At 31.0% G+C, this 144179-nt stretch overlaps 14 protein-coding genes, 1 long non-coding RNA gene and 2 pseudogenes across 23 annotated transcripts; 10 read left to right on the forward strand and 7 right to left on the reverse strand.

Annotated features, from left to right (window-relative positions):
- Positions 1-7921: 7921 nt before the first annotated feature.
- On the reverse strand, positions 7922-10538 carry LOC114173081 (Vacuolar protein sorting 55 (VPS55) family protein). 2 transcript variants are annotated; one of them, XM_028057304.2, is made up of 5 exons: positions 10391-10538; positions 9327-9378; positions 8857-8896; positions 8696-8780; positions 7922-8459 (listed from the first exon to the last, which is right to left on the reverse strand). In XM_028057304.2, exons 2-5 carry the CDS (start codon positions 9357-9359, stop codon positions 8276-8278), a joined length of 342 nt encoding a protein of 113 aa, XP_027913105.1. In that variant the 5' UTR covers positions 9360-9378; positions 10391-10538; the 3' UTR covers positions 7922-8275. The 2 variants fall into 2 exon arrangements, with proteins under 2 accessions (XP_027913105.1, XP_085529847.1); XM_085673721.1 differs by lacking the exon at positions 9327-9378 and having other exon boundaries at positions 10391-10528.
- A 571-nt stretch (positions 10539-11109) lies between these two features.
- On the reverse strand, positions 11110-12503 carry LOC114163179 (WD repeat-containing protein LWD2 pseudogene; annotated as a pseudogene). The gene is made up of 2 exons (XR_014984059.1): positions 12401-12503; positions 11110-12261 (listed from the first exon to the last, which is right to left on the reverse strand). The product of XR_014984059.1 is annotated as a WD repeat-containing protein LWD2 pseudogene (transcript).
- Positions 12504-18506: 6003 nt separating this feature from the next.
- SPY (Tetratricopeptide repeat (TPR)-like superfamily protein) lies at positions 18507-35825 on the forward strand. Its single transcript, XM_028059430.2, has 18 exons — positions 18507-18815; positions 18959-19330; positions 20942-21103; positions 21211-21386; positions 21520-21595; positions 22211-22339; positions 22462-22581; positions 22664-22732; positions 22812-22893; positions 23863-23957; positions 25281-25345; positions 26112-26310; positions 28700-28894; positions 29918-30012; positions 30124-30259; positions 30369-30586; positions 33145-33272; positions 34924-35825. The coding sequence occupies exons 2-18, from the start codon at positions 18959-18961 to the stop codon at positions 35382-35384; spliced, it is 2778 nt and encodes a 925-aa protein (XP_027915231.2). The 5' UTR covers positions 18507-18815; the 3' UTR covers positions 35385-35825.
- A 2165-nt stretch (positions 35826-37990) lies between these two features.
- On the reverse strand, positions 37991-40441 carry LOC114172931 (Cyclophilin-like peptidyl-prolyl cis-trans isomerase family protein). The gene is made up of 6 exons (XM_028057118.2): positions 40314-40441; positions 40091-40186; positions 39885-39946; positions 39524-39657; positions 38705-38789; positions 37991-38301 (listed from the first exon to the last, which is right to left on the reverse strand). Exons 1-6 carry the CDS (start codon positions 40383-40385, stop codon positions 38256-38258), a joined length of 495 nt encoding a protein of 164 aa, XP_027912919.1. The 5' UTR covers positions 40386-40441; the 3' UTR covers positions 37991-38255.
- A 92-nt stretch (positions 40442-40533) lies between these two features.
- Positions 40534-45336, forward strand: LOC114172802 (fission ELM1-like protein (DUF1022)). 3 transcript variants are annotated; one of them, XR_014995300.1, is made up of 11 exons: positions 40534-40683; positions 40765-40894; positions 40966-41032; positions 41124-41220; positions 41782-41931; positions 42060-42186; positions 42597-42709; positions 42943-43006; positions 43097-43190; positions 43344-43435; positions 44808-45336. XR_014995300.1 is itself a non-coding variant. In XM_028057082.2 (11 exons), exons 1-11 carry the CDS (start codon positions 40558-40560, stop codon positions 44907-44909), a joined length of 1179 nt encoding a protein of 392 aa, XP_027912883.2. In that variant the 5' UTR covers positions 40534-40557; the 3' UTR covers positions 44910-45336. The 3 variants fall into 3 exon arrangements, 2 of the variants coding, with proteins under 2 accessions (XP_027912883.2, XP_085529854.1); XM_028057082.2 differs by having other exon boundaries at positions 43327-43435; XM_085673728.1 differs by having other exon boundaries at positions 41782-41894; positions 42060-42124; positions 43327-43435.
- Positions 45337-46642: 1306 nt separating this feature from the next.
- Positions 46643-50463, forward strand: LOC114162231 (mRNA-decapping enzyme-like protein). Its single transcript, XM_028046054.2, has 8 exons — positions 46643-46923; positions 47002-47042; positions 47145-47194; positions 47449-47590; positions 47815-47871; positions 48363-48480; positions 48613-49065; positions 49823-50463. Exons 1-8 carry the CDS (start codon positions 46765-46767, stop codon positions 49877-49879), a joined length of 1077 nt encoding a protein of 358 aa, XP_027901855.1. The 5' UTR covers positions 46643-46764; the 3' UTR covers positions 49880-50463.
- A 3122-nt stretch (positions 50464-53585) lies between these two features.
- LOC114162183 (RNA binding (RRM/RBD/RNP motifs) family protein) lies at positions 53586-54818 on the forward strand. Its single transcript, XM_028045986.2, has 4 exons — positions 53586-53739; positions 54165-54233; positions 54321-54427; positions 54508-54818. Exons 1-4 carry the CDS (start codon positions 53637-53639, stop codon positions 54613-54615), a joined length of 387 nt encoding a protein of 128 aa, XP_027901787.1. The 5' UTR covers positions 53586-53636; the 3' UTR covers positions 54616-54818.
- Positions 54819-61319: 6501 nt separating this feature from the next.
- Positions 61320-62608, reverse strand: LOC114162175 (F-box family protein). Its single transcript, XM_028045973.2, has one exon. The coding sequence runs from the start codon at positions 62571-62573 to the stop codon at positions 61566-61568; it is 1008 nt and encodes a 335-aa protein (XP_027901774.1). The 5' UTR covers positions 62574-62608; the 3' UTR covers positions 61320-61565.
- Positions 62609-66203: 3595 nt separating this feature from the next.
- On the forward strand, positions 66204-69802 carry EMB2735 (embryo defective 2735). Of its 2 annotated transcripts, none has more exons than XM_085673759.1 (3): positions 66204-66394; positions 68451-68610; positions 69222-69802. In XM_085673759.1, the coding sequence occupies exons 2-3, from the start codon at positions 68541-68543 to the stop codon at positions 69416-69418; spliced, it is 267 nt and encodes an 88-aa protein (XP_085529885.1). In that variant the 5' UTR covers positions 66204-66394; positions 68451-68540; the 3' UTR covers positions 69419-69802. The 2 variants fall into 2 exon arrangements, with proteins under 2 accessions (XP_085529885.1, XP_085529888.1); XM_085673762.1 differs by lacking the exon at positions 66204-66394 and adding an exon at positions 68080-68281.
- A 659-nt stretch (positions 69803-70461) lies between these two features.
- Positions 70462-71518, forward strand: LOC146888994 (uncharacterized). Its single transcript, XR_014995310.1, has 2 exons — positions 70462-70867; positions 71017-71518. It is a non-coding gene; the product is annotated as an uncharacterized LOC146888994 (long non-coding RNA).
- A 3094-nt stretch (positions 71519-74612) lies between these two features.
- LOC114179199 (B3 domain-containing protein At2g36080-like) lies at positions 74613-76363 on the reverse strand. The gene is made up of 2 exons (XM_028065451.2): positions 75487-76363; positions 74613-75089 (listed from the first exon to the last, which is right to left on the reverse strand). The coding sequence occupies exons 1-2, from the start codon at positions 76130-76132 to the stop codon at positions 74833-74835; spliced, it is 903 nt and encodes a 300-aa protein (XP_027921252.2). The 5' UTR covers positions 76133-76363; the 3' UTR covers positions 74613-74832.
- A 6821-nt stretch (positions 76364-83184) lies between these two features.
- Positions 83185-88902, reverse strand: LOC114190952 (uncharacterized). The gene is made up of 10 exons (XM_085673767.1): positions 88436-88902; positions 88122-88311; positions 87875-88008; positions 87667-87779; positions 87433-87559; positions 86737-86895; positions 83880-84035; positions 83715-83794; positions 83593-83642; positions 83185-83493 (listed from the first exon to the last, which is right to left on the reverse strand). Exons 1-10 carry the CDS (start codon positions 88826-88828, stop codon positions 83360-83362), a joined length of 1536 nt encoding a protein of 511 aa, XP_085529893.1. The 5' UTR covers positions 88829-88902; the 3' UTR covers positions 83185-83359.
- A 7307-nt stretch (positions 88903-96209) lies between these two features.
- Positions 96210-99861, forward strand: LOC114185034 (golgin family A protein). 2 transcript variants are annotated; one of them, XM_028072526.2, is made up of 3 exons: positions 96210-96858; positions 96958-97083; positions 98078-99861. In XM_028072526.2, the coding sequence occupies exons 1-3, from the start codon at positions 96229-96231 to the stop codon at positions 99494-99496; spliced, it is 2175 nt and encodes a 724-aa protein (XP_027928327.1). In that variant the 5' UTR covers positions 96210-96228; the 3' UTR covers positions 99497-99861. The 2 variants fall into 2 exon arrangements, with proteins under 2 accessions (XP_027928327.1, XP_085529897.1); XM_085673771.1 differs by having other exon boundaries at positions 96722-96858; positions 96942-97083.
- Positions 99862-101894: 2033 nt separating this feature from the next.
- LOC114194479 (secoisolariciresinol dehydrogenase-like) lies at positions 101895-103208 on the forward strand. Its single transcript, XM_028084734.2, has 2 exons — positions 101895-102018; positions 102203-103208. Exons 1-2 carry the CDS (start codon positions 101987-101989, stop codon positions 102990-102992), a joined length of 822 nt encoding a protein of 273 aa, XP_027940535.1. The 5' UTR covers positions 101895-101986; the 3' UTR covers positions 102993-103208.
- A 4290-nt stretch (positions 103209-107498) lies between these two features.
- LOC114190962 (short chain aldehyde dehydrogenase 1-like) lies at positions 107499-109212 on the forward strand (annotated as a pseudogene). The gene is made up of 2 exons (XR_014984035.1): positions 107499-107563; positions 108185-109212. The product of XR_014984035.1 is annotated as a short chain aldehyde dehydrogenase 1-like (transcript).
- A 5834-nt stretch (positions 109213-115046) lies between these two features.
- LOC114177641 (TLD-domain containing nucleolar protein) lies at positions 115047-119590 on the reverse strand. 2 transcript variants are annotated; one of them, XM_028063109.2, is made up of 8 exons: positions 119373-119590; positions 119197-119299; positions 118997-119101; positions 118800-118885; positions 118197-118438; positions 116733-116922; positions 115955-116138; positions 115047-115448 (listed from the first exon to the last, which is right to left on the reverse strand). In XM_028063109.2, exons 1-8 carry the CDS (start codon positions 119426-119428, stop codon positions 115146-115148), a joined length of 1269 nt encoding a protein of 422 aa, XP_027918910.1. In that variant the 5' UTR covers positions 119429-119590; the 3' UTR covers positions 115047-115145. The 2 variants fall into 2 exon arrangements, with proteins under 2 accessions (XP_027918910.1, XP_027918981.1); XM_028063180.2 differs by having other exon boundaries at positions 119197-119283; positions 119373-119587.
- Positions 119591-138300: 18710 nt separating this feature from the next.
- LOC114179755 (protein GL2-INTERACTING REPRESSOR 1-like) lies at positions 138301-139078 on the forward strand. The gene is made up of 2 exons (XM_028066200.2): positions 138301-138490; positions 138614-139078. The coding sequence occupies exon 2, from the start codon at positions 138623-138625 to the stop codon at positions 138950-138952; it is 330 nt and encodes a 109-aa protein (XP_027922001.1). The 5' UTR covers positions 138301-138490; positions 138614-138622; the 3' UTR covers positions 138953-139078.
- Positions 139079-144179: the final 5101 nt, after the last annotated feature.

Below are 144179 nucleotides of genomic sequence, written 5' to 3' on the forward strand. Positions count from 1 at the left end.
CATGTCTCACCTTCCACGTCTCACGTCCCAAGTCGCACATCTCACATTATTGCACTGGAATACTTGAATCTTTCATAAAATAATGGTGTTTTTGTTTACTGGTTCCAGTAGAACTAAGGTTCTTCTTTGCTGTTTATCCTTCTTCAGATAATAGTTTCTTATTGATTGGAAGGAGGAAGAGAAAGGACATTGTTTTACCGGAAATAGGAAAGCTAACCTTATGCAACAACAGTAATTTGAAACTTTTGCAGATGTCTGCTATCATTATAAGAATGATTTTAGCAAAGTGTTTAGATGTTGGTAGACAATATTTTTTTATTGGTTTTCTGTTCTGACATTCAATATGCAAAGAGATGTGTCACAAAATTCTAATCAAGGGTGGCAAAAAATTCATTTTTTATAATCCAATCTATTTTTTCTATGAACTAATCTATTTAATATATATTTTATTAAAAATTCAATCCATTTTATTGAATATGGATATCAATCTTATATATATTTTATGAATTAGATATTCATACTCGAAATCTAGATTTTCAAAATGGATAATCCAAAATATCCAATCCAAATTTTCAGTTTATATTTTTGGTTAGGTTAGGCTAAAAGTTGAGACCGACTAGTCCAAATTTAGTCATATTTGATTGAGTTGGCGTGACCCTATACAAAATTTGGCCAAATTTTTTCAAGTCGATCTCGATCGAAATTTGGCTCAACTAGTCCTAGACAAAATTTGGAAGTATTCGGTTGAGTTCACCCCGACCCAAATTTGACTGCATTAGGCTGAGTCGACCTAAACAAAATTTGACCGTATTCGGCCGAGACAACCGCGACCAAAATTTGGCTGTATTTAGCCTAGTTGGCTCCAGTCAAAATTTGGTCGTCAATCGAGTTGGCCCCTATTAAGATTTGGCCGAGTCGGCCCTGACCAAAATTTGGTCGTGTTTGGCTAAGACAGCCTAGGGTGAAATTTGGCTGTATTCAAATGAGTCGGTTACGATCAAAATTTGGCCATACTCAACTCAATTGAGTCGGCCACGACCGAAATTCGGCTGAATTCAGTCGAGTCGGTTCCGGTCATGTTGGCCTCGACCAAAATTTGACCGAGTTGGTCCTGGCTTGAATTTGGTCGTATTCGACAAAGTCGATCGCGACCGAAATTTGATCATATTTAGGTGAGTCGGTCCTAACCTAAATTTGGCCAAATTCAGTCGAGTTGGTCATGACCAAAATTTGGGCAAAATTTGGTTAAGTCGGCACTTGCCCAAATTTAGTCGTATTCGATCGACTAAGTCCCGAACGAAATTTGACTATATTCAACTAAGTCGGCTGTGATCGAAAATTGGCCTTATTCAGTCAAGTCGGTCTCGGCTGACGAATTTAGTAGAGTCAACCCTGACCGAAATTTGACAGATTAAGCCCTGACTCAAATGTGGTCATATTTGGCCAAGTCAGCTCTGGCCAAAATTTGGTCATATTAGGCAAAATTGACCCTGGCCAAAATTCAATCGAATCCAATCAAGTCGATCTCGCCTGAAATTTTGTTGAGTCGACCTTAGCCCAAATTTGGTCACGTCGTCCCCGACCGAAATTCATTCGAAAGTCATCCAAGTTCATCCCATGCTGAAATTTTGCCTTGTTGGCCTCAACAAAAAATCTGCCAAATTCTATAGTGTCAGGCCTATCAAAAATCTAATTCATATCCATTTTGGATCCAAATTTGTGTCCATAGGGCTGACACCAAAGAATTTGACAGATTTGGCCGAATACATCCAAATTTTGTCCAGGACCAACTGGGTCAAATTTCGATCGGGACCAACTTGACAGAATTTGGCCTAATTCGGCCAAATTTTGTATAGGGTCACGCCAACTTAATCAAATATGACTAAATTTGGGCTAGTCCGTCTCAACCTTTAGCCCAACCTAACAAAAAATATAAAGTGAAATTTTGGATTGGATATTTTGAATTATCCATTTTGAAAATCTAAATTTCGAGAATGGATATCCAATCCATAAAATATATAAAATGTAGATTAGATTGATATCCAGATCCAATAAAATGAATTTTAAATGGATTGGATTATTAATAGAATGAATATTAAATGGATTGGATCATAAAAATTGGATTTTTTGTCCATCCTTAGTTTTGATAGGTTTTTTGCATATATTTTGATGAGAAACTATAATTTTTCTACAAAACTATTAATTATATTAGGGTTTAGTCTTTGTTTATTGAGTAAGAATTTATAATCAAAAGATATATGCATTGTTGAAGCTATTGAACGTGTAAAAGGTCTTCTTTGAAAAAGATAGTGAAAATGGATTTGAAAATACATTGATTTCTACCAAGAAGATTGCTTTTTAAATGAATATATAACCTAAGTTCCGTGAAAAACTTATTAGATGCAGAAAGAAACAATTTGATGAAAATGTTAAGAATGAAATTGTAATATCTTTTCAAGCGTCATTTATAATTTATTACTTTTTGTAACCAATTACTATACTTCAAAGTAGATTTGAATAATTTAAAATATATGAAGATATTTTTGATTTTTGATTTAGTGTTAAAAAATTAAAGTCACTAGATTACCTTTTTCTAAATAAAAATGCTTAAACCTTGAAAAATCTTTAAAATATAATAACTTTTTGGATATTGATGAATTTGATTTATCTTAAGAATTAAAGATTTTAAGAGAAATTATAGGTTTGAAAAATGATAAAGCAATTAACCTTCTTAATTATATAAAAAGAAATTTTTTTTTTTCAAATACATATATAACTTATAGAATAATGTATCTGAGAGGAATTTTTCATAACTAAACATAATAAAAACTTATTTATTTAAGATGAATAATTTTCAAGAAAGATTATATAAAGTAGCCTTATTATCTATAAGAAAAGAAATATTAAATAAAACTAATTATGACAATTTAATAAATTATTTTGTATAAAAAAATTCAAAAAATAAATTTTAAATAAAATATTTCATTTTCTAAATTTGCTTTAGGTTCCCAAAATTTTAACCGTTGGAATAACCTCTTTGAATTGAGCATGTGAATTATATTTGAGAGACATGTATGTTCTTGACTTGAAGTGGTAGGATTTGGGTATAAAATAATATAAATGTATATATATTTTATATGGGTTTTCTAAAAAAAAAAAAAATCAACGAAAACGAGTGTGGTTGATGATTGTTTGAAATTAGAGGGGAAATGAGAGTGAGAGAGTAATTGAAGACGGGACAAGGAAAGTGAGTGTGAGGACTTCAAGAATTGGACTTCAAATATGGTATGAATTGAATTCAGTGTGTCTATTAACGTGTGGAAATCATCGTCAGATCATTTTTTTTCTACTACGACTCGTCTGCGAATGTTCATTGTTCACAGCACTGCACCATTTTATAAGTCGCCACCAGTTAAATCAAAATACACAAATAATACCACTCTAGTAGGCAAAATAATACTTTTTAAAAAATAAAAAAGTGATATTTCATAACAAAATGTGCGTATATAATATTCAAATATATAGGTAATAACATATTTTTGAAAACAAACTAATTTTAAATAATGTATGATATTTGGCTGTGTAGTAATATACACAATTTGTTTTATGAAAATAATATTTTAGGAGAAAATTAAAATATTAGTAAAATTTAATATATTTAACTGATTTTTTTAATTGGCTAAAACCTGTTTTTTTTTTTTATGTAAATAGATGAGAGTGGAGGTAGAATGTATATTAGAAAAAAAAATTAGGGAAGAGTAAAAAAGAAAACAGTGTGAATCTAAATGAAATAAGATGAAATTACTCTCTACTTTCATAGCTATCCTGCTTATTAAGGCGTGTGAAAAACTTTCTTTATGAGCAGTTTTTGTTTTTGCATTTATTTGGCAATGCCATGAAATTAAAATGCACTCTGTCATTAATTTATGTCATTCATGCTAGTTAGATTTTTTTTTATTAACCCATTTTTTAATGACTCATCAGTAATTTTTTTTTCATTACATTACCTTCATTCACAAATATTTGAATATGAGAAATTGTGTAAGAGATTTGGACTAATTCTGCTTAAGAAAAGGAATTGGTAGAAAATTACATTTTAGTTTTGGAGTAAAAAGAACAAAAAAAAGCAATATTTTTTATTTATTTAAAACGATTAAAGACAAAAAAATGAATAAATAGAACTATTGGTACTTTAACTTTTTATTTATGAGAGCCTTGAACTTTTTATTTATGAGAGCCGATTTTTTTATAATAAAATATAATTTTCTTTCCTTTTATTTTTCTATTCGAAAAATACTTATTTTTTATTAATATTTTTCCTTTACTTTTCAATTAACATAATATTTACATTCAAACAAATGAATATTGTTAATTCGAACGTATGACTCTACGTATGGTCAATATTATAAGTCAACTGGTGGTCACATGACTACTTATAAACATGTATATTTTTATTTTTAATTTTAACACTTCAATTGTGATTTAACTGTCAAGATTTATAATACTCATTTCTCATTTTAAATTATAAATTTTTAAAAATGTGTTTTTTTAATTCGATTAAATATTAAATTAAATTTTGTAATATTATTTTTTAATTTTAAATTAATAAAAAGCATTAAGTAAGAATATTATTATTGAAACATTCAAGAAATACTTTAATGGAGAGCATAAAAAGTCCACCGTATAGAGGATGGAAAATTCAATGACAAAAGTAAACACAAATGATCATAATGATACAATTTTATAATTGACATTTGTGAAAAATACTTTACAATGAAATTGTCCAAATTGATAAAATAAATAAAAATAAATTCTAAATCTAATATTGGTACAAGAAGCTAGTATGATAAATTATTTAATAAATAGTTTAAATGAGTAATACTAAAATTTAAACAGTACGTGAGAAAATAATTAAAATTTAATTTACACAAGAAAGAAAATAAAATACTAAAAAATCTAAATATTCTTAAAATTAATTCTTATAAAATAATTTAATCGTTATCACAAATAATATTAAATATTTTATCAACATTATAGATCTTATTTGGTATAATTAGTCGCAACGTACCCAGTTTCGTTCCAATGTGTCTAAATGGTACCCGCTTTTAACTTTGCATCTACTTAGTCCCCAAATTAGTTAATTTGCATCAATGTGGTCCCTTTTCGTTAACTCCGTTAAATAAGATAACGTTTGACTGAGTTGACCAGTTAAGTGAGAAAAAAATGTTATGACGTGGCATGAGAGTAGTGTGTGATGTGGAACAGTGCAGTGTAAGAGGAAATTGAAAAGAAAAAAAAGACACAAACTGGGAACATAATAGAATAGGGTTTTCTGTAGGTTGGATTTACGAAATTTAGGCCATTTCATGTGTTGTGGACAAAATTGAAGGTGTAATTGACATCAAATTGGCATCTATTTGGGATTGCAGGTGCACAAACCATTTGTTTTTGTCGTTGATTGCATTATTTGTTGTTGGGATGGTGGGGTTTAGGGTTAGTGGTTGAATGTTGTGCGTGGTTTAATTTAATGGTGTTTTGGGTATTCTCAAGGAGATAGGTTATGCCAATATGAAGAAGATGTGGTATTCCACCCACGACCTAGATACAGAACCCGGAGAAGAAACGCTGTGGTTATGTGACCTACACGAACAAGACGACCATAAATGACTAAAACCATGCGACATTTTCCACTTCACTCGCCACCTTACCCCTGCAACAAATCAGCTTCCCGACAAAAAAATGAAGAAGAAGATGAAAATGAGAATGGGAAATTAGGGTTTTTTCAATGGGGACAATCAATTCAAATAGGGCATGACACGTTATCCACAAATTGCCACTGTACATTTATTTTCATTGACACGTATCCGTTCTGCAATGCCACATCACTGATTTGTTAACGGCGTTTCTGAAAACTTAACGGGATGGACCACATTGATGCAAATTAACTAATTTAGGTACTAAGTAGATGCAAAGTTAAAAGCGGATATCATTTAGACACATTGGGACGAAATTGGGTACGTTGCGACTAATTATACCATCTTATTTATTAGGCTTAAATACCTTTTTGGTCCTCATTTTCGTAGTGTTTGTTACGGATGATCCTCATTTTGACAAAAGGTTTAAAATGGTTCTCATTTTTACCGAATGTTTAAAATGGTCCTCATTTCGTAATTCGTGTTTTATTTGGTCCTTTTCTGTAACGTCGTTTAAATCATTAACGGAGAATTGTACAGGTGTCACGATTTATGTTAGAGTGTGTTACGTGTACTATACAGGTGGCTAATTAACGTTAATTTTTCAATTTAGGGTAAATTTTGCAATTAGGAAAATTTCTTCATCTTCGTCTTTCTTGAGCTCGGAATGAAGTGGAGAGTCAAGTATTATACTGCATTTGGACTTTCCTTAAACTTCGTTCAATTTCACTTTTGCCAAACATTGATGTAATGCATTTTGATGATGATGAATTAATGTTATGAATTTAACTTCTTCCAGACTTATATCAATTTAATTTTTCCCAAGCTTAGATCAATCTCACTTACTTCAATGCTCAGATTAAGATGTCATTTTGAACATGTTGGGACTAATATCAACATAATCAAACTAATTCATTTCTTCATTTAACAATAGTACAAAATAGATTGGACTTTAAAATCATTAATCTGTCTCATTTGTGTCATGATGATGACATCTTTTCATCAACACCACCATTTGAAAAAGTTGTAGCCCACATTATTGGAACCACCACTCTGTAAATCAATAAATCAAAAATTAAAACCAATTTATTATTAACAGAAAAATAAAAACAGATTTTACCCAAAATTTTCTACCAATATTCTTTGGATTTCTTGTCATCCTTAAAGTTGTCGTCTCTCCGCAGCTACAAATTGGGGTTAATCCATTTCTCGTTGAACCACCAACAGTGCACGAAGTGATACAACACGATTGCCTCCAACGATTACAACCAGAGGTAAAGGAAGAAAATTGGGACCGTAACATACCTATATAATGGGATTGCAGGAAGAAGAAGATTGCAGCAACACCAATTGGGAATGGAGGAACAAGATTGTCAAAACTCACCAACTGCCCAAACATTTCTTACCAAAACCCTAGCTCACTTGTTTAACCCCACATATCTAATTACCACACCTATAACGTTGTGGTGTGTTACAGAAAATGACCAAATAAAACACGAATTGTGAAAATGAAGATCATTTTAAACATTCTGTCAAAATAAAGACTATTCACAACAAATACTGCAAAAATGAGGACAAGAAGATATTTAAGCCTATTTATTATTACAGAAAACTCGTGTTTTGGGAAACGCCAAATCATTGCAGTTGGAACATTCTGACTTCTATGAAGTTTATAAAAATTAACTTGTTAAAAAAGCAATTTTGAATTCACTATAAATATAAGATTTAAAGTAGAATAAAGATATTTTGATCAATTACTTTTATTTATTTTTAACTTATCATTTCAATCACCTTTCAATTATTTATTTTAATAATATTATATAATATTTAAAGATAATAAGAGTAATAAATTAAAAATAAATAAAAAATAATGAATTAAAATATCAATATTCAAACAATGACAATGGTTCTACTGATATATTAAAAAGTTACTATCAAAGTGGTCGTCGTCCTGCACTAAGTTTTTCGAGTCCCGAAAACAGAGAACTATTTCTTTGTAGAATAAAACCATCTGTAAAATTGTGGACCGCGCCACAACGCTACCCTCGCCACAGTTAATGTCTCTTACCACACCCAAACACAGCAGCAAACACTTCATTTCTTTATGGACCCGTGATTCCCCCTTCATATTTAATTGGTTTAACTTAAACTTTTCACTCAGCCTAATTTATCAGAAATTATGAAACATTGCTATGTAGGATAACAGATCACAATAAAACGGAATCATGTGACCACAAAGATAGGTTTATCTGTATGTCTCAACTCAAGAGCATGAGCGAGAAAAAGCATATATATAGTGTTAACAAAATGATGTTTTACATGAACGATATACACACCCTATGAACAATAAAGAAACCAAGAAAGTCAAATGTCATGTGTTCTCCACGAATAAGAATTATCACAAATAACTTACTATATCAAGAATACAAAGTGACAAAAACGAAATTGCGGCAGAGCTTTACAGAGGTTTGAACATACATTTCTTTTCCAATGTTTGTGGTAAGTCTCACTATCCGGTTTCCCTTTTATGGTTACGAACCCTAATGACTAGCAGGATGTCAGAGCATTGTGGAATATTCTATTTACCAATCATCATCAAGGTTGGCTTGGTGGAAACATAAAACGGTGCATATAAATATGAAGAACGATACAAGCTCAATGAGCATTGCCCCTGTCTCAATCATATGTGCATGCCTGAGGATTATAGGAATGGCTATGCTCCCAACGGCTGATGCTCCAGTCAAAAATTTTGCTGCATCTATCCAACTGCAACACAATAGCGGGTGTTACATTTACCGGTGAAACAAATAATATGTAAATATAACTGTCCAAGCATTCATATTGAGTTCAACAAAGGTTATAAAAACAAGAGCAGCACCAATTGCATTGCATACAGATATACAACAAAATACCAGTAACCCAAAAGCCAATCGCAAGGAAATTGTTTCTACATAAAATCATACAGTTTTTCTTCTGAGCTCTAAATGGCAACAGATACTTACCCCCCACCATCACGGCTCATTAGAAATTGAGTAGATCCACCTCCAAAGAATAAGCAAGGCATAGGTACAAGCACATACATCAGAGCTGCAGGAGCAATGTTCTCATTAAATTTTTTAAACAAATACACAAGACATTTCCAGTTTAAAAGACTCTAACTAACCTGATAACATGGGCCACCAATTGTTATATATTGCACATGCCTGCCACAGCAAATAGAAAGTAAATGGGAGTATATTTAACACTTGCTCTCTCAACAGATCAGATGACTCATTTCAATCAGATCGTGTATCAATCACATAAAAAAAGTCTATTTGAATACATCATCTTTCTTTTCATGTTTAACCCAAATTTGGCCCATAGATTATGGACCTGACCAGTATGTATAGCATTACATCCCAATGCATCCACACGTACTACAACAATCTTTCTTTTTTCAGAATGTAGTTATCAATAGCAATATGTAACAATCAAAACCAAACATAGAATAATCAAAAAACAAATTAAAGACCTCAAAATTGATCAAACCAAAATTGGAGGAAACATAATTGTGAAAGGAAAAAAAAAGAAGAGATTGTTCATTTCAGAATAGGCATAGGGTATACACAATCAGTCTCATCGTGAAAAACATACCAGTATCTGAAGCAAAATGCTAGCTGAAAACATAAAAGCCAACCCAGCAAGGCTGCAAGTGTAGGAAAAAGAAATTTAAATTTGATTTATCTTAGTTTGAAATATAATCAATCATCGTGGTACAAAATCAAGAGAGTTTAGTTTACACTTACACTGAAAAGACGAAAACAGTCCCAGAACACCCATTTTTAGCATCAGATGCAGGAAAGAGTCAGTACATTAATTTAAAGTATAAATTGAGAAATAAAAAAATAAAATAAAAGAAGAAGGAACATAAAAAGGAAAGAAATACAATCCTTAGTTGGAAAAGTGCTGCATGAATTTGGCCACGTCCCACAGCAGTATATAATCCCCAAAAGGATAAACGAAATGAAAATAAATATACTGTGAGTGGGATTTAGCTTTTCTAACTTAACTGTTACCGAAAAAAGAAGATTTTAACAACCTTTTTATAGTTTGTTATATGTGTATGATACCTACCCGAGTCTCCTAACTATTGATAAACAGTTATATCCTCTAAGAATGCACTCCCCTCAGTTTGGGGGAGCCAATTCCCTTGAGGGTGATGGCGAAACAAACACACGCAGGTGACTAATTTGGACCTCTAATCTTACCATCCAAGCTACTTTGCACCCTTTGTTTTGCATTCTTACTTCTTTGGACTTGAACTCAATATTGCAAAGGAAAAGTCATCAATGAATGATTTTTATAAGCAATAAATTCCCAATTTAGTTACAGCCCGGACTCCTGTACTGTTAAAATTTTATGTTGAATTCCGAGCTCTTTGAAAAATTTTATTAACCATCGTTTCTCTTTGTGAAGATACTGTCTTGGTATGCCCTAACCCCCATTCCAACCAGAATCACACGAAACCCCAATAAATGTATCGCTATGGAAATCTACCATTCATAACCCTAAGCAAATTGTAAACGAGTCTAGTTTTATCCGTTTCTTGTGGAAAATTTTGTTGCAACAATGCGTAGTGGAAGCGAAAGTAATTGCGACCTAATTAGAGTAATAAAGAGAATTCCAGAGAGAAGAAAGTTGCAATAGAGACCAGTTACCGTGTATTGTCATTGCCATGTTCGAGAAGGGACCTTAGCTCTCTCCGATTGCAATTCACAGAACAGAGATTTTCTCTGACGGAGAAAGTGCAGAGCTGATATGGGACTTCCTCCGAATTTTGACCCACTCTTTCTCGCCTTATTTTTAATCAATGTTTTTGGACTTTCCACTGATTCCAATACATTAACAAAACAATACTGCTAGCTAAAAAGATTAACAAAATATATCTTCACTATCTCATTACTTATTATTTATTATTTATAAAACTAGAATTAGGATTTAATATGTTTATTTCCCCAAATAAATGCTTATTTAAAACTAAAAATAATATTTGCAAATATAAAAGATTGTATTTTGATTACATTTTATATCAAATAGATAGATATATCTTTGAATACAAAAGTTGTATTTAAAATTCCTAACTAAAATTTAATAGGTATATGTTGATAATGTAAAAAAATCATATTGCTAATTTATCAAAAGTATTTATTTTTCGATAACTTTTTAAGATGATTATCATATTGCACAACATTACATTTTAGCTTTTCATTTAAGAAAAATCTTTATTTTAAGCAATTTTATCGCGATGATTACTTTTCAAGTACAACACTGTTACAATCTTGTTAAAACCACCTCAACTCCCCCCACCTGTTTGATAAGTGATATTCTGGAAATTATTGACTTTTTCTCAAAAATTTAACCTTTTGACACCTTCATCTCAAATGAATACAAAATGTTTAAAATTGATGTTCAAAAATCAGAACTTTGCTTTTGTAGCAGCATTATTATCAAGTTTCATTCGACGCATAAATGAAACAAAAGCTACACTTTGAGTAGTTGTAAGTTGTTGAAGAAAGCAAGCGCAATCCAATCCACCTGCATCGGGGACCAACGGACCTGATTAATTTCAGCCGGTGAACCGTACCACATCACCGGCTCCACTTCACAACCATTCCGTGATGGAAACCTCGAGTCCATAACGTCCCAGATGAAGGCTCTTGCATCATCGCCGACAGAGCACAAATGTCGTCCAAAATCAGGGGACCATGACATCGCATTCACACATGTTCGATGTTTACTCAACTCCATAAACGGTGTTGTCGGAAGCCTGATATCCAATATCACCACCTTGTTGCTGTCCAATCCCACTGTGGCCATAAATCTTGGATCACTCTTGTTCCATTCCAATCGCAGCAGGGGACAATCCTGCACAGGGTTTTCATAAATTATGGTAGATTTCTCCTTGTCTCGTAAGTCAAACACCCTCACAGAACCATCGCCCGACACGGAAGCAAACACATTGAACCCGCCCCACGAAATGTCGTACACTTCTTTGTCATGTGCCACTAGCTGTGCCTTCATGACTTCCCTCTCGATGTCCCAGATGGTGCATGTGGTGTCCACGCTAGAAGTGGCTATGAGGCGAGTGTCAAACACGGCCCAATCAAACGAGGTAATTGCGGAGTGGTCACTGACTTTGTTACCGATCAGCGGGGACTTGAGTTGAATGTGGTCTTCGTGGATTTCCCACAATCTAAGGTTGTCGCCTGAGGTGGCAATGAGGTCTGGGTTGGTGTCATCCTCGGAGGGAAAGAACATGATGTTGGTGGGTGCATAAGGGTGGTCAAACACCAGACGAGGGTCGGTGCTGAAATTGAAGGTGTCGCAGTTGAAGTGGACAAGTTCAACCTTGTTGGTGTAATCCTCCAAGTAACTACCAATGGCAAGGCGAGGGCTTTTGTCGCGACGCATCGACCATGCTAGAGACGAAATTGGCCACTGAGCAACATACGTGTGAACACCTTGTTTTGCCTCTGTGTGGCTTTGCATGCTGAAGTTTACTTCAATGGAATCCATAATAGACACAATTCTGCAGTTAATTACAGTATTATTTCACATTCTTCTAACTGAAACATACTAATATATATACTATGTAGAAGATGAAAGGAGGTATATGATATAGAGAAGAGACAGAGAAAAAAAAAAGTGTGGTTGAAAAAGGGGCTTACATTGCTCAGATCCCAAAGGCTCCGGTGTGAAGTTGGTGCAGTGTGAGTACAAGTGCGATCTGTGGCATGGCTATAAAAGGGTGAGTGGCAAAGGAAATAAAAAAGTAAATTGAAAAGGGAAGGGAAGGTGAAACTAATGGTCAATATTGTTTGGTTAGCTTTTGTAAGTAAGTTGTTCAATAACTCACACGTTTGTAAAATCAATTTGTCCCTGTCCTTCAGACAACTGTGAGATCCGTACTAATTGATTGAGAGAGAGCTAAGAATATCTAACAATAACTACTGTGAGGCCTAGGAATTATTTGTTTATCTTTGATTAAAATTATTTGTTTTCCTTAAGCAAAGTACAATCCAATGCAAAACCATTCCATGAACTAAAAATGAAGAATGGCTTTTATACTTTCCATGTGTTGAAATAATTGTTTGTTTTTTATAAAATATACATCAGACTTCTTTAGAATCAAAGCTAAAACTCTCTTCTAACTTTCAACGTCACAGGGTGCTACTTCTTGTATTAGTTGAACCTGCACTTCTATTTACATGGGCACAAATTTCAATCTTCATGGACGCTCCAATAATTGAAACCTTTTTTTACCAAACTTTTACAAATTTTAGTTAAGCGTACCAAAACAAAATTAAGTTATTTCTTTCAATAAACGTATTCTTATGATTCTGTATAAAATTAATTTCGCAAAAATTAATAATAGCTGTGGGATATTTTAAATTTTTATTTTACGTAAGAGATTATAGTTAAGAAAATGAAGTATGATTACTTTTAACTTATAAATATAAAGTTATTTTTCAAAAGTTTAATAATAAGTTGTGTGATAATTTTTTCTATTTAACGGAAAGAATATTGGTGATGAAATATTATTAATTATTTTATGAAACTCGTGCAATGCACATTAAATAAATACCACCCACGTAAATTTCATTAAATAGTGAAAAAAATGTATGAAGAAAATTATTAATTTTCTTTATGAGAAAAATATATTATAAAAACTCTCTCATAAAATTTACTAATGGGAACTAGTAATCAATTTGCTATATGCTATTGGATCTATATTTTCTAAAACACGATTTCGCCAAAATCCAAACTTTTTAGAAAATTTAGAATCCCACGTTTTTTATCAGAAACTTACCACAAATTTCATAAATAATAATTTTATATCATGCCTTTTTTTTTTTCTTTTTCTAAAACGTGATTTTACCAAAATCCAATATTGTTGTTCTAAAGCATAACAGGAAATTTTGGACATAATATAAAATTAATATTTATGACAGTTGTCGTGAGTTTCTAACGAAAAACCTGGAATTAAATTGTTTAAATCAATACTCATTAAATGCGGTAAAAAAATCAACCCTCATTCAATACAATTTATTAGGATAATACAAATATGGACCTTTCAAGAAAAAATGTGAATAATATAACTTACTCTGTAAAGAACATTACTTCCTACGTTAAGTAATTAAATTAATTCATACAATGACAAACAATTTTGATATTAATATGTAAAGTTAGCTGATTCTAAAACTAAATTTGAGTTAACTAGTATTTCGAAATTATATGACACAAAAATTAAAGTATTATAATTTATTCTTTTAACTAATAGAATGGTTCATCGAGTTTGATAATATGTAAACTCAAATCAATGATTTCAAATAAAAGATTGATATTACTAAAAAGTGTTAACAACAAGAAATTCGGGTATTATCTAGGAAAAATAATCTACCAAATTTTATTTATTTCTTGTTTTACTTTGTAATTGTATCTTAATATTGTTTTGATGTGATGATGGATATTGTTTGACTTGTTTTGATGTGATGATATGAATATTATTGGAACCTCTATAAAAATTATTGTTATATTTGAAGGTGTTGTTTTTGGTCATGTATACATTTTAAAATACAAGGTATATATGTTCCAGAGAAAATTGTATGGATTGTTACAAAATTCAATTTTATTATATGTTTTACAGTTATCTATGAAAATTTGCGTATGTAAATTACCTATGAAATATTTCGTAGGTAACTTACCTACGAAATATTTCGTAGGTCATTTACATACGAAATATTTCGTAGGTCATTTACATACACAGTTTTTCATAGTGTACCTACAAAAACTTTCATAAATAAGTTATCTATGACAAATCTGGTAGGTAAGTTCGTAGGTCATTTACCTACGAAATGCTTCGTAGATAAAACAAATATTTTTCCCACGCCCAAATTTCGTATGTAATTCCCACGCCAGGATTGTGTAGATAACTTTCGTAGGTAATTTATCTAAGAACATATTTTTCATAGATAAAATTATCTACCAACAGTTTACCTACAAAATTTTATTCGTAGGTAATATCGAGTTACCTATGAAATTTATACATTACCTACGAAATTTTGGCGTAGATAATAAACATATTTTTTTTAGTGGTTGGTGTTAAAATTAATTAAAAAAAATGATGTGAAAAAAATATAATTAATCATGTTTGAAAATTATGATATAGAAAAATTGACAAAAAATTGCATAAGACCTTGTTTTACTGTTCATTGTTGAATGTAAGTTTTTGTATAGTTTTGTAGAATATAAATGTCTTAATAATTACTTATATGTTTATATGTCTAAATTTACATGTTTATATGTCTAAATTGAGGTGTTCAAAGTAAGAATACATTCGTAACCCGTTCGGTCTATTTGAATTGAGACTTTAAACTCATCCATCATTTACTGTTTTTAGGAGTTTAGTTTTTTTTGTTTTGTTTTTTTTTTAAGTTTTGCTATCCTTATTATTTTCATGTCAACAATATTACAACTTGTACGAGTTAGTGAAAATTGTATATCATGAATTTGATATGAACATTTATACATAATATGTTTATATTTGTACACTTATGTAATAGAAACGTAAATAAATATTTTTTTGTTTATGTGTGGAAGATGCTACCAAAGGCTTGTTGTTGTTATTGATATCAATTAATATTTTAGGTGTGCAACATGCAGGCTTGGGGTTGCAACACAGTCAATTAGTACTTTATGTGTGGAAGATTCTACCAATCATGCTTGTGGCTGCAACATTTGCCCAATACATGTTTCATTTTTATATGTATAAATTTTATATAATGGTTTAAATTGTTGAAGACATTCTAAATTGTGAAAGGTGAATGTTGCCAATTTCATAGGAATTATGAAGATAAATTTTTTTTTTTCTAAAATAAGACAGGTTAAACGGATTGACCTGCCAATCCGTTATTTATGAAACAAATTATATTTTTTAATCCGTGTTGTGTAAATGAATTAATTCGTCTCGACCTATTTTTAATAAATAAAAAGTGAATTAAATTGACCCGTTTTAACCTATAAAAGAATATAATCCATAACTCAATTATACATTCAAATTATAATTATATATAAGGAAACTTAAAAGAAAAAATTTCAGGACATCTTATTTGACATAATATTCATACAACATCTTATTTGATATAATATTCATACAATAAAACTAAAATTTATAACAAGGTTTTAATTCTTTTCGTAATAACATTAATTGACAACATATTTTATATTTACAGGAATTATTTTCCAAAAATATTATAACCAAAAATAACATTTTCATAAATATGTATGATAAAATTTTAATATTGTTTTTTTTCAAAAGTTACGCATTTATATAATTTAAAAGAAAAAGTGCAGTAAAAATACACCCTCCCACATACCTAGAAAAAATATTTTATAAAATATAAAATTATAACTTTTTCCTACTGTCCAAAAATAATACACTTTACAACCTCATATTAACCACCCAAATATTTATTTTTTATATTTATCTTCTCATTAAACAAACAAATATTCTTAAAATAAAAAATGCTCACTTTTATTTCTCTCTCTCTTCTTCATTCTTATGATGTTAAACAAGAAAACACTTTCATATTCTTCGATTTTCAACAATACAATACAAGATTATTATTGTAAGAAATTGTTAAAATACAAACGATAAAAAAAGTTATTTGTAAAATAATTTTTTAATTAAATTTTAAAATTCTAGTTACGGATAAAGATATTTGTTTATAATTGATCCATCAATACAATCTGATAAAAATTTAGAATTTGTAATACCAATATCGAAAATTGATTTGTTAGTAAAATTTGTTAGTGGCTTGCATTTTCTATTAATAAATATTTTTATTGGTAAAATGAGCACAACAATTTTCATTTTGGGCTTTGATAATTTTGTGGTAAAATATGTTGGTAATTATTTTTTTAAAAAGTATGCTGATATCAGTTGTTTATTATTATTATTATTTTTAAATCTGATGGTAATTGATGTTTTGTTTAAATTCGTATGTAGTTTTATCGATAAAGTTTTTTTGTTAAATACATCTTGTTATAAATTAATTTAGGATTATTCTGAAAACACAAAATAAAGAGAATGAGAGAAGAAGGAAGTGAATAGGAGGAAAATAAAAAGTAATTTGTGATATTTATTGACGGATTTTGGTCGTCTATAACTATCGACATATTTTAGATGTTTATAATTATCGACAAATTTTAATCATTGGTAACTAAATATGAATTTTGATCGTCAGTAATTATTGATTTTTTTACTATATAACATTATTAAAAAATAAGCCTAATTACTTACTCGGTTTCCCATTTGGTTGAAAAGTTTTAAATTGGTTCTCGTCGTGAAAAAAGTTTCAATTACATCTTAATGTTTAAAAAAAGATTCAATTACGTCATAGATTTTGAAAAATTGTCTCAATTAGGTCCTCTAAAAAAACTAGTAATGGTGTCAATTTGTGATTTTTTTAATTTTTGTAGAAAAAAAATTGTTGCCACTTATAAGGTTCCTGGTGTGACATGTGACATTACTAGTGTTACGTGACTAGACGCAATCATGAGTCATCTTTTGATTTCAAGTGAGTCATATATATGTTTCTTTGATTCAATTCAGTCCTTACATGTGTCTTTCTGATTCAATTTAGACATATGTAGGAATTAAGTTGAATCAAAGATATACACACACACACACACACATATATATATATATATATATAATTAATTAATTAATTAATTAAGACACCGATACTAATATGTGAATTTTTTGTCACATGACATTTATAATGTCACAGGACGCAGCATAAACCTGACACGTGACAACAAAAATTTTTACAAAAAAAAATATTAAAAGTAATTTATAGAACACTATATTCACATGTGGCATGTTGTTAATGCCATTAGTAAATTTGTTTTTGAAAAGTATATAATTGAAACACCTTTTTCAAAAATTAGAATGCAATTAAATATTTTTTAAAAGTTATAACACAATTAAAACTTTGTTAAGAGCAAATATCAACGTGAAACGTTCCAATCGATATAGGACTAAAACAAGTAATTAAACAAAAAAAAATATTATAAATTTTATAAATAGGTATTAATGTTTATTAAGCACATTGACCATTCTACTAAAGAGGAAATTTTGTATCGTATTTATCTTTCCTAACTAATGTTTATTTATCTCTTATTCATAACCATTCTCTTTATTATATATATTTTTTAATTATATTTGTTTTAAATTTCCCAACTATAGCAATGATTTGGATGCAAAGTGATTTTCATGCAATTTTCTAAAAAAAAGCATAATTTTTCAAATTGAATTTGATGTGGTGAACAACTAGTACAAACTACATACTTACCATCACAACCCTTGTATAAAACTAGAGAATAAAAAAAACAAAAATTTCAAATATCTATCTACAAAATCTCTTATATGTTTATAGGACAATAATAGTTTGACAAATTTATCTTGCAATTTTGCATGACATCTTTTGAATAGTTTTAAAATATAAAAAAATAAAAAAATAAAAAAATAAGGTCACTTAAAAGATATTATACCAGATTGTAAGAGAAAATTGTCAAAATTGAATTGTTAAAAAATATTTTTCATATTTACAGGATAAACTTTTATACCATTCCTTCCAATAACGGTTTAATGGGCTATGTTTTCCTTTTATAAAACATTACACGGTGTGGGTGTGTTATAACGGTTCAACGAACGTGTATTTGTAGAAAGAGCTCCGAGTTTATTTGGTACACATCCAACTTGGCTTAACTTGGCTTGTTAGAGGCACAGAGAGTTAGTTACTTTGTATGCTGAGTTGCCAACTTTGACTACCTCTTTCTCTCTCCAACCGATTAAGTTTTTCATTACACTAAAGCGTGATGAAGAACGCTTTACTCTTAGTTTTACTCTTTTGAATAAATAACACTCCCTATGTACGCTGTTTCTATTCACTCTGCTCCCTCACACGCACTCGCAAAACCCTAATCGCTTCCTCGAAACCTTCGCTTCTTCAATCTTATCGGTTCTGGCTCCCTCCGCTTCCACCGCCGGACAGTTCCGCCGCTTCTTTCTTCGCTAGGGTTCGTCCTCTCACCTTCAGCTGCGATCGATTTTGTGTTCATGAATTCTGACTATTTTCCTATAGACTCACAATGGTGATTGTGCAATTTCTTGACATAGTCGCTGCAATTGCGAATTCCGTTTTTTGTTCTTGTTTCTGCAGATGGCAGGGGCGGAGAATAGCGACGGGAGTGGGAGTGAACGGGAATTAGCGGGAAATGGAAACAACGGGTTTTTGGAGTCTAGTGGTTCTGCTGGTAGTGAAGGGAACGACAGCGTTTCTTATGCGAACGTCTTGCGTTCGAGGAACAAGTTTGCTGACGCTCTTGTTATCTACGAGCGTGTCTTGGAGAGCGATGGTGCAAATGTGGAGGCGCTCATTGGGAAAGGGATATGCCTTCAGATGCAGAATAAGGGAAGGCTTGCGTTTGAGAGTTTTTTTGAGGCTATCAAGCTGGATCCTCAAAATGCTCGTGCTCTCACACATTGCGGCATTTTGTATAAGGACGATGGTCGCCTGGTGGAGGCTGCTGAGGTATGCCTACCTCTGTTTAATAACTTTGGTTGCTGATATTGTTGCTTCGTTCTTTTTCTTTTCTTTTGTATTGTTTCTTCAGAATGATCAACTGTTAGCAATGTGGATGATGTGTTTTATCACCGCTAAATTTTCCCATTCTTTTCAGAGGTTGTATTTTTACTAGTCGGAATTCGAGGTTGTAAAAGGTTTATTTGTTGATTTGACGCCGTCTCTCTTCATATGCTGGGTTATTTGCTGTAAAAGATTCACTGTGGCTTATAATGTAGCTTTGTTTATGCTATGACAGTCTTATTGTGTTCTGGATATGTACTTGTTATGAAGTTCTCAAAGTCATAATGCCGCACATAAGTGTGTTATACTGAATGAAGTTGTACTAAATGTAAGTGTTATATATATTGATGGATATGCCCCGTGGACTAGATCTATAATCAAATTATAGCATTAACCGGGTGAAAATATCATTTTATAAGTCAGTTTTTAAGTGTGGGTTAGACTTAATAGTTCATTTTCTAAAATGGTACTAAAACATATCATAGTGAGGTTTGTTAGAACTTATCATGACACTTGGTATCAAGTTATTATTGGACTATCCCTAAATATCTATTATTGCGAGTGGAGATGTCTAGTTTTGGGTGTACAGGGGTATATTGGAGATTCTACATTGATTAGAAATATGATCAAATTATAGTATATAAATGAGGGCAAACATCATCTTATGAGTTTATTTTGTGAGGTTGAATTAGTCTTAAAGTTAATCTTTTAAGATATACATACAAATATACATATTAGTGGGAAGATAATGTTGTGTTCTATGAACTAGGATATTTATGGCAGTTTATGCTATGACATGACTGAAATTTTTGTCTGCTACTGGGCTGGCTGTCCTACCTTAATTGCAATTGATTCTTTTTTGAAATGTTAACAATATCAAATTGTAATTTCCAATAACATAATGAAAAAATAGTGTGAACTATATCATATATGCATGATAATGTATTGTTCAATGTACCAATTTTAAATTACTCAATATAGTGCCTGGAATAAGTGATTAATGGAGTGAAATGAAACCCCCGTTGCAGAAGAGTAAAAAAGAGCAGTGAAATATCAAATAGGGTGCGCATAATAGTACTCTTCCAGTTCCTCTTCAATTAGTGGTTTGTTTGTTGGGAATCCAAGGGTGAGTGGTAAAAATACCAGGAATATCTCCACTAATAAGCCACTAGCGAACTACACTAGTGAACTTGATACTACACTCAATCCAAAAATCTTGAGGCATAGGTTTGCAAGTCTTTCTCACTTTCACATTGCCCAATTTGCCTATTTTTACCCAATTTTGTTTATATTCTCAATCTCACTGCAATGATGTACTCATCTGGCTTTCAATCATTTTAATGAGAACTAGAATTGATGAAAGGTAAAAAACTAATGAATTGCTGAATCATGTGATTCTCATTAATAACACTGAACTACACTTATTCATCCATGTATCTCATAATTCAAAGTCAAAGCTTCACAGTATACAAATTGATCTGTACCATGCTAGTATTTCTACAAGTTGAAATTTATGTGGAATTTATTTCTGTTAATGAAGTTATTTACTTGGAACAGTCATATCAGAAGGCTTTACGAGTGGATCCTTCATACAGAGCAGCTGCTGAATGCCTTGCCATTGTGTTAACAGATATTGGTACCAACACAAAGCTTGCTGGAAACACTCAGGAAGGAATTAAAAAATATTTTGAAGCCCTCAAAGTAGATCCACATTATGCTGTAATTTTCTCGTATTCTGAATACTTTGCTTTTATCTTTAAAGCTACCAATTTTGTATAGATTTTAATTTGCATGATATATATTTTTATACTCTATGGCTTTTTCAGCCTGCATACTACAATCTCGGTGTGGTCTATTCAGAAATGATGCAATATGACATGGCCCTCACCTTCTATGAAAAAGCTGCAGCAGAGAGGCCAGTTTATGCTGAAGCATATTGCAATATGGGTGTGATTTATAAAAATCGTGGTGACTTGGATTCAGCTATTTCTTGTTATGATAGGTACTCTATATCTTGAGCTGGGTGTTTTTTTCTGATCCAAGAACCTGTAATAATTTAAATTTTATTTGTTAATTTATTTTATTGACTTGACTTTTACTGTTGGGTCTTATAACCAGGTGATGTTTTGTGGCAGGTGTTTAACTGTATCACCTAACTTTGAGATTGCAAAGAATAATATGGCTATAGCTTTGACAGATTTAGGAACGAAGGTGACACATCTGAAATTCTACGTAATGATAATTATGCAATAGCTATTTTTTTACATCTTTATTTTCAACTAAAATAGAACTTGTATAGAGGCATTTTATTGCTAATATCTTAATGCAATAGTGGTAAATTTGTAATGAAGATTGTCATGTAAAAAAATGATTCTGATGCAATGTAAAGTTCTGTGTTTGGTAGGGTTGAAATGGAAACGTTGGGTTTGTTGCTTAATGACTAGCATTTTAACTTATTTCATCTTAATTTTAAAGGGGCTTTGAGGAAATACAAGTAGTTGTTTTGTTTGCTGAAAATTAAACAATTTTGTAAAATCCAAAGTAATGGCTTCAGACCCGTAATTACTTTCCATTTAATGTTCCTACTTCCTATATTTCCTTGGTACAACAGTAAGTTTCCGCCTTGTGACTTGGTGTCTTAAAGAGCCTCGTCACTTGCTTTTTTGTTTGTTTTGGGGTGGGAGGGAGGCTGCATATATTTGACCCTTCTAGTCCCCTATGGTGGTCACATAATTGAAGCTCCATTCTGTTGTTCTCCTCCCATCCTCGACGAGATACATCTTTGAATCATTTCTATCTTACTAAGATTATTATTTTGGTTTATAGGTTAAATTGGAGGGGGACATCAACCAAGGTGTGGCTTTATATAAGAAAGCTTTGTATTACAACTGGCATTATGCTGATGCCATGTATAATCTTGGGGTTGCTTATGGTGAGATGCTTAAGTTTGATATGGTACGTTGAGTACAGGCATGCCTATATTCTATCACACTTCTGCACATGTTTTATTATGATATGACAGATGTGTGTATTAGTCTATACTAATTATATTGTTGGAAATTCAATCTACAATTTAGGCCATTGTATTCTATGAACTCGCCTTTCACTTTAATCCACATTGTGCGGAAGCATGTAACAATCTCGGTGTTATATACAAAGATCGTGAAAACCTTGATAAAGCAGTAGAATGCTACCAGGTAGCCGTGATGACCTTCTCATTTTGTTTGAGCATTGCTGGATTGCATAAATTTTTAATGATTTATTATTCTTGTTTTGCAGCTTGCTTTGTCAATCAAACCTAATTTTTCACAGTCGTTGAATAATCTTGGTGTTGTATACACTGTCCAGGTTAAGTTTTGCATAATTACTGAATTTTGTGAGTTGTCGAATATCTACAGTAAGTGATAATGTTTCCTTTTTTCTCCAGGGTAAAGTGGATGCTGCTGCAAGTATGATTGAGAAAGCTATCATTGCAAATCCGACATATGCAGAAGCATACAATAACCTAGGTCTTATTATCTTTTCTGTAATTATTTGTTTGGTTATTGTGTTTGACTGCATTTAGTAGTAATTGTCATAGTTAAGGTTGTGCAGATTTACGAATGACAACTTACCAGCATAATCTAGACTAGGTTATTCTTTAATCAGATGTGAATTGTATTATTTGATTCATATTTCTCTACGTTTGCTGGTTGCTATGAGTCAGTTCAATGGCCATGTATCACTGATGTTTTTATCCATTATATTAAATTATTTAAATCATGTCTCTCAGCTGTAAATGAGAGGTGCGGGTAGTGACACTGATAATATTGTTTGTTCTCCTCGGACTAGTCAAAAGGATAGTGCACACCTAGCCTGCATGGGTATGGGAGATATGGATAGTTGTGTGGTGTTAGGATCTATTGCATGGAATGGGACTAGAGCCCTACACTGGAATTATGGGATTTAGATGCGTGGTTTATCAAGGCTCTTGCTCGACTAACTTTTTAGTGGTGTGCTTGCTTCTCCCAGGAGTTTAATTATGATTGAGTTCCATTTTGAACTTCTATCATGGTCGCAAAAGATTATGGCAAATAATGCTTGAATACTATAATTATGCTTGTTTTCTCATTGGTTGGGTCTTCTCTGTTGTAGTTAAGTAGTTATTCAATTGATATTGTTCCTAGAGATTAACCAAGTAGCTGGTTATAAATCATATCTTGAATAATGTAAACCAAAAGAATTCCTATATTGAAATGATATTAGTGTTGCTGAAGCAAAGGTAAGATAAGTAAAATTGGTTTGAAACATTATTTGGAGCAATATAATGTCCTACAGTGGTTTTGAAAGATTTAATGTAACTGTGTGTTTGTTACCGTCTTTTCCTTTATATTTAATTACAAAAATTACAAAAATGAGTTTTTGCAGAAGGGATATGGCAGTGAAAAGTTCTGAGTACGTCCTTTTGTCATATGCTTATCTTCTCTATTTTTGTGCAGGAGTTCTTTATAGGGATGCTGGCGATATAACTGGAGCAATTAATGCTTATGAGCAATGTCTTAAGATTGATCCTGATTCTCGGAATGCTGGTCAGGTGTGGTGCATAATGGGTGATCATTTCGTCCTTTGTGTTCTGTAAATTGTTTAGACATGTGCAATCATGCATTAAAGCATAACGCCACATCTTCGGTTAGGAGTAGGTTTATATATGAACTAGTATTCAACTTAAACTAGATCTATTATGGTGGTGCCTATTATGTATGCATATTAATAGTTACCATGATATAGGGTATTGAGGTTAAGTTTTCTTGTGAGAGAGTGAGCTTCTAGTTTGGGACATTGGTTGTAAAGTGATAAAATAAAATTGCTGTTTAAAAGGTTAACTTTCTGGAATAAATGTGTAATGTTTCTAACGTTTGACTAGAACAAAACAAAGTTGCCCTACATCTTTCCATGACCAGAACTAAACAAAGCGTTAAGTAATATTTTATGGATAACGTAAGGCTGTACTGAGACAATGGAAGGGTAATATTGAGTTGTGGAAGGGCAAGGGAACAAGAATGAGTACTTGTAAATCTTGCTTCTTTGTGTGCAGAGAAAGTATGGACATCTATTGGTCTGTGAGAAGTATACTTTTGAATCTTGATTACTGTACACTGTTTGTTTCTGTTTCACGACATATAAGACCAACATGCAATTATATATATCCAAGATTTTTCATCCTTTGGGAATCTTTTGCTTTGTTGTGAAGGGTGGGGGTATTGACTAGTTTAGGAATCAATGGCAGTGGGCATGGAAATCCCTTTAGAGAGTTAAATGGCCAAATTAAGATTAAATGGTCAAATTCGGAAGTGCTTTTACTATTTTCTCCTGACCAGAATTATGCTTTTTCCAATCTAGTTAAAATTTCTGGTATGGATTGAACATTCTAGGAATCCAGGAAAGTTGGGTATGGAAATGAATATAATTTGGATTGTACTTACTTTTTTTGTACTTCTTAGTAAATACCGTCTTGGTGTAACCAATTAAAATTAAGTGTCGCAATCCTGATGTTTTTAATCTTTTCTTCTGGCCTTAATAGTACTTCCAATATTTAAATTTGTACAGAGGATTTTAGGAGTTTAAACTATGACGTTATATACATATATTTATGTCTATATATATTGTTCTGTAATTGTCTTTACTTTATGCATTGGTAATGCTGAGAGCCTAGTTACATCAGCCTAGTATCGAGAGTAACCTTTTTATTTGTTCAATTTCAAATATTTTGCCATAATTTGATTCTTTTACACATTAAAATCAGGTTCTGATACAATGGGGGGATGAATGTATTTTGTCCTTTTGCTAAAGTTATCTCTTGATCTTTGGAGCTTTTATCCCCTGTATACAATGTCTCATTTTGTACCATATTATGCAGAACCGCTTACTTGCAATGAATTACATAGATGAAGGAATTGATGACACACTTTTTGAGGTTCACAGGTTACAGCTTTCTCTAATGAACTTCTTTATACTTGAGTTTTTATCATTGGTAGTATTTAGTTAACTCCATTGATTTCACATAAATTTTTAATGACGTGTAATTTCCTTAGGTGTTGGAAAAAGATACATGTTATCGTCTGCTTTCTGCATGGTTTTTACCATTTTATTTGCAGTGGTCCCGTACTTGTATCTATGTTTGAAGCATGAAAGAATAAACAAGTAACATGCGTTTCTAGATTGGTTGTGCTAGTTAGGAAAGTAACACAAAATTATAAATTCAAAGCTTAGTTAAGTTTTTTGAAGACCAAAAGTTTGGTGGTTATCTACTTCTAAGCTCAAAAATACTTTGTTCACAAATTTTTGAGGGAAATGTTTTTTATCCTTTCTTAAGTTGAATGCATTGTTTTACAGCATTGTGATCACTTACCTTGGTCATTGTGATATAAACTGTTTTCTGTGGTTTCTCAAATATCTATTAGCATCGAAGGAATGTGTTAGTTTGATACCTAAAGAGTAGCAAGATGGGATAATACCTGTGACTTCAGAATAGTAATTTTCCATTTTATGTTGAACATAAACCCTTAGGAAATGTTTAATATTATGTTACTTTATTTTGAATTTGTACATAATTCTTCCTATGTTATCTATTTGCTCCATGTTATTTTTAATGAAGGATAATTTACAGTTCTTGTGTAGCAATATACTTTTTGTGCAAAAATTGATTATGTAACTTGTAAACTATAATGGATCAAATGTTTACATGCAGGAACTGGGGTAGGCGATTCATGAGACTATATCCACGTTACACATCATGGGTTAACTCAAAAGATCCTGACCGACCCCTTGTGATAGGCTACGTTTCGCCTGATTATTTTACCCATTCTGTCTCATATTTCATCGAAGCACCTCTTGTCTATCATGACTACTCCAATTTCAAAGTGATTGTTTATTCTGCAGTTGTCAAGGTATCAATTGTGAACCCACACACAACTTGCAATATAACCTATTAATGCAATTTCAAAGCTTCTGACATGACATATATTCTCTTGTTCTCTTGAAATTCAAGCATGAATAAAATTCATTGTTGGTTGGCTTACAGAGATGCATGTTTGTTAATGTTTCACCTCCTTTAATATTGGAAATGTAAAACTAATGTCGGAAGGGTTTGCTTTTTCTTGTCCTTAACCAACACTTTTTTTTGTTCTCCATAAAAATTATTAGTTGGTGAAAGATTCTCAGTCTATGGTCTAGGAGATCGAAATACTTTCTTTTGGAATTGTTTACCTTATTGGAAACCCACATGACCCATTGGAAGAATTTTCTTCTGTGGTTCAGTTAGTTATTGGTACTGCTTTCCAATAGGAAAACTGTGATGGATCAATATATATTTATATTGAATATAAAATATAATCATCAGTAGAAAAGAAAATTGGTCTTAGGTTTCATTCCCCATTATGGTTTCTTTTTTTCGATCATAATTAATTTGTTAGGTTATTTACAGTTCTAAAATATTCGTAATTTTTACTGAGCAAAGGTTTGTTGAGCAACAAGTGTCTGATATATTGGCTGCTTGCCAATTGAAATATAAAATGGAACCTTGAAACTTGATTTAGGATATTTCACAGTAAAAAAGCCTTCCATTGTGGTTATATTCTATTGTATGAAGATAAAGGGAATACCCAAATTTTTGGGTATTGTGATGTTGATTGGACATGATCTCCTATGGATAGACGCTCTACTATAAGGTATTGTGTTCTTATTGGAGGAATGATTATTTCTTGTAAAAACAAGACAGAAAATATGGTTGCTCAATGTAGTGTTGAAACTGAATATAGGGCAATTATGTGTCTCACTTGTGAACTTGTATGAGTGAAACAATTTCTTTTACAAGTAAAATTTTGTGAGATCCAACAAACAAAGATGTATTGTGATCACCAACTTGCTCTCCACATTGCTTCCAATCCATTGTTCAATGAGAGGACTAAGCATAAAACTTGACTATCATTTTATTCAGGAAAATTTGTTATCTAAGAAAATTTGTACTGAGGTTGGATGATCATCTTGCAAATGTGTTAACAAAATCCTTGAGAGGACCTCAAATTGAGTTTATTTGTACCAAACCTGGCACATACAATTTGTATGCTCAAGTTTGAGAGGGAGTGTTAGAAAAGTTATTAAATATAGGTAATTGTAGTTGTATTTGGAAACTGTTATATGTTTTGCTTAGGATGTGTTTACTTATTAACATTAGTTACCTAGATATGTTTTTCTTGTACCTTTTGGTGTTCCTGGTGTAATTTGCTTTTATATATAACGAAGATCAGCTGTGAGATAATCAATCTCTTAATCTCTTTTATCATATGTTCAGTCTTAAGTCAAAGCTTAAGCATAACATTTATTTACAATCCCTATTTGATTCTTGTAACAAGTCATTTTTAGCGTTGTTTTTGTTTTTTTCGCTTTACCTTATTTGTTCAGTTTCTTCAAACTTTTAAAGCTTGAACTCTACCTAACTTAATAGACTTCTGCCTCCCCCTTCAAGTTTCCATCAGTCAAGTCTCTTTTTAATTATATGCATTTTTCCAAATTCACTGTTTTGAAAATTTTTTCATTTGTCACAGTCCCTAGTCCGTCCCTGCCTCGCTTGCTATTATTATTATTTTTTTTTGTGTGTGGGGGCTTATACGGAACAAAAGCGTAATGCTTGTGCATCAAGTTGTATGAGTTATTGACCTTGATAGTCATGTTTTTTTTTTTTTCATAAATGCATGCTAGGCATTACCATGAGACTTTACAATCCCAATTGGGTTGACACCCCAAAGCTCTACAATCATAGGCCATTACATGAGAGAATCATATCACCGAAAAAGGGAATACAAAAGACATGGGTGTACCTCACCAAAACCCTTGCCAAAAGTAAATTCACTTGAAGACTAAACCAAGCTAACACGTAACACCCAATGCCTAGCCAAACCTAAACTTAGGAAGGCCATATATATTCCTATAAAGTCAAGACCCAAGACAGGAGGTAAAATATCAAACTAAGAAAAAGTGAAAGTTAATAAACAACTTTTACTTATTTTTAACCTCTTATTTTTATCTTAAGCCAAACGTAAGTATAACCTAGCAGTTCTTTTTGGGAGAATCGGGAATAGGTTTTCATGGAATCAGCTGTTACAATTTACCAAACAACCAATTTTCGAGATGGCTCAGCACTAATAGCTAGCGGGGTTAACATTCTGACTTTGGTTACATTAACATACTTTGCAGTCTATTGAATTTGTAATAGCATACATCTTAGTACTTCACCTTTCTTGACTTTCACATAATTTGGAATTGATTTGCATGTTGTAGGCAGATGCAAAAACCATTAGATTTAGAGAGAAAGTTACAAGGAAGGGTGGTATCTGGAAAGATATTTATGGAATTGATGAAAAGAAGGTCGCCGACATGGTTAGAGAAGATCAAGTTGATATTTTGGTAGAACTTACCGGTCATACTGCAAACAATAAATTGGGAATGATGGCATGTCGGCCTGCACCGGTTCAGGTGTGTTTAGACTTAATCATATTTATGTATAACTCGATTTCTTTGTTTTTCAGCTTGTAACTTCTTATCCATGGTTACTATATATTCTTTTGTCTATGTTTTCCTTTTAATCTTTGTTTAGTTGGATGTTTTTGGATGCTGCAGCTTGATTGTTAACTATAAACTTCTCATTTCTCATTTCTCAAATGTTGTGAATTAATAAGATTTTAATTTTTTCAAATTGAATGGTTAAGAGCCGTGTTTATGTTAGAGATCCAAAATGTAGAAGATTAAACAGGGATAATGAGAAAAATTATGTATTATTCCTAAAAATGAAATAGAAAATACAGCAGGATGATGATTCCTACTGCCACAGAGCAACCTCCTCTAGAGTAGAGAGCTTCATCTCTGTCTGTCAACTCCCTTTTCACAGCTTCCAGTCTTATTAATTCATATCGGAAGAGGTTTTCTGCCATTGACAACATTAAAAGGTGTTTTCCTTTTGGAAGCATGACAATTGGTGTTATACCAATATCCAGCATGAAAGCCAATCCACCCGCAGCTGTGGTTGGTCTTCCATGAAACAGGTCTTCCATGTAAAGGTCTCCAAATAGCAATTGATAACTTTTGTTTGACCATTAGTTTCTTTGTGGTAAGCAGTGCCCATTTTGAGTGCTGTCCCTTGAAGCTTGAGCAACTCTTTCCACAACCAGTCAATTTGCATTACTTAAATTTGTTCATATTTGATGACCTGCAAGGAAATCCTGATGATGTCTTTACATGCATGCTTACATGCTTACACACACACACACCAAGTAAATTAATTTTGAATATATATCAAGTATATGCATCTTTGTTTTTTTATTTGAATGAAACATACAGCAATCTCAATGTATGTATGCAATACTAATATTTTAGTTATCAAGTTATATGATGTGGTATGTATCATTCATAGCAACATTCATTATGTCATTTGCTATTATTTTGTGCTTTGTGTATTTATTTGACCTCATGCAAATTGTAACTTGTGTCCTTTGCAAGCAGGTGACTTGGATTGGTTATCCCAATACAACAGGATTGCCTACGATTGATTATAGAATCACTGATTCTCTGGCAGACCCTCCTGAAACAAAGCAGAAGTAGATCTCTTCAAGAACTTCAGTACTTTCTTGTCATTGACCTATACTATAACACTTTTATACAACTCCTGTTATTTTTTATTTTCTTAGAGTACTTTTTTTTAATTATAGACACATCGAGGAGTTGGTTAGATTGCCAGAATGTTTCCTTTGTTACACCCCTTCCCCTGAGGCTGGCCCTGTTTCTGCAACTCCAGCACTTTCCAATGGCTTCATCACATTTGGTAGTTTCAACAATCTTGCTAAGGTATCAATTATGTTAAAAAAACGTTATGTATTTTCTCTTCATTTACCAAGGGCAAATTGTTAAAGATAATAAGTCGTGTTCTCTGATGTGTGTACTTCTTTTTCTTTAGATTACACCAAAGGTATTGAAGGTTTGGGCGAGGATATTGTGTGCAATTCCAAATTCCCGCCTTGTGGTAAAATGCAAACCATTTTGTTGTGATAGCGTGCGGCAAAGATTCCTTTCAACACTAGAGCAGTTAGGCTTAGAACCGCTACGTGTTGATCTTTTGCCCCTTATTCTTCTTAACCATGATCATATGCATGCCTATTCTCTAATGGACATCAGGTAATATCTCTATTATGTATTCCTTGAGTGTTTATGATCTTGCTCACACTCAGATTTTCTAAGGTGTGCATATTTTATGTGTTGATAGCATGTATTGTTTTTGCTAGATGTATTTTACTATACGGCGGGCCTGGGCCCATCGCTGAATAATTCTATGCACACATACTTGTGGGTGCGCTCGCACACACACATGATGTTCCTTTGTTGTGCTCTAGACATAGAAGGATTCTATCATATGACTCCTTATCTTTTATCTCTATATGGTATCTGGAGCCTAATTCTAATCCATGGCCTGGCCTCTTAGTGGACCCTATATCCATTGATGTCTGTATTTTTCCAGAAATTGTCTCTTCCAATTTTGGCATTGCCTCTTCATTGTGCACTTTTTCTGGCTGTTTTCCACCATTGTTGCTGCACCATTGTGTTTGTGATGTAGTTCTTAGCTTTTCGATTAGTGACTCCCAATCGAAGTCCCTTTGCCTAAGGGACCACTGCTATTAATCTTCTCTCCCGCATCGGCATAATTCGTCATGTGTGGCAGCATGTTTGGCCACTGTTTCAGCTGTTATTGTTTGGCCACTTTAGTTAATGAAAAAGATTATCCACGGTGGTCCAAAGTTGATGCCTAAGCTTTTAACATTCATTAGTCGATTATTCGTCCTTCCTACCTTTTGAGCTTATGAGAGATGTGCTGGGGTTTAGGAATATACCTAATTGTTATGTACCGTGATACTCAACATCTCCATGGTGTTTGCCAAAACCTCTCTAGTGTCATTGTCCTAAATGCCTTGATGACCGAGTACTTAGGCAAAATTTATGGTCAGCTACAAGACTTCAATGAAATATTGCCTCCTTGTGTGGCTTCTACCCAAGAACTAAAGCAACAACAAACTTTCTTTGTGTTGAACACGTTGTATAGGCTTCAAGAAAATATTTGTCAATCTATGACCAGATTATGGGGTCTATGACTGTGTCCACATTGAACTTTGCTTGGTCCTTGTGTCTTGTGCAAGTTGTCCCTTGATGACTCCTCTGCGTTAAAATTACAGCGTGAACCTCGCAAATCGGGCAAATGATATCCCATGTGTGATCATTGTTACATTCTTAGTCACACAATTGTTTGCTCTTATGTGTTGCATGGTCGCACTACTTGGTATGCTTTGTTGCTTAGTTTCCCCTGTTGTTCCTCCTGATTCTAGTGCCACCCCCTTGTGATAGTTTTGAACTTTCAACTCTCTTCCATGAATTTTTTAAATGGTTTTAGGAAGTCATACCTCTAGTTCCTTTGTTTACCGGTTTCATTAACTCCATCTCGCTTGGGTCTTGGATCCTCAACTTTGATGTCATGATCTTAAATATGTTGATAGATCTCTTTTCTCATGCTTTTCCATTTCTAGTTATTTGCCCCCTGTCGCTGTATTTAATGGCTCTCGAGCCCCATCTCGTGGTGTTGATACTGTCCATCTTCCAACTTCTCTCTTGATTGACGAATCTCCTTTATGCCCCTTGATCTCGGTTAAATTTATTACCCCTTCGCCATCTTACCTCTTTTGTTAATTGTGTTATTCTTTTATTTAAGCCCTTGTTTTCTTATAGGACCAAAGTTTAGGAAGGATGATTGGCACTAAATGTGAGTGTCATGGCCTTTATCAACATCGGATCTTTGCTCATGTTTACTTGGTGGTGGATTATCCTTCTCCCATCCTTGCTCAAATGGACCCTCCTAGCCTTGCCAAACCTAAACACCTTGTACCATATCCAAACTGTTTTCTTTGTTGTGAGTCATGTCAATTAGGAAAACATAGTTGTAGTCTTTTTCCTAGGAGTGTTCTCAACAAAGCTTTGTCTCGTTTTGCTTTAGTTCACTTAATTACTGATTATCCTCAATCTTCTTGGTTGTTCTAAATGAAAAATCATTGAGTTGTTTTCCATATAACAATTCTTGGTGTTTCTATTGTTTATTTTCTGTAGTGATAATGGTCATGAATACCTCTTTCATTCTTTTCAAACTTCCATTGATTCCCATTATATTCTTAGTCAAACCTCTTGGAACAATAGACACCTTATTGAAACAAAATGGGATGGTGAAGTGCAATAATAGACACCTTATTGAAACAACTCAAATTCTTTTATACCATGGTCGTGCTCCTTATTAATTTTGGGCTGATGTTCCCACTGCATGTATCTCATCAGTTGCATGGCATCTTCAGTCCTCAACAACGAAATAGCTCAATCTATTTTGTTCTCATGAACCTTTCCACCCATTGAATCCCGAAGTTTTCAGATTTTCCTATTTTGTTCTCAAGTTTAGTCTTTCCCTTGAAAACTGTCATTTAATTTAAGATTGTGCTTATGATTTTTATATCATAGGTTTTCAACATGCAGTGGTTTTAATATCAGTGAATCATAAGATTCTATTATTTTGTTGTTGATTGTTTGTGTTTCTAGAAAAATGGATAACTATGAAAAATATATATCTGATTCCAATAAAAGGATTCCTTGCACTTTGTTTGATCGTGTGATGCATTGTATAAACACTTATGGCTTGTTTCATGTAGTTTGGATACATTTCCATATGCTGGAACAACAACAACTTGTGAATCTTTATATATGGGAGTTCCATGTGTCACCATGGCTGGTTCAGTACATGCACACAATGTTGGTGTTAGTCTTCTTAGAAACGTTGGTAAGAAGCATTTCATAATTTTTGTTTATTGTCAATATATGCATATTCTCCTACAATTTTAGAGTTTTCTACCATAACCACCATTCTAATTTATGTGTTCAGCCATTGTAGTGAATAGCAGTTAGTGTTGCGGCTGCCCCCAAAACTTCTATGGTGGGTTAGCAGTGGTGGGACAAATGCTACTTGGATCTATAAGTAGTATGCTGAAAAATGAAGAAAACATCTACAATTTAAAACATTCTGTTTAATTTTCATGACCAACAAAATAACTTAAAAGCACTACTCTGGGACAGAGGGCTTTTCTGACTAAAATGAAAAATACTTCCTGATAAATGAATGTTATTCAATAGCCAAAAAATTGGTTAAGTTTCATGGATCTATGTATAGACTAACAAATAAAAGTTAGTAGACTAAAGTCGAAAAGATGAAGCAAAATCTGATTGTAAAGTTCTTTTGGTCATGTATAGCTTAGTTCGTTTGCTGACATGTTTTAAAATTAAATCTCAAAATACAACGTCCTACATGATAATTGTTTGACTATCAATTAATGGAAGTGTTGAATGTTCATTATAGACCTTCTTTATAAAATCATGTTCTTTTACAATCTCCTTGCAACCTCCAATCTTGTTCGCTTCCTCCTTCACTGTCATCTTTGGTGACCCTCTAATGACACATATAACAAAGCAACTTTCCCAAGATTTCACTCTATGAAGGAAATATGACTCTTATTCCTTGTTTTTTTTTGTGATTATCATTGCTTTTATTTATTTACCAACATATTTTTATTCCCTTATTTTAAAGGTTTTGATTATTACATATATAGATGATGATAATATAATTGGTGGCATTGTGATGAATAAAATAATTTTTTATTTCCTTACATAGTTCAAGTGTCATCAATGGAAGTTAACGTGTGTACCGTGCTCCATTATGGAATTAAACATTTGACGAGTTCCACAGGTTTGACTTGATATAATCTAGAGTCCCCTGCATTGTGTAAACTTAAGTGCTAAATTTTTCTGTACATTGCTTTCCATAAACACAATGTAGAAACTTTCAACATAACGTTCTAATTTCAACATAACCCTCATAACTATTAACGCACATGTAGAAACTTTCAAGTCTTCCATCTTGAGAACGTTGTAGTCCAAACGTTTCCTTTATTACCTGATATGGCTTGTGTTTGCTTCTCTTTGTTCCTGCTGATTTTTTTTTTGTTATAAGCCCGTGATGTTTTTATGCTTAGATTATAATTTTGGTTCTCCTTAATTTTTAATCCCTTATTTTGGTCCTTTTGTGTGATCTTAGTTTCCATATTTTAGAAAATTCATTGTTTTATTTTAATCCTCAGTATTGCACATTTTATTTCCTTTATTGTTGTTTAATTCAACCCCAGACCTAAATTTTTTTTAAGGTATCATGGAAAATAATTTAATGAATTAAAATGTAAGATTAAAAGAAATAATTGTATGCAAAAGTGAGGATTGGGACCAGAATTGTAAATTAGACATTAAAGGGAGACTAAAACTATAATTTATCTTTGTTATTTCTTTAAAATTTTATAGCTTTTACTTTCCAAAGCATCATTTTATTTTTTATTTTCGGCCGTAGCTGCAAGACTGTTGTTGAATATTTTACTTATTACAACCAGGGATGGAGCATTTGATAGCCAGAAATGAAGATGAGTACGTTGAATTGGCTAAGAAGTTGGCTTCTGACATTTCCTCACTACATAATTTGAGAATGAGTCTACGAGATGTGATGTCCAAGTCCCCTCTCTGTGATGGTGCAAAATTTACCTTAGGTCTAGAGTCAACTTACAGAAATATGTGGCACAGGTATTGTAGAGGAGATGTCCCATCTTTGAAACGCATGGAATTGTTAGAAGAAGTTGCTATGGGTGACTTGACAAATAAGACTTCTGAGTCATCAAGAATTGCAAACTCAAGGGAGGAGAGTCCTGGATCTGTGAAGGCCAATGGATTTGATACAATGCCCGTGTCAAAGCTTAACATAGACAGCTGCGAAGAAAACGGTGGGTCATCAAATGGCGGTAGTAAACAAGGAAAAAGAGAGGTTAATGTTGATTTTCATCCGAGAGTCCTTTTGTAGTGATTGAAGGATGTAGAACTTGATTACAATAGTTGTACCATCATGATGTATAGTTGCTGTTGGAAGAAGCTGAAAGCAATCATTGCATCGCATAAAGTTAACTTGCATATAGGGGGTGGGGGCTATAGAAAGTAAGTCATAAAAGCCCCTTCGGTGCGGTGGATGTGCAAAATGGTGAAGCTACCTTGAGCTGCAGTCTGTAACACATGTTTTTTGGTAGCCGTTGCCTGCTGGATATTCCTCCCGTTGATTTTAATAGATTAGAGCGTGGCAATTTGTTTTTACTGCTTTTGAAATTGGCATTTTTTTTTTTGTGGGCGCGAAATAGCTGGTTTTATGGGGGATTGCTTTTTGCACTGCCATGGTTTTCTCCCACACACTGTGGGGTGTATGTAGGAGACAAAAATGACCCTAAGTAATCAAAAACCTAATTCTATTTCATCTTTTCTACACTTTCTCATTGCTTTGTCTTTGTCACCAATTGTTGCTCCCACTTCCATTCACATTGTCACCATCAATTCTTATCATCACCATTATTGTTGTTGCAGTTGTGACGATGAGAGTGCAAAATTTATGTTTGGTTATTTTTATCAGTTGTGGTGTATATTTTGAATTTCTTGATTTCGAAAATTCAATTTGTAGAACCTGGTTAGTAGTTTTGGATCTTATTATCCATAAGTCAAATGTTTTAAGTTCAAAATACTTTAAATAGTTTACTCAAAATTGTATAATCTAGGTATTTTTTTTTTATCCAAAAAGATTTCTTTTGGGGCTGTGGGATTCCAATTAAAATTTTCTATTTTAAAGACATGTTTTTAAAAGATTTTTTTTTCTATTATACAATTTGAAATTGATTTCAAAGTATGGAAGGGTATTTTAGATTTTATAATTTCGAAGGTGTTCTTATTTCAGAAGTTAAAATTGTATTGTGAAATATTTTGAACGTCAAATTACCTTTTCAAATTGCACTTTTGAAATTTAGGGAGTTTTAAATTATACAATTTAAAAACTTTCTAAACTATAAACCTAAAATTTGTTATAATCAAAGATGGAAAGTCTAAATCTCAGACATCTACTGACATGCAAACGATTTTCACTTCAGCTGTGTTGTCAAAATGCTCTTTTGGCATATCCTGGGTCTTAATCCAGAACACATTGCACAAATGTGTGGCTACATGAAACCTTCGTTGCCATTTAATGGAAGGACAAAAAGAAATTTTCAAATTTATGGGGGTGGAGGAGAAAAGTATGGGTGCAAAAACCAATCCAAAGGAGTTTATAAAATTTCCCAAGAAAACAAGTTTTAAAGTTTATGGAGTTTGGAATAAACAAACCCCTGATAAAGTTTCTTTTGACAGCAGCAGGATTTAAATTTATATAGTTGTAAGATTAACCTAAATCAAGTTCCCATAATAGAACCACTAATATGATTATTGCCGTGTTCAGCTACAACACCCGTTATTAATCTTAATATTTTCAAGTATTGAAACTCTAAAAGTAAATGCATTTTATGGGACTATGAATAAAAATTTTCAACATATTTTAATTTAATAAAAAGACCAACGAAAATGTTTATGAAAAAATTTGGAAATACTCTCAATATAATAACTATAACAACAATAATACATTACTTTGAAAGTCATAGTCAGCAGTGTATAAAAATATTTTTTTGTCTCTCAATTTGTCATGAAATTTCAATTTGGTCATCAAGTTTTTCGTTGTCTCAATTTGGTCCTCTTTTTCTTAAAAATGACTCAATTTAGTCCTCATCGTTAACTTTGACTAGACGGTGTTAAAGTCAACGCCACGTGTCAATTTATGATTTTTTTGAATTTTTTTATTTTTTTACATGTATCGTCACTTCACAGTTGTGTCACACATCACACTCTGACACGTGACACAACTATGAAGTAACAAGTCTAAAAAATTAAAAAAAATTAAAAAAAATTTTAAAAAAATTAAAAAAAATTAAAAAATTAAAAAATTGACACGTGGCATTGACTTTAACACCGTCTGATCAAACTAACGGTGAGAATCAAATTGAGTCATTTTTAAGAAAATAAGGACCAAACTGAGACAACAAAAAATTTGAAGACCAAACTAAACTTTTATGACAAATAGCAAAACCAAAAAAGTAATTTAAGCAAGATATATTGTCTTTGGTTTACTCTTCCAAATTAGATGATTCTCGATGAGAAGAGCGTTTAACTCAACGGAAAAGAAAATTACCACCGTTTGACTCTACAAAAATACACACCGTTTAAGACACTGATTTTTATTTTTACCCATTCGAAGAAAGTACGAAATCACTATTTTTTTTTCTTCTCATATGTGACTTTTATGGGATTTTACGATATCGTGTGAATGTGATGTTCCTACATATTTTTTAGATTTTAAAAATAAATATTATTTGCCTACATCTAAATGAATTTACATTTTACAAGAAAGAAAAATAAAGGAATAACTTTTCCAGGGATTAAAATCTGTTGATTTTCTAAATAAAAATAATATTATTTAAAATTTTAATACGACAAAAGCTAATCTATTTAAAGGATCAAAATAAAAATATGCTAATGTTACAAAATTTAAACATACATAAAACAAAATGAATAAATATTTTTAAAATTAGAATGCAAATTTAATTAGTTTACTCATTGAAGTTTTTAATATTATCTTAATAATTAGGATTAAATTTTACATAAAATTCAAATTTCTTTCCCAGCCATGAACAGTTCCAACACTACTGCTCACAAAATAGTCTTGGAAAACATGTCTTCAGCACATGGACGATTAGAGCAAAAAAAATAAAATTGACACTTCTGAAGACTCATAGCACTCTCAAATGCCATTTTTGTTTAGTTTGGTTCATCACTAATCCTTGACTGAGGTACGCAGTATCTTCACGTCATGGATGGGCCTGAAGAAACAGAAAATTAAAGGGTGCTTCAATACTTTTCTCTGCAACTTCATAAAGTAAGATCATAGAAAGTCCTCATTTTTACTTCAACATGTTGTTCAAAGCATTTCTTCATAAAATTATGTTTTTCATGGAACCCCCCATTATTATAAATATACTCTCGTTATCAAAATATACACTATAACTTCTTCGTCTTGCTTGATTCATAGACCTCGCTGTAATAAAGTATTTCAGAAATAGCAATAAAAGTTGTAAAATTCAGAAAAAGCCTTAACCCAATATCAGCAGGTTTATGATCCCCCAATGTCCCAGCTTGTTTAGAAATTTGTCTATGGGCAAAATTATTGGCTCTATGCATAGTATATATATTTTAAATGGTTATCTTGAAAGATATTTGACATACCTATCGTTGTTATCTGTTTGGACGCTGCCAAGTCGTTTGATAATTTCCATTCCACTACACACTCTTCCGAATATTGTGTGTTTTCCTGGCGGCAACAGAAACAGGAATTCAGTATCATTTGACATTCCATACATTTCATGCTATGAATTACAATAATCAATCATAAACTGAACAATGTGATTGGAACTGTTCATCATTCTGATGCCACCATGGCTATTAGTTGAGTCAACTTTAGCAATTAATAAACATATTAATCAGTAGGACTGTAGGAGTGTTTACCTTAAATGCAGAAATTATATTAGTGAACTCACATTCACAAAAATCTTAGAAGAGAGAGGGATTGCTAATTGCTAATTGCTGATACTCCAGAGACCTCAGGCTTCATTTTATGATATGATAAAGCAGTCACACTGACAGAATATTTCACTTCATATGGTTGTGAATGTGATTATCGGGATTCAGACCAAAGTGCAAAAGAAGGGGGGCAGTTTATGCACAATTTAGAAATTTCTTATTCATATCTCAAGTGAGAAAGAGATGATATTTCATCATTCTTAGTTTCTAAGTGTTTAACAGTTTATGCAAATGTGAATGGAGCTAGTTATCCTTTAACAAGCTACTTATGGAAGTACATGTTTAGCTTTCAATTTACTAGGACTGAAAAAGAAAATCCTTTGAAGCTGAAAATTCTCCACATTCCACAATCACAGAACAAATTGGTTACACAGAACAAAGATCCACAATCACAAGTAATTATAAATTTTAACAATAGAGGCTTATTATCTCTAAATTCTAAACAGTAAGAAACAGAAGAATTACCATCGAGAGAGGGGCAAGGTGCCAGAGTAATAAAGAACTGACTACCATTGGTATTTGGGCCAGCATTTGCCATGGATAAAATACCAGCTCCAGTGTGTTTCAACTCTCGTTTTATCTCATCTTCAAACTTTGCACTGTTGTTAACATGATACCATGAGTATGAGAATGAGCGAGAGATTCATCATCAACAACAACAATGATAAAGTTAATCTGTTCATTGATCCCTAAAACTGTCACCGTTTTAAATTTTATGTCGTATGCATAAAAATTAAGCTTTTGTCACATACATCAGTATAAAGCCGCTACAAAAAAATTAGTCTAACCTAATAACTATCAAAACTCAAAAGCTTAAGCAAGGTACCCGTATATGGATTCTCCTCCTCTTCCAGTTCCTGTAGGATCCCCACCTTGTACTATGAAGTCCTACTCAACAAACCACACGAATCTATGTAAGAATACATCACCCCTATGCATAAAATTGAACCACACCACAAACCAATGTAAGAATATTTTATCCAAACAGATGCTTGACACCCGCAAAGACAAGGAAGAACCGAACATAATCACCTTAATGATCCTGTGGAATTTAACGTTGTCGTAGTAACCTCTGCGAGACAGTTCAATGAAGTTCCTGCAAGTTCTGGGCGCATGCTTGTAGTACAGCTAAACCCAAAATTACAATATTGATAACACCATTTAATTTTACTAAAAAATAAAGAAGAAAAATTTGGACCGTAGACTAAGAACATAGACAGAGGGAGAAAATTGGAAAGAGAAAAAGTGAAAGTACCTCCACTGTGAAGGACCCCATGGAAGTTTCAAGAGTAACCTCTGGAGCACCACCTTCTGCGCTTGCCCACATTTTCCCCACACACCAAACACTCCTCTTTCATTCTCCCGCATATAAAATGAACAAAATTTAAACCCGTTTATACTGGGCCGGGTCGGATCGGGTCGGGTATTCTACGTAAAGGACTTCAACGTGTGAAATAGAAAAACCCCTTTTCCCTCTCATTTGAATTCATGTAAAAACAATGCCGGAGATTTTGGACGTTGCAATTCGGCGAGCTGTTGTGATCGGAAACGGGTTCGCCGGCGCTGAGAATCAGTGCATTGGTTTGGTTCGTGGTCTTGGTTTCTCCAACCGCCACACCATATACGTAAGCGTTTTTTTCTTCATTCTCTTTTTTCGTTTGTGTATAATATAAAGGTATTGAACTGGGTTGGAACTTTGGTTGCAGCGTGTCACGAGGCCTCGAGGAGGAATCAATCGGTTGCTTCAATGGCTTCCGGTTTCGATTCACAAAAAGTTAGAGTCCGTTGTTCGAATGATCTGTGGCAAATCGAGCTTGCGAACACCTCACACTATCGGTAATTAACGCTGTTTCTCGTTCACGTTGTTGAGAATAGTAATGCAATGCAATGATGATTGTTCTGTTTAGGCTTATCCAACGTGTTGGAAGCTGATGCTCACCACCTTGCCACCATGGCTCGCGAAAGGTTTCACAAGTACGTTGTCTTGTGATTGTTCTCGTCTCGTTAAATTGAATTCCATCGGAAACAATGAATTTAATGAAATGCCCAATCAATTTATCTGTAGAGACGGACCCTTGTTGGTGGTTGCATCTGGACGAGACACCATCTCTGTTGCCAGCTCCATTAAACGGTTAGCTCCAGAAAATGTTTTTCTTGTTCAGGTTAAACTTTTCACTTATTCTTTATTGTCCCTTGACGTGTATATAAGTATAACTCGGTGTGAGTGTGATGATTGACTGTTATCGAAGCTCTTTTTTGTGCTTGTATGATAATGAACGCTTATAACTTTTAGCAGACATTACCAATTTCTATGAGGGTTTGGTTTGTAACCGAGAACAGTGATATTGAATGATTTATGTAGTCATCCTCACATAGTGGGACAAGACTTTTATCAGATTTTGTTGCCCTTTGTGGTTAACTGGCAATTGATCCTTTTTCTTTGAAAACGGTAATAGCAAAAAGATATTGGGTGTTGCTTGCATTTTAGAAATTGTGGTCAGAAACATTATTCGTAAGTGCACTTTGCAGTAAGTTTGCAAAGACTTACCTGTTGGCAGTAGCTTATTTTATTTCCTTTGAAGTTTAACCAAATTGCCTATTGCGTCATTTCTCTTTATTGCTAGTTGTAGTGATGTGCTTTTCTATTGCTAATATAGTAAGGCATATCTGTACATATGTATGTCTTTTTGCTGTCTAACTCTCTTAGATGTTGTCCAACTCAGATACAACATCCAAGATTTCACCTGAATAGGTTTGATCTTGTGATCACTCCACGCCATGATTATTACCCGCTGACTCCGCACGGCCAGCAGCAATTACCTTGGTTTCTTCGAAGGTGGGTAACTCCATGGGAACCTCCAGGCCGCAATGTGGTAGGTACAGTGGTTGTGTGGTGGATATTGATGTCTCTGCCTAGGAAAAACATTTTACACCTCATGTATAACTTGAAATACTATATTTTTTGTTCTTTCTTGAGTGAGACATTTTTACATTATTACAGGTCCTCACTGTGGGAGCACTTCATCAAGCTGATTCCGCTGCTCTTAAGGTTGCTGCTTCTGCCTGGTATAACGAGTTAGCAACTCTGCCAAAGCCCTTGCTTGTGGTTAATATTGGGGGACCTACTGGTATCTTACTTTGCATTAAGGAATTTATAAGTTATAATGATTTTCCAGTTTTATCCAGTTGAAACTACTTTCTTTCATCTGATTTATGTAATAGGTGGAAAGAAACTGCGTGCCCTAGATACAATGTTGGGTTCGTTTAAAACGTTCAAATGCATGTATTTTATAGTTCAAAAGTTAATGAAGTTGATTGATTTTGATTTTTGTGTATATCAATGATCACTTCTTTGAAACTTTGAAGAAGTTGAGTTGAAAATTAAAACCTTCGAATGTTTGTATGCCTTTCGCCTTATACTTTCTTTTTTCAATATTTTATTCCACATATTATGTGCATAGTTTCCTTTTTCAAATCTTTTTTCACACTGCACCATACCTTCATCGTAAGTCTCTTTTTTTGGGGTTGGGGGTGTCAGGGAATTGTCCTTATGGTGTAGATCTTGTAAAGAAGTTAGTGTTTATGCTTCAGAGTGTTCTGTGGAGCTGTGGGAGTATCAGGATATCTTTCTCGAGAAGAACTCCTGACAAGGTACAAATGATTATGCAATTAGTAAGAATCATTTTGCCTATTCCTCAAGTCGTGTGAAATCAGTTTTGGCTTCAAACCATGAGCTCGCTCCTGGTTGTTCATTTGTTTAGTTTGGTATTGGCAATGGCATGTATAAATGATGTTGCCAGGGGGTATACCCACCTCAGTTTAGGTATCCTCCATAACTTGTTGTCTCTTTTAATGAATTCATTATATTCCTTTTTTTAATGTAGATCAGCAAAATTTTGGTTAAAGAATTTTCCACAAATCCCAAGGTCCAAATATGGGACGGCAAAGGTACTTAGTTTGCATATTCTTAAGAGATGAAATTTGTATTTATCAGTCTGGTACAGGAGATTGTTTGATGTGCTTTATTTTTGCGTTTAGGTCCAAATCCACATATGGGACATCTAGCCTGGGCTGATGCCTTTGTTATCACAGCTGATTCAGTTAGTATGTTGAGTGAGGCCTGCAGTACTGGGTATGTATGATCAAATAATCAATGACGAAGAATGTCCTTCTAACGTTAATAGATAACAAATAAAATAATTCTTGTTTAATTATTCCTTAAAATGAAATCCATTATTTCATAACCCTCTCTGTATCTTTTACAACAGAAAGCCTGTGTATGTAGTTGGAGCAGAGCTGTGTACTTGGAAGTTTGCTGACTTCCAAAATTCTTTGCAAAAACATGGGGTAGTTCGACCATTCACTGGGAAGGAGAATGTGAGTTGCCATTCGTGCTAATGTTCTGTGTTGGGTTCTTTTGGGTGTGTCTAAATTTTGTGTTTTTCTTTCTCCTTAACTGAATAACACAATAGTCTATTTTGCAATTATATTGCAAAGCTGTTGATGTAAAGGGTTTCTTATTGAATGATACAATGCCAAAAATATAAAATAGTAAACCTGAAAATAACTTTTCATATGGCCTTATGACTTGATTAGTGATTTGGCTAAAATAGTATACATAAGTAGAGACAATTCTCATTTTGAGTTAGTTGTTGAGGCAGAATTAGGTCCAAATATTTATATATGATTACAATCAAAATAAATAGTGTATATTATAAGTAAAGATAATCTGGTAGGGACACAAAATACCTTGAATTCGGGGACAAGGATAGACTTCAAAAGAAAAGATAAATTGGTGTGAAATTCTTCCTCTTTATTCATGAGTACTTGATGTTTATATAGAGCTGGCAATACACAATAAGGGATACCCGCAATATCAGTAACCGAAAAATAGAATGCAAGTGGGAGTAATATTCTAACAAACAACTCGTGATAACAAACAGCCACAAAAGTAAATATCTAGCAATTCGTTAAGTGATTAATCCCTGAAGCATAATGCTTTGTTGCATTTCTCTTGGGCTTGCCTATTCCAATTGGGACTGATTTTGGTGTTGAAAGAGGCCCATCCATCAACAGCTTCCTTCTCAATACCTACCCTGGCGTAATCTACTCTGTCCTCAAATTGGAAGGAAACACAAAGGTGATCCCATTTCTCTCACCTTGAATCATCAGGAGAAAGACCCGATTTGGACTGTAATACAGTAAGGGGTTGACTAAACTTATGATTATCATGGGAAGTAGGAGGTAATTCATCAGTGGAATGGGGAAAAACTAATTGCTGAATGGAGAATTGTGTTGTATGACCATTCGACATAGAAAAGATACTTGACCCAACGCCATGACTGAATGAACAAACCAACAAAGGTATTATTCCAAAACCAAGTTAAGAACCTTAGTTTGATCATTTGTCTCTGGATGGTATGAAGCACTCGTGCACAATTGAGTGCCACAGAGTTCGAAGAGTTCACACCAGAGTTTGCTAATAAAGGCCTGAAACTAAGTTATGAGGTAAACTATGGTACTTGCAAACAAGGTACCCAAATAAGCCCCCTGAGCAAAACGACCAATAATGACCAAAACAATGGAATTGCCTTAAAATGCAGGTAAGCAAATGATAAAGTATTTTGCAACTGAATTAATCCAACCCAATGTTCTAAGACTTCCTAGAAATATTTTTGGAGTAGTTGTTGTGAATATATGTTTTGTTGAATAGATATTGATTTGTACTTCTTTTTTTCAAAAAATACAGATAACCGAAAGCTGGAGTTATTCTCCACTGAATGACACTGCAGAAGCTTCACGCCAAGTAATTGCTGTTCTTGCTCAGCGAGGATGGACCATACACCCATAACTGATTTTTCTCCCAATATTCCTTCACTCTTGGAATTCATAAATGATACGTGATTGAGTAGGAAATACTGTGACTTGTGCTTAGTTTTCAGAGTGCTTGTTAACTGTGGTTTTTCCTTTTATTGAGAAACTTGTAATAGTTCTAAGGAGGTTGTTCATATAGATATGTGGACAATGGGCAGTTTCACCAATTTTTGCTGGTAAGAGAAATTGTTTATTTATTCCCAACCATTTCTCCTTTTCTAACTAACTCCTGTGAGCTTTAGAATAATGTAAGCTGCATATAACTTAGGCATGTCAGACATCTCAACTTTTTTTTTTCGTCCCAGGATCTGTATGATAATGAAAAATGAAAAACTTCACACTACTTTTTACTTTCTTGAAGTTGAGTCTCCATGATAACGAGATGCTCTTTGCTTATTCTTTCACAGCATGTGTTACTCTATGGTGTGGCAGCGTTATCTTTTTTTTTTTTTGTTAGCAAATGTAGGGTATAACTTACAACCACTTCTGGTACATAACAAACTAATAGATTGATTATCTTGTCAAGGAAAACATACAATTGCTTATTATAGATTCCAGAATAAGGGAAATCAAATAAAGTATCTTCAAAGAAAAGGAAAGCTAGCCAAATAATTATTAGTCCACAATTTCATAAACAAATTTCTACTTAAATAATTGTCTTCAATTTAACTGGAAATAATTATTTTTACCCAAACAGGAGCGTTATTCTGAATTTAAAATGAAGTTAATTTACATATTTTCACATAAAAAATTCATCATCCAATAATGATTATAATGGTTTTTATCTTAAAATCTACCATTAAATAAAAAATTATCATGTAAGTTATATATATAATGTTATTCTAGTCTAAACCGTTTAAATTTAATTCATACTTAAATTATGAAATACTTTTAAAATAAATTTAAATAAGATAATATATTAAAATTATTCAAGTTTGGTCAAATTGTACCCAATGTAAAAGTTATTATAATGAAAACGTATCAAAATTAAACTCTTTATTCAAATAAGCTAAATAATTATGTTATTCTACCTCATTGAAAAATAAATCACCCATCTTTGCAAATGCACAATGAATTGTTATTAATTTATTATAATTTTTGTGCACTTTTTATTATGCAATGACTAAGTTGAACCAAACTAAATGTGATTTAGTTGATTCTTTATGGCACAGCCTATTTATTCTTTTGAAAATTTCGGCTTAATCCAAACCAACTAATATTAATAGTTTCAAATCAGTTAAACTTTCTTATTTTTAATAAGAGTTCACTTATAGTCTAGACAATAAAAATCAATATTTTATGACATCAACTAACAAATCAAATTTTTTTTTCTTCAAAATACAAACAAATACATCTCTTGTAAATTTAGATACGTTTCTATCCGTTTATCTTTAAAAGTCAAATTTCATAAAAAAATATTTATTTATTATTTCGAAGTTCAATAAAACATTAATTATTTTTATTTTCAAATTAATGCACCGTTATATATATTTCTTAATTTTTACATAAAAAAAAAACAGTAAGAACAAATAGAAGATATTATTTATAGTAGTACATAATACGCATCAAAAGTAATATTCTTTTTTAATTCTTTAACTTGTGTGTTATTATACTTGTACTGTACTGAGAGTGGTTGTTCACCATATATTTGTTAAATAATTTAGGATTAAAATAAAGCAATAGTATTTCTATATTTTGATTTGGGTGGGAGTAGATTAAACTGGGAACATTGTTCTTTACTTGGAGTGAGTGCGAGTCAATTATTCATTTCTTCTCTCTTCTCCGGAAGAAACAGCGAGACGAGTGAGTTGGAGGGTTTGAGCGAAACTCAAATGTCTCATACCAAGAAATTGACGCCGAATCTGGATCAACAGAGCACGAAGGTGCTGAATCTCACTGTGCTCCAGCGAATCGATCCATTCATCGACGAGATTCTCTTCACCGCCGCTCATGTCTCTTTCTACGACTTCAACATCGAAACCAACCAGTGGGTTAGTTCTTCTCTTCTCTTCTTTTCTCACTTATTCACACTTTATTTTCTCATCTATTTCACTCATCCACCACTGTAGAGTCGCAAGGATGTTGAAGGATCTCTCTTCGTTGTCAAGAGGTGAGTTCATCGACAACGCTGTCTCTTCTCTCTCTATTTTTTGTATGCATTGATGCATTCGCATGCTCCAAGATCGTTCATCATTTTCTTTTTCTGATTCAGGAACTCACAGCCGCGGTTTCAGTTTATTGTAATGAATCGTCGAAGTACAGGTTCTGATTTGTTTGAAAACCGTATTGCTATTATGATTGTTATTACTATTACTATTATTTGGGAAAATAGTTTGACTAGAAGAACCAAGAAAGTTTTAGGGATTAGGGGTTAGATTTAAGTGAGCTAATTATTGCTGTAAATAACGGATGCTGTTTTTGGTAATCGAAATTTATTTTTGCCACATTTCTGAATCTTTGGTATGTATTATCTACTCAACAACTTTCTCTCTTAATTTTGTCCTGGGTCCTGACAGATAACCTTGTGGAGAATCTATTGGATTTTGAGTATGAACTTAAAAGCCCGTACCTACTATATCGGAATGCAGCTCAAGAAGTTAATGGTATATGGTTTTATAATCCAGACGAATGCGAGGAAGTTGCAAATCTTTTTAACAGGTATGATCATTTTCTATTTTTCTCCATTCATGTTACTTTCGTGAGTTTTTTTTTTTTTTATTTGTTCTTTAGTTATCTACAGTTACAACTTACAGGGTACTAATTTCAACCAATCTGGTCTAAACTGTGAGGATCTTTGGGTTGTATATTTATATTTTTCTGCTTAGCAATGCATGAAATTGGGGGCAAGATAAATCTTACTTATTTCCAAATTCAATTTACAGGATACTTAATTTGTACCCAAAGGCACCTCCAACTACCACAACGCCTGCTAACAGAAGGTAAGCATTTTTGTAATTTTACAAAATATGAAGTTGTTTGAATTGCATAGTTATCAACAGCCATGCTTTAACGGTAGAGTGACACAGCCTCTGGCAACTAAGAATTTCAAATTGTGGACCACTTTAACATTTGCAGAACCCTAGTGTCCCCCAAAAAATGTATTTATATGTAGCACAGATTATTTAACGAGTTGTCATCCATCTATGTTGAGTTTAGGGTCGATTGCTCTGCACTACTATGTTGTGCTGCTTATATGTTTGAAATTCCAAACAGCATCAACTTTAACATATTATTTGTGAAGAAGTTTTTTATTCAAAATGAAAAATTACTTTAATAAATTACTTCTGCTTGGTTTTTCTTGTCCAATGAATGTGCTTGCTCAAAATTCAAACTATATTTATTTATTTCCCCCACTTAGTGATCTCTACTGTTGGATTTATGAGTAATAAAAGTTGCACGTCTAATGGGCTGATGTTTTTTTATATAACAGTGAGTTTGAGGAACATCAGTCAGTGCCAGTTATATCAGGAAGCCCTCTAGAATCGTCTTCAGCTGCTGCTTCTGCAATTGATGCTGTTGAAGATGTTGTATTTTCAAACTTTTGCAGCGTATGTGATGTTGTTGCATTTCTATTTTCTATGTTTTTTGGTTAATAATTCTGCAATTTCTATTTTAAGTTTCACTTTTTATTATAAGATGATGTCTGTGGCTTAAGAATTTTTTTAATTCAATTGTTGCAGACATTGAAGGCTACTGGAAGTTATGCTTCCAGTATAGAAAATGATAGACAGCATTCTACTTCTATCACTTCTGCTGCTCCTAGTGGTTTATTTTCTCCTGCACCTACTGTGCAAATACCTGCTTCTCATTCAACTTCATCTATATCAGGCTTCCCTGTTGACTCTCTTGAAACAGTCAAGAATGGCAATCAAGCCATTAATCTTGTTAAGCCTTCTACTTTTTTCACATCCACTTCATCATCACTGTTAGTTCCACCTATTTCTTCATCTGTGCTGCCTAGTTCAGTTGGTAATCATTCCCTGAATATGCCACGACCATATGGCACACCAGTACTTCAACCCTTCCCGCCCCCTATTCCTCCTCTCTCTCTTACCCCCATTTCAAGCTCCAGTCCAAATAAACCTGTAATTGGAAGGGATAGCGTTCGCAATGCACTTTTATCATTGGTTCAGGTACTTCACAATTTCGCCATCTTTGTTTAGTTCCCTTGTGTTTCTTGACCTTTATTAATTTAGTTGTATTTTTAAATTGTTATCCAATTCTTTTATTTTGGGGTGGGTGCATGCATTAAAAATAAGGGGGAAATGACGACTACTAGTGTCCTCAATTTCATTAGGGTTTTTAACAAAGGATTACAGGAAGTCCAGTTTGAGCCATAGTCATTGTTAAGGGGTTGTCAGTTGCTTCAAGAGAGACGTCTGAATTATTTTATTTTATTATTTCGTCTGGGCACTTCTTAAGAGCCCGAATTTTATTCAGACATAAAAGCAGACCAAACGGATTTTAAGCCTTATTACGTGGAAAATATTGATGTTAAAATAATGACTATTTAGCTTACTAGTACACTGGAAGTGCTCTAATCCTAATTATTGAGATTTTGTTTTCATATAACAAAATTCCAGAGATGCAATTTTGGAAAAAAATGCGTATAATTGAAGAAGGGCGTTAAAATAAGGTTTTTATAAACCTGATATTGGAACAAACCCTAGTGTTACTAACTAGTATAAACACAAGATTTTTAGTAAGCAATCTTAGATTTTTCATGTTTTTATTACTTTGTTCTATGTTTATGATTTCAGTATAATTTGAATCTCTAGTCTACAAAAGAATTGAAGTAACCAAATTGTTTTGACGCTTGCTATATTTTGACGCCTCTTCCTTGTTAACTTTTTATATAGTTTCTATACTAACGGAATTTTCCTGTTTTAGGATGATCAATTCATTGACATGATGTTCCAGGCATTACTGAAGGTCAGTCCTTCATGAGTAGTCAAACTCTTGAAGGTTGGATGGAAAGTGAATATAAAATTAGTTCTGTATATAGTTACACACCCACACGTCTAACAGGAGGTGTAACTTAGTATATAGAGACATCCGTCCCTCTTTAGCTTTAGCCTCAACTTTGCATGATACTTCGGTAATGGCCAATTCAACAATATACTAACAAATCATACGGTGCATTAATACACTATATTATCTTCACCATTGAGATTGTGTGTATACGTGGACAAGATATTAGAGATAATAATGGTTGAAATATAGCATGATTTTAATTGCTATGTTGATCTAACGATTGTTCCACGTTCACACAAAATTAACTAATGGTGAAAGTAATGTGCATTCTTACACTGTAACTCTGTAGTGTATTGTAGAAATAGCCGTATGTTTCTGCACAATGATAAGTGTTTCCATCTCAGTATCGCCTTGTTGTATGTACTGTGTTTTTAAATTCAGTCATGATTCTGTCGGACAAGTCCTCTCTCTCTCTCTCTATGGACTTATCAAGATATATGTACAATCCCATGTTTAGCATGCTGTTAGATATATAAATAAATAAAATTTTATGTTAATTTAGTCCTTAATTTTCATAACTGAAATTTTGAAGGGCAAGATGGTCTAATTCTCTTTAAGTGCTCGTCGCAGACCCATTGTTTTAATCTCTATTCGTTATGGACTTGAGCAACTGATGCTTCATATTTGTGAACGAAACAATTAGGGGCAAAGGCACCTGATGTATTCTTCTTTTTTTAAATTACGGAATGGTATTTATTTTAACTTATAGCAAGTCATATATGGAAGAATGACTTTAGAAAGAAGTCGTGTTTTATATATAATTTCCTTTTTTTTTAGCTTTTAATATGTTTAATAAGAAATCATATATAAAGATACGATTTTGTTAATTTAATTTTTTTATGCATAAGACGTGTATGAAGATATGATCATGAAATTTATTTTATTAATTCAGAGGAAACTGTTTTCAAAAACATGTTAACTTAGTATACATATATTTTTTCAGCTTCCTAATTTCAAAGTGACACAATAATTATGTCCATCGTAAAAGGAAAAGGAACAAACCTCATTATTAACAATAATTACACCCATTTCTTGTGATCTCTAAAGAATTCTAAGATAAAATCACTTCCTCCTTTGTGTTATGGTAATTGCTTTCCTTTCACCATTAAATTTTTTCATTGAACAATTGAAGATATTTGCACCCCATCAATTCTTAAATGTCACTTTGTTTTTAAATAAAAGCATAAGACACAAATTTCAAATAGAATCATGTCACAAAATGAATCAAGGTTACACTTCCAACTAACACTAAAAAGTTACATAATGGCATATAAATATAATTTCCTAACTCCTAACCCCCACAAGCATGAGAGGAAATACACAACATGGTGAGACTTTGATTTCCCTTGCACAATAGGGACGAATTCAAATGATAATCATATTTACTTAAAAAAAAATTAACGTCAATGACAATTTTGTTCATGCCTAATATCATTGTCACTTGTTACACCATTCATTTATTGTCTGCCATCACTACATCAACATTATGAATACCATAATGCAAGAGACTTTTCTAAATAAAATTGAAATTAAATTAAGACTTTTAAAAATAGTAAGACTAAATTAAAAAGTAAAAAAGAAAAGAAAAAATAACCTAAAAATATGAAAGAAAAATATATTTTTTAAATTGAATTTTCCTCGTTATTAGTTCTAGTAAATTTATATTGATTTCTGTTATATTTCTATTTTCTAACTTACAAAAAACTAAGGCTACAAACATTTTTACCAAACAAAACAAATTTCTTAAAATATAAAATAAAACGTTTAAAAAAATTCAATTATGAATTACATATGATGAAATTTTGTATTATTTATTTAAAAATATATAAGATGGAGCATTTTATTTGTAGATAACTTTTAATATAGATATATAGATACTACAATTTAATATAAGATGTATGAAGACAACGTTTTGTATTCTACGTTTTAATATTCTTTAAATTTATGTCGGTATAGATAACGAATACATTTTAATTGTAGATGAATATTAAATTAATCCAGCCTAAATCCATTTACTAGTAAGGTAACATTTGGTTTTAATTTTGAAAAATTGTTCAATGAAAATATACTTCATACAAAACATAGGATTTTATATTTTTTGAAAAAAAACAAGATTTCGTTCGAGGAAAAATTAATAATACTTTCATTCAATAAAAATCAATATGAATTTTAGCAAAAATATTTTGTCAGACAAATAATAAGATGTTTGAAGTAACATAGACAACTTATTTGATTTTATAAAACGAAATTACTTTGTAATATTTTTTTAACATTTAAAAAAATTAAATTTATAAATCAGTCTCTGTACAATAGTTTGTATTAGATAAACACTTAATTCAGTTATTCAACAACATACTTCGATTATTAATCATTAAATTTTATTATTACAAATATAATTTCTTGCTATTCTTATGTATGATTTTTCATGAAGAACATCTGAATTTGAGTCTTCATACATGATAGTATTAAATAATTCATTTGTCAAATATTTTACTGGTGTAAATTATTCGTGGAATTTGAGACTGAATCTTTAGTCGGAGCAATTATCCTCCTATATAAATATCGAAGGGGCTTTCTTCCTGCACCTTGAAATATTTATTTTGTAGCTCCAAAAATTTCAAAAATACACCATTTGAGCGAAGTTACATAAATCACATTCCCAAAATTGTTTTCAAATGGCGACTTCTGGTGAAGAATACTTTTGAAAGTCAAAGTATATAACCGGAAGTCAAAATATATAACCGAAAGTCAAAAACATATAATCGGAAGTCAAAATATATTACTGAAAGTCAATTTTCGGAAGTTAAAATACGACTTTCAGAAATCAAAATATATCACCGAAAGTCAACTTCCGGAAATTAAAATATATACCAGAAGTCGATTTCCAAAAGTCAAAATATATTATCGAAAGTCAATTTTTGGAAGTCAAAAACAAAATATATTTTTCATTTTTTTTATTTAAAGTTTAATAATATTTTTGTTTTATTTATTTTTATATTTATATTTATTTTTCAGTACATTGAATAAAAATAAAATTATATACATAGATATTAATATTTTATATTATTTTTCAAATATATATTAAGAAGCATGAAAACATACAAAATAAATAAAATAAAAAAAATAAAAAACATTTAAAATTTAGAAAACATAAACTTTAAATAAAATTAAAAATAGTTAAAACATAATTAATATTTTTTTAATATGAAGTTTAAGTATTTTTAATTTATTTTATTTCTTAAGTATTTTTAATATATATTTAAAAAATAAAATTATATATATAATTTTTTATATAATGTATTAAAAATAATTAAACTAAAAGATAAAATTTTAAAATCATATTTTGACTTCCGAAAATCGACTTCTGATTATATATTTCGACTTTCAAAAATAACTTTGAGGGTATGATGCTGTGATTTTACTTAAATGATCCAAATGTATTTTTGGAATTTAAAATTTTATCGGAAGTGTGAAGAAATTTTGGAGGTGCAAGAAAAGAAACCTATATCTAAATATAATGCTAGTAGAATATGAGGTGTGCCTGAAGCAGCCTAAGCCCACCATTAATTTGGGCTTCTGGTGTATGTTGAGCCCGTTTACTCTGTGAATGTGTCATCATAAACTCTTCATTTCCCTTATTCTCTGACTCTGCAACATAGAATTGAATTCCATGGCGGCTGTTAGAAAAATTATTCAGTCCAATAAAAGTATAAATTTATCGTCATCTCTTTTCTCTTTTCGCCGAGGAATTGCTTACAAGCTTTTTGTTGGAGGTATGCACTCTCCTTTTCCTTTCCGCTGAAGAAATCACTGTATGCTATGTTCCTCTTCAAGCCAAAATTAAGGAAATTATTTTTTTCTGTTTAAGGTCCTTTGTTTCTATTGATAAATTCTATAGAATAGTTTCATATTGCTTTTCATTTTCTTCTTGATGTGAATGATAAGCTTCTTGACACTCTCAGCAATAGCAATTAGTTGGACTGTGTTTCTTGAACTGAGCATGCCCTAAAGCGTCGTCTTGCATATCTGTTAAGCCAATTAATGGGAAAAATCCGATTTGCCGAATGATTTTTTAAGTTATTAATTAACCTGTGAAAAGTATGCATGTGACTTCTGTTTAAAATTCAGTTTATTAATTTGAATGCTTGAAGTGATTTGTTCATGGAGAGGGGTTATTGGTTCCTCGGTGTTTTTTCAGGACTTTCCTTTTGCACCACAGAGAAAGCACTGTCAGAGGCATTTTCCAACTACGGGCAAGTTATTGAAGGTATCAACATTAATCCATTCTGTGTCATCTCACTGTATGATTTTTCTGGCCTTTAACAATAACGCTGATGAATTTCTGGTTTTTCAGCCAAAGTTGTAACAGATAGGGTATCAGACAGATCAAAGGGATTTGGGTTTGTCACCTTTGCTTCACCAGATGAGGCTGAGAATGCCATAGCAGACATGAAAGGAAAGGTAAGGATCAAATTTGGGACTGTTCTGTTCTTTGTTGGCTTGGAACTTAGAAGTGAGGATTGACAGAAACTTTTTTGCAGACATTAAATGGACGTGTTATCTTTGTTGATTATGCAAAACCCAATATCAACACTAATGGTGCAATGCCAATTGCTAGAGGACCTCCTGAACCAACACCAGACACTTGATATTATATATTCTTGAACGATAGACCTGTTGGAAAATGGTATCAATCTTTCTTTCATCAGCTCTAGCAAGAGTACGTATGTATAGAGCCAATTTTTTTTTTCGGACAATAGAACTGTGACACCAGAATTTTTTTTAGAGAGTACTCAATACCATTCATTCTCTCTTTTTCTATGAAAATATAAAACTGAACTTTTTTTTATAAGGGTGTCTTTTGTCTTCTTTTTTCTTTCTTTTCTACTACAAAGCACTGTTCAGCACTAGTGATAGGATTCATGAATTATATCAGTGCAGGCTCTGAGGATTTTATGGTTGTGAGTAGAAGAATGTAAAAAGTCTCGGTAAGGATTTTATCCTGAAGAGTTTAAGAGTGAAATGTTGTACTCAAGAAAAGTAGTGTTTTTAAGATTAAGATCTTAATTAAAAATTATTCATTTAGCACATGAAAGAGCTCTCAATGTGGTTAAAGTCTCTAAGTCATCGTAGGTTCAGTCATGTTTGGCTTAAAAGAAATTACAAGAAATAGAACGAAATTGAGTCAAATCCGTGATAAGTTGGGTTTACTCACCAACCCATTATAAAATTAAGTAAAAGAAAAGCATTGATGCGAGGCAATAAGAGTTTAATATAATTAAAAGAATGGGATGGAGAAATTATATATGGTTTTGTTTCCATCTTTCTTTCTTGCTTTTAACATAATTAAAAGAAATTATATATGGTTTCACTCATTTATTGTTTAAAATTCAAAATAACTTAATTTGAAGCCTCTTTACATATCTAAAAATATTATTTTATGCATATTGACATATGTCATGTGTATATTAATATGATGATTTTTTTTTCTCGTGATTATTCGAGTAATTTGAAATTTGGTTTCATTTTTCATATTAAAAAAAATATATATATATATATATATATTAAAGAAAAAAAGGTTGTAATTTTTTTCTTTTTGAATTGAATGACTTTGTTAATTTAATCCATTAACCTGAAGCTGTTAAACTTCCTAATTAGTGAATCGCATATATATATATATATATATATATATATATATATATATATATATATATATATATATATATATATATATATTAAAGAAAAAAAGGTTGTAATTTTTTTCTTTTTGAATTGAATGACTTTGTTAATTTAATCCATTAACCTGAAGCTGTTAAACTTCCTAATTAGTGAATCGCATTGTGGTGGTCTATCAAATAGGCAACATATAATTGATTTGGATAATTCGATTTGATACCTCTAAGTATATGTTTAGTAGAGGAGTATTTTTTTTATCTTTCAACTAATACTATTATATATTAAAACTATATTTTTTTAGTTGGTTTTTGTTTTAAATATATTAATAATTAAGGTAATTGAGCATGAATTTGGTTTTTATTAGTAATCACATATATTTATTAAAAATAAAAAGTAAGGCTAATATCTAATGAACTTTAAAAAGATTAATGACGATATTAAATTAATAAAAAAGAAATAAAAATTGTATAAGAATCTCTTAAAGGTAAATGACATATGAACATTATTATTTCTTTTTTGTTGATAATAAACATCTGCATTAATTATTAAAGATCAAGCCTTTCATTTTCTAATCACACGTGTCAACTAAAAAACAAACACTTTACTTTATTGATTACTTCGAATATTAACTATGAGTTTCAAATAAAACCAATAGAAATAAAGTTTTTGAATCAAATTTATTCCATTATTCTATAAACAAAGTATATTAATATTTTTGGTATTGAACTAACTATTTAACTATATTTGTAAATACAAGTGTTATTATTAATTTTTGTAATGATATCTAATAACATTATTGGAAAAAATTTTAAACAGTTAAAAATTTGTTTTAAAATAAAGAAAAAATTATTATTGTTTTGAAAGGAAGATAGTATTATAGAATGTCGAATTACAATAAAAACAAGTATACTTACCTTTCATGTTTAATGCAAATAAGATCGCAAACTATAACAATGATAATGATGATTAGATATAATACATAATGTATCTTCTTTAAAAATAAATATGATTTGTAGTTTATATTTCTATAACTTATGGAAAGTCTAAATAAATATAATCTTAACTAAATTATGCAAAAATACATTTCATTAATATAACTATTTTTTACATTTTAAAATTTATAATTAAAATCTTAAAAAATAATTAAATAAATATTGTTTAATATTAATGAGTAACAAATATCGTAATTTAAATTCATGTGGTACATCAGTTATAAATGAAAGGAATAAAAAATGAAAAATAAATGCTAAACATATGAAAAACAAAAACATCGCCGTCTGTGGCCACGCGCTCTACCACTGAGCTAAAACGGCTTTGATGTTAAAACTTTGAGTTCATTTATATTATTCCACTGTTTATTTTACACCAATGTACTTTGTTAGTTGTTGGTGTCCTTTCCATTTCTATTGTTGTAGATTGATTTTTCAACATTTTGTTGAAAGATGCATTCTTTTGAAACTATGTTATAAAATATGTGATTTCACCAAAGTAATAGGTATTAGAAAACCGAAACAACTTGCAACACACTCACCATTGCCAATGCAAACATGCAACAGTCATAATTTGGAACTTTCATGGTAGTTGGGTTGCATTTGGTATTTGCTTACCTTTATTGCATTCTTCTCTTCACTCAAATTTGGTACTCGTCAATTCTAATCACAACCAATTACCAAAATGCGAGTGAGCGCAATCACAATATAGTAATCAAAATGTAAGATAAGAATATAAATTATTTATTCAATAAATACTTATAGAAGCTTTCCGCGTAATTATTAGTGCTCATTGCAAATATTTTATTATCCTATTCTACGTCATTGAGAAAAACAAAGGAGACACAATAATTCTTCATTAAAATACCGGTGGTTGGAAAGTTGCCTTAATTGAATTTGTTATCCAGATAATATTATAATTTAATGTTGCTCATTCTAAATTATGAATGTCAATGGGTATGAATAGTATCTACGTACTATTCAATCTGTTCAAATTTTTTTCCCTTTATCCACTTTATTTGTCGGCTATATAAAAAAATACTTAACATTTTAATTACTCAAATTTAAAAAAAAAAAATACTCAAAAAAATGATTAAGAATTATTATCCACAAATAAAATCCTATGTTAAACAAACATATAATTAAATTCCCATATTTCCATATTCATTATTATATCTATTTAATATTCCTCTCATATTTTACCAACAAATATCCATGGAATTTTTTTTCTCTCATCTGTTAATATTTATTACTATTTGTAAGAAAAAGAAAATTGAAGTGTTGAATGAAAAATTGAAAGTTATTAATTAGTGTCACTTTTCCACACCTATATTCGTCAATTAGTAGTTGATGGTTGAAAAAGAATTAGTAATTAGTGAATTAACTTTAGACAAGTGTCGAGTGGAATTTATTTGTTTTTTTGTCTTTGGATTTTGATAACGTTGTCGTATAGTAAACAAAGAAGGGGTGTTATTGTTGGTTGAGGGGACTCACCTTGCCACACTGACACGTGTCCTATTGTTGGTTGGAAATAATTTCACACCTTCCTTTTGTGTTCTAAACCTTATTGTCTTCTAAATCTTCTTTCAATGCAATTCTCTGAGCTTTTCATAAACATCACTATCTTCCATAATATCATGTTTCATTTTTCAAGGGAAAATCCAATTTAAGGATTTCTTAACACCAAACGTAACATTATCATTATGCTAATATAATTAATGTGGAGTTACACAATATCTGTTATTTATTGCTTGTGTGAGAAAAACTATGGTCAAAACTATAATGAATTTTCTCTTTTGGGATTACACTACTCTAATGAATGAGTAGTTAGTACGTTAATAACACGTTTTAAAAAACTTTCTGAATATATTGAATCTCAAATACACAATTTTATGTTGAGCTATGTACATAAATATTTTAAATGACTTTAATATATCAACTTTACTTCAATCTTATAAATAACTTGTGATATAAGATTTGTATTGATTTGTAAATTTATTTTATCTTTAATCATGAAAATATTTTTCTTTTTTATAAAAATGTCAGATGAAAAGAATTTAAATCCTTTAAAAAGTTTTTCATCTCTTACAACAAAATTCTTCCATATTACATAAAAGGCTAAATTACTTTTTTGTCCTTATTTTTTTTAAGAAGGGTTAAATTGGTTATTCAAATTTTTTTTGTCTTAATTTGGTCCTGATTTTCTTAAAATTGATTCAATTTAGTCTTTATTGTTAGTTTATTCACAAACGATGTTAAAATCAGAATCACGTGTCAATTTGTGTTTTTTTTTAATTTAATATTGTTTGTCAAAAATAAATGGCAATGACCAAATTGAATTATTTTTAAAAAAATTAGGATCAAATTGAGATAAAAAAATTCTGAAAAACAATTTGACATTTTTTTAACAAAAATAAAGATGAAAAATAATTTAACCTATATAAAATATTGATGTTTTTTAAGTAAGGGTAAAAAAAGTTGCTTAGGTTAAAATAATCAAGGTTAATAATATATGCCATGTGCATTAGCGTGTAAGGATGGAAATATAAAAGTAGTGTTATGTGTAAGCAGTAAGTAATGGATAATTATGTTTCTAATCATGAATCAAAAAGTCAAAATACATTAGAGAGTTTGAAAACCTTAAAATATTGTAACCACATGCTCGCGACATCTAACTCATAACCAACTATCGAATCATATTACATGAACGGAATCTTCATAACCTGTTAATAAAAGAATCTTTTTTTACCACGAAAATTTAATTTAAAACTACTTAATATTATTCTTACTTGATTATGATATCTAAATAGTGAATAATAAATAATTCTCCAAGTGTGAATTGAAAAAGTCAAATATAAATCAGAGAATCCAATGGCCTTAAAATATTGTAATCATGGTATTAGCAAGATCTTATTTGTATGATATAATTTATAACAATGGAGCAAGTCAAGGAACAAAATTTCGTAACATGTACTAAACAGTGTTGAATAAATCTAATCTTAAATAAACACGAAAGGAAACATGTTACGACCCTTCCTAACAACAATTTATGTGTACGCAAGATATGATGATCTTCATATATAAATCTTCATTCCAAATCCCATGTTCTTAATAAAAATGTTTAAAGACAATTTCTTGTAATCTAATCGTAAGTTTTTTTTTTAATTATTATTATTCTTTTATTTATAGATGCATTATCATATGGTTACACAATAGTGAGTGAGATTTACATTGTAATGTTATTATCATTTATTTTCTAAATATTTGAATACCATGGTCTTAGTCGTTTTATTTTAAAGGGATGTATTTATGTATGTTTATAGTACTATTTTTCAAATATTAGCCTTAAAACGAGAACTATAATAGATTGGTTTTTAGATAATTTTTTTTTTTAAAGTTTAATTAGTAACATACATACTTCAATAATTTTTTAAGGGTATAACTTCTCCTAATCAAGCTAATTGGGTGATGAGACTTATATATAGAAAATGAAATAATCTTGAATGTATTAGTAATTTCTTAATTAAGAGTACACAAAAATTCAAAATCTAGAAGGCAAAATCTAATGTATGATTTAGAGGTTTTTGGTTAGAAGGCATATGCTTCTACACTAATCCATTATAGGCATACAATTGGTTTAAGAGCTGGAAAATGTGTGTTTCTTGGTTTCAAAACCAATACAAAAGATTATTATTGTGTATGATTTACGAATAAAAAAATATATTTTTTTTCTTATAAATTTCATCTTTTATGAATATGTATCATTACTTTTCAAACAACTATACGTGATTATATTTGTACACAAATTCGTTTAGTCCTTCTTACTTTCTTTGTAAGAAAAGAACAATTGATCTTTTTTATTCTGAGCAATTTATTTTTTCTTTTAGCATATACTTTATCAAATATGCTCAAATTTCCGATTGATTAATTAACATTATTATTGTTTTTTTTTTCAAATTTCTTAACTTATTGTAATGTGACAACCAATCTAAACAAAAACTCATTATTTCATAAACATGTTAAACAGGTTAAATCAGATTACCACATAGTGAAAAAGAAAAACTCCATATAATTTTTTTTATACTTATTACTAGAATAACTCTATACAAAATGCTTCCACTCATTACTAATAATAAATTATAAGTTGCAATAAACTTTCAAACATTCTAGCTAAGCCATTGGATTTTTCTTCAAATAAACGTTTTAGGTAAGCCATTGACCTATCTTCCTCGATATATATATGGGAATTATAAGCAAAGTTGGGAATTACAAGCAAAAGGTTATTAGGTAGAAGAGAAATAACTAATATGTCGTTACGTCTATCTAGGTTTAATTTGTTATATTTTCCCTCTATTTTATTTTATATATCCTTCCTAATAATTAAAACGTGTTCACTTATTTTCTTTTTCTTATCTAAGAATAGTTTGGATAAGTTAAAAAACATTAAAAGAAAACACTTATAAAATAAAACATGGCATCCAAGAATTTAGATTTTTTGAATTTTTTTGTGTTATTTTTTTAATGTATCTTCATAATACATTGGTAATCACTAATTTTAACATTTTAAAATATATTAAAAAAATATTTAAAATATCATCATAATATATTTTTAATGTTCAATAAAAAATAACAAAAAAATTAATAAAAAATATGAACTCAACGTCGACCAATGGGTTAGAGCTTCACAATTCTCAAATCCGAAAATAAAATATTATTCTTTCAACCGAAAATGTAGTACACAAATTAACAAACTCTTACCTATTAGCAGATTGATTACTGCTAAGTAAACAATAATTAAGGTAGTGTAGGACGTTACATGATGGACAGAACCACTTGGTTTAGTTATATCTGTACAATTTAAATTTTGCTGTGTGTTTTTGTTGTGTCTGTAGATTTCATATTGATATTGATGTTGAAGTGTATATATTATAGTATTATATTCGGAAGAAAAACAGTGTGGAAATAGCCGCAAAGGACAAAAGCGCGAGAGCCACGCAAGCCATGTCTAACCTTCTTTCGTCTCTGATTTTCCTTTCTTTTCTTTCACTCTTTCGATTCATAAATTCCAAGAATTTATCCTTTTCTCCGGTCAAGAACAATGTTCCCCTTTTACCCTCCAACGCCCTTTGCAAAATCCCCAAACTATCCCTCCCATTAAGGATCGTTCCATCCATGTCCTCCATCTGCACACACGCTTCCCTCACCTGCATCTCACTCCCGCAGGTCACAGTCACGCAACACAGCACCGCCTCCGATGCCGAACCCCTCTCCCCGCCTCCAACCACCGTCGCGAACCGCACCCGCACCTCCCCACTCAGCCAGTGCCGCTCCACGGACACCGCCGTCCCGCTCGACACGTTCACCGCGCGCTTCCCCTCAGGATCCACCACTATCCAGCTCAGCCTCAACTCCTCCCGGAGCCTCTCGCACGCTTCCTCGCTCCGCGGATACTCCATCGCCGTCGCCACCGCCTCCTTCGGATCCAGCACGTCAACTCTGAACGGCGAGCACCGGAACCACCCTGACTCCGTCTCCGTCTCCACCACCCGCGAAAGCACCCGCTGCCGCCCGTGGAATAGGTCCACCGCCGTGACAAGCTCCGGCGTACGCTCGATGTTCGCGTGGCGATAAGTGTCCGCAGCAGCAAACGATGGGAAGGAGTCGGAGAAAAAAGAACGAGAGGCGCCTGGGAACGTTGAGATTATGTGGCGCACGCGTGGCGTCCTGGTTGAAGGCCACGTGGCATGGCAGATGTTCTCCCAGAGCTGCTCGTGTTCCGAGAGGGCGTGGAGTTGGGAACACGTGCTGGCAATTGAAGCGAGGGCAGGGCCGTGGAGGCGCGTGAGGATGTGGGTTTGAATTATGTCGGGATGCATATCGGAGATGGTGGTGGCAGCGGGTGGTTGGTGGATGGCGGCGGTTGTGTTATCGGTGCAAGCCATTGTGTCCTTAGTTTGAAGCAATGACTTGCTTTGGCAACTTAGTATATATAGAGAGAAAAGAATGAAGTTGGGTGAGACGAGTGAAGGGTCAAACACAATTTTCAGACACCCCTTCTTTTTCACTCTTTTACAAAACTACCCTCTTCCACCACCGTTGACTGATACCACCTTCATCATTACGAGACTGACTTCACTTATGGCCGATTCGGTATTTTTCAAATTGCCGTCACACACTTAAAAATATTCCATCATATAAAAAACATGAACCACGATGTGATATAATATATTGTGGGTGGATTTGCCTTTTTTTTATTCATGGAAATGCACCCTCATATCAAGTAAATACGAGATAAAGATAAAGATAATGATGAAGGTGGCCTATGCTTGCCATTTCCCTTGTCCACTATCAAACTAAACTTTTAATTCGTATAAATGTTTATCAATAGAGTCCAATATATTGTTATTTTACTTTTTGTAATAAACGAAAAATGCAGCTAAAATATAAATTAGTTCAAAATTTATTTAGTTTTTTAAGATCTAAAGGAATGATTTAGTAACTTATATCTTGTACAAATTGTACTATATAGCCTATTGACATTCCCACTCGGGTGGTCCAAGCATAAGCGGTCGAAGGCCGTCTGTTACAGGTGGACGATCCCTTGAGTTGTTGATGTGATAATTTTTTCGGAGTGATTTAAAAAGCTCACGATCGAACGACCTCCGTCGTTCATTTTAATGGAATTTTGTCGTCATAATACAATTATGGGGACCTTCATCAAAACGCACGACCCTCCAGTCGGACAGCTACACCAAAACTAAATCAGTAAGCTAAAAGTAAATTAAGGTAATACAAGTCAGTAATCAAATTTAAAAAACAATTGGGTCATGATTAAGAAAACCTTAATTACGGGCTCATGTCAAAAACTATAAATAGGAGCCCAATGTAAGTTGGTGATGACCTTTACTTCGCATTTATTACTGCATTAATTGCACTTACCCGAACAGACTTGAACTGACTATCCCAATCGTCTGAACAACCGAATGGGTGGAAGCGATAAGGAAATCGAAAGGGAGTAAAAAGGAGAGATCGAACGGTGAAACAACGAAAGTTAGTACAAGAAGATCATAAGAACAAGTTGAGTGTTGGAGATAGGTGCTTGGTCCTTATACCCGAAACACAAGTAATATATATATATATATATATATATATATATATATATATATATATGTATAATTTAAAATATTAATATTTTTATTGGCTTGAGGGGAATAATTAATTAACTTGTTTTTACATTTTTTTTTCTTTATTTTGTAATAATAGAATACAGTTTATTTTGTATCATTGCCGAATAGCAGCGTCATATTTACGTGTTCGGTAAGAAAGAAGTATGATTTTTTTTGTTTAATAGTATCTAATTATGTAATGCCATTCATTATGTCATTTTGCTTGGTTCTACATGTATTATACATGTTCCACTCTTCACCTACAATTTCTTGACACATGTTGAACAAGTTATGGATTAAAAAACTCGTTATAACTAGAAAAAAATGATATCTAACTAAACCAATATTGATGTGACTCTATATAATTGAATTAGATTACATACAAAATTTCCTTACAAGTCATAATGTTACCGAATTAGATAAAATTTGGAAGTGAAATTTTGTGGCATGAAAAAAAAAATTATTAAGAATATAATGAATAATATCACAAATATATATAAATTTACTGTTGGTCCCCTACACGAAGCCATTGGTTACTACTTTTTTATTAACATTTTTTAACTCCGTACACTCGAATAAAATACTTTTTGGAGTAGTAGCATTTCAGATATTATATCCAAATAAATTATGGAGTCAATCAAAATATTATGCTGTACACGAATCAGGATAAAACAAAAGTTACAAATTCGTAATGAGTAATTTTTATACTTTAAATAATCACATTGATCTTTGGCATTTTTAGTATTTATCATAATCTTGTTAAGTATTTTACTACTAATTCGTTGATTTTATGACATGCATATTTCTATATCTGTATTGATTAAGTTTTATATCATATATGAATAGAGCTTTAAAGTAATTTAAATATATTTTTTCTTTTAATTTTTTGAAGTTAATTTTAACGATAAGATTAAATTTTAAAATGTACAATGACTTAGATATAATAATTAATTCTAACTATATTATTTTAAGGGATACGATGTTGAACCATTGACACTGTCAATAAAAATAAAAAAGTGATTTCTCAGTTCGATTAATTCATCTAGAAGCTGAGATAAGAAACAATTTGAATCAAGTTTTAAATTACAAAATATTTTCCAATGAGATAATTAATCCTAGCTATATTATCTTAAAAAATAGTTATAAATTATTATAATATGTTTTGTTAATCAATTGTTTTTTTACTAACGATTTATGATTTTAAAATATATAATTTAGTTACTTATAAGTTATAACTTTCGTGTTATGTGAAACTGTTTTTTATATTATTTTTTGGCACGAGGCACACACTGTATCCGCACACAATAATAAAATAATAGAAATAAGATATGAATAGAAGGGTCTATTTGCTTTCGTCCTCAAGTTCCTTCAGATGATTATGATTTCGCGGAATCTAATGTATAATACTTTTATTATTTAGCTTAAATGCAATCTACTTGTGTATTTTTTATTAGCATGATCTTTCAATATCATCTTTTTATGCGACCAACTTGGTTCCAAAATTTCATATTTAATTAATTTTTATTTTTTTTATTAACCTCACATCTATATATCGTCAACCTTTTACTGAATTAAATACTTGAGGGCTAAATAATTAATTATGCCAGGACTGAATTTGACATATCATGTTAAACAAACTGGTTGGAGTTTTTGCACCTACCATCAATTGTTTTGTATGAGCATGTGTTAAAAATAAATAATTTTTTTATAACTATCTATATGTTATTTTGGAGATGATTAGTGTATAAAAATAATTAGAGGATATCTATTACATAATTATAACTTTAATATCTGAACCTTATGCAATCTTTTATTCAAAAAGGCTCATGTAAAATTTAAGATACAAGAAAGAAATGATATTTTTTACATGTCACTAACAATACAGTTTCTTTTATGAGCAACTCAATGTCATTTAACAGATTATTAATAATATCAATAAAAATAGGTAGGGTATCTCTATTATATGATTGTAATAAGTTTAATACTTAAATGTTATAAACATTTCCATGATGTTACTTAAAATTTAGAAGGCTAGATCATTAAGAAAAAAAAGTTTGTCTGTCTTTAAAATATATCTTTATGCTAATTATTAAGAAAGGTATCAATTAGACTGTGATTTTTTAACACTTTTTCATTGAACTAAAATTATGAAAGATATTAAAGATGTGTGATCCACTCGTAGAAAAAAAAAATACCATGAGAGATATTAAAGATGTGTGATTATAATTACTCTTAAAAGTATAAATAATCTCTCTCCTTATTTCTCTCCTCATCGTTGGAATTTAGAAAAGTTCAGAGGTGTAGAAAGAAAAATAGGAAGTGCAGGAAGAAAACCCATGTGTTTTTATACTTCTCTTTTTAAAATAGGTTATCAGCCCATCGAATCTTATCACATTCACTCCCTTTCTTTTCTTTTTACACCCACGTCGCTGGCCAAGAAACAGGAAGGCAGAGTGCAGGCCATTCACGGCGTCTCCTTTCTCCTCCACCGTGACATCCACCACGTCGCTGGCAGGGGCAGCAACGAGAGAACGCAGCGCCACCATCGGACTGCGATTGACGGACGATTCCGACCGCCACGACCACCACGAACACAGGTTTGTTTGTAATTTGCGTTCTGGTTCCCTTTTCTTTCGATTTGTAACCTAAATTTATGATTTTCGTAACCCTAAAATTGGTTTCCTGTAATTGGAAGTTATGGTGTATGTGTGGTTGTTGTTGCTGCGATTTGCCCTTGTTTGGATTGGACCCATTCTGTGAATCATAATTGTCGTGCTGTTGTTGGTTAAATTTTTCCCCAATTTCAATTTGGTAGTTGCTGCCGTTTTCGTGTGGTGGTGATGTTCATTTCTTTTTTTCTTGTTTTTCTAGTGTTACTATTTTTTATCTGACTGTGTGATAGGCTGATAGCTGTGGTTGTTTTCTTTGTTTGTCTGTTTATCTGTAATCATGTTGGAGATATGTGGAGAACATGTATTTCATCGTTGCACTGTGATCAAATAAATACTGCTACTGTTTCATATTATTCTATCATCCTTGAGACAAAATTATGTTCTTCATTAATGATTGAATTATATGATAGAAAGTACCAAGTTGCAAAGTTGTATGTGCCGTGTTTGCAAAGCTGGGATTGAGTTGTTTGGCATTAACTTAAACTGAAATTTGCTTATACAAGTATATTTGATGTAGAACTATATTGCAACCTCCTTTTTAACTGTCAAGAGTACTCTAATTTGTTTGAGGCATCTCTACCGGGGTTTGATGATGGGGAGATTTCAGAAGATGCTCCTATTGATTTGGAGGGTTTAGATGCTTCTGCAGCACATGTTGCCAAACAAATTATACGACCTCTCATCCATAATTAATGCTTCTGTTTTTTTTTTTTATGTACTTGCTTGCACTTTGGTTATGCTCCATGCCTAAAGTACTCTAATTCAGACTTGTTATTGATGTTGCAGTAGTGTCTTGATGACTTGCAGAGAGCAAAATGTCATTTATATATATTGTAGGGTTGTTTGTTTTGTGATCAGTTATATTATATATTGCAGGGTTGTTTTTGTTGTGATAATTTTGTTGAAATCTGATTTTGGACTGAAAATGTAACATATGGAAAAAAGCCCGTGGGTCAGCCCGTCAGCCCACCAGTCCGCGGGCCGGGTTCAAAAGTGTAACCCGTTTCACCCTTACGGGTCAGCCCGGCCCGACCTGTATAAATCAGGCCAAAATCGGGTCGGGTCAAAATGGGCCGGACTGTCCCGTTTTGACATCCCTACATTTGTCTCATCACATTTTTCTCTTACATATGTTAATTACTTTTTCTTCCCCTTTGACATGTTTTTACTAACTCTCTTCAACCATTTATGGTCACGTGGCAGTCACACTTTTCATAACTGACCACGTTTTCGTGTATCAAACTTTCTTTTTGATAAAATGTTAGAGAGATGTGAAATACCGAGAGGGTATGATCGTTTTTATGTCTATATAAGTCCTAATGTTAGATGTTCTGAATTGGGCCTCCAATAATAAAATGAAAAATTAAAGCTGGTGGCTATCCCGTCAGCCCGTCAACCGACCCTCTTATGGGTCGGGTTGTAAGTTTCAACCCGTTTTCACTTACCGGGTCAGTCCGGCCCTGGCCGGTCCGTTTTATGCGAGCCAAAATTGGGTTGGCCAAAACGGGCCGTTGCCACCCCTGCTAAATTTAATTAAACCTTTAAATTTTAACTTGATTTAGTTTTTTTTTGGGTGAACTAATTGGAAGTCCATATTTTGCTCTCTGCAGTTACAGTTACAATCTAGTTAATAGTTGCTCCATCTCCAACTGTATTGACAGTTTGGTGGTTCAAATGAAAGTGAGGGTTGTGTGCAGGAAAATTTATGACTACATACGCTATGATCTCAAAGAAATCGCTTTCCCCTCTTCATTGCCGGACCCTCCTCACATGAAAAAGCGTCGCAAATTGACCAGGGATGAGCGTATCTGGGTATGGGTTTAGGGTTTACTTTCCTTCTAATTTTTACCCCTTAACTCAATCAGAAATAGCTTATTGTGGTTGACATACATGGTTTTGGGTTTTATTGTTCATGTTGTTTGTGGATTAGTTAATTGCCTGAGTTAGTAATTTAGATTGTACTGATACATTCAATGTCCAGGTTTTGAAGAGAGCTTCCAGGCTTTATGCCGCAAGCTGGGTTCGTGACATTGGTCCTGACCTTCGGCCTGATGATTATAAGAAGGATGACATGACTGCTGAAACAGATGATGAAAAGAGAACAGCTAAAGGAAAAGAACCCTCAACACTTGAGGATCTCGGTACCATCTTTTCTCTAGTTTAAAATCAGTATGCTTGTTGGAATTGATGTCAAAATTAGGATTGTTACGATTGATGTACAACGGTTCTTATTGCTGTGGATTTATTGAACATTAGTTATTCTGGGTACCTATACTCTTTTGGTGTATCTAACTCAATTGAGCAAGCTTGAATTGTTGTAAACTCCCTCATATGTTTTCAATTCCTACTGATAAAAAATACCGTGTGTTCATTTAGTTATGTGAACTACTTAATCAAACTATAGTGTATTAATGGTTTACATCAAGAGAAAGCAACGAGGATGCTGCTGAATATCAATTCAGCAGTGCTTGCGGCAAAAAAAAAAAAAACTTATGATTAACTCGTACAATTAATCGAAGGTTTTCACCAACTAGAGTGCAACCCAAATTGAGTTGAACTCTTTGTCCCTGCTATATTTTCTGTTCTAAACCTCTGTTTTCAGAGTTTTATGCTATAACCTCCCTCTCCTTTCTTTTTTGGTTTAAGTTTTCCTACCATTTTTTTCTAGTCAAATTTTCCCTCCATTGCTTTGAATAATGAGTTTTTGAAGGTAATTTTTCATTATTTTGACCAAGCACGTGGAAAATTACAGCTGTAGCTGCTAGAGGGGGGATGGAGACCCTCAGACCTGCTTTGCAGCGTGTGTACATGACCAGAGCATCTGCATACAGAGATGCTCTTAAAAGTTTCATAGAAGGGTACCAAGAGGGTGTTCAGCAAGTGATGGAGAAGAAGGAAGATTCCAAAACGCAAGAAGATGCTGATCTACCCCCCAAAAAACCAACTTGAACTTTCTTGTAGGAAGGGTGATGCTTCTTTTCTGATAGATCCACCAGTAGTTTGGACTATGGCATGAAGTTTGACAGAAATTAGTGCCAGTCCTCTTGATTAAATGGTTTTAATGTACATTTGACTAAACATAAAGAGTTGAATATTCCAAAATGGATGTAGTAGTTCTGAATTTTGTTTTTGCAAATTTTGTTGAGATTTTTGATTTTAGGTGCTTACTAGTGATGTTAAAGGTATATTTGCTCTCCAAAGGTATCTTTAACAGCTAGCTATAGTTAATGATGTATTATCTATTATCATTTATATGTGCGCCCCTAAAGATACACATGAAGTTATGGTTTCAATTTACTATTCAAGTAATCGCATCAAGTTATGCTTTCTTTCTTTCCGTGCTTGATCCTATTATGTGAAAGATTTTAAGTATGGATGGGGTGGTGGCGAGTCCTTTAATTTGATCCTCCCATTCCTGCTTATGGATGCATTGAATACAATCACTGTATGCATTTAACACATTTCAAGGTCACTATTGCATGTTTGTTTTATTCACTTCGAGATACGTAAATTCACCTGCTAATAGATGGTATAAAGAAATCTTCATATATGATTGATTCTGGGTTGGGTTGTACGGATCTTTGTCTAATACTGTTTACTGGAGATCTTTTTATCATTCTTCCTAGGTAGAATTACTTTGGCATTCTACGATACTGCTGGCTATGCAGGTGGGCTGAATTATCAGCTGAAGCTTGAGCTAGCGCTTCTACCTCGGTTTGTCATTTTTTATTTAGAAATATGTATGTGGCAGACAATTTGGGCCATGAGATGCCAGGTTGAATAGTTTTGGCTTCGTTGTGGAGAATGAGATGACTGAAAAGACTTGCATAATGAGAGACGAGACATAAAATTAGGTCCCCACAAAATATTATTGATTCCATCTTTTGGGTGATAAGCCTGGTATATAGGTCTATTTCTTTATGAAGATTGCATCTACAGTCTTGGTCTGAATTATGGAGGAATAGTTCTTACTATTTCAGGTAAGAGTTGTATGCCTAACGTTATGGGTAGGGATTGTATTTTCAGTCTTCCCTCATGGTCATAGTTTGCGGGGAATCTTTTATATCACAAGTTTTGAATCACTATTACTATAACATTAAAGAGCATGATCTGCAAGATTTTCATAAATTTTAGCTTTACTATTCTGCAGTGAGAATCAATTAGTCAGGATGAGCTTGATGGGCTTTCCATGTGAATGGATGCAGGAAAGAGCATTGCTTTTGTGATTAATCTGTTTAATTTTGTTTCTGGTAGTTCATATGCTGAAACGTGAGGTTTAGGTTACCGAGATGCAAAGGGAGATTTAGTTGGCGTTGATGCTAATATGAAGACGTGCTTTATTCTTCAAGAAATAGAGTTCTCGTTTGTGTTCTTTATTCTAGAGCTCACCTAAAGGAGGTACAGTGTGAGATTCATCCACCTCTCAAAGTAATGCCAAGTGATGTGGCATAAAAGATACACACTCATATAGTATTGCTCTCTTATTTTTCTCTTTAATGTCATCTGTACTGTATTACTATCTATGCATAACTGTATCACTCCTGCAGGTCAAAGCCTTTCATTTCTTTGATAGGCCATTATGTGTAGGCCAATGATAAACACCACGATCCGAGGACCCTCCCACTTGCAGAGCCAGTGTGAGCCACTGAGAAAGAGATTGGACGCCTTCTCTTGCAGGAGTTCAATGGGTCTCTTGTGTAAATCATTATGGGCCCCTGATAATCGCATGACACACTATTTGATTACTCTTAAAGGTATTCTGCACTCCTGTCGTTCTTTAGCACAATTATTTTGCATTAACTTGGATGGAACTCGTATCAATCGTATTGATTGAACGCTAAAAGCTTTGTTGAAGCCACTGTTTAGGCACAGTGATCAGTTCATGCTCTTCTCTCTTCCCCTAGGTTCTCAAAAAATTTGATTATTCTGTTGCTTCTTCCTCGGTAAGATCCAAGGGCAGGGACTTGTACTCGAGTTTTGGTAATTAAGTGTGCTGGATCATTGAATAAAAGCATTTCACTGAGGAGTCACATTCTCGTTTCCTCAGCACCTGCTCGTCGTCTATACAGGCAGTTAATTGTACGACAGCTAAAACTTCAGTCAGTGAAACTGTCTTTCTTCACCTGAAAATACCTCTGTTGTACCAGAAGTTTGGAATTTTTTTCACCTTGGATCCACGTCACCTTAATGAATAAAAAAACATTAGAAATGGCGTGTAGGTGCGGAAAAGCTATAAACTTGAAGAAAGAGGTTTAGTGGTGGAAATCAGTCAACTCCAGTGAACCAAAACTATTTCACTCATTGTGCCTTACCCAATAATCAGTTAATAAGCCAACAAAGAAAACCTGAGTTTGCCATGCGTCGATAGCGTTGAACTAGGCTTTAGAAGGTATTTGTAAGTTGTGAATTACACAATTAAGAATTTATAGCTGATATAAACAGCATTCAATTGAGCCGTACTGCATTGCCCGAGTGACATCCTGTTTTTTACTTGCTTGCTCGTTAAGGATATCCTTGTCTCCCTTTTAGTTCATGGTCTATATTCTCCATTTTCCCATGTTTGTTTAAACATTTTACCCTAGTTACGTTGTGAACGTTTTTCTCTTCCCTTTTTATTTCATTGCGTGTTGTTTATAGTTTGCAAAAACTTACATCTGCACACAACAGACCATAAAAAACAGGTCTGGCCACAACCGGGGGTGGGGGTGGGGGGGACCATGGTCTGTTGACGTGCCCAAATTTATTTGTCTTCAGCTTCCCCAAATAAATGCATCATCAGATATTTCTACCTGAAAATTTGCATGGAAACAAAATTTGAAATATCCCTTGGAATGATGATCATTCCTGTAGGCTCTAGCAGCTAATCTATATCTGCACACATAACATGGATATGGATTTTCTAAAATAAGTAATATTAGTTGTTGATGATACAGTCATAATTTGTTATGTATGGTTGAAATTACACACCTTGTGGGATGAGGGGTTTTCTTGTATGTTTGAGATTACTTATTTTACCAACATGCTTAGTTCTAAGATAGCGGGATCCATATAATATACGCCGAGTTGAGATGTGAGTACCACCACCACTAAGAGGTGGAAGCATATAGCATGTGGTTTTGTGTTGCTTAATTAGAGGAGTGGCTGTGTTATCTATCAAGTCAAGTCAAGTCCACCCACCCACCCATCATACCCACCAATGCCAAATTGCAGCACACCATCTGTGACACCATACCTTACCTCCCACGTATATTATGATGAGCCCTTGTGAAAATCTTGAGGCAGAATCCCAACAGTAGCAGATTGATTCCTCATTTCTGATTTCCAATGACCTAAAATTCTCCATTTAGCACTGGGATGACGTCACCCAGCTCTCTCAGTGGGCCCATCAAAACCTCTCCATACCTTACCTTCTGAATCTGCCCTCTGGCTGCAGTCTCTTTTCTTTTCCCATCACTACTCTCCACCTTCGGGTTTACTCATTGCTACTCTTCTGGTGTGAAAGTTTGGTAAGAAAATCAGGGATTCGTTTCTTTTTCTCCCTTCTAGTTTTTCTATCATTTTTCTTTCTGCTCCTCCCCTCTTCATTTCCCTTTCCCTTTCCCTTTTAGGCAGGGTTTGAGGGGAACCTGACAAGTGGGTTAATTTTATCAATTATGAGATGTCGCATCCACCTATCGTTGTCCTTGGTGATTTCTCTTCTGGTTGACATCCTGTTGCAATCACGCATCGACACATTATGTTAATTCCTACTTTTTTTTCCACTGCAGCTGAAAACATTTAAATAGTTATGACACATACCCCATAAAAAGTAAGACGTGCCATTGATTTTATGAAGAAAAAAAAGAGGAATGTAAGGAAAAGAAAGGTATTGATCAGTTTATGTAAAAAAATTTAGTAGATTCAAAACATTTATCGGTGATTTTCATTATCATGTGCATGTTTTATTTTTCCTGCACGTATTGAGTGTATGCTTGTGTAAAGTGTATATAATATATTTCGACTGTTTCTCCTGAGGACTCCGAAGTTAGCGACTCAATTAATACATTTTTAATGGTTAGATTAGTGCCATTAAAAAGGAGGTATCAAGGTTTTGGTAGAAACTTTCTGTACGTGAAAAGTTATGAATAAAATTGTTTAAAGAATCAACAGAACATTTTTTTCCGGATACCAAAATATGTGCGAAGCAGGTAATCCCATAAATTCAGGATTGTGCAGTGGGATAAACTACTCCAGTGTGACTCGAAGAGACACTAATTGATTAGAACAGCTTTGTCACAATGGAAAAGCTAACATGGTTGGTTGACTTCCATGTGTCGCAGATTTATCGAGTTTGCTTGAAGAAGAGAGTTTTGGATCAACTTCTCAAACATATATATGTCGGAAAGACAATCCACGGCATTCGTTATGTTTAATGATGAAACGTAATTAAAAGGTTTTCTTTCGCAGAGATTTAATTATAATCCGTTCTTCCCATGCTTCGAACTTCCAATTGTATGGCTAATGGTTGGTAGACCACACCACCAAATACACATCAAACAAAGTGGGCCAAAAAACAAATGTGATTATACCCAATAAACTGTCGTCCACGGTTAATCTATTTGCACTCGTTGGCCTCCACCACTTAATAGTAGAGAGAGAACTGTGTTTCCAATTAAATAGAGAATGAAGCTAGCTCTGTCGGGGTAAAAGGAAACCAACAGTAGTTTTCCATTCGTATTAATCCAAGATGCTGAATCAATTAAATGAACGAAGACAATCTTGACTTCATCAAACCTCACATGACTCAAATTAAGTCTACTCAATTCAAGTTATATTTAGTTCTGGTTTATAATAAAATATGTAGAGCTTTCCCCTTGGGCCTTTTTAATATTATATTACGGGTGTAACTTTTATGCATCGTCAGTGTAAGAATCTGGCACTGTCAATCAATAAAAGGTCAAATTAACATGAATTTATGAGGCCATTATTGTAAAAATTAGAAAAAAAAAACTTTAATTTGGTGACATTTGAAGTCTGCGAATGTATATTGTATATATAATAGTAAGAGGCAAAGTTGATGGAAAAGATGTCCGACGATCCATCTGGCATTCACAGCTTGGTTTATAATAAAATAAATATGCTGGAGTGAGAGGGAACATGAAGATCCGGTAAAACGAATAAAAAGGCATTTCCATTTGCATGCATCTCCCTAATTCAAGACAAGAAAGATCGTCTATAATCTTGAACGTCAACCTAAATATACTTATAATAAAGAGGGGTTGATGTTAATGTAAAACTAATTAAGGGCACACCTTAACCCTGAAGCTGGGAAGGGAAGAGAGAGAATCTAATATCTAAGATCTAATACATAGATTGTAATTGTATTACGGTTGTTGACGTAGCATGTGATGGTGAGGGTTTGAGGAAGAAGAAGAAGAAGAAGAAGAAAAAGAGGTTTGAGGGTGTAAGTGGTGGTGGTGAGAAAGTGTTGTTGTTGTTGTTGTTGTTGAAGAGAGAGTGTAAGAGCATTGGGAATCCTTATCAGGTTGGCATTCCATGTTCACCCCAAACAGCCTCAGCACCCTGCCACCTGAACTGTTCCCTCCCGGTGTCGTTTGGTTCTGTCCTTGGGACCCTCCACCTGTAAGTAAAAAACATTACAACACGTGCAAATGCCCGCGCTTTAATCATACACATTTCATGTTCCAATCAATTCTTTTAACCATATACTACAATACCATATTCAAATTCCGCCCCACCAACCCAACAAAAACATCTTCCTATGTTAAAAATCTCATTCCTATATTTTTCACCACCTTTACTTCAACCACAACCCGAGCGTGCTCCTCACGCGGCATACGTTGCACTCCCACACACCCTCTTCTCCACGCAATCTCACTTAATTCCTAACCCACATTTCTTCCAATCAATGAATCAACAGTGTTTGTTTGTTACTTCTACCACTCCATTATTTTTAATTGGAATCCAAAAGTAAACGAAATAGTGTGTAATAAATAAACATACAGAAGATAACGTACCTGGAGGTGCATGAAGGGAGTGAGGTTGGTATGGGAAAGGGAGGTGATGCGCAGGATAAGGGTGCGCAGAGTAGAAGGAGGGTGTGGCGGTGGTGGTAACGTGAGCGGGGGGGTTGGGTTGGCGGCGGGTGGAGGTGATGAAGAAGCGTTGAGGATGGGTGCGGTGTCTGTGGAAGAAAACGACGTCGCCAGCGTGGAGCCGTTTGTCCTTGACGTAACGGCTCCATCCTTTGGTCAAAACGTAACTCTGGCTACTGTTCCAATAAGAGTAACGGAAACGCCAGCACTTCCCGGACTCGTCCTCGAAACTCAGTAACACGCCCTTCGCGCTGTCACCGCACGACGACGACGACGACGACTCCAGCGGGAAGTGCTTCTCCGCGTGCTGTTTCGGGATCACCAACCGGTTCAGCTTCCCCACGTCGCTTGGCGTCAACGGCTTCTCGAACATCGCTTCCTTCTCCTCCTCTTCCGCCGCCGCCTCACCACCACCCTTCTCCATCACCTCCTCTTCCTCCTCCTCCACCTCCTCCTGGTTGTCGTTCAGGTTGAAACGAGGGGTGTGAGAGTTTCCCAGCCACGTGGCCGCCTGTTGTTGCTCGGTACAGTATAGTCTGGCTTCTGGTGAGTAGTGGTTTATCGACATTGAAAGGTTCTGTAAAGAGAGAGAGAAAGAAGGAAGAAGAAGAGAAGATAAGAGAAGGGGCGTGTGATGATGATAATGATTATGGGTTCATTTGATGTGGAAGCTGGGGGAATCACTGCCTGTTTGATGGACCTAGCAAAGATATGACAATGAGAGAGAGAGAGAGAGAGAGAGAGTGTGTGTGTGTTTGAGAAAGAGAGAGAGAGAGAGAGAGAGAGAGACCGAGTACGAGAGTACTTTAAGGTTATGTAATGTGCCAAGTGCGTTACTATATGAAGAAGAAGAAAAATAATAAAAAGACAAAGTCTTTTTTTGGGTTGTTTCGAATTTCGATGCTGTTTTTCGGTTTCTTTTTAAATTAACGTTTTTTATTTTTATTTGTTTCCGTGTGAACCTGGTAGTATTATTAGGATGGTTGCTTTTTTGTGCTAAACGGAATGATAATGAAAGTGTGTGTGTGTGTGTGATGAGATCGCAGAGTTGTATTGTATGTGTTCTAAGTGAGACACGGTGAGATTTTTAAAATGAAATAATTACTGAATTGGACCGAACATGTATGTTTGTGAGGATGAGAGAGAGATTGCAGAGTACAGGTGAATAATTTGGTGTAATTAGGGACATCCCATGTTAGTAATTTGGCTTACAAATCAAGTGATGGGACCCTTTCTCTCCCAACCCTCACCACTCACTCACTCACTCACTCATCATAATTTCTTTCTTTCTTTCATTCTCAACCCTATCCAATCCCACTTTAACTCTACTATTAAATGTGTTGTTTTTGGTGATATAAAATATATTTTTGTAATGTTTATTACTTACTGGAAAGTAAGCATTTAGTAATGGAGAAAATAGTGTGGAGGGAAAAACTAACGTAGAGTGGTCCACGTACGTCCTCTTCTCCACAAGTTGTGTGTTGAATCTGAATGATGGGCATGCATATGAATGTAAATGAACATAGGTCTGATTCATTTGAAGTCTTCTGAAAATGTATTATGGTGAAGATAATGAAAGAATAGTGTTGTGTCACGTGCATGACTTCATTATTGGTGTTTGGCCATTCCTGGTTTTCAAATTAAGGAAGCTATGCATCAAATTGAATGCGTCATGGAGACAGGGAAGAGAAGAAAACAGCACAAACAAACAAAGGCATGGGAAGAGTAAAATTTTATTTCCACAGATAAACTTTCTCCTCTTCTCTTCTTTTCTTTTCAGTTAGCAATTAGAGAACACACAAATCCTGCATCATATTCGTGTTTCAATCCCCACCTCGCATGTCTCTGCTACACATAATCACACACACTCTCTCTCTCTCTACTTATTATATGGTCCTATTGCTGTCTACTCATCTTTATTTTTTTTATACATATATACTTGTATATATAATAATTTCTTTACTTAGATTATGTCTTTTCTATGAGTTGAAGACAAAACCCACCTCAGTTTCCAGGTAGATTCAGACACCCTTTTTTGCCCTACAAGGTTTAACTCATTTGTTTAGTTTAAGTGTATAGAAATATGTTGGGGACACACCTATGATAAAAAAAGTTGTTGAGTGTTCTTTTTCTTTTTTATTATATTTCAGTTTTCAAATTAAATAATGCTGTTGGCGTCATCAGGGAAATATCTATGGCCAGTGTTGAGTTTTGGTTGATTATGGATTTTTTATTATTATTTTTTTTTTTACGTTAACCTGATTAGATGTGAATGAGGCTTTATTCTATCAGAAAATAATGCACACTTGTTAATGCTCACTGTCATGTCACGAAACCTTGGATGCGACGGTCCCATAAACCAGAAATGCTTGGCGAGTGCAATTAATTCACAGAAGGGACCATCAAAATTGCGGGTCCTGTAAATGATGATACATGCTTACATCGAAGTAAATAACAAATTTTAATGTTTTCTCAAAAATATTATTTCTTCAATTTTTACAAAAAATAAATAAATAAAGAGAATGAAAAGATAAAAGCATGATATATAATTCTTAGAATCATTTTGTATAAATAAAACGATCCCAAAGATGTTGGTCGGCTAATTGCTGGAATCATTGACCATGAAGAAATTATGAATCTGGGCTTGGTGAGAATCTGCCTTGTTAATGTGGTGTGTAGTATATGACTCTGCAAAACATGTCAATAGTTTTTTCTTTTTTATATATATAAATTTCAATAGTTAATTTCAGGGGAAACTGTGATACAGAAGACACCCCCACGAGATTTTTAAGGAAAGTGGGGTAGGAACAGGCACATGGAAAACAAAAGAGATAAAATATATACATTGACGTATTAATTAACAGAACTATATATAAATTACAGCAAAAAGAAAAAGAAAACTGTCATGCTTTTATGACAGTATTTCATAATAAATAATTCAGGTGGTGAGTAGTTAAAGTCTTTGTCTTTGATTTAGCAATGAATGAGGGGAGAAGCTAAACAACATTTATATATATATATATATATATATATATATATATATATATATATATATATATATATATATTTTCGATACATTTAATAAGTCTCATGTAAGTTAAAATTGAGGTTAAACTCTTTTCACCTTCTAATATGTCTTTTAAGTATAAAACAATGATGGATTTCACCCTGTTCTAAAGTGGACAATAGTTCAGAAACGAAACTCAATAGTTATTATCTAATGATGATTGTCGCGGAAGAACTTGGTTCGAATCAGAATATGTATAAAAAGGCTGAATTTTGTGTTGTTTAAATTTGTTAGTTTTTGGGTAAACAAAAGAAAGTGAGAAAGGTTTGGTGAAAGAGATGGTATGATTGGTTTAACTAAATATTTTGTCTCATGCAATAGATCATCAGAGAGAGAGAGATAGTGTTCCAGATTGCAATACTTAGTTCATTGTAGCAGTTATAAATTCCGAAAGCAACTTGTGAAGAAAAGGCCAAGAACAATGTACGCAATCTATTATCTTGATACGCATCCTACGCTTTGAGTTTATCGTACAGAGAGATTAATAAAGAATTACTCAAGTGTGTATAAACCCACCTTGTGCTTGATTATGGCAGAATAATTAGCACACTTGTCAACAACTTTATTAGCATTCAATTTATTGTTTATTAGTAGTTTGAATTGACACTAATTTTGCTAACACACATGCATATCCGTTAGACAAGTGCAGATTAATTGATGAAAAATGTGTGTAGAATATGGTAAAACGCCAGTAGGTAAAGGTTTAATTAAAGTGGGCCAATCGGAGTGCACCTCACTTGGAAGTTATCACATTAATCATTATAAATATAGTAATATGTTTGCATGTGGCTATATTAAAGTTCCAAATAGTACAAGGATCTCATATGCATCAATTATATATTGAGTGTGTGACCCTCTAACTCCAACAAAACCATTGCATATAGTATTGGCAAAAAAGGTTGCTCAAAGGTATGTATAATCAAGTCAAACTCCAGTGACTCCATGCCATAATTCACTAACTTTCCCTCATGCAATATATTTTTTCTGTATTTGTTCCTTCATGATATTGGGGTCCTTAAGTCTATACTTAATTCGCTTGACTTTTATATATACCCTTTCTTCCTATCTCTAAATCTGTAAAATAATATGATTAGATATATTTGAGGTATTGTCCATTTTGTACTTCATAATTTTGTCTTTAAAAGACGTCTTAGATAATTGAAGAAAAAATAATGTATTTAAATTTTTTGACTCTAAGTGATGTGAAACTAACTGATATACTATCATACAAAGTGACTGATAGGGTTTCTATTATAAAAAGTGTTAGAATCAAACGCTGGCTTACCACTCAAAAGTTATAATCATTAATCAGGACATAATTCTTTTTACTTAAAATTGTAACATAAGTCTATGCCACGATTCAATTATAACCTGACCTACTTTATGTATGTCATCAGACAATTGATATCTCCTGCAAAAGAAAGTTGAGTTTTACTGTAATATATGTAGAATTTGATTAGTTGGAGAGGGAAGATGACTAATATAGAAATAAATATGGGCATGGTGAAAAAAAAAAGTAAAAAAGATATGATTAGAGTGTAGTTTAGCACGCCAAATGGCAGCTGGCCTGATGCTTAGGAAATTGATGATTCATAGGGTTGATAATTAGCCATAATTAAGAACATTGAACCAAGGAATAACACACCCTGTTTCAAGAATGCGTTTCATCATGCAATATTTTGTTCTATCTATTTGTGGCAATGAGTGGCTGAAACATATGATTTGGCTTAGTTATAGAAAGACCACTATTAACTAACTAATCATAGGTTAAAAAACAACAACAACAACATTCAATTGTAAGCATGCAAGTCTAATCTTGCGCTGCATGATGTCATCTTTATGCCGGCATAATATATTTCCACTGTGCCCCACACACCACACCGACTCCTATTTTTTGTTTTTTTTCTTCTCTCTTCCTTTTCTAATGTGTAGTTGCAATAACTCCTTCGGATACACGAAGGATCACTCAGTATTACAGTATAGAACAAAAACAAACTTTCATGTGTTATCAACAATTAAGGATCAATTCGTCCGATTTGCTTTTGGTGTTATCTATGAGCAAATCTCAGTTGAAGAAAAACGATAAATGAATAATGAACCACTTTCTAAGACTCAAAATATGAAATTTATGCATAATATTAAATTGATATATGAATCCTTAGAATTTAAAATATCTGGAATCAAACAACAGTGGAGGTGGGGTCCTATTTTCTGTAATAAGGTTGTGATAAGTCAAAAGGGATGAATATCTGGCACCATGAAATTAATCACTGGTCTACACTCTAATGCAAAACACAGGCTATATATATACCTAGCTTCACCAAGAAACCAACTTACATATAATACTATGCTGCATAATAATTAATCTAGCTGTTCAATGAATTAAATAAAGAGTCCAGTAACAGTTTCCAAGCAAACAAGTATATCAGAAGCAGAAGCAACCTCTGAAAACATTAAAGAACCTCACAACTCTCATTCAAACAAACAGATTGTACACACACAGAAACTAAGCTAATTCAGATGACGAAATTTTGCATTATATATAAACTCTAGAATTGTAGTTATTCGAGTTACTCTAAGAAAGTTGAACTCATTTTGAATGCAATCAGTACAGCATATAAAAGGGGAATTCAGTTTCAATTTCATTGTTTAAGAGTAAGTATAAAATTAAAATAAAATTATCTATGAATCCCTCATTAAAAAATTTATTGTATTTTTATTAAGTTTTATACATAAAATTTTGGGTTTTAACGTGAAATTAGAATTAATTATAAAATATCTAGTCTAAGCTAAACATAAACAGAAGAAGAAAAAGAAAAGAAGCGAGAAGAAATGTTTAGGCAAAAATAGTAAAACAGGAAAGTAAAGGGTCCGCATATAAACAAACACACAGAATGAAATACAAAGAGTGTGGGTTCGGAAAAGCACAGAAAATGCCACGTCAGGTATTTGTTGGTCTTACGGTGAGGGAAGGCATGCGTGGTGGGCTGTGGCCCACAATGTGAATGTGTAAATGAAAGTGGGCCCAGAGTGGCATTCTCCTTCCCTCATTTGTCAAACCCTCTTTATTCTTTTTTTACTTTTTTATGGGTGGCAAGGAGCATTTTCTTTATCTACTTCAGTTGTGTGGTGTGAAAACTGCAACAAAAGATGGAGTTGCACAGAGTGGTGATGGAATCGGGTAAACGGCACGTGCCACGTGATTTGTGTAGGTCTGTGGAAGAAGTAGAGGGGGTGGATCTAGACTTGGGACCATTCCACCACCATTTTGACTTATGTAGCAGGCCCAATACAATCGTCCTCTAGGCCCTAACTAACCCTCCTTTTCCTTCTTCCTTTTTCACTTTTCATTTTACTCTCCTCACACACGCACACCTCTTGCTTCTTACTTCCCCCAAAACAACATCAACTTTGACTTCCCATTTAAAGACCAATGCTAAATTCCTAATGCATGCATCATCCTCTTACACCTAACCAATCTATTATTACCATCCAAACTCTTAAAAGTAAGTTTTTGGATATTTTTCTTTTGCCTATTTTATACTCCGTTTAACTTTCTTATTTTTATACAATATATATTTTCTACAATCTTTCTTCTTTTAAATATGAGTATTTTTACATTGATATAATAAATATTATCTTTTTATACATCCATTCATCTTGACCTGACACTATTTCAGGATGATTTTCAATAAAATAACTCATTTGAGTCGATCACCAAAATAAATCATCGATTTTGATACTACTAAAGAGATATAATATCAATAAAATATAAGTCCAACTCGAACACAAAAAATTAACACTAACTCCAATCTAAAGATAATAAATTTACAAGTTTTGTTCCTTAGACTTAACTCATTCATAGATTCTCAACCTATTAAAACGTTTTTAAGAAAAGTGAAATCACGTATTACTTATCAAATATTTGAGAGATGTTAATTTAGACTTCCTTATCAATATTATTCAAGATTGAGCTTGCAAACAATGTAAACAAGTTGCAGTGAAGATGGCAGACAGGTTAGAAGTGTAAGCTACTGTTCTGAATAAGCCTAGCTCCTGGACCAGTTTGGTCTTTACTGTTGTTCTTGTTCACTTTCATTTGAAGCAAAATATTTATGGCTACCTTTGGGATCTGTAATAGTACTGTGGATGTGGCTGTTCAACATCTTATTTACCTCATCTTTGAATTACTCTACCTAAATGGAAGGGGTCTTAGGTAATTAATTTGGACCCTCATTAACTCTCCTCATAAGCTTTAGGTCTAGCTAGGACCATTAAACTGGAGCATACTTTATGAGAAAGGACCACCTTATCCAAGGCATCTCAATTTCACTCTCTTCACCCATAAGATGGTGTCATTTTCTTCAGGGGTTAACGTTCGTTTACTTTTTCCTTCTTTTTTTTTTTTTTCAATTTTACTATATGCAGTATAGTGAAACAAAGAAATGGACACTTGATTATTTTTTCTAGTTTTACCGTTTTTGTTTTAATCGATTGAGTCAAAGAATACTGTAATCAAATAAAGCTTATAATATGGAGTGTAGGCATCAGGATGAGGGGGCCAAAGAATGCAAAAATCAACTACTGTGAAAAATGAACAACGTTTTTATGAGTAACAAGCACTTATTATTATATGTTACTATGGTTATTCTGGGTATCCATTATATCTGTTTCATCTGACAATAATTGCAGGGACTCAAAAGATGCCCAAAAAATTGGGAACAAGACTTAGTTAGTGGAGTGTAGGTCTTGATAGTATTGGGAGATCCAACTTGCTATGATCTTTACCTCCTGTATCCTTACATCTTTAAGCCACTTTGGATCTTCCTTAGTAGAGTACCTTAAGTCTACATGATGAGCTCCTGCTCACAAAATGTAAAAATAAACACAACAGAGAATGGGAAAATTCAAAGAAAGGAACTAAAACACAAATTATATACTTTACTTTCATACTTACTAACCTCTTTTTTCAACAAGAGCAACTATTGTTTTTGATATATTCTTTAACACCCTGCAATAGATAGTGTGGTTTTAGCATTATTGAAATCATAGTAATTAAAAAAGAAGAGATGGCATGAAATACCCTCCACCACTCCAGGGATCTCTTAAACCATTGAAGAATATAATGTTGCTTGCAGACCTTTTCAGAACTGTCTGAATAGCCTGCAGAAAACATAATGGATGAACATGTGGTGGTGTTGAGAAAACTAAAATGGAATCATAGAAAGAGTTTATAGTTAAAACGCACATGGCCACCAAACTCAGTGGTAATCCAGTGTGGTCTAGGCGTAACGTTGTAGAAAAATTCGCATGCAGAGGCTCTGTCTTCGTATGACCACTTATATTCTGGGAATATGCTCTGCTTGTTGCTTCCACCTACTGGCATTATCATCTCTGTACACGCCTGCATGCACAAAACTACATAGCATTAACAAAACAAACAATAACACATCTTTTCATGTATATTATATGCGTTTTTTCTCACGTTGTCCTTGTAAATTGGTTAAAAAAAATCTCTCAATTTATTTTAAATTACTCTCATTTTTTATGTTCAAGTCAAGTCTACATGTAGTCTTTTATCCGCCTTCTTCTTTTATCTTTATTCATAAATTAATTTCCAATCATTTTTTAAATAAATTCATTTCCACTATTTACTATGAATCTAAAATAAAATTTATATATCTTTTTTTATTATAATGCGACTTATATATTAAAAATGGTTTTTTATTATATAATTTTTAATTGTCTAAGTGCGTGGACAGAAGTATACAGGGTGGGCCTGCGCAACTTCTATGCAAATGGGTCTAAAATTATTGGGGGTCTTTCTTCCTACACCTCCAAGAATTTCTTCTGCACCTCCAAAATTTTTTTAAATTCCGAAAATACCTTTTGACCATTCAAAGAAACTCACGGACATCACATCCCAAAAATACTTCCGGATGTCGACTTCCGGAAATCAAAATATACGACTTCCGGAAGTCAAAATATATCACCAGAAATCGACTTCCAGAAATCAACATATATCACCGGAAGTCGACTTCCAAAAGTCAAAATATATCACCGGAAGTTGACTTACGAAAGTCAAAATATATCACCGGAAGTCGACTTCCGAAACTCCAAAATCATTACCAGAAGTCAAATTCCCGAAATCAAAAATCATCACCGAAAGTCGACTTCCGAAAGTCAAAAAACATTACGGAAGTCGACTTCCGTATATAAAAAAAATTATATATTTTATTTTATTTTATTTTTTAAAACACGTATTAAAAATTAGAAAACATATAAATTTTTAAAAAAATTACTTTAAAAAATAGAAAAAAATAAGTAATAAAAGTACTAAATAAAAATTAAAAAATAAAATTAAAAAATAATTTAAATTCAAATAATAAAACTTTAAATTAAAAAAAATGAAAAAAAAGAAAAAAAAAAAATATATATATATATATATATATATATATTATTTTTTTTGCTTTTAATTAAAGTTTTATTATTTAATTTAAAGTATTTTTTAATTTTATTTTTAATTTTATTGATATTATTATAGTTATTTTATTTATATATTTTATGTGTATTATTTTATATTTTATTTGAATTTTTTAATTATGTTTAAAATTTATATATTTAATTTTAATCAAATTTTTAAATTTTTTTCAATTATATATTTTTTTATATAATTTTAAAATTAAAAAATAATAAAATTTTGACTAAAAATTTTATTTATATAAAATTTTAAACAAAATTAAAAAATTAAAGTAAAATATTAAATAACATCAATAAAATAAATAAAATAATTATAATAATATCAATAAAATAAATAAAAATAAAAATAAAATAAAAAATTATTTAAATTAAAATAATTAATAAAAGTATATATATATATATATATATATATATATATATATATATATATATATATATATATATATATATATATATATATATATATACGAAATCTGACTTCCGGATCTATATATATATATATGTATATATTTTTTTTTTCTCATTTTTTTAATTTAAAATTTTATTATTTGAATTTAAATTATTTTTCAATTTTTTATTTAGTATTTATATTTTATATTTTATTTATTTTTTAAAGTAATTTTTTTTGTTTTATAATTTTGAATACATGTTTTAAAAAATAAAATAAAAATAAAATATATAATTTTTTTTATATACAGAAGTCGACTTTTGTAATGTTTTTTGACTTCCGGAAGTTGCCTTTCGGTGATATTTTTTATTTTTGAAAGTCAACTTCCGATGATATATTTTAACTTCCGGGAGTCGACATAATTTTGGGGGTGTAGTGTCTGCGGGTCAAAAATTTTTTAGGAATTTAAAGAAAGTTTGGAAGTGTAGAAGAAATTTTGGAGGTGGAGGAAGAAAGACCCAATTATTGGTCTGAAAGGCGATATTGGACTATTGTTTTTTCTTTGTCCAAAGTTATTGGACTGATACTTCCAGTTGGTCCACAAAATAAAAGAACAGTTTTCGTTTTCCTTTAAAAACCTTATGGGCGTTCAAAGTTGACATAAAATTGCAAAAAGAAAATATAATTTTCAAAAATGTAATTTTCATGATTAGTAAAAAATAAAAAAGGAACCTTTATCTTTATCTTATTTATTATTAATGTAATTATATAAAAATATATATTTGTTATGTCCAGTGCACCTGATAAAATACTAGTTCACGAACATTTTGAAAAAAAAAAACACCTAGAGAGAAACTAACTTAAAAAGTTAACTGTAATAACTTAACACTTAAATCATTTAAATAATAATTAAAAACTATAGGTTAAACCCGAAAATATTATTAAACTTGTCCACTGGGTTATGGAAAGTTGAAACAAATATTAGTCAATAACGTTGAAATAACCACCACTAATTAACTAGTGAAGATGTCACGTGGTCCTGTTTTTCTTGGATTCTATCATTATTTAGCATATCTATAACTATACATATAATATGTTATTTCGATATAATATATCTATTTTATCCATTTAACTATTTATTATTATTATTTTCACTCCCGGCCTAGAAAACTATTATTAGTATAATTTTGGAAAATAAATGGTAAATTGGTAATGAAGAAATTTAATTATAAGTTACCTGCCATTGCCATCCCCCAAGATCGTGAGGATCTGAATCATCATCCAGATCGAAACACGTGGCGGTGCCTGTATAGTTGTAGTATATACTCGCTGCTGCATATAACTTCTCCAATTCATCATTTTTTCCCTTTTCTGTCCCTTCTATTGCCTCACACATCTAAATACAAACAAATCAAATCAATAATAAATGAAAATTTCAATCGCCCTTCCCTTCTCCCTTTCCTTTCAATCAACCTAATAAATGAAAAAACCCTACAAATAATTAATATTATTTAATATTATTCTAATAAAATAATTCGTGCTTTTATCACTTAAAATCTCCACATTCCATTCTGTCACAGTCATCACAACTTGAAAGACACTCCACCACATGTTTCGAAAAGTTTTTTGAGCTATAACAGTGTGATGCATTTAATAATTGTCTTCGCGATCAAATACATGCGACAAAAGTCACAATTTTAAAATTATTATTTGGAATATTTTATCCACATGACGATCCTTTAGTCAAACGAACTTAAATAAATTATTTGCAACGAGGACTTTGTTGGGACTGACGACTTTAACAATGAATTTGAAGTTTGTTCTTTCACCAACAAAGAAATAACATCCGAAATAACGAAACAGATAGAAGTAAATCAATGAAAAGTAAAAACAATTTCCTTAAAAAAAGCATTTAAAGAGTGTAAATTGGTACCTTTTTTATGGGATATGCTGGCAAGGGATTGAGGAAATTGGATGGTGTGGGATAATCTGTCATAGCTGTATAAACCCACGCCGTCCTAAGCCAACCTTCCAGAGAACCTGCCCCAAAATCATTGCTTCTGAAAAAACATGTATATTTACTAATCAACAAGAAAATATATTACACTATAATCACCCAAATTAATGCATAATGGAACTAAATCTTTTTCATTAATCATGCTCTCACTTGCAAATTCTGAATGATTTCTGTAACAGTTCCATTCCCCCGGGTTTGTTGGCCGTGTGCTCTATTAGTTTCCATGACCCTTTTAACACTTTGTAACAATTCTCACTCTCGCTCTGTGGTAACACATGAAACGGAAAATTTCATTCAGATACTGGTACTGTCACACTTGCACGTGTGTATTAATTGCAGATGATTAAGAGAATCAAACTCTGAAATCTTGCGAGATGATGCTGTTGAAGATATCTGGTGAAACCAAATCCATGAAATGGAGAATGGGCGCAGAGGATGCTAGAGCTCCAATTGCAACGTGTGGATACTTCATCCTGAACCAAGCTGCCAACACTACAAAGCAATACCCATTTTTAGATTTTAGACTCATCTCAATTTGGGGATTCAACCGTTGAATTTGAAGTCAACAGAATAGAAGCAAAGACTCAGATAGGTTTATATTATACTTCCTCCATAGGATCCTCCAAACACAACAACGGGAGAATCAATTGCTGATAAATTCTTCTTCAAATCAACGATGAGAGTGGCATAATCAGCTAATGCCTGTGTGGAGCTCAAATACCCGAGTGTGGTAGCGTTTGCATATGCAACCTTCCTGTTTCCCCCAAATGGTATTGATTTTCCGTAGAATCTATGCTGCAGTTCAATTTGTGATAACGAAGTAGAATATGTTATTAAGTTGATTTTGAACCGTCACAGATCAAAGGTTGATGAAGGAATTAGAGATCCATGGGTTTGTTTACTGAAGAAGAAAGCTTACCTCAATAAAAACCAAAAGGGCGTGAAAGGAAGGAGCATTTTCGAACATGAAGCCTGTGTTCTGAGTGAACCATTCTATGTTCCCTTCATTTCCCGTGTAGACAAAGATTGGAGCATTGCTTTTGGCACCACCCCAAAAGGTATCGTTGATGAGATACCTTTGTTGAAAAACGTGATTGCTCTGGGGATTGAAATTGAAGTGATCGAGTATTTGAGTGAAGAACTTTGTTTTGTATGGGTTATTTGGAGCAGAATGAGAGCGTTGCTTTAACTCTGCACTAACTGTAGAAGAGGGAAATCTGGGTAGAATAGGGGGCAAAGGAAAGGTGAAAGAGGGCACCAAAAACAGAAACAGAGAAAAGAATATGAGTGTGAAGTGCAATTGAATCGCCATTATTTTTCTGATGAACTGTGGCTACAAATCAGATGCGTATTTAAAGAGGCAAAATCTAAAATTCAGAGCTTCTGCAGAATAAAGCCTTATTGGTTGGGCTACATACCAACGATTAGTGGACCACCATTGCCAATTATTATAATATGTTTATCCACGTTTTCTGGGAGTTTAGCCTTGGATTCATTTAAATTTTGTAATCTCTGAAAACGATTATTATCTTCTGAATGAAATGTTTTAAAAATAGAAAATAAAGTGTATAAATTTTGGTGGAAGAACGTAGACACAATATTTTGGTTTTTACGAGTAAAATAATAAGAAAAGGAATCTAATCTGGACCGATATATTAAAAATGCATGTTTAATCAACATAATTTAGAGAATGGTTATTAAAAAGTAATTTACTTTTGTTAATCTGTGTTGATTTTGAAAAGTTAACTTCTTTAAGTTTTAAATAATTGCGAGAGAAAAGGTAGTGTATTCTAACATATATAAAATTATATAAAATTATGGGTTGATGTATGCATGTAACCCTTGGTTATCTCTTACCTATTGCAAGTACCAACTTGAATGTATAAGTCGTTGTAACCATAATAAGCTGTATCTCTGCAATGATTGTGCCCCTACATTCTTTTGTCCTATCTACCTCCACTCACTCAACTTCAACTTCTCCGATACATTATAATTAAATTCTTAAAATATAAATATAAGTAAAAACTTTTCTGAAAACTCTGAATTATATAAATAAGAACAGGCATTTATTTTTAAAATACATCAATAAAAAGGCAAAAATATGTTATGTTTGTCTCACTATCTGATTGAGCATGCATTACATAAAATAATTTTGGAATAACACTTGTTCTTTCTTTTTCTTTATTACATTATTCTGTGATATTCACATACCTCTTTCTAAAATTTCTTGTGTGTACTTTCATGTTTATATATCCCGGTAAATTGTGATAAATCTAGAGTATATATAAATTTATAAACCTTTTTTTACATGGTTATATGGGTGAATATGCGTATTTCTTTATGATGCCATTTAAATGAAAATAAATGCATGAATATGAATGAATGCACTACTTTTCTTTGTTTGAGTCCTACTCTAAGATTCTGAAAATGTAATAATTGAAGTGAAGTGATATCCGCTTTGTGAGAAACTTAAAAAAAATTGTTATAAGGAGATATTAATGCATTTTAATATGAATAATAAATCAACATGGAATTGAAGTTTAAGTGAATGTGCTCGACAATATTTATAAGAATGTGTTATTTAAAGCGTATATTTAGTTTTTTATGTTTACAGTAGTACTTGAAATAGAATGGACACCGTAATAGTATATGATAAAGATTTTATTGAGATTGGTTTAATGATTTAATTCAAAAAAAACACAAATAATATATTTTTAATTTATTCTCTAGCACATTTGGTAACAAGTGGTAGTGTTTTATTAATAAGTCTAAATTTAAATAATAAAAATTTTATGTTTAACAATTTTTATTATAAGTTCACATTAATGATAATGATTATGATGTTACGAATGACTAAATGTTTCACTTATATGTTTAGCATGTGAAGGTGAAATCTATTAGTTGTTCTAATCTAATGATATTTCTTAAATAATTGACAGAACAAAATTATATATATTGAATAATGAAATTTCCAAAGAATTAAAAATGCATTACAATCAACCCTCGTGAATAAGGTAGTTAGTTACTGCTTAATATTATGAATACTATATCCTATAATAAGAATAAAGATAAATACTTCCAATCTTCAAACTATGCATCTATCTTTTATTCTTTTAGGTCAATTAGTATTCTTTCCAAACCAATTATTTTTTTCTTATCTTTCAAAAGAGGATTTTTTCAAAAAAATAATATTTATTTTTCAAAATAATTGTTGTTTCTGACTATTACCAAACCTCTTATTTATAGACTTTTTGAAATTTACGACTTATTTAACAATTTTACTAGATAATATATATATATATATATATATATATATATATATAATTATGGACAAATTTTGTCGATAATTAATAACAAAATTTTCCTTCTTATCAATAAAATTTACTCACAATTTTATTATCATCACTTTTTTTATTTTTAGAGTTTCATTTTACTAACATCATTTTTCTTAGATAATATTTGTTCATTAATAATTTCATTTTTCTTCTTGTAATAATAAAGATAAATAGTCATTAAATATTGTTCCACCAAATTTATTTTAGTTTTACGAGGGAAAAATAAAATAAAATAATGAAATAAAGTATTGGATGAGTTTTTTTATTGCATTTTTGTTTTTACAACTAAACTATAAATATATTTATCCACCCAAAGACATACATATATAATTTCTTACTCAACTTGACATCTATTTTTTTTAAAGGGAAAGCCCACAACTTTCTAAACTGCACTCATTATTGACTGTAAAATATCCTCTCTTTATTCCATTACTATGATTTTAAAAAAAATAATTATACTCTCGATTAAGTATGCATGATGTTCATTTTTTTTTCAAAACTTTCCTAATAAAAGAAATGAGTAAGAAATAAATTTGATATTAATCTTTCATTGAGATTGGAGGATATAGAATTAATTGCTCGCTTAAGCTTTAGAGTTTTTGTTTAAATGTTTTTTAAATTCTAAACCAACATATACATGCCTTTGTAAATGTAAAGTCATTTAAATAATTGAAAATATAAAATATTGTTATTTTTAATTAACTAAAAAAAAGCATTAGTACGAGAATATGACATTTTAATCGAAATAACACTTCATATCTCAACAATCAATAAATACTACAATTATGCTATTTTCTTTTTTTTCTTTTGAATCTTTTAGTTTCAATGATTATGAATAGTTTACGATTCTTAAAATTCACAACATTGATAGGAGAGGAACAGTACACGAAAACCTATTTCAAAATCCAACTTCGATTAAGATAAAGCAAATTTAGTTAATCTAATAAAATATAAATTAATTTTAATTTTAATTTTTATGGATCATAAATATTCGCGAGTACAGAGTAGTGTGATGCTCACATTTAATTTATTTATAACTGAATATTAAATTATCTGTTAGTCATTATCAATGGGTACCTGTTTAAAGTACCTACTTACTACTCGTATCAGATTTGATTTTATCTACGAATACTCATACACATTAATATTTTTGTCATCCTTAATAATGGAGTAAATGTTTTTAGATTGAGCATGTACTAGGTAAACAGTACTCGTACTAGATCCGACCTATTGTCATCCTTATTTGTGATAGTATATGTGTTTTATAAGAAAAAAAAAGTTTTATGTCAATAACAATGGTATAATTTTCTTTTTGTTCGGGGAAAGATGCTATGTTTTTTCTAAGTTAATGATCGAAAAGTATTTTAGCATATTTTTAGTGTTCTAGATGTAATATTCTATTATTTTAAACAATCAAATTGTCGATATGTATAATTAAAATTAGTAAATAGTTATAACAAAAAATTTATAAAAATAATAAAAAATTAATAATGAATTTATGTAGGTGAGTTATGAATTAATATATCTTTAATTCACATTTTAAAAAAAGTTGAATATATTTCAATCTAATTAAGCTAAAATTTGTGATCAGTCAGTCAAGTTAAATTATAAGTTTGAATTATGGACGACAATGTGAGCTTGGTTCCGCGGACCGGCTTGTAGGCTCGTCCAAAAAACATGGGGCGACGCAAGATATTGAGCTCGTTGGTCGGCAAAAGTCTGGCCCGCATAACCAGCAGTTTACAAAGGCTAGTCTGCGGCTGCATAAAAAAAAAAACTTGCATTTGTGTATATTGGTTACTTTCCTTATGGGTTTTTGCATGAATGGTTCAAACTGTTGAATGACTGAAAAAGACAAATGTTATGTATTTTTTGAATGTGCTAAAATTTGAAGAATATATCGTGTATGTCAAACTACAAATATGAATATGATGAAAATGTTGAATTATCAATTTATCATCCAACTCCTCAAAGTATATGCTCCCAAAGTCTTTTCTTAATTTTGTGAACTTATTAAAGTTTATCAATTTGTTGAACGTTGAAAACTTTATCATAAGATTTTTCTTAAAAAAAAAAATCGAATTAGCCCACACACCAGAATTTATACGTGATGGGTCAGACTTTTCAGTCCACATTTTCAACGTGAGATGAACCAACATGGCTCACATTTTACAGGCGAAGTATGGAATGGGTCTAAACGGGCCGGTCCGACCCACATTGTCACTCCTAATTTGAATCCACGGTGTTAGTATTGGTTAAGAAAAAGTGAAGTTGTTGTTGATTTTGTTAAAAGATTATGGTACAAATATCAGTGTGCTCGATAAGCTATTGGATCGGATCCATATGAATAGCAACGATGGAAATAACTAAGAGTGAGAGCAACAAAGTATTAGAGTTCAAATATACTGAAAATTTCACGTTCTGTAAACAGCAAATCGAAAAATATATAACTAAAAGAAGTGACGAATTTATATAATTAATTTTAAAGTCTTAAGTTAAACGTGGAGTGAAGTTGTTGTGTTGTTAATTGATAGTTGATTAGTGAAGATCTACGTAATTTTATACTATTAAATACGAAGGGTGAGGTACTTAAAAAGGAGGGAGGGAGAAGATGCATGTGACATTAAGTGGTAAAGTATGCAGAAGTTGCTTTAACTTAAATTTTCCTTTTTCTGTCCTTGAATTTGTGTTTGTTTAAAGTGTATGACAATGAATATGGATTGAATGATTGCCAAAAAGGGTGATAGATGATGATGACTCGTAAATTCTTTGAACAGGTGTAAGTCCAAATTGGTGTGCGTACATCTTTCATGATAGCGCAGGGTGGCAAGTACTCACTACTAAATGCATACAAGGAAAAAACAAAGCAGTTAATGCTTAAAACAGAGATTAGGCCAAAATCTTAATTTCATGTACAATATTATTTTAACATAATAAATACTTATTTTATATCACTAAAATATATAATTATTTAAAAAAAATATACTTTGATTATTACTTTTTGACTCTCATCCTTTATTTTTTTTATGTGGCTTAAGGTGAACTATTTTTTTTTAAAGATAATAATATATTAATTAATGACCAACACTAAATCACGTCACAAAATAAGAGATAAGAGTAAAAAAATGAGAGTTATGATATCATTGTCCTTATTATAATTATAACTTATAATAAGTAGTATATTCTATTATATAATTTATATTTAAAGATTCATGATAAAAAAATTTATATCGTCATATAATATTTTTTTTAAATATCTAAATTTAGTTTAAAATAAAAACAAAAAAGTGGATTGAAAAAACATAAAAAATACAAAAAAAGAGAGAAAATTTTTAGCACGAATTCTCTAAATCTGTAATTTTTTAGAAAAGTAGTTCAGTTTCGTAATAACACATTCAAATTGTACCATTTACATAAACAAACATGTTTCGGGTGTAGGGATTGAGTGCTTATTTAAAACACTCGCTTAACCTTCTTTTCCTCTGTTGTCACTCCGTTCCTCTTTTCTCCTCTTGCTTAGTGTTCTTTCCCTCTCTCCCGTTCGGTTGTCCAGACAATCGGGGTACCTGTCAATTATATGCTTAAGTCAGTTCAAGTCTGTTCGGGATAAACAATTAATGTTGTAATAAATGCAAAGTAAAATTTTTTAACAACTTAACTTAGGGTAGTATTTATAATTTTTTATATGGGCCCGTGATTAAGGTTTAATTAATTAAGGCCCAATTGCTTTTTAAACTTAATTACTGACCTGTTTTATTTTAACTGCAGATCTTATCTGTTTATTCCGTCGCCTAACAGACTTTACTGAGTGTGTTTGCGTCCAAATAGACGGATGAGAATGACAAATCATATCAACTAGATTGTCTGATCGTAGTGGACGACCTTAAGCCACTTGTTCTTGGATCGTTCGGTCGTGTCCTCCTTAGTTCTACTATGGAAAAATTGTCACATCAATGTGTCACGACTTAGATTGTCTGTCTGTAACGAACGATCTTCGACCACTTATCTTTGAGCCGTCCGATTAAGAATACTGATCAGTCCTACGGTACATTATTTATTGTCTTACACATAATTTACGATTTTAGCATTTAGTTTTTACAAATTTATCCCTTCTAAAGAAAAATAGTTCTTATATTGTATTAGTTTTTAAAAATTTATCCCTTCTAAAGAAAATTTGTCCTTACATTGTTTTGTAGTTTTTCTTTTTTTCATTCTTAAATAATAATAGAAAAAAATCTTATTGGCATAATATCTGAAAACATGAACACCGTGATTTCATTAGACGTATATGAAATGAAGGCACCGTTTAAAAGTACTCATCTGCTTCTATCCGCAAGTTCTACCCAAATATATTAACACGGTAATAATAGAGGAAGATGAAAAGTGCGACTTCTAGAAAGTAGTTTGTGCATTACAAAAATAATAACTCTCGCAAATGAGATTATTCATAGAAAACTGATAATTATTTTCAAATTTAAAACGGTAACACAGTGGGATACCACAGTACGATCAAGATAAGCACGTTAATAAACGTTGAAAAGGAATACAAGTTAAGAGTATGGAAACATAAAACTCCATGTGTTTTTTTTTTTTTATTAAATATATTCAACCTAAATAGTGGTCGTATAAAATGAAAGATTTTTTTGATAAGCTTCAAGTCAAAACTGTCCCAAAAAGAATATTTATACTAAAATTAATATCTTCATTCAAGGATTATGGTGACCGTAAGTGATTACGAAGCAAAGAAATTAAAAAGAATGACCCCTAGCTTAAATGAAGAGAAGATGATATAATGGTTGTGAGATTGACAGGCTCAAATTAGGGGATGTGATGTGTGATTTCGATGATCATGCATGTCCCCACCTCTCAAGATTCTCACTCCGTTATCTTTTTATTTATTTTTGTCTAATTCTGTAATTGTCTTTGTTTGTGTGTACTTTGGAGTTGGAGTGTTAGTGGGAGTGGGAAGACGATGCTTTACGAGGAAGGACTTGTTTGAGGTTGTATTTGTTGCATCAATTGACCACGTGACTTGTCATGTTCTGTTCTTCATCTTTTTGTTTTTTTGTTTTAATTTTAAGTGGATTACAGTCTCTGAAATAACCTCCTAACTCTGAAATTAAAAGGTAACTAGGATTTTGAAAAGTGCACCAACGATCAAACACGTTATTAACTGCTAATTAAGATCGAATAACATCACCTAATCTTTCACGCTTTGATTTGAAAGAGGCCATGAAAGAATAGTATTTCAGATACTTCTATGTTGTTTTAAATAAATATGTAGAAAAAAAAGTGTAGTAATTGGTAATAATAAATGGGGGATTGTAGAAGGGATGTGAAAGTCAAATGTAGTGGTGATGATGATTGAGATATGTGAATGAAGGTGCCAACTGCCAAAAGCGGCGTACATGGTGTCGCTATAATACCCTTCCACCCAATCTTCGCTAATACTCCTAACTCTCTTTCTCTTCTCTGCATCCTTTCCACCACTCACAACCCGCCACGTGTTCCATCACACTTTCCTCCTTCTCCTCCTCCCGCACCCACTCACCCGTTGCTATGTCACTCTAATCTCATGCCGAGGCACCAAAACCCAACCACCATGGACATGATTCCTGGCAAGATCAGAAAACGAGGTTGTTCCTCCTCCGCCTCCTCCTCCTCCTCCCTGCTTCACAACTACCGCTTCAAGAGGACTATTCTGGTGGGGAAGCGCGGCGGATCCACTACGCCCGTGCCCACCTGGAAGCTCATGACCTCCAGATCTCCTCTCCGCCCACTCGCCTCCTCCCCCAAGTACCCGCCGTCGCAGACCGCCGCCAAGCCTCGTCTGGCTCCGGTGTCGGCCAGGAAGCTCGCCGCCACGCTCTGGGAGATGAACGAGATTCCTTCGCCCAGCTTGAGGTCCAAGAAGGAAGTCAGAGCCAGAGAAAAGGTCGCTAGGTCCATGCGTTCTGGTTCTTTGCCTCCCCATTTGTCCGATCCATCACACAGTCCTGTGTCCGAGGTACCTTCTCGCAAATTCTCGTTTTTTTTCTTTTTTTAACTAACTAACTAACTACATATTATGTCACTGTATATGTTTCTCAGAGTTTTGTTTTTGTAGAGGATGGATCGATCTGGAACTGGGAGTCGCCACCAGAGAAGAACTCCTTCTGTTTCTCACAGACCGAGGATCACTGAACACCATGTTGGCCCTTTGGACTCTCTTAGCAATGCCAGTCTCATGGAGGTATTTAATCTATGTTAATACTATCTAATATAAAGCCTTTATACTATGAGAACGGTTCTGGCCTAATTATCGTAACAGATTTTCATAACGTATTAAGGTTGGTTGATAATTGTGTTGTGACTATCTCTCTTTATGAACATTAAATGGGTGGGCTCCTGTCATACTTGGGAGATGGACCCTCTCTTGGAGATTTTTATATAAACATGTTGCGTGAAAATTGTGTCTATTTGTCTGTATGTCTGTCTCTTTCGTTGATGATGAATGGGTCCTGCAATCTGGTGTCTGTAAAGAGAGATATGGCCGCTGATGTGAGATTCATTCCCAGAAATAGATAATTACAAATTTTACATGATCTTGTATTGTGAAAATGTCACATGAGAAAAGGCATTCTCGTTGAAATTATTTTATGTTCTTTATTTTAATGATAAGAGGTGTTTTTTTGTTGTTGTTTAAAGATGTTGAAATTCCTCCATTGTGAAATGCTCTTTCATGTACAACTTTAGCACCTTTTTACTTCTCAGTTGCTTGTACGTTTTCAGTAGATTTTGGAAAAGTTTGGAGCTTCTTTCCATCAAAAAGGCTGTATAGGAGCCAGCTTCAAGGGATTTGTGTGCAGTGCACCAATTGCACACAGTCCCTCGTTGATGCTCTTACCAGAAATTATATTTTTAACGTCAGTACTTCGATGTTTGGTGTCAGATTAACATATCTTCTTGATATGTGAATAGAAGATCTATACTGAAACAGACATAGCAATGCCAAGATTCGTATTCACATCAGAAAGGCCAAACCACATGACAAAGATAACTTATTGTTCTGTTACTTTGAGTGGGAGATTCTGTTTTGTTCTGTACTTTTGTAGAGTTTGAAATGTACCATGTACAACCACAAAACGCCTGTCCTGCAATTCCCCCATTCGACTTACAATTGCATTCCTTTTCTCTCATCTTTCTGTGATGCCCATGCCTCCTTACAGTTGCTTCTTGATTTGCAGATTGAAACCAGATCCCGAGCACAGACCCCTGCTTCATCTGCTGTTGGAGTTAAATCACGTTTAAAAGATGTTAGTAATGCTTTAACGACATCTAAAGAGCTACTTAAGATTATAAACCGCATGTGGGGTCACGAAGATCGTCCTTCATCTAGTATGTCCTTAATCTCAGCTTTGCATACTGAGCTGGAGAGGGCTCGCCTACAGGTCAATCAGCTTATCCAGGAACAGCGCTCGGATCATAATGAGATAAATTATTTGATGAAGTGTTTTGCTGAAGAAAAGGCTGCGTGGAAAAACAAGGAGCAAGAAATTGTTGAGGCTGCAATTGAATCTGTTGCCGGAGAACTTGATGTGGAGAGGAAGCTCAGGAGACGTCTTGAAAGCTTGAACAAGAAGCTTGGGAGAGAACTGGCTGACACCAAAACATCCCTTCTTAAGGTGGTGAAGGAACTTGAAAATGAGAAGAGAGCAAGAGAAATTATTGAGCAAGTATGCGATGAGTTAGCAAGAGATGCTGATGAAGATAAATCCGAGATCGAGCAACAGAAGCGAGTGTCTACGAAAGTTTGTGAAGAGGTAGAGAAAGAAAAGGAAATAATGCAGCTGACTGATAGGTTACGCGAGGAGAGAGCTCAAAAGAAACTCTCCGAGGCAAAATATCAGCTTGAGGAAAAGAATGCAGCTGTGGATACGCTCAGGAATCAACTTGAAGCTTTTCTAGGAAGCAAACAAGTTAAAGAGAAAGGTCGCAGTTCCACTCACTTGAATGATGAAGAAATCGCCGCATATCTGAGCCGAAGCCGATTAAGTTCCCACTTCATTGAAGATAAAGAAGATGATGGAGGAGAGGTTGACAATGGAGTGGAGTGTGAAGAGGAATCCGCTGAAAGTGATCTGCATTCTATAGAGTTAAATATGGACAACAACAACAAGAGTTATAAGTGGTCCTACCCTTCTGAAAGCAGATTTGATGCAAGAAGATATCCAATTGAGGAAGAAGTGAAAGGTAGTAGGAGGTCTACCTCTGGGAGGGCTTCAAGGAGAAGCACATCTCTGCAAAGGAGTATATCAGACGGAATAGAATGGGGTGGCCAAGCTGAGAAGCTTCAGAATTCAGATGGGATCGATTGGGAAAGCTTTTATGAACTGGAAAAGCAAGCACAAGGAAAAGGATACGGGGATGAAATGCAAGGCTATAAATCAGTAAAAGGTTTAAGGGATCAGATATTGGCTGGTTCAAAGCTTGGATCTTCAAGAGGTTATGGCAGTCCCACAAGACAATTTTCTCAGCCTTGGCCATCACGTGATCTCACAAATAACTTCCAGGAGAGACCTGCTACAGCACAGAGCAATGGTCCAAAATCAAGGTTAGGGGAAGTCAGGGGTGAAAGCCAGAGTGTAAGAAAGTCCAAAAGGTGAGTTAATACCATTATCTTTTGACACAATGGCCTTGATTGTGAATCGCATACCCATTTGCTTCTGCTATGATGGTGGCTGTTCAAGACGAATATCATAGATCCGCTAGCCTAGTAGCTGAAACAACTTTTCCCCTTTTGAGTTTTATCTTGTTGATAGCCCATGTCTGGTGAAGTTGCAGCACTCGCTGCTTAAATTTTCGTTTGACCCTATGTGTAGGTATGGTCGTGTCTGTAGAGTTCAGAACATGTGTTACGTAAGTATAACCGGCGAGTTTTTGTTTTCTCCTGTGATATATGCTGAAGGTGATTAAGAACATTTTGTATTTTCTCCCATCTGTATCTAAGATGCTACCACTTTTTCTCCCACGATGTGTTTCAATGAGCGAGGAAGATCCAATTGGCAGGGATATGATTATGGTTGGGATTAGGTTGTGTCTCTTTTCACAACTTAGAAAATTTGAGAAATGCTACCCTAACAAGGGAAATTATAGCAATTGTTATTAGCCTCCTTTTATACAGAAGTGGATGCATATTCTCTCTTCTAATAGAATTCTAAAGCACTCAAAATCCTTTGTATTTTGGAACTTGAATTTTTCCTCCTTCCCTAGTTTATTGGACCAAAAACCATGTGTCCATTTAGTTGAACTATACGAGGTCTCTTTTACCCCCTCTTGTATCTACACTTGGCACAAAATGATTATTGTTGTTGAATTGGATTTTGTTCCTTAAGCTGTGTGATTTGAAGAAAAATACTTTATCAAACATGTTTTTCTTTTTCTTTAATTTTGGAATGACATGTCAATAAGATAGATTATATAAAGGATTTTTTAGACTCACAATTATCCTAGAAAAGTAGTATTATGTTGACACAACTAAAGCCAAGATACATACACATTACAATCCAAAATAATATTATTTTAGTTATATTTATTTTATTTTTTGATTTAAAATTTTAATACATAATATTATATCATTAAAAGGAGTGTCAACCGGTTATATTTTTGAAGATGTCAAAATATTATTTTTCATCCTAAAAAGGTATGAATGAATAAATGTATTGCTTAGTTTTTATTTTAATTATCAAGCATAATTTAGTTTTTTTTACATTAATTACTATTATTTTGAATGATCAAATTTAATTTGGATTTTACACAAAGTACACGAACTCACTTCTTTATTATTTATGTGCACAGTGTACGTCATGATATGGAAAAACTCCTACAGATCAAATTATGACCATTTGATAAATAATCCAATTTGGATCATTGATTGATCATAATTTAAAACAAGGACTCCGCTTTAGGCCGATAATTTCAAATTTAATATAAAATTAAATCGTGATAATCCAAAAAATATTGAAAAGATAGTTTTAATGTTATTAAAATCAAAGATCTATTGATCAAAATCAATTAAATCAATTCTCTGTACATCTTACCTCAACAAAACTTCAGTATTTCTTCATCTACAATCACTTTTGTTATAAATAAGAGAATAATTCAAAATTATTGACACTTGAACTTTTTGTCTTAAAATCACTCTTACTCTAAACGAGAACAAAAACTAATAACAAGAATTCACACAACACATCATTTGATAACTTAAACACACGTAGCTTCATTAACACAAATAGTTTAAATTACAAATTATATCATAGTACAACTTGTAATTTTCCATCACCCATATATCATTCTGAATAGAAGATAACGTTTGGTAAACCGAGTGCTCGAATTTCAGCTTATTTCCTATAGCTCAACACTTTTTTTACCTTCTTTGTTTCAACTATAATTGTATACGTTATTTTACTTCAGAATATATATATATATTATATTTAAATAGTTTTTGTTATAAGTAAATTATATCATAATACTAATAATCAAAGTAATAACAATTTAAATATTAATTAATCATATATAGTATTCTAACCTTTTTGAATAAAGTACCTAATATATATAATATAAGTAATAATTTTCTACAAATATTTTTAATTTTAAAAAAATAGAAATGTTCATTTCAATAAATAGATCGCTTACAGAAAAGAGGTTAAATAATGTTCAGTTTCGGTCTTAAAAAAGAAGTATTGTGGTGAGATTCCAACTTGATTATTCCCTGTCCGCGGCGGGAACTGACCTTGTCGTATATCAAGAAGAGAATATGAATAAGTGTTTATACACCCCAAGTTAGTACGTTACCAAGATTGTTTGTATCAACTTCTATATAAAAAATCTATGCAGTTGGTACAACTTGAGAACCCTTTATACTAATAAATTCCTTAAATTATTGATATACCCAAATTGGAACAAAAACAGTAAATATGCATAAATCTTTATCTATATAAACAGAAGCCCCACAGCGTAACCTCCAATAAATCTGATAATAAAATATTAGCAACTTTGTCCTACCTCCAATCGCTGCTATTTTTTGTATATATATCAAGCTTGTTTCTATATAATTGGGTATCCTTTCAAATTTGTTTCTTAAATCAGATTTATCAATGGCAAGCTCAAGCTCTCTGACCAACAGAAGGTATGTGTTGGAATTCCATAATATTTACGGTATATAAAGAATATATTTTAACAAAAATTATTGTTCCATTAAATTTAAAAGAAAAATAATTAAATTTTGAGAACTATGTGTTTCTTTATAAAATTAAAATTAAGTGAAACTTAAAATCTACTTCCTATCGAATAATCCGTTTTGGTTTGTGAAGGTTGGAAGGAAAAGTGGCATTGATAACAGGAGGAGCTAGCGGAATTGGGAAACGAACCGCAGAAGTGTTCGCTCAGCACGGAGCGAAAGTAGTGATCGCCGACATCCAAGACGAATTGGGGGATTCGGTGGCCGAGTCCATAGGGCCATCAACTTGTTCTTATGTTCACTGCGACGTCACCGATGAGGATCAGGTCAAAAACGCCGTCCACATAACCGTCCAAACCTATGGCAAACTAGACATCATGTTCAACAACGCCGGCATAGCCGATCCCAACAAGAATCGAATCATTGATAACGACAAGGCAGATTTTGAACGTGTTCTCAGCGTCAATGTTACAGGCGTTTTCCTCGGGATCAAGCATGCGGCACAGGCGATGATCCCGGCACGCAGCGGCACTATCATCTCAACGGCCAGCATAAGCTCTTACGTCGGCGGCGCAGCCTCTCATGCATATTGTTGCGCCAAGCACGCGGTGGTTGGTCTCACTAAAAACGCAGCGGTTGAGCTCGGGCAGTTCGGAATCAGGGTTAACTGTTTGTCACCTTACGCTCTTGCCACTCCCTTGGCCACCAACTTCGTCGGAGCTAACGATGAACAGCTTGAGACCATCATGAACTCACTCGCTAATCTCAAAGGTGTCACTCTCAAAACCGATGATGTTGCAAATGCAGCACTCTATTTTGCTAGTGATGATTCAAGCTACGTGAGTGGCCATAATTTGCTCATTGATGGAGCCTTCAGCATTGTTAACCCTTCCTTTCACATGTTTCAGTACCCCCAATCTTGATTCTCCATACTCATGAATAATACATTCTGCAAAATAAACACTTTGCTGTATTGTAACAGAAGTCAGAATAATTAATATCCAACTAAATTTTCCAAATGAGTGCGAACCATATCACTTACCACTGGTTTTCTTGTTTCTCCTATTATGTTTCTGTCCTTTTTACTTTTCTTAACAAAAGAATATGTAAGCTATAATGTCAAACATGTGATTAGCTTTTCAACTTCTCATTCAGAAAACCTCTTTTCCAATTCCAACCCCAACACCAACTTCCATTTTTCCAAGGAGACCTATTTTTTCATTACTGTTTGAGGAAAGATTAATTACACAACCTAGGAAACATAACATCACCAATTTAAGTACCACTCTATAGTAGAGTTGTCCATCACCGACTCCTTTTTTAAGCATATTTTGATATCAAAACGTTGTTCTGCAACCTATCAAAAACGTTGTTTCTCTTTAAATACAGTCTCGTATTGGAGCCTTAAAACATGAAAGAAAGTAGATGAAAGAAGACGATAAAATTAATGGACTTTAAGAGAACAGTTTTCCTTAGCCCATGGTATTGTCTCTTTATCTTTCTTACCGTCAAAGTTGACAATTTTAGGCCAAGCCACACCATAACTTTACAATTTGAGAAAAATCTTCAACCTTCGTTGAATCAAATAAATGGTTCCATGTTTGCATACCCTTCGGTCTCAAACCACATATGATAGTTAATCAAAGCATTCCTATGTCAACGATCTCCGTTTAATTGTAAGATCCAAAATTTCCTACCAAATAACAGTACTCAAGTTCATAATCCAAGTTTCAAAGGAAAACATTTATTTGTTACGCATTTTTCTTTTTGACTTTTCTTTATACTCTTCAAAGAATCAGTCCACCGACAATTCTTTCATAAAGGTGTTTGTTTCATGACAGTTGCGAAGTTCGAAATTGTTGATGATTACGTGTATTATTTCCCGTAAATACTCAGATTTTCAAAATTAAAAAGGCAAAAACGATTAAAGTCAATATTACTTGGGAATTTAGTCCCCTTGCGGGTGGACATTTACGTTGTTCATTTTGATGCAAAAGTTGGCAATTAGGTGAAATGAAAGGCACAGTTCAGAATTCGCATTGCTCATGTGATAAATACATAAATACCGAATTCTTACAATATAAACTCAAAAAACTAAATGGCTCCCTCACTGGAGCAGGAAGAACACTTGATCAATTGTTTTAAAAACAGAAATTATTGTATATACCAACTTAGCTATTGTCGGTGCCTGTGTTTAACAAAAATCAAGATTTTATTTTTATAATATATATATATATATATATATATATATATATATATATATATATATATATAATGCCATCATTCTCACTTATGTAAGTTAAAAAAAAAACACAAACACTCACTAAATTCATACATATTAAATTAAATTAAATTTTACTAATATTCTGATATTCATCTTAAAATGTCATGTCATTAATTTCAATTTCGTTGAAAGAAAGTGCCCACCTTAATTATTGCACTAGAAAACATAAGTTTTACCTTTTATGAATGAGAATACAGGAAGGGTTGAAATTTAATAAATTTTGTATGAAAGAGTTTATTGAAGTTAAACTTTAAATTTGATTGGAAAATAATATTTGAGACAATTAAAAGTTAGTCCAAAACGTTGCTTGACACATAAAAAATATTTGAGACAATTAGGTTAAAAGGATTATATCTATTTATTATTTAAATTTGAAAACCAAATTGTATTAAAGTTTGAGACAGATACGAATCTCAATTTCACATTAAGAATTAAAAATTAAAATTAAAAACATATTTAACTTTTTAGAAATCAATTGTAATCTTTTATCTATAATTGAACCTAGATACCAATAATATTTAGTTTATAAAATAAGATATACATAAGTGTATAAAATGATTAATTATTTTGATTTTTAAAATTAATTACTATTTAATGATTTTGTTGCAATGGTTTTACAAATATACTAATAACTATATGTTAAAGGATATGTATGTGATCCATTATTACACACTATATGGCATTATTAGTGCTCATAAGTTCAAAGCAGGCACCGACAATCCACCTAAATCTTTAGAGAATTCAACATTAAGTTTTATGTGCAAAATTATAAATTACTAATTAGTTCACACTTCGTTGTATAATTTTTTACACTAAATTAGTGTATAAATATTAAACTTTGTAAACTATTATTTGATATTTTTGTCACTTTAATTTACTGATAGATTAAAGAAAAAATTATGGTACGAACTTAATAGAAAACATTTTTTTTTTCACTACAAAAATGCTTAACTTTTCCATCTCTATATTTCTCTTAATTGGTCTCACATAACACACGCGCGGACACATACACATATATATATATATATATATATATATATATATATATATATATATATATATATATATATATATATATATATATATATATCCTAAAATGGTTATGAAACAGAAACTCAGTCCAGGATGCATGAATGAAGCGGCAAATGAAAAACAAATAACTACTTAAAAATATAGCATAATTTTGTTTCCATTTAAAAACAATGTCATATATGCATTTTATTGCAAATTTTAGGGGCAAGACGTTGACATTCAAAATGGTTTTCATATTAAAATAATGGATATAATGTTATTTTAAAATATTTGGCTTATGAAATTCATTATGACGTGTCCCTGCAGTATAATGCATATCATTACTAACATGAATATATGATAAGATTCATTATATACTAACATACGTTATATCTTAATTAGGTATAAATGGAAGATAAAAGAAACATTGTATTTAATAAAAGAAAAAAAAATCTTGAATTGAAGAGAGAAGCGTAATATTTTTCTCTTCGTATTTTCTACATAAAGGATGACATAATAAATGAAAAGGAAAATGTAGTATTACTTGATAAATTATATATATATATATATATATATATATATATATATATATATATATTTGAAATTTTTAAAATTTATATAGTATATTTTAAAAATTGATGAAAATTAAGTTGTGCATTTTTTTTAAATACAACATTTAATGTTAATAAATAATAAAATATAAAATCAAATATAATAAAAAAATAAAAATATTTAGGTTGAACTACTCTTTTGTCCATGTTTTCATCTAAAAATATCAAAGTACGACAAAAATATTGAGACTAAATTGAGACAAAAAGAACTGGAGGATCAACTTGATATTTTTAGAAATAATAACCAAAAGAGTAATTAAACTAAACATTTATTTTTTATTTTCTTCTATCATTGCTTTTTTAATTTTTCACAAAATTGTACTCATATTTTACTTTCATTTTTTTTGAAGAAAAAATGAAGTTAGACACATAATTATTATTTTTGCTCTCGTTTGTTTTTTTCTTTTTTTGGTCTCACTTGATGATGAAATATTAGTTTAATAGTTATTAAAATTATCTTTATCTCATGAGTCTTTTGTATACTCATTTCTTATGATCATAGAAGAAAATAAATAATGTGTTTTTTTTATAACCGATTTTTAATTATGACTTGATTGTAATATATTTTTCTTCTAATAATTATCTCTCTCTCAATTATTTTTTAATATATTTAAAAAAAGTATATCGATGAAGAATAAAATAATAGACTCATTCTGTAAAAATAATAAAAGGAAAGTTATATGTAAACACGAAAACAAGATAAATTATACTTTTTTACACCAATTTAACGATCAATCTAATTCAATTGTTTTATAGAAGAGTCATTAAAATGTTCTAATAATAATTCAATTAAATGATAAAAAAAAAAGTATATTACTCTAAATCCCTCCAAATTTTTTAATCAAGATCCACCACTACTTTATATATATTCTAACAAGATTTACAAAAAGTGAGTTATGTCAAACTAAAACTTCGTTCACTACTAAATAACATATAACATATAGTATTTCCTCTTTCGTAAATATCATGTCCATGTCACATAGTTAATTCCTCTTTGCACACTATTTATTGAAAAACTTAATGATATAATTAAATCAAATAATTAGATTGCCTAATAAAAACAACAAAAGAATATCTATTGATAATTATCAAATAGTGTCAAGACTAATTAGAAGAATTTGATCGTTAAAATCTATTGATAATTATCAAATAGTGTCAAGACTAATTAGAAGAATTTGATCATAACTGTTTTAACGATTTCATTTTTCTAATTGATTTTTTATTATTCTCTAAACTTAAATTTTATACATAAAACTCGTTATGAGTTTATAAAGTATACTAGATGTGATAGTGTCTGTTGGAGAACATTAAAATATAAATAAAAATGTTTTCCTTTTTAATTTTTAAAACCCGATGGTTATGTAATGTCCCATAGTTTAGGGTGTTGTGCACTTGTCACTTGACAGCATTAAATGAAAGTAGTTGTTCGATGATGTTGGCCGGTGGTGTTCATTTATCTAACTGCTCTAAACCCTTTATAAAGTCTCCATATACACTACCAATATTATCATTCATTCAACATTTTCATTGCTTCCGGTGTTCCTCTCTATTTCATCAATTCCCTCTCCATGGCTTCACCTGCCAAAAGGTAAATTACTCTTGTTTCTTTATTTTCAGAAACTATTTTCCCATCTTTAAAAAATTTCCGCATCTTCAACTCATCTCAAATTCTTTATTCTTTTTATTATTCTTCTTAAACGGTTATTTTCAAGAATAAGTAAAGAAAATATTTGAGCTTTTCTTAACATGCCATTGGGAAAGATCATCCAAGTTATTCATCATAATTAATTCTCATCGAAAAATTGGACCAAGTTTTATTTATACAAAAAAAATCTACCAAGAGACTCACGTCAACTCATGCAATAACATCCACAAAAATGGTTTTGAAAAGAAAATATATAAATCGTACGTGTTCCTACGAGGAATTCAAGAATGAGTTTGAGGAATTCAAAAATGAGTTTAAGTTATATATTATTCTTCTTAAAGATTTAAATGTGAGTCTAAATTTTACATTGATTAAAAATAAAAAATAGAGCAAAGATGATAAATCTATTGTCTTAATATTTTGGATTAAAAACAGAGCAAAAAATAATAAATCTATTGTCTTAATATTTTGAATTAAAAGTGATATCAATACTTTATATGATTAAGCTCAGGTTTTATTGGTGTTTAATCTTCCGAAAGAAACCTCTTCTATAAAACATTATAGGCTTGAAGGAAAAGTGGCGATAATCACCGGAGGAGCTAGCGGCATCGGAGCCGCCACCGTCAAACTATTCCTCCAACACGGTGCCATAGTGATCATTGCAGACGTGCAAGACGCGTTAGGTCACTCCCTCTGCAAAACCTTCAGCACGAACACTCCCATTCACTACCTTCACTGCGACGTAACAAGCGATTCAGACGTAAAAAACGTGGTCGAAGTCGCCATAACGAAATACGGAAAACTCGACATAATGTTCAACAATGCCGGAATCTCGGGAGACTCGAACAGATCCATAGCAGAATCCGACGAGGAAGATTTCAAAAGAGTTTTCGACGTTAATGTGTACGGAGCTTTCTTGGGCTCCAAGCATGCGGCGAGGTTCATGGTTCCAGCGAAGAGAGGGGTGATTCTCTTCACTTCGAGCATTGCTTCGCTTCTGGGAGGCGAAACGGCGCATGCTTACGCCGTTTCAAAGCACGCGGTGGTGGGGCTGATGAAGAACCTGTGCGTTGAACTGGGGCAGCATGGGATCAGAGTGAATTGCGTTTGTCCAGGTGGCATTCCCACTCCGATGCTGAACAAGGCGTTGAAGATGAACAAGAAGGAGACGCAGGAACTGCTGTGCAAGGTTGCGTGTTGAAAGGGACGGTTCTTGAAGCTGAAGACATAGCAAAAGCTGCGTTATTTTTGTGCAGCGACGAGGCGAAGTTCGTGAATGGAGTTAACCTTGTTCTGGACGGTGGTTACAGCACCACCAACATGTCATTCACTTCAGTGCTGGATGGTGTTATGGATAACTACACCGACAACATCAACAGCAACAACCATGCTTAATCATGGCTACCAGAATCACTTTCTGCATTTTCTGCTTCTACTGATATATATGATGAAATAATTAAGCTATAGTTTATCTATTTTCTCAGTGCTTTCTGGTTTTTCTACTAGATCATGAACACAGTTTCCTCTCTAACGCAACAATGTAGTACTGGCTAGCTAGGCCTTTTCTTAAATGGAAATGTGTGTTGTACTGTTGGGTGTAAAGCTACATTTTTTAAATTTGAGAATTGATGATGGAACAATTGTCCAAAAGGACACAGACCGTTCAAATAAGAAAAAAATCTTTCAAAATAATTTTATTTTTAAAACACGTAATAATATATTTATTTTAATTAAAATAACAACATTCTTAATTAAACTATAATAGTTAATTAACATTTTAAATGTATGTTGGTGATCAATACTACCAATAAATATATTCTCGTAGGAAATATAAGTGTCATAAAAGATATATGAAGTTGCTACATACATTTTTTTTAAAATATTTTTCTTATTTACGTTAAAATTATGTATGGCTTTGATTTTTTAATAAGGTTTTAATTGAAAAATAAAAACTACAGTTACTTTTTAATTGTAAAATAAAATTTAAACATTTTCTTAATCTCTCGAAATAAAATATTCACTTTTAGTCTTGAAAGTTTAAAATGTGCTTTGTTTTTCTAGAAGTTAACTTATCTCAGCCTAACATGCATTGGGTTAGATGATGTAGCTACCATTTTAAGACATTATTGTTTCAATACACAACAAGACCTAATGGTACCACGTCATATATGTAAGAGATATTAAAATCAAACTTTTACATGTTTATGAGTATTAACTAAATTAAGCTATACATATATAGCAATATATTTTTATTAATCTTCCAATTTGTTTTGTAAAGTAAGATTTTTTTTATTCTGGACAATTTTATAAAAAATTGTAAAGATTAGTAGTTGAAGAAATTATAAAAGGACATAATATTACCCTAACAAAATATTTTAATGAATTACTCAAACTCAATTCTCCAAATCAAATGTCACGAGCAAGATTTATGCATTCAAAGTGACATTATTGCATACAGCAATAGTTAGCTAAATGGGTATGTTCCTTGTCTTTTTCTTTATAATTAATAAATGAAAGGTTAAATGAAGAATAATAAATATATTTGAACAATTGTTAATCTGTTGTCGAATTTTCGAAATTCTTTAAGAAAATAATAAAAGCTACATTTATTAGTTTTGCATCATTAATTAATTGTATTCCGACCTTATCTACTTCAGCGAACAATGACAAGATTGACATAAATAGTTCCCATTTAAATACAATGTTTTAAATTAAAAAAAATAAAATGAGTAGTACAATATATAATTGTCATTTTTTTTATCAGATAAAAAAAATTTATAAATATAATAACACAAAAATATTCTTACAAAATATCATTTTAAAAAACTTTAAATCTAACTTAATCCTAAAAAATCAATTTGTAAGGTTAGATTTGCACTCACCTATATTCTAAATTTGTCTTATATTCAATCAATGTGGAATTTTAGCATACCTCCTCACGTCAGGCTGAGGTATATACATCTCGTACGTGACACTAGATATGATTAGGTAACCCCAATAGCAGTGGAATAACATTTAAAAAAATTCGCTAAAATAGATTCTAACAATAGTCTTGATACCATATTGAATATAATGAAAATTGGTCTTATCTGTAATCAATGTAAGACTTCCAACATATCTCTTCACGTCACGTTGAGGTATATACATTTCGTACGTGAGACTAAATATTATTAGGTGATCCCAATAACAGATGGTATAACAAATCTAAAAAATTTCGTTAAGATAGATTCTAATAATGGTCTTCATACCATATTAAATATAATAAAAATATGTTTGAAATTAATCTTTCGTGTAAAAAATACACATAAGATATTTCATTTATAATAAAGGAAACGCGAGTTAAGTCCAATACACAAAATAAAAAATAATAACAAATAAAACTAGAAATAAAAGATAATGATAATTAATATATTTGCTCCTATAAATACTAATATATATCGACCATTACATTGTTTTTAGTTTTTTGAAAGCATTATACCCCTTTTAAAGTTACAAAGAATAAGTTTTAGATATTTTTATTTGAAGCTAGAGCAAGCAGAGACGTTATTGTCAATTATATATTTATTTAAATAAAAATATGTATTATATATATATATATATATATATATATATATATATATATATATATATATATATATATATATATATTGATGTCTAGTATATGATTTAATGAAGTGGTATTTTTCATTACGTTTTCTTATTACTATATGTATAATACGATGGTGATTTTGAAATTTAAAATGTTGACATTTTAAAATATAATAAAAAAATGAATTGTATAAATCCAATCCAAAAATCCATTATATGTTGACATAGATTATAAGTAGACATGTAATGAGGATAGAAGCAAAGCAAAAATAAATTCCAAAATAATCTTCCTAAAATGTATTTTCCATTTAAAATTGCATAGTCCTATCTCAAATCTATAAAAAAATTCATGATGAGATTGGTCTATTTAATCTTTTAAGAGTATAAGATATTTTAATTCGTTTACTTATTAACTTCCACTTTCATTTTCTTTATACATTCTCTTTCTTTTATTTATTTTTTCTCTTAAACAAATAAAATTCACAAAACTGGAAAAAGTATTAGATACTGACTGGGCATATTTCTATATTTATTTTTGGAAAAAATAGATTACAATGCATAAAAAAAATTAATGCTATTATCAATTATAGTGCTATCATACATAAAAAGTTTGTTGATTTTTACCGATATTTGCCTAGAATATTAAAAATGTTTTCTAATTAATTGGAAATATCAAAGTTTTCATAGTGCTGGTGTATACATCCATTAAATTATTTGTTCGATGACAATTTTTTTAAATCATTTCAGAAAAAGAGTTTATACGAATTCTCTTAGTTAACATTTATGGAGTTATTTTGAGGTTAATTAATGCGCTGTATTTTAACTCTTGCATGTTTTAATTTATTATTACCGTCAACTACGGGATTATGTAGGCCCAAAGGATTAAGATATCACGTGATTGTGTTGGGCCTTTTAAAGAGCCCATTTTGTTAGGTATAATTAAGGAAGATGTGTACAACGAAAATAGCAAAATAAGGACTTTCTTTTATCATTATAAAATAAACCCATATATTCCATATCCATCAAATATAAGTTGGTGTTCCCTCTCCTGCAAATGATACTTTTTTTATACAGTATAATAAATCATATGTATAGCTTTTTTCAATTTATCTTTTTCTATAATGAAATTGTAGATAACTTACATTTAAATTATTGATGATTAAAAATCAAATGTACGGTTTGGTATTGATCTTAATCATTGCTATTGTTACCATAAATAAATTTAATTCTCTGAAAGTTTAAACTATTAAAATTAAGAAAATAATAGTGTAAAAGGAAACTTCATTCATGGTTTGCTTAATATTTTCTAGAATTTATTTAATATCTCTTTTATTAAGGAATTTGAAATTCCACAAGTTGTGATGAAAAATGTCCACAAGTTTGTTCATATCGATTTTCAGTTCTGGCTGAATCATCTTGACATTAAGTCTCAGCCGACTTGACTCAATTATGAGTTTGGATTAACTTTATTTGACCTTTATTAAAGTAAAAAGTCAAGTCGACTAGGCTTGGGCCAATAGTTGGGCATGATGAACCCGAGCCTAAGGTTGAGTCAAGCCGACCTCGACCCAAGATTGAGTCAAGCCCTTCAGAGCTCATGCCAAAGGTTGAGCCGAGTCAATCTGAACTGAAGGTTGAGCTAACCTAGGCGAAAGGTCAAGCTGAGTCACATAGATTAAAGGTGGAGCTGATTTGGCCTGGACTGAATTTGAGATCAATTGTCCCGGATCAAAGGTTGAGCTAACTCAACTCGGGTTTAGGGATGAAGTTGAGTCTGGTTTAAAATAGAAATTAAATTGCTTTATCCAAACAAGAAGGTTAAAATCTAAAATATTTAATTATTTCATCTACACAAACTATTTAAGAAACGAAGATAATTCAATTATAAATAATTCAAATATTATATATTTTACTTTCTTTAAATTATCGAAATCTCTTGTTTAAACGCAAGTTAAACTTAAATATATTTAAATATAAAAAAGTTAACTTTTTTAAGTTATAATAATCTTTTAGGCTACTCATTGTGTGTCGATTTTAGTGATCCATGTACAAAATGATAGGATGTTGAGCATATGAATGAAGGGGCAGTGTTATCGTCACATACCCTCTTTATCTCCACCCATTTCACATTTTCATATAGGAACAACATTTTTAAAATATGAATTTATAAATTGAAATTAATTTGTACTTAACTCAAAAATTAAAATTACAGAAATTATACCAAATATTTTTAATGTGAAAAAATTGTGATAGATAAAACTCCAATATTTAAATAAAATCTAAGACAATTTTTTTCCTGTTATTATTCTTTAATAGTCAAGAACTATTAAAAATTCAGAAATAAATGGATCTACCCAAAGTTATAATTTAAAAAATGTTTCAATAATTTTTGTTCTTACTTTTGTTATCAACAAGAAATAATAATATTTAAATAAAATATTTGGAATTAGGATTGTTAAAATGGAATTGATTCTGCATATGATTCAAATTAGATTAGAATTTTTTTAAATGACTTAGATAAAAATGTGGAAGTGTTTGAAAATTTGATAAAATTATTTAAATTTGTAGTTGTATTTTGATGAGATTATGTTTTGGTGTGAATAGTTGATAGTTAACTGTATACTACGCTTTAATTCGTTAATTTAGATAGAAATGAATGAAGCATCGCTTTAATTGGTTATTTTAGATAGAAATTAATGGAGCATAATGTAAGTAATGAATAGTTGGATTTGATTCTTTTAAGATTGTGTATAATGTTGTTAGTTTGAATTAATTTAATCTTTATTGGGTTAACAAATTGTTGGCTTACTTATAACATGTTAGTTTTGGATAGAGCTTTCAAGATGGGTTGGAATCTGTGAGCCAATCCGGCTCACCACGAGTTCAGGTCGGATTTGGTTGAAATTTTTTTACAAATTTTAACACGGGTTAATTTTTGACTTGACTCACCTAGAACCCGACTCAAGTATTTTTTGTTAAGTTAAATTTTGTATTTGGGTTAGGTTGTCTTGTTTATCCAACACATAAATAATTTGTATTTTTGTGATTTTGGTTTGTATTTGGATTGTATTAAAATTTATTTAGATTTTAATTAGAATTATAATCTTGTTTTGACTCAAAAAAAAAATTTAAAAAAATTGTATTTTTTTAATTAAGTGAGTTTGTGAGTCAACCCTTTTAACCCACAAACCCGCATTGGGCCGGGTGGGGTTGAAAATTTTTTGACTTGCTAATAAGTAATCCAGATTGGGTTGGCTCACTAAGTGATCAACCTGTGGTGGATTGAGTCAGGTCGGACTGGATTAACAGCTCTAGTTTTGGATATATCAATTTGACACAAATCTTGCATATTTACATATATTTAGCTAACCTTGTCTATCATAAATAAATGGACTTAAAAACATAGGTGTATATTAATATTTCAAAGGTTTGGATCCTATGAAATTAGTTGTTTGCATATGAGCTTGTTTTTCTTATAGGATTACAAACAATATGCTTTTCAAAACCATGGGCCTCACGAGGGCTGCAGTGCAGTTTTTCTTGATTCATCTATTTTCAAAACCATGGTATTGCTAAGCCTCTCAATTCTGCAATACACTTTGTTTATTAGTTAAAATTTACTAAAAATTATAAAATCATGAGTGTTTCTCATGTGATATTAATAAAACTTATGATTTTCAATAAAATTCAGTTATTGTTAAAAGTGTGTAATAATAGGTAAGTTACTCCCATTTCTCATTACAAATTGTTAGCATCATTAATTTTTAATTAGCAAAGAGAGGGTGAAGAAAGTTTAGAGGCAAGTGACAGAGGTATCTACTGCGGGTACAAAAAAGAATAACAAAAGAACAAATTCACAATATGTTATTTAACAAAGATTTGGTGCATAAATTTGTTTTTGTGATGACATGAACAATGATGACAGTGATGCAATAATCTACTCGCTGGAATTTGCAAGGCCAACCATTTTAAGCATATTGCGATCTTCCTTGAACCTCTCGAGAACAGTGCCTTTGACAGCATCGTGCTTGTCTTGTGTTGCAACTTGAGTCACTCCCCAGCATTCTATTACTTCTGGCAATATACGATTAGTCTTGGAGAGGCAAGGGCTACCAAACGTTGTACAAGAAAATGTATGTCCTTGATCAAAGTTTGCTGATACAAACAAACCAAAGTGATTCACTCGTCCCCCAAAACCAATGCCATTTGGAATGTCCTCTGAACTGAAGTTCATAGCACACTACAATACAGTGTCATTAAGAGTTAAATAAGAATATATAAACTGTTTTAAATACACTACCAATTAGCTATCTAAACTCAACTCAATAAAATCCAATGGTGTGATCACTGTTCTGCCTTGGAGTGAATGGAATATGTTCAAGCCTTTTATAAGTCATGTAGAATTCAGGACTTATTTCCCTTGTTCAAATTGCAGCATCAATGTTACTTAGAGTTTTATTAGATAGATTTCATAAGTTTAGTATATATTGTAATGCTTTTGAAGAAGTTAGATGAATGAACTCTTATAAAAATTGGACCAAATAAGTTTGTTTTAACTTATAAATACCTTCTTATTTTCTTTTCCTTTTAATATTTGCTGAAAATTTTAACCAGAAACAGAACCTTAACCAAATTTTTAATGCCAATAAAAAATACAGACACAGTTTAACAATTAGAGTTCAAATATAATAAAGGGACGTTAAGACTATGATTCTAGAATCTTTGATTCAAGTAGACAATAGTTACCCATTGTAGATTATTGTTTGCTCCAGTCGGCCTGAATATAGAAGCCACTGGATTTAGTTGAAAAAGGTAACATTTCATGTCTCCATAAAAATCAGCATGTCGCTCCCATGGTTGAGAAGCATACCCTCCATATATATAACCCTCTGTGTCCTTAATAATTAACACAGTTGGGCCTGCATGATTTCTGCAATTAAAATTAAAAGTCAAATATGGATTTCAAATTTCCAATCCTACATAGTGATTAGTTCGACTAGCACAGAAACTGAAATGAATCTAACTGGAATTTTTAGCATTAACAACCTCAGAAAACAACAGAAATCAGTAAATTGATAAACTATGCCTCTTTTTGTTCATTCTTATATTTATAATAAAAGTTTAGCTATAAGTTAATTCGGACCCTTTAACTTTATATTGTAATAACAAAGCTACTTTTTAATACTAAAACCTATACATAACTATTGGCTTGTAAATCTAATAATAAACCAATTATATAGTCCATTAGTAGTACCGAATGCTTGCAGTATTTTAGATATCTCAAATGAACACTTTCTTAGGAATATACTGCATGAAAAGCACTAAACGAAGTAGAAGTACAACCAGCACACAGCCCGTAACACTTCAATATTTAAAGATACTGGAGATGTTATTATAGTGAAAAAGCCAAGCCATTCACAATCCGCTCTGGCAAATTTCCACATTTTTTTTATGTGCTAAGTGTCTAGGAATCTACTAATTTAGAGCAGTAGGATGCTTCAAAGGCAAAAAACGATATACTTACGAAATGTTGCCCAAGAATGTATTAAAACTAAGACCATTAACAGAACTATGATACAAAAGATTCCAATCTTCCAGGTCATGCTGAGAGAGTGCGCCTCCAATATGCCAAGCATATTCCTTTCTTAAAAGTATAATGTTAGAATCAATAGCCGTTGAAGTTAATAGTTTGGGAATCTGAGAACCAGGCCGTCCTAGAAAAAAGAAAAACATTGGAATAAGATATGCTAATCATACACGTTGAACTTTACTGAAAACTAATTCAGTAGCATTTGATCTTAGAAAATGGTAATGAAATGAATACAGTCTAAATGTGAAGCCAATAGTTTAATGAAATTGCATGTGTCTGTATAACAGTCTAACAGATACATTTGAGTTGTGCAAACAGTTAGCAAAATAAGATTTACAAGTTACATAAAAGTGTTTTTGGAAACTATCAGAACATTTTCCAAAATTACATATCAGGCAAAGAATTGTTCTTAGGTCACCAGTAGCCATTTAGCCAAGCTTCTCAAGTATGCTGCACAGATCATCACCATTAATTGCTATTTATATCTAACATTACTCAATAGCTATTCTAACAGAAGAAAGATCATTATTTTAGTCAAAACGTTTCGTTTGAGGTAGGCCAAATAATTTGCACTGAAAAAATGGCAGATAATGAGAAGACTATCACAACTACAATTACAATATAAATAACATCAACTAAGCTTTATCCCACCAAATGGGGTTTGTCAGATGAATCAATAAATAGCATTGGGCTCTACAAACACCAAAATTCTAGTGAATCGTTATAACCTTTGCAATAGTTTCTCCCCCTTACATTCCCCACACCATTCTGTCAAATCTTAATCAACAATGCTACCCACCCTATTTCTTCTTCTAACTTTACCTTACCTATGAACCAGATATAGATCTTGACATCTAATATGCAGCATTTTTTTAGTCCCACATGATTTTTGAAGGTATATGTAGTTAATCCTCATAATCATGGTGTCAACTACTTCACCTATAGGAGTTCCAGTATTTCAAGTTCTGAAACAAATCATATTTTATGACACATCAAGGAAAAAAAACACACTATTTAAATCTGGATGCTACATGGCTAACATTTAACAAAACTTTAGCTTAATCCATACAAAGCATACTTAAAAGTAACAACCTAACACTACATTAGTTGTATCATTGACCCATGACACAAATGGTTAGACAAAGTATTACATTGGGTGTTGACTGCCCAGCACAGCTTCCTCTTTTGTCCCATCTTCAGGACTGACATTGTACAATTTGGGGGAGGGAAAATCATAAACAACGGGAAAGTTCAATTTGCATGAAACATACAACCCAACCAGTCTGCCGTCCATCTTCTCATAACTCCGTGATAATGATCTCGTTATGTCATTTTTCAGATAAAATTGTAAGAAAATAAGCCAATAACAAAAAAGTTGGAAATTAAGTGCTGCAATACCTGAACCAGGTGGCAATAGTAGGCTTCCAAGAAGCTTCTTCACAGACGGGAGATGAGTACACCAGTTTCTGAAATCTTCAAAAGACATGGTTTCCTCAGTGCCCCCTTCATTATGCATGGAGAATTTTGCAGCATTCAGAAATATGTTAACAATATCTTCATGTGAACTTGATCTATCCTGAGAATCTTTTATGCATAATATATTGTTAAAAATGGCGATCATAACAGTTTTCAAATCAGACCTGCATATCGAATGTATATACATGAATTTAAGGGTGGATAGCAAAAGCAAAATAACTTTTAAAATCGAATTTCAAATGGATGAACCCTATCCTTAAACATAAAATTCACACATTTTATAATCTATTGTCCGTAGTTATAAACATAAACAGAACACCAACCAGGCTGAAAAAATAACTTCAAAAGAAATATCAATTGTAGAACTGAATCAAAACGAGAGATGTCTATATATAAAGTGACTAAAGTTTACTTACCCGCGAAGAAAAATATGTGAATTTAAACTAGCAGATAGGCAAACTAGCTTCAATACATAATTATTTTGAACTAAATGGAGGTTTGTATATGATCAGACCTGCATCCTACCTCGTTATAAAACTATCTCCAGATACATCTAATAGGCGATAGATGAATTCTTCAATTTCATCTTTTGTCCCTTTCTCATAAGTAGCCTGCAACATGAAAAACCAACCCAACATATATTGGATGCATGACACCACGATAAATGTGTCCTAGTTTTGAGACAACACCAACAAAAAACGATGATGAAAACCAGAACTCACTTTAGCAACAACGAGGTCCTCAAAGGTTAACCTCTGATCCTTGCGCTCTTGAGTAACTAAATCAAACATCCTCTCCCCAATAGGTCCATGAAGTCCAAAATATGACTGCAACCCCCAAAAACAAAACTTTTATGGGTTTTAGGGATAATATAACAAGTGGGCTATTACAAAGAAATTAATCATTGGATTGCAAAAGGAACCTGAAAAACGGAGGGAGAGATGCATTTGGCGTTAGTCTGTGATTGAGCTGCCAGATGATTGAACAGAGACCTCAAGTCTTCAAGTTCCTTTTTAGTAAAAGCTCTGCAAAGCTTTTGGAGATCAATCTATGGAAATGAATTTGTGTAATTAAGTGTGGTGAAAGAAAAAGAGGAACCTGGCTGCTGAAACATATCGAGGATCATTGTTGGAAGGTGATTGAGCGTTGCCCATTGCTGCCTTTGCCACCAAAATTGTTGCAATTTCAGTCCAAAACTCGTGGGTTCTGCAAAGTTTCTTAGTTCCACCTTCCCCTTTCACGCTATTTTTCTCTACGGAATCCTCGTCATCAAGTTTCTAGATTTCTGAGAATAATAAACTGCTGTATACGTAATTTTCCATTATTGGTATTGTTGTGTTCCTGTGCATATAAAGTGGGAAGAGGACATTTTCATTCAAAGTTTAATATTTTAAGAATTTGTAATGTTAATTGTAAATAATTATTTGGTATGAGTATTTGAGATGATAATTGTACAAACAAATAAAGACATTATTCACAATAGATTTGTAAATAAAATGTAGACTAAAAATTATTAATACTGTGAGTATACGTACTATTTTTCAATATTTAATACTATTAATATAACTTTATTAACAAACTTGATTTACTCATTTTTAGTTATTATCATTTTACAAATATTTAATTATCATCTTAAAGGAAATAGACACTGTAAAAGTATATTATATTCAATAAGTTTGATATTCATTTAATCATTAATATAACTAAATTTAACAAATGAAATTCATACACGAATAAAACATAATTAGGTGCTATAATATTATAGGCTGTATAACATCTCAATTTTTTAAGCATTTTGGCTTTCTTATTAGTTGCAACAATAATTAAGTTTGGGGTCATTTATTAAGTTTAGAAAGATTACTTTTCGATGCAACTTTTATTTTATATTTATAAATTATGTTTTAATTTTAAATTTTTTATGTTTTTAGATACAATTTTAAAACACTGTTAAATATTTTTCTTCAAAAATAAATTTCAAATATATGGACTTGAGAGGGGTTAATCTCACTAAAAGTCACTTTGAATCCCGGCAACTCTTCCCTTTTGTTGTTGTGTATTATGTGACTTTATGTTTCTTAATGAATTTAAGTTGTTTATCAGTTAATTTTGTATTGTTTGAAATAAGACTAAAATAGAATAGTGTAAATTTGGTAAATTTGAATAAGGAAAAAGAAAAGAACCAAAGAGGGAAATCAAGGAGGATAGAAGAAACTTTATGAAATTATCATTTTGTAGAGACTAGAGTCTAAATTCATGGAATGTGTCTAATTTTATATCATTATGTCCTTTTTAGACAGTGATATAATTTTAGCTCTACTTAGACTGATTTTTTGTTAAATTTTTGTAAAAAAATATATTTGTATAAATTAAGAAACTAAATAAGTTATATGAGAAAAGCATAAATTAATTTTAGTTTATCAAAAAATTGAATTTTTAAATTATGGGTATAACAGTTCTATTTTACTAAGTATTCACTTAATAATTATATATCATAGTTTAACACTAGTAATATCAATAACTATAATTAAATTTAGCTTCATTATAGTTCTCAAACCAAAAAACATTACATTTTAAAAATACGATCAACATAACTCGAAACTCAAAAATGTGAACCAAGAGGTTAATATAATTTTTTAAAAGACAATAAAAACAACATCTAACATATTTCAATACTACTCCTTTAGTGACTCGTTCTAATTTTAATGCTATTATCATCATCAACTCTTATATTTAGGTTAATCATTGACTAATAATAGATCCAAAATATTTTTCAAATTCAAACTCACTAATCTTAATCACTAACATCTGTATCCCCTAATGGTTTTAAACATTTATATCAACAATTATTTTCTCAAGATGATCCATTATTTTCTAAGATAATCTAGATTTTCTTTTAGAGGTGGAGAAGTTTCTTCTGTTATAAAAAAACTAAAATTTACTTTTTAATGGAATAAAAAAAAATATTTATAATATATATATATATATATATATATATATATTTGGGTGCTCATAATGGGAAGTATTATTTAATATATAATTAATAAAGAAAAACCTAATACAAAATTATTTATAGTATGTACACAATCTTAATACCATCAACAAATTAAAAACCTAGAAGCTATTGTAGGAGATGTGATTTTCAAGGAGTTCATTGTGTGTTTGGTAATTCATTTTAGATATAATTTTTTACGTACCAAAGTCATGTCGGTAAATCATGATTAGAATTTTATACTACAGATAAGATTAATTTTACAATATATAAGTGTGTACAAATATCGTGTTATAAGTCAGTTTTATAAGTTTAAAGTTCATTCTTTTAACATGATATTATGATTAGAGCGTATTTGGCAAAGTTCATTGTTTATTATGTCTATTGTATATCAGATCACTTATTAATATTTAACCTTAAATTCAAGATATATATACCTCGACGTGAAAAAATGTATTAAAATTCATATTGATTAAAGACAAAGTCAAATTACTCCGGGAATCATGATCAGCAACAAATCAGAAAATATATATTCTCTTTTAAAATTATTAATCTAGATTCATAGAAGTTCATAATCTAGGTTACTTAAGGAGTAGCTTAGTTTTGGTTGAGAGTTTTAAAAGAGCGATATATAGAGATAGAAAAATAGAATTGCATATGCATATAGATACGTAGTGACATAATAGAGGACACAGTGGAGCAACATTAATTGAATGTACTAAAAAACTTGAAGCATCTTAAAATGCGAGTTAATGTTTTAGGCGTAGGCTAAGTTGTCTATAATAATATCTGCAAGGTGGAGAATCTAATGTCACGTGAAAGGGTGGATCTCGGAATCTGTCAAAACAATTTTATGCTTACTGCGTTTAATGTTGGCATTGAAGAAATGGTCATTGAAAAGTGCGACTTGAATTAAAGTTGAATGTGATGAAGGTATTTGATTTTGATGAGAGGTTTCTGGTGAGTTTGGTTGGCACATGAAATGGATCTGTTAATGGCGTTTCAATGCTGCACTCTGTTCCGTAAGAGTAATCAAAGAAAAGTGGGAACAGATACCTTCTCTCTCTTTCTCTGGCTCCATATTTAGAGGCTAATCTGTAGCTATGCAACTAAATGCTTCGCATGCATTTCAATGAGGGGTTGAGAATTCAATTCACACTTTCATCAATAGGGTATTAAAATTTATGGCTTCGATCTGCTTCGATTGTACTATACTATATCTGTGTAAATGCACCAATTTTGATTCCATTTCATTCTTCTTAATCCACACTAATTTTGCATTTCAGTTTTCCACCTATGCACAAATCAACTCTTCTTCCTTCAATTTTTCATCCACCAAATTCTTCACACTCATTATTCTTTTTATTATTTTTTATTTTCTATAATTAATATTTACTGTCACCTGTAGTTACAAAATCTTCTTCTTATTTATGACATAAACAAAAAAATACCAAATATGGTAAGTTCAGTTTTAATTTTTCATCTACCAGCAATACAGAAATGATGGAAGAGATAAAGTAAATGCCTGAACGAGTGTGCAGAAATATTAGTTAATAAAATCAAATGTAGACTGCGACGCTCATATCTTTGACTTTCATTCATGAAGGTTTTGGTGTGTCGTTTTATGGTTTATTTACATAAGAGAAAACCAAAATGTTTAAATTTTCATTTTAAATCATATTTTCAAAGTTTTAGAAATGCTTCAGAAAAATTTTCATTATGGAAATAAATGAATAAACAACACTAGTAATGACACTATATTAAATTTGCTCGGTGGTGTTTGTTAATAAATAATGATGTAATAACTAACTTAAAATTTAAATCTGACATGAGCATTTGTCTAAGGTATTTCTTCTTTTAATCTGAATTTTTGTACTAACTAACGAAAATATTTAATATAATTTTGCTTTAGTAATTATATTTAAAAAAAATTAAAAAGTATTATTCATTTAAATTTGAAATTAGAAAATTTGTTAAAACATGATAACTGATAATATTTTCATAACATAGTATTAAACAGAATGTAAATAATTACATTTTCTTTATATATTTTTTTTTAAGTTTTTCTTCTTCTTAAAACTCAATCCATAAAAATATATTATATTTGAATGAAACAACAATGATCTATACAAATAGTAGAAAATTGTGTTTTTTAACTAAAATATGTAAAGATAGATTATTGGTGATGTCACTTTGGCTTGTTGAATAAATCATATTGAAACAAAATGATTTTTTTTTTGCTAAATTTGCAATATTTTGACATTGATTAAGGAATTTCGAGTTAAATTTATCTATATATATATATATATATATATATATATATATATATATATATATATATATATATATATATATATGATACCACTTTAAAAAAAAAAAAGGTATGAATATAATTTTCTCACGGTTTTACCTTTATTATTATAATGATTATAATAATTGATATGTTATTTGTGGTAACTATTTTCTTAAGTAATATTACTTATATTTTTCTAATTGTATAACAAAAAATGTAAACTCACGTGGCACATATATTTTCACTTTTAAAATTAAAAAAAAATATTAAAAAATAATCAATTAAAATTCTGTATTATTTATATCCATATATAGAAAAAAATCATTTTGGTGTCCCACTCCTTTTTTTTTCATTTTCACTCTTTAAGTTATTATTTTATTTAAATTTAACTATTTTTTTTAAACTTAACCATTTTCTTTAAATTTAAATATTCTTTTAAATTGAATAAATAAAAATTATTTAATTGTAAAATTTATTTATAATTATTTTTATAATTATAATTTTATTATTTTTTGTTATAAAAGAAAATGAAAACGTACATGTATATATAAAACGAATATGGAAGTGAAATATAAGAAAAAAAGTAAAGAAATAATAAATTTGTCATCCTATTTTTGTGGTGCATAGACATGTGTATAGATTATATAAGTGAGTAGTTTGAGATGTTACATATTGCGGAAGTGTAAGTGTGAAAATAATTTATCAGCGAAAGAGTTGTGACAGATACATTTGAGTTGTCAGAGTTCCAAAACGCAAAGATACTGGGACATACGTACATACATAAGATTAAATGTGAGTAATAAAAGAGGTATTGTATGAAAGTGAATACTGTGAAACCCATCTTCGATCTTGTTTCTCTACTGCATTCAATAAGCCCTAAATTCTCCTTTAAAAGCTGCCACCCAATCTCCTTTATCCACAACACAACATTGGACTTTCAATTAATTATACCAACAACTTCTAAATTAATTCAATTATTTATTTCGCTTTAAACATACTATATATTTTTCATAAAATATTAATTGAACAAGATACATGCAGAGATGACAAAAATATGTGTTTAAAAGTTATGCTGATAAAATCTACGACAAATAATTGATATTTATTATTTGTAGATTGTTGATAACAAAACTTTTAATACTCAAATATATTGGGTATGAGTGTCATATTATTTGTATCGTGAGTATTTATTATTCACAAAAATTAGAATTAAATTAAATTAATATTTTATTAAATTAAATTTAATTAAAATTAAAATTTAATCTATATTTTTTTAAATTAAATTTAATTAAAATGAAATTTTTATTTATATTTTTTATAATTTTATTTAAATTTTAATATAACAAGTTATAAAATATTTTTTTTAAATATCTGTATGCATTTATAAATATTCATGAGTTTTAAAAATCTATATATATTTTTTAAATGAATATCCGATAAGTAATAAAATGAGTAATAGATGAATTCTTTTTATTATAATTCAGATTATGGATAAAAACTATCCATATCCGACGGATCTTTTATTATAATTATCATCTTTATTAACAAGAGGCTTTTACAAAATTTCATCTCGCACAAATAGTTAATTTTTAATACACTTTTCAATTTTTTTATTATTCTCATATACATTTATATGTCATTATAATTTTCTTTATATTATTAATTAGTCTTTAAATCTTTATACTAACTAATTTAAAAGTATAATTATAAAGATAATGTAATCTTGAAAATGAAAAGAATTGAATATAAAGAAAAACCGATCATTAAAAAACAGCGGAGTAAATTTAAAAAAAAAATTGAAAATAATTTAAAACATGTTTTCCTTGATTTTCTAATGTATAAAATATTTTGGAAAAGATTTAAAAGGATCGGAAGGACAGAATATATGAGGCAGATAAGGTACGTGATTTTTCATTATCAGTATAAAGCTGGATACGCATGCATGTGTTATATATTTATTTCACGTTCTTTTGCTGGTACATATTTATGAGTCGTGTGAAAATTAGACACAAACTTGCAGCAATGAATCAAGAAGCCGGATACAAATAATTAACATGAATTAATATTTAAATGATCATGATACTGTTTGAGTTCGAGTTTTAATAAAAATAATTTTTTTTCAGAACTTATTCATCTTCAATATTGTTCTTATATTGTTCTTATAGATCAAGTTGTACTCTACAAGTCTGAATAACTCTAGTACCTGGTTATTGGCTTGATGTCTTCCTACCCCGATGTAGTTTTGATGACGGTGCATGAGTGTTTGTAAAAGACACTTTAATGCTTAAGTTAGCACTAGACCACGGGTGATGTCAGGATTCAGGTGTTGCTTATTAAGTGTATTTGAAATGTTTTTGATGATGTCCATAATAGCATGACAATGGCTAACATGACATGTGTGTGATAATCTGAAAATGTTAATTTGCTGCCCCGATAGTCGACTAGCCAATTAATGTAGTCGACTATGTTCGTGCCTGATAGCAGCTGTTATATAAAAATAGTTTTTGCACTTCCCGATAGTCGACTAGCCAACTAATGTAGTCGACTAGGTTCGTGCCTGATTGCAACTGTTATATAAAAACAGATTTTGCACTTTCTCAAGAATACCTTGTTGAATCAAAAGAAAGAAATAGAAGTGTGAAATAGGTTCTTGGAGCTATCTTGGAAGGTCTTCTTGAAGAATTCTATCAAGACACATTCAATTTTGACTTGGCAAGAAGAAGAAATTTCAGTCTTGGAAAAGGTGTACTCAATCCATTTTGTAGGCTTTGTTCTTGTGTTTTGATACAGTTTGAAACTGTTTGTTTTTGTTGTTTTCTGTCTAAAGCAAGTGTGTGTGATAGCCTTGCTGTTGTGTGGTTGTGCAAGTGTGTGGATGTCTTGCGTTTGTGTTCCTTTATCTTAGAATTTAGATTTATCAAGTATATTTGTAAATCTTGAAATTCTTGTGATATAGTGAATATATCTAGTTGTGGTTTGCTAGATGAACTGGATGTAGATTCTTAAGAATCGAACCAGTATAAAAATTATGTGTGCTTTATCTCTTTCTCTCTTTCTCTTGTCATAGTATAAATGCTTCATACATTAAGCATCAAACCATACTATTTCAATTGATTCAAAAGCAAAGGTTATTATCAAAACAATTTCAAAAGTGTTAAAACTGGGCAAAATTTGTTAATACCAATTTACCCCCCTCTTGGTTGTGAAATATTGGAGCATCAATTCTAACAAGTGGCACCAGAGCTGGTTAGTCGAATACATAGTCGACTAGATCCTGACAGATGGCCAATATTTCACAAATGTTTTCTGAAGGGCCTTCAATCGATAGACCACCACTGTTTGCTGGAGAAAACTATCTTTTCTGGAAAATAAGAATGAAAATCTTTTTAGAATCCATTGACATGGGTGTTTGGGATGCTATTGTAAATGGACCATTTATTCCTATGCATACTATTAATAATGTGCAGGTTGAGAAAGACTTCAATTTGTGGACTGCGGATGAGAACAAGAAAGTGCAATATGATGTTAGAGCTAGATACATCATCTCCTCAGCATTCACCATGGAAGAATTCTACAAATTTTCTACATGTAAGAATGCAAAAGAAATGTGGGAAACCTTGGAGAAAGCTCAAGAGAGCATTGAAGAACATGGTCATAACAATTCAAAAAGCAACATCAGGAAATATTTTAATGCGTAATCAATGCATAGAACAATGTGTTATTTATACCTTTTTTACTTGTGGTCCTACCTAGAATGGGCTTTTGGCCCAAAATACCTCTTTTAATTATTTCAGGACCTAGTGTAGTGAATGAAATTACAAGAAGAACCCTCAATAATTGTTGGTAGACAGCTTGTGAGTCAATAAGGACGGATTCCGCATACTTTATGGGAGATCCTAAGTATGCAGTATCCGGTAAACGGACATGCAGGTTCGGAGGGCTGGGCACTCTTGGGCCGCTTAGTTGAGGTTGCCTACTGTGTACTGGTGTCTTCCCCAATGTATGGTAAATATAAGTGTTGATGGTTGCTTACTCTGTATTAAGGGGTTCCTTAGTACTATGCGATCTTGAAGGTTGTTGATGGCCGCTTACTCTGTACCAAGGGATTCTTTAGTACAGAGTAATCGGCATTGAAGGTTGTTGATGACCACTTACTGTGTACTAAGGGATTCCTTAGTACAAAGTAAGTAGCCTTGAGGATTGTTGATGGTCTCTTATTGTGCACTAAGGAATTCTTTAGTACAAAGTAAGCGGCCTTGAAGATTGTCGATAGCCGCTTACTGTGTGATGTGTACCTGATTCATGGTATAGTTGGGACAAACATCACTAGTACAATATATGTAAAATGATTAGACAGATAAATTGTAGTTATTAAAAAAATCTATATTAAAACAATGGCATTTTAAAAATTAATATTAAAAATAAACTATAATTCAACTAAAATCATAATCTATCTCATTATAAAGTACAATCTCTTAAACGGTAGTCTACACTATCTTGAATAATTTAAATTTCTTAATTTACTCTATTCATGAAAGTTCTTCATCTCTTCTTCTTCTTCTTGCTTTAGCTTGGCATCCCCAATTGTTCACCGTTCAAATTTAATTTTACTCCTCATTTTTTTCCTTCTTCATTTGTTTTTTTCTTCTCTTGATCCTATATAAACCCATTCAAGTTTGGTTATTTGTGTTACAGTGACCACCCACATTATGGTTACCCTTACGTGTAACTTTGTTGCTACCCATATTAGTGTTACTCACATTCTCTTCAAACATGCTTATTGATTTGCATTCTTTTCTTCACTATTTTAATGCCTCTACAAAATTTGTATATGATAATAATTTTTATTTATTTTTTAATTATAATATGTTATTGAGATTATTTATTGTTTGAATATTTTTTAGTATAATTTTTCTATAATTGATGTATGGTACATATTAATTCGGTTTCTTTGATGTTGAGATTAAGTTGTTGTTGTATAAAGTGAATCTTAATTTTCCGTTTCACATCCAAAACAAAATTTATGTAATTTCATTTTTGTATAAATGGACCCTAACAAGTGTCTTCTTTTAATTTATAGTTCGAACATAATAAGTTGACAAACCAACTAAGATCCACCGATTATAGTTCTATCTCTGTCGAGTTTACTTGATTAGGAATATAGAAACTATAAAGAAATAAATATTAAAAAAAACTCCAAAATAATTATGGTTTATAAGTGATAATAGACTACGATTATTAAAAGAATTTTAGTCTATAAATGATAATAGACTAGTAAACTATGATTATTAGGAGAATCGTATTCTAAGTAAAAATAGACTACAGTTTCAATTGTAATATAACATGCTTGTTTAGACTATGTGATAGACTATGATTTTATAAGTATCGAGAAAACCATAAAATAACTGCACTTTATGACCTTTATTGCACCGGTACCAGTAATATTAGTACTAAACAATATTAAGATTTAAATAACGTCTCAACAATTGTCTATTGAATTTGATGGAAAAACATATTTTAATTATTTACACTTTGTTTCCAAAGCTTACGATGAATGTCTCTCTTCTTTGATCTCACACAATCTTGTTAAAGAATATCTCAAACTTAGTACAACAAAAAAAATTTTACAAAGGAAAGAAAGCAACGTCCAACCAGAAATATCGCAAATCAAAATATAAATTTATAGAAAAAAATATTTTCAAAAATAGAAAGTTCAAGAATGAGTTTATTCTTAATAGATGCAAGCAAAATGTAGGCAATCTATTAGCAAACTAAATAAATAAAATACTGATGAAATTTATTTCCAAAATTACCATAAAGAATAAAAGACTTGATATTATAAGAATGTAAAAACACCCCCACAAAAAAATGAATTTTGCCTACGAAGAAGAGAAACATCGTTAAAAGGTAAGTCATACATTTTATTTTGCATTGTCTGGTGTCATTCCTAATAAAGAACCACACAAACACACTAATATGAAAGGATTGAAATTCATTTAGGTACCTAAGTAAAAAATAATTATTCTTTTAGATATGATTAACAACTACAAGAAAACACTTATCATGGCACCTAAGCATTGGATACTCACAACATATAACAAAAAAAAATGATTATGTTCTAATACCAAAAGAGCAGGAAAAGAAGAAGAGTCGCATTTGGAGAAAACTAGAAAGAAAGAAAGAATAATTTGAGTTATTAAAATAGGTATGAAACTTTCACTTTCTATCAATAACATTCTTTTAATATAAATTTAAAACATAATTTGTCTAACATATGTCGATTTGACTAGATATACATTTTTTGACAAAATTCAATGTATAGAAAAAAATTATAAAAAAACGATTAGAAATTCAAGTGTGAGTTTAAGTTTCACATTAATTAGAAATGTGGAGGTGTAACACTATATAAGAATAAAAACTCATAAATCTATTGTTTTAAGATTTTTTGTTAAGAATGATATAAATGTCTTAAGTAATCAGATCTCATTGATATTATATCTGGCGATAAACATATTATTGTCTGTCCCTCAGTGTCACTATTCACCGGTCAGCCACCGAGACGTTTACCTAATCACCATCTCTTTTCTTTGCCCATAACCACCAAATTGCAGCTTCTTATTTCTACTCTTTCCTTTTTAGAAGATTACGGGTCAAATCACACCCTGTTTAAGATTTTACCACCCACCCATTTACAGAATAATCTTTCAACTTTGAACATCAAAATTCCTTCATAGATTCCAACAAAATTGAATTCCACCAACCCAAACATATGCATAATGCATCCAATTGAGATTGGTAGATCCACAAAACTAGGGTCAAATTTGAATAATAAACCCCAATTCATGCCCTTGGAAGCGTCAAAAGTCACAGTTTTAATATATTTGGTTTACAAATGTGTGACTTAATTTTTGGTTGCAACTAGAATAACAATTAATAAGAACACATAGAGACGTGGCATTTCTTTAAAACAAAAATGAACTCAGTGTTGGATTAGTTCATCCTCAAAGTACGGCACATTAATTGCAACTTGTGTGATCAAACCGAGTTTAATTCCCACCTAGAAGACTCACATGAATTTTGTAAACAATGCCTCAGGATATTCATTTATTAGTCTAGGTTCACATTTCAACAAATACATGTTCAATTTGCAGACAAATACCTCCTTTTACAGAGGAATAGACTTCTTCCTATAATTTAAATAATTTAAAAAAAATTACTTTAACATTATGTTATTTTCATCATTCAAAATATTTTTGAATGTACATTGCTTTAATGAAATTAAAATTAATTTATAAATATAAGCTATATATAATTATTTGAGATAAATTATATTTTAAATAAATTAGTAAAAATAAAAAATGGAAAAAAAATTAGCAACTTATTATCTCACGCTTTAACATTTTGCTATTTTCACTATTCAAAATATTTTAAAAATATACACTACTTTAATGAAATTAAAGTTAATTTATAAATATAAAATTATCTAACAAGATATATCTATCTATTTGAGGTAAAATTATATTTTAAATAAATTAATGAAAACTAAAATGAAAAAAAAATAGCAACTTATCATCTCACTTACTTATATGAGCCATAAATAGTTTGTAAGTTTATGAATATCTTGTAAAAAAAAATTGGTAACACTAATTTATAACTAAGCTAATAGTTTAAAATTATACATGAATCCGTAAAACTAACTTATATGCTAATTGATAATATACAATAACATAGAAAAATATTTAACTTTTTAGAGAAAAAATAATTCTCTTCTATTAAGAATACAAAATTCACCGACTACAAGTTAATCCTTTTAGTAAGTTAGTATATGTTGAAGAAGTAATTAAAACAAGTCATAAAAGTTATAAATTAGTGAAATAATTTTGTAGGATAAGCTTAATTTGGAAAAAAACAAGCCTATAATAAATTAATGAGTATGAATGATAAATAAATTTGTCCTCGTTTGGTTATGGGGAATCTCCAGACTTTTTCAATTGGGTATGAAGATGTACATATCTGCTCTGTCCCAATCCTTGTACATGTCATAATACATGTCCCGCCATATCTCCATTTAAATTATTAAACTATTCACAATTAATTAAGTAACCATGTATATATAACTATATATATATATATATATATATATATATATATATATATATATTATTACACACTTTCTAGTTTTTATTTCTTCTAATGATTTTGATTTGTCATGAAATTCATTTACATTTCTAATACACATTTCATCATACCATAACCTTTATAAAATTATGTTCAAACAGTGTATGTCTATATATATATATATATATATATATATATATATATATATATATATATATATATATATTATTACACACTTTCTAGTTTTTATTTTTTCTAATGGTTTTGATTTGTCATGAAATTCATTTACATTTCTAATACACATTTCATCATACCATAACCTTTATAAAATTATGTTCAAACAGTGTATGTCAATTATATATTTGTTATGTCTCACATTTAAATATTTATATTCTTTTTTAATATTTTTATTTATTATATATTTTCCTTTCGCATGATAATCTTTAACACTCTATTTTTAATTTTTTAATAGCATAAATCTTTCTTTTATTAGGTAACATAAAATATTTGTATTATTTACTCTATTATTATTAATTTTTATTTCATTTAAAAAAAAATTGTTTGCTAAAACAATTTTCGTTATTTCTCAATTATTGACTATGTTGATATTTGAAAAGTTTTTTTTAGATTTCTAACGTATTTTTTATCTTATCTTACGCTTAATTATACATTTATTTTTCTTTGTGCGATTTCATTGGATAGTCTCTCAAGTTGTTTCTAAAACACACATTTTATAATTTTTTTTTATATTTTTATTTGTTGTTTATTTTTATTACGTAAAATACTATTTTGATATATTTATATAAACTTTTTTTCTAACTCATGATCAATCATATTATAATTTTGTCACTATATTTGTATAAGTAAATTTTTTATTTACTATAAAATAAAAATATAATATAATTGCCATGAATTTTTTTAGCACCATCTAACACATATTGAAGTTATAAGATATTGGATCCATGTTAAAATTTTATAATTATTAGTTCAATATTTGTTCTTTGAGCGATTTTGATTAAGTGATATATTATAACTTTAATTAGTGTATAAAAAACATATTCATTAGAATTTTAAAAATTTAAGTAATCTATGTTAAAATTTTATTATTATTAGTTTAATATTTGTTCTTTGCATAGATTTAATTAAGTGATGTATTATAACTTTTATTAATATATAAAAAAAAGATACATTAGAATTTAAAAATGTTAAGTAATTTATGTTAAAGTTTTATTATTATTACATATGGATCTTCGTTATCTTATAGGGGCATGGCCCCTCCAAAATTTTTATTTATTTTTTAAATATGTTTAGTATATATATATATATATATATATATATATATATATATATATATATATATATATATATATATATATATATATATATATATATTATATTATATTATATTGATAATTAAATTAGATAATTTTTTTATTTTTTTATAAAATATAATATTTAATGTTAGTAAATAATAAAATTTAAAATTAAATATAATAAGGAATAAAAATATTTATTGAGATTTTTTGTTCTTTCTTATTATCTTTTAAGTTTCTCAAATATTGTAATAATATATTCCTCTTGCTTGTCTTTTTTTGTTTCTAAAAAAAAGTATAAATCTATTCCTCTTACTTGTCTTCTTTTGTTTCTAAAAAAAGTAGAAATTTAAACACAATTTCATTCTTTCTACTCTTATTTCTCATCAATTGTCTTCCACTTTTTAAAATAATAAAAAAAATATCTCTTATCTCTTGATTGTGAAATATTAGTTTAATATTTGGTATTTTTTTTTTCAATCTCATAATTCTTTTTGTATGAATATAAAAGGTAAATTTATGTACTATATGTTTTTTCATAACCATCTTTTAATTAGGACTTGATTATCATCAATTTTTCTCTTTGTAATTAGGTTTCTCAATTTTCAATTACATTTTAATAAGTTATATCTTAGTCTTAATTTTTGTTAAGAAAATAGATATATTGATTAAGAATAAAATAGTAGATTCATTTTTTTAAAGTAATAAAAGGAAAGGTTTCGTGAAGATGAATTACGTACAGATTGAAAGTTTCATATGAATTATTTGGAACTTATTTCAAGAAAACATTCTCAAATATGAAAATATTTAATGAGTGAAAGATAAAAAATTAGACAAACTTATTTAAATGAGTTTCATATAAAATACAACTTCAAAATTATAATTTTTGCTAAGCAGAAACATACAAGAAAATTTCAAAACTAAAATTATATATAATGTTGTTATATTAGTGACAATAATTAAATATATAAATTCTGAGTATATTATTTTGGTCCTTTCACACATTTTTGTCAAGATTTGCCACTGATTATTATTAATTTAATATTTGTTATTTGCCTGAGTTTAATTAAGGGATGTATTATAACTCTTATTATTATATAAAAAAGAGATTCATTAGAATTTAAAAATTTGAATTAAACAAACATTTAAAATATATTTTAATTTGAATATTTGTTTTCTTTTTATATTTTTTTAAAATATTTTAAAATTTTATCAACTAGGTTCCATTAATATTTGCAAATTTAGTAAATCTTTTGGTTCTCATCAAAATTTATTTAGTATTATAATTTGAGATGTATACAATTATAATTTCTTTATAAATATTTGATATCAAAGAAACAATTATGTTCTTAGGATTGAATATTTGATAATATTATGTTTCCTTTACTATAATCTTTTATTATTTTATAAAAAATAATTATATTATTTTATAAAAAATAATTATATTATTTTATAAAAAATAATTAATTAATATTGAAACAATAAAAAAAATAAATATAAATATGGGTAAAAAATATACCCATTTCGGTGAAGATAAAAATGAGACAAAAATTTACTATCATTAAATTTAGAGATGAAAATGAGAATACCTTTCTTCTATAAAAATGTGTATAGAATAACAATAACGTCAGCGTAACCTAGAAAAGTGACTTACCAAACACATTTTTAAACTTCGTAAAACTGTTTTTATGCTTGTGGATATAATGGAATAGCATATCGTACATAAGAAAACAAAAATAAAATATATCTAGATTTTGTGATAAATGGACCCTATAAGAACAAGACCTACAGTAATTAATTAATTATGATTTAATTGAAACAATTTTAAAAAAATAATTGAAAATCTACTCAAACAAACCGGTGAATTTGACAAAAATATGTTTTTAATTCGTAAACATTTTTATTAGAAGTTATATATATATATATATATATATATATATGAACCACAAGAGTTAATAAATGATTTGATAATCTTATTACTGATTTAAGTGTTTACCAATCTATATTAAAACATTATATATTTATTATCTAGAGGTTCTAATATTAGTAGTTCTACTTTTCTTCTTTCAGGAAAATGATAATTTAACAAAGTTTATTTATACAAACTTTGACAAACTACCTATTTAAGTAAGATAGTAATATTTTATTACTTTATTTTAATTAACAAATAAAAAATTAATTTATTTTAATTCTATTTATAAAAATTCTGTCAAATTTATTAAAATAAAATTTGTCAAAAAATAAATTTTATTTTTTTATCTTATTTATACGCACATGTCGTTTATATTAATTTATCAACTAACTTATTAATTAATTTATTAAATATGTTTAACTTAATTAATTACTTTATAAATTACTTTATAACTTTTTAGCTTTTCAATTCCTAATTTATATTTAAGCGCGTTTAACTAATTTATAACTTACTATTTATTTTTTACAACACACGTTGAGTTAAAAGTTTGTTTACACAACACCTTTTAACATTTTAAAAACATTTTATTATAAACTTGTTCAATGTCTAATATTTGAGTCTATTCCTTAGTTCCAAAGATTGTTTTTTAATTTAAATTAAATTTTATGAATAGCTAAATTTCAGTGAAAACAAATAATTGCAAAGGATACGCAGATATTTGAAAGCAAAAGGGTAAATTTTAACATTGAAAAATAAGTCATTATTTAGCTACAATTTAGCACTTTTAAATGTTAAAGTGAAAAGGAAATTTTAATGTAAAAATTAAAAATACTTACTAATATGAGAATATTGATAAAAATATAAAAGATAATGGTAATTAATTGTTTGACAAAAGAAGAAATAGAGTATGGCATTGCACTTTTAATATTGTTATTTGGTGATTTCACAGGGATGCAGTGAAACTTATAGGTTTTTTTTTTTTTTTACAGAATAATAACAAAATGATTTGAAGAAAAAAATATGATATTTATTTTATCAGTAAATACAAAAAGTAAAAGCTATTTTGAATTTTTTTTAGTAACACTTATAAAAAAATTAAGACATATTTTAAAGGGTAAAATTTGTTACCAAAAGAACACGAGAAAGAGAGATAAATTGTTTATAATTTAGTTAGTCAAAACCATCGAAGACTAAGCTTGTCGAGCATTATTCAAGACATTATTAGTAAAAAAATATGAGTATTATTTTTCTTCGTTTCCTTGAATAATTTTCTTAATTAACTTTTTAGAATAATCTTTTTAAGTTTTGTATTTTGATTAAATAAAAAGATAATGTGAATCAAATACTTTAAATAAATATAATATTATAAGTTTTTTTTTTTCGCATTCATTTTTATAATCTTGTTTCGTTTCATTTTTTTCCATGAATATCATGGATCTCCTATTGGTATACTTATGTATTCTATAAACGTTAGCTCTTTTTTCAATAGTTTAGTTTTTCCTACTATTTCTATCAATTATTTTATTAGAAATAATTGATCATTAAGCGTTAGTGCTTATTTATCTCAATTATAATCATGTTTTAATCTTACATATATATTACAGGTAAAACACTTGTGTTATCTAATTAATTTGTTATTTGTGTATTAGTTATTGGATTATTGTCATGGCTTAACTTTCTCCTCTATTATAAAGTGATTGAGATGATTTTGTAAGAACATTTCTATTAATAGTTTATCAAAATTTGTAATTATAAAGCCATTAATTATAATATATATAATTATAAAAATGAAAAACAAGAAGTAATCCAAATGAGTAAAAACAGAAATATTGAAAAGAGTGATACATTATAAAAACTAAAAGTTTATTTAACCCATAAATAAATGAAGAAAGTTATATTGAAAAAAAAGAAGATAATAGGTGAAAATAATGAGACATATATTATTTATCACCGAAAGTGATAAGTGTTTTTGTTTTGAATGATTTGTTGATTTTTGAATTGTAATGAAGGAACGATTGGTCAAATGGTTCAATCGTAGATCCACATTCTTGTTATCTATATGTCAAGATGCTGAATTTTAAAGAATGGGAGTGTCTATTTATAGCAAGTAGAAATGCATCATTTAAAGCATGTTTCATGAATATATGCCACGTTGACCACAAAATTCTACATATGGAAAATAATACTGCCCTTTTACAAATCATTTTCTTTCTTCATCACATTTCATCATTTCCTTGACCTAGCACACTTTCTTCTGTTTCCAAATCATGCTGCGATAATAATCAGATCTATTCACATGCAATGCAACCTTTTTACATTCTGTCCTTTTAAGTTTTTAATTAATTAAATAAATCAAACTTTTTATTTTTATCTTTTTTATCCAGCACTACTATTTTTTAAAGCTCATATCATTCATTGCGTAAAATAAAACCATTTCCCTATTTGCCGAAGAATGAGGTCAGAAGCAATTCAAAACTTTACAACATACAGAATATACTGATATAATTAAAAATAGAGTATGAAAAAATATGATTAGTTTTTAGTTTGAGAAACATTTGATATAAAATAATATATGGTGTTTTTATGAATTTAAAAGTGAGAATCTGAAAAATGAAGTTGAAAGTATGGTGGTAGTATATGATGAGTAAATGTTCCACAGGTCTCTTCCCGGCTCTGTGGTTGCATTGTCAAATCACGATCAAGTTGATGACAGAAAGTATTCTTTACTTGGTTTTAATGGTGACAATAATGTCTTCAGAAGAATCAATGGTGGCGTGACAATAACACCACGAGATCCTGTAATGTCTGTTGGACGATGGACATGGATCGTACTTTCCAAGGTATGAATGAGAGAAGAGAAGAAGTTTGTTTCTTAAGAATCTCAGAACATGAGAACAGGGAGGGAACGAAGAGTGAAGAAGAGTGATGAAGATGGAAGATTTAAACATTTTCATTTAATTTGGTTTCCTTTTCTCGGGGCACTGTTGAATGCTACTGGTAATATTTATTTAAAATGGGGTTGGGAGGAATTAATAAAGAAAAAAGGGTTGGGTTTATTACTAGATGGATGGTATTAAATTTTGTTGGTGAGGGGTTGGATTTTTAAATAAGGGGTTTAGCTTTAAAAGCCGTTGGATTTCTCTTGCGCTGTGTTGCTCGGAGACTTAAAACACCGACTCTTCCTCAAGCAATGAATGAAGAAAGGCCCTCCTTCTGCACTTTGTAATTGCAATATTTACTCCAAATTTCCCCTTCCTGCATACTTCTTGGGATTTTTCCAAACAATTAATACATTTCCTGGCCTCAATTTACACTCTCCTTCTACCCAATACTTCAATTCAATTCAATTCAATCCAATCCCATCGCTCTCTTTCTCTCTCCTCTCCTCTCCTCTCTCACTCTTTCTCTCTCTACACCCTACCCCCCTCCACCTCTCTCTCTCAATTAAATTAACCCTTAAATCACTCCCTTCATTTTCCTTATATAAAACGCCCATGAACCTCCACCATTTCTTGCAACAACAAAGATCACCAACACTTTGCTGGTGCCACTCTTTCTCACCACCCCTTTTCCTCTTCCAACAACCTTAAAGTAAACTCACTCCTCCCTCTTCTTCTTCTTCTTCTTCTTTTTCTTCCTCTTCCTCTTTCAATTCTGATTACCTCCTCTTTCTCACCACTGCTATCTTCTTCTTTTTTTCCTTTCTGCTTGCAGAACACAGCCATGAGCCGCAGAAATGGAAGTGGTCCGCAGCTTGACTTGAAGCTCAACCTGTCCCCGCCCAGGGTCGACCGGAGACTCGACTCGCCCACACGATCGGCCACCGCATCGCCGACTTCGCCGCCCAGCTCCTGCGTCTCGTCGGAGCTCAACCAAGAGGACAAGAATTACTCCAACAGCCCTGAAGCCACCTCCATGGTGCTCGTCGGGTGTCCTCGCTGCCTCATGTATGTCATGCTCTCCGAAGATGATCCCAAGTGCCCCAAATGCAAAAGCACCGTTTTGCTAGATTTCCTGCACGACACCAAAAACCCCACCATAAGGAGGAGTTAGAGTCATAGAGTTAGGATCCCCCGTTTCCTAGCTCTGTTTTCTTCGCTTCCTAGCCCTGTTTTTCTCTGTTCCTAATAGTAGGACATATCATTATATTATATTATATCATATTATATTAGCTAGTAATGCTTAGGAATTAATCTTCTTTCTTTCTTTTTTTTACCCTTTTACTGTTTTAACTATTCCCCCTTCTGTGGGTAGTGCTATGTGCGCTCCACTTTTACCCTCTCTCCCAACAATTTTGTCAAAGCAGGGGATGCATATTTGCAGAGACAGAAAGAGACAGAGTGGAGCGTGAATAGCACTACTTGAATCATCTATAGAAAAGAAAAAAAAAAAGTTACTGGGCAATTCGGGAATGTTAGGTATCTATTATATAGGAGCTGGGTGCTCTTTAGCGGTTAAGAAAGTGTAATAGGGCTTATAACCTCAGGTGCCCTCTTAGTTTGTTTGTTGAAATCCAACCTCGGTTTTCCTTTGACTCTCTTTTTCTCTGCATCATCCACCATGTTAATGTTAATATTAATGTTAAGGTTAAGGTTAATGTTAATGTTAATGTTACTGTTTCATCCAACGGCACACACATGCTGTTATTGTCGACGTTAACCACCACAAAAGGTAAATAAAAGAAGTGAATAAAAATAGGCGCAGCAACGCAACAAAAGCAAACTTGTAAGACAGAATGTAGATCTTCTGTACTTTGTGTTAACAGTTGAAATGGTTGGAAGGATAAGGCCCACCAAACCGGTGTTAACTGCTGCATCATCTACTGCACTCTGTGGAGTTGAACCACTCATGTGCTTAAAAAAAAAAAAAAACTGAAAAGAAGGGGGGTGTGTGTTTGTGAGGTTAAATTAAATCTGAGTTGACTTTGTTGTAGATTTTGTTGGAGGAATTGATGATTGAAAAATGAGTTGTGTAATTTTGATTGAGATCCCGTCCTGACACGAGGGAATGGAAAGTTTTGCATGCGATAATGACTTGATTAAAAAAAAGAAGAAAGATGGTTCGAAGTTGCATGTTACAAAATTGAAGTGTCCACGAGTATAATGAGAGCAATGGCGTGAAAGAAAGTCGTATGTCGTGTAGTATAAGAAAATTATGTTGTGGGTTTATGAGGAGATGAAGGATGAGTGAATCAAGGGATGGTAGAGGGTGGGTTGGGTAGTTCCGAGCATTGAAAAAAAAAGGCCATTCTATTAAGGCCATTTAAATCACATAAATGCAAGAGTAATTGAGACGGTTGAGAATAATGTGCGAGATATTACGTCAGATGATAAATGTTCAATTTTCTTTTTCCACCTATTTTATCAAACACTTTCTTCTGTTTCCATTTCTTCTCCTTCTTCATCCTCTCTTCATCTTTCATCTCTGTTCATATCCATTTTCCTATACGCAGAGGCCATAATTGCAGCAACTAAGGCTCTCCTTTTGTCAGTAAATTCACATTCAAGGTGTGACAGAGCATTAATCCCTAATTTATAACCATTACATTCAAAACTTCAAAATCCGAACCATTATGATTCACCCTTAGATATGTAAATTTTGTAGGTTAGATCAGGTGAGAACCGTCGTGGGAAATGGCACAATTAATTGTGTGTGTCATCAATAAAATAAGGGCAACTTGAAGAAGGTGCACAGCTCATGGACAGAAAGAGATCCCTCATCAAGATGAGGGTCCTTACACTCAATTCAAACCCCAGAAAACATCACTGTTAGGGTTGGATAAAGGGTCATCAACCCCTTGATTCGAACAATACAAAGAGAAAAAAAAATGGTAATAAAAGCACATGAAAAGAATACACATAGCATGATAGGAACAAACCAGAGTTAAAAATAAGAAACTTTGAGTGAATCCGATGATCTTAAGACCTAGTGCGCTATGCATGTCGTCCCTTGTTCTATTACATATACCATATCAAAAGAATTAGTTTAATTAATTACGTTAGACATTTTTAATTGAACTATTTCTTTTTCATTAGTTAAAGTAATTTAATTATCTAGGTTGGGTGTTTATTACACTGAAAAAATACTTATTAATAGAATTAATCATTCTATTTTTTTTAACTATAATTGATACATAAAATTATCTATTAGGAATGTCTAGTTGTCAATCTTTTATGGAGAAATGAATGAAAAATAAACTTTTGTTCTTAAAAACATAAGAGGGTTGTCATTTGTTACATATATGCAATGAAATTGTTAATATAATGAGGCGATACAAGTTTTGAGTATTATTAATTATTATTATTATAATAATAACTTTGGTTATTATCCAACATTTATTGCAATTACCAGTTTTCCTTTTGCTACTTCTCAACACCATCCATGTCTTGCATCACATGGAACAAAGTACTTAATTAATCATTATATTTTTTTTTCTTTTTTTATAGTTGACTATATCTTCATAACAAGGCATCTTCGTTGTCTTAAAAAAATAAAATAAATAAATAAAGTAATATACGAGACACACATCAATCATGTTAATCATAAACCTAATTTGGACCAAGTATTAAAGTCTTAATCACACTTTTTTAAAACCTGGTGGTGGGAAGTATCAAGTTCATCTTAACACGCATGTTAAGTCAAGCAAATTAAGCTTACTTATGCATATTTTAAGTTTAACAAAAAAATCCTAAACATCCTCTTTTAATATAAACATCTTACTCTGTTAAACTTGATTTAATCTCTTTTTAGATTTTCCAATCAGTAACCATAGTAGTTTTTTTTTTTTTTTATAACTTGGTCCAGAATAAAAGGTTGTTCCCTCCATGACAATGATTTAGCATAAGACCAAATACTCCATGCATAAAAAACACGTTTTTTTTTTATCTTCATCACTGAATTATTATATTGAATCTTAGACCACAAATGATAAAAATTGCCAGACTCCTAAAAGATTGTTAATAACATTCTACATATAAAATTAGTTCTGACACAAATGACTAAAAACACAATCACATCATATATGAAAAATATTCTCTAATCAATTTTTGCATAGTAGGTGAACAAATGGACCACATACAAAGAAACTCTATCTTATATAACACTTTTAACTTTCGTATTCTCTCCAACTACCTTTCACTCTAGACCTATAAAATCATCGTAGTTATGTGAAAAATAAATATATTTAAAAATAATTATGTATGATTTCTTTTAATTAACTATATTTACTTACTATTTAAATTTTAATGTTTTGCACTAAACTTTAACAATCATTATTATATATCATCTAATTTTATTTTATTTCAATTATTTATTTATTATACTTTATTTTCTAATTATTTGAATCTTATAGTTCTTAATTATTTTATTTTATTTTTATATAAAATAAAAATATATAAAATTTACATTTTATAACGTATATATATTTAATTTAAGGATATATATATATATATATATATATATATATATATGACTTAAATCACTATATTACAATAATTAAATCCATTTTTATTAATTTTATAATATAATAATTGCTCGAATATGAACTTTCTCTTCCTTCCTCTATGTATAGATATATATTAAAAATACATCTAATTTAATTCATAGATATCATAGTTTTTAATAAAATTTAGTATATAATTACAATTATTAGTTTGTAATAAAATTATATATAATTTAAACACACAAATAAATGAATAATATATGTCAAAGATTATTAGAATGAACAATTAATTTAAAATGGTATTGATATATATTTTATATTTTTATTATAGTATTTTTAATTTCTATGAAATAACTTATATAATTTTTTCAATATTATTTTAAAATAAAGGAATAAATTAAATGAAATTATAAAGTAAATTTTAAATTTTATTTATCAAATAATATATATTACTTATAACATATAAATATTAAAATTATTTTCATATGATAAAATAAAAGCCTTTAAATTCTTTATCAAGAACTTTTTACCGAATAACTTTTCAATTATATACTCTTTTACTGTTCATTACAAATTATCCAATTTATTTTTTTTACAAATATAACTTTTAGATAACATTATATTTAATATACTTATATCTATCTATCTATATCTTAAAAATAAAATAAAATAAAATGATAAATATATTATAATTTTTGAAAAAAAAAATGTACACCTAAATGATGACCGAATATTTTACTTCTAATTATATCAATATTTTAATCAATATACCATAATTGAGTGAATATATTTAAAATAAAATGTAAAAAGAAAATCTTAAAAGTATTTTAAAGATAGAAAGGAATATCTCTTTTTGTAAATAATTATATTGTAATGTTAATATAGAAAATAAATTTATATTTTCTAAAAATAAAAGTATAATGACGAAAAAAAAATATTTTGAAAATTGTATATAAAACATGTAAAAATAACTGTTATTTTTTTTAAAAATGAATATATAATTTATTCTAAAGAAATAAAATAAAAATACTAATTGCGGATACAAAAAATACTTTTATATATAGCTATGAATATATATAATTATAGATAATTACTTCAAATTTAAAAAAAAAAATTACATATATTTCTATTTTGTAATAACAATAAATAAGAATTATTTTCAGTGTCATATTCATATTCATGTATACATGTGGACAAATAACTATATATAATTATTTTTAAAATAAAAATAGAAAAGTACAAATTATTTTATATTATTTTAAGTGATATCAGTAAAATCAAATTAAATCAAATTTATTCAGTAGAGAAGTTTTAAATTATAAATGTTTAATAACTTGAAAAAGGTGTGTATCATATATTCAATGATAATTTATTTTATTTTTCGTTTTTGTTGAAAAGAAAATTAAGAAGAAGAAAAAGTCACGGTCTTTCAATTATTGCAATTAATTTGGGTCATATAATTGCAAAATAACTATTGCAAAAGACAAAAATACTATTTCAAAATAATACTTTTACACACACAAATAAATAATTATATATATGTGAAAGTTTTTTAATTTGTTAATAATTTATTTTAAATTTGTAGAATTTACTTATTTTCATATATAAAAAATAGAATATTAATTATTCTTAGAAACATGTGAAGTTATTAACCCCATTGCTTCATTTAAATTTAGATTATTTTTTTCTTATTAACTCAATTATCATATGCTATTTTGTGAAATAATTATAAGTTAAAGTACACTTTATTCAAAAATATATAAATAATTTTTTAAAATACATAAATTTAATTAAAAATATATACATAACCCATATACAATAAAATATTTAAAATATTAT

Source organism: Vigna unguiculata, chromosome 1 (genome assembly GCF_037176805.1).
Source record: "Vigna unguiculata cultivar grain cowpea cultivar isolate G323 ecotype 2 chromosome 1, ASM3717680v1, whole genome shotgun sequence".
NCBI classification, from domain to species: Eukaryota; Viridiplantae; Streptophyta; class Magnoliopsida; order Fabales; family Fabaceae; genus Vigna; species Vigna unguiculata.

Excerpts from the sequence above, each read along its gene's own strand:
- LOC114194479 (XM_028084734.2), top strand. The coding sequence starts at position 101,987 with ATGGCAAGCTCAAGCTCTCTGACCAACAGAAG. Across the intron at positions 102,019-102,202 it reads AGCTCTCTGACCAACAGAAG|GTTGGAAGGAAAAGTGGCAT; the intron begins GTATGTGTTGGA and ends TGGTTTGTGAAG.
- LOC114179755 (XM_028066200.2), top strand. The coding sequence starts at position 138,623 with ATGAGCCGCAGAAATGGAAGTGGTCCGCAGCTTGACTTGAAGCTCAAC.
- LOC114172931 (XM_028057118.2), bottom strand. The coding sequence starts at position 40,385 with ATGTGGGCAAGCGCAGAAGGTGGTGCTCCAGAGGTTACTCTTGAAACT. Across the intron at positions 39,658-39,884 it reads GGAGGAGAATCCATATACGG|TGCAAAGTTTGAAGATGAGA; the intron begins GTACCTTGCTTA and ends TGTTAACAACAG. Across the intron at positions 38,790-39,523 it reads ACCTTGCCCCTCTCTCGATG|GAAAACACACAATATTCGGA; the intron begins GTAATTCTTCTG and ends TGTTGCCGCCAG.
- LOC114173081 (XM_028057304.2), bottom strand. The coding sequence starts at position 9,359 with ATGTTTTCAGCTAGCATTTTGCTTCAGATACTG. Across the intron at positions 8,897-9,326 it reads GCATTTTGCTTCAGATACTG|GCATGTGCAATATATAACAA; the intron begins GTATGTTTTTCA and ends TTGCTGTGGCAG. Across the intron at positions 8,781-8,856 it reads TTGGTGGCCCATGTTATCAG|CTCTGATGTATGTGCTTGTA; the intron begins GTTAGTTAGAGT and ends TTGCTCCTGCAG.
- LOC114177641 (XM_028063109.2), bottom strand. The coding sequence starts at position 119,428 with ATGGGCAACGCTCAATCACCTTCCAACAATGATCCTCGATATGTTTCA. Across the intron at positions 118,439-118,799 it reads GGAGATAGTTTTATAACGAG|GTCTGATTTGAAAACTGTTA; the intron begins GTAGGATGCAGG and ends TTCGATATGCAG. Across the intron at positions 116,923-118,196 it reads ACTATTGCCACCTGGTTCAG|GACGGCCTGGTTCTCAGATT; the intron begins GTATTGCAGCAC and ends TCTTTTTTCTAG.
- LOC114179199 (XM_028065451.2), bottom strand. The coding sequence starts at position 76,132 with ATGTCGATAAACCACTACTCACCAGAAGCCAGACTATACTGTACCGAG. Across the intron at positions 75,090-75,486 it reads CTCCCTTCATGCACCTCCAG|GTGGAGGGTCCCAAGGACAG; the intron begins GTACGTTATCTT and ends TTTTACTTACAG.
- SPY (XM_028059430.2), top strand. The coding sequence starts at position 18,959 with ATGGCAGGGGCGGAGAATAGCGACGGGAGTGGGAGTGAACGGGAATTA. Across the intron at positions 21,104-21,210 it reads AAGTAGATCCACATTATGCT|CCTGCATACTACAATCTCGG; the intron begins GTAATTTTCTCG and ends TGGCTTTTTCAG. Across the intron at positions 21,596-22,210 it reads TGACAGATTTAGGAACGAAG|GTTAAATTGGAGGGGGACAT; the intron begins GTGACACATCTG and ends TTTGGTTTATAG.
- LOC114162183 (XM_028045986.2), top strand. The coding sequence starts at position 53,637 with ATGGCGGCTGTTAGAAAAATTATTCAGTCCAATAAAAGTATAAATTTA. Across the intron at positions 53,740-54,164 it reads TTACAAGCTTTTTGTTGGAG|GACTTTCCTTTTGCACCACA; the intron begins GTATGCACTCTC and ends GTGTTTTTTCAG. Across the intron at positions 54,234-54,320 it reads CTACGGGCAAGTTATTGAAG|CCAAAGTTGTAACAGATAGG; the intron begins GTATCAACATTA and ends CTGGTTTTTCAG.
- LOC114172802 (XM_028057082.2), top strand. The coding sequence starts at position 40,558 with ATGCCGGAGATTTTGGACGTTGCAATTCGGCGAGCTGTTGTGATCGGA. Across the intron at positions 41,033-41,123 it reads GCTCGCGAAAGGTTTCACAA|AGACGGACCCTTGTTGGTGG; the intron begins GTACGTTGTCTT and ends ATTTATCTGTAG. Across the intron at positions 41,221-41,781 it reads AAAATGTTTTTCTTGTTCAG|ATACAACATCCAAGATTTCA; the intron begins GTTAAACTTTTC and ends TGTCCAACTCAG.
- EMB2735 (XM_085673762.1), top strand. The coding sequence starts at position 68,144 with ATGAAAGTGAGGGTTGTGTGCAGGAAAATTTATGACTACATACGCTAT. Across the intron at positions 68,282-68,450 it reads CCAGGGATGAGCGTATCTGG|GTTTTGAAGAGAGCTTCCAG; the intron begins GTATGGGTTTAG and ends TTCAATGTCCAG. Across the intron at positions 68,611-69,221 it reads CTCAACACTTGAGGATCTCG|CTGTAGCTGCTAGAGGGGGG; the intron begins GTACCATCTTTT and ends GGAAAATTACAG.
- LOC114185034 (XM_028072526.2), top strand. The coding sequence starts at position 96,229 with ATGAAGGTGCCAACTGCCAAAAGCGGCGTACATGGTGTCGCTATAATA. Across the intron at positions 96,859-96,957 it reads CACACAGTCCTGTGTCCGAG|AGGATGGATCGATCTGGAAC; the intron begins GTACCTTCTCGC and ends TTGTTTTTGTAG. Across the intron at positions 97,084-98,077 it reads GCAATGCCAGTCTCATGGAG|ATTGAAACCAGATCCCGAGC; the intron begins GTATTTAATCTA and ends CTTGATTTGCAG.
- LOC114162231 (XM_028046054.2), top strand. The coding sequence starts at position 46,765 with ATGTCTCATACCAAGAAATTGACGCCGAATCTGGATCAACAGAGCACG. Across the intron at positions 46,924-47,001 it reads ACATCGAAACCAACCAGTGG|AGTCGCAAGGATGTTGAAGG; the intron begins GTTAGTTCTTCT and ends CCACCACTGTAG. Across the intron at positions 47,195-47,448 it reads AATGAATCGTCGAAGTACAG|ATAACCTTGTGGAGAATCTA; the intron begins GTTCTGATTTGT and ends GGGTCCTGACAG.
- LOC114190952 (XM_085673767.1), bottom strand. The coding sequence starts at position 88,828 with ATGGCGATTCAATTGCACTTCACACTCATATTCTTTTCTCTGTTTCTG. Across the intron at positions 88,312-88,435 it reads CCCTTTTGGTTTTTATTGAG|CATAGATTCTACGGAAAATC; the intron begins GTAAGCTTTCTT and ends ATTGAACTGCAG. Across the intron at positions 88,009-88,121 it reads TGGAGGATCCTATGGAGGAA|TGTTGGCAGCTTGGTTCAGG; the intron begins GTATAATATAAA and ends ATTGCTTTGTAG.
- LOC114162175 (XM_028045973.2), bottom strand. The coding sequence starts at position 62,573 with ATGGCTTGCACCGATAACACAACCGCCGCCATCCACCAACCACCCGCT.